Raw genomic sequence first — 144179 nt, 5'->3', positions numbered from 1 at the left:
CACTGGATAAAACCCATATCAAGCAAATACTCAATACCTACCTTCAACTTACCACAACTCTCATCACTTTTCTGACAGTCCTCACAGAAAGCGGAGCAACCAGGATACACACCGTATTCAACCAAATATTCCTTGATAGCCAACAAGGGAGTAGCTAAATCATCAATGTCTATTATCATATTCAAATGCTCACCAGTATATACAACCTCAACCATATTAGCAGACGCAACATGCACAAGCATAGGATTCTGAATGACATTAGGAGCATTAGCCGACGTGAATTGCATATCCTTTGAATCCAATAGCTCTTGTACTTTGTATTTCAGAACCCAACAGTTCTCCACATCGTGCCCCACACCACCAGAGTGGTAATCACAATGAGCGTTGGCATTAAAATTTGCAGGCACTTTGTTGGTCAAGGGAGGCATTTCTTTCAGGGTAACAAACTTCAATTGCAACAGATGATGTAAAGCCTCAGAATAAGGCATAGGAATTGGGTCAAAAGTCTTCCTAGGATGCCTTTGCTGATATTCGCGGTGCGACACATTTTGATGCGGAGCAGACGCAGGCTGGGCCTGAGAAGCGGGGATTGTGACAGCATTAACCTGAGGTTGATCGTGCTGACAACGTCTACCTCTTCCACTTCTATGTCCGTAAACTGCGCTGGCTTCTTCTTTCTTTTTAGGATACCCCGAGAATGGCTTTTTGCCAGCTCCACCCGGAGCATTGCCGACATTACCCATTTGGAGTTTTCCTAACTTCAATCTGGTCTCAATTCTTTCTCCTACCATCACAAGCTCAGAGAACCCTACTGACGTACTGCCAACCATACGATCATAATAGACACCTTACAGTGTACCCATAAACAGGTCAACCATTTCTCTCCCTGACATGGGAGAATGAGCATGAGTTGCGAGTTCCCGCCACTTCTGGGCATACTCCTTAAACGATCCATTATGCCCCTGTGAGAGGCTCTGCAAGTGAGTACGATTAGGAGCCATGTCAACATTGTATTGGTAATGCTTAACAAAAGCCTCTACCAAATATCTCCAAGTCCGAATATACGTTCTTTCAAGCTTCATGTACCACTCCAAAGACGCCCTCAAATAGGTTGTCTTGGAAGAAGTGCATGAGTAACTTCTCATCGTTCGAGTACGCAGACATCTTCTTAAAATAGGCCTTCACATGTGTCACACCTTAAATTTTTCCCCACCTAAGATCACTCATTTGTATTTCAATTATCTGCATACATTCATTTGCATAAAGTTATTTGTATGATTCACTAGCATCTCATTTGTATCGTGCGTCATGAGCATTTCATAAGATCTCATTCCCATGCACATGTCGGAATTCATTAATCAAGGATTAGTTAATTTTGATTGTGCTATTTTGTTAAGACCAGTGCATATATTGTTATCATGCATACATCCTTTCATTCAATTTAGAATAATTATAAATCTCATACCATTTGAATATACCATATATGACCATGGTCATCACAATTCCATTTTTACAAATAAGTCTTATTTCTTGAATAATGTTTGACTTTGGCTTCGAATTTAGATTTAAATAATGAGTGTATTATTTTTCTTGGTTTAAATCATATTGTTGTCTTTTGAGAAAAATTCATAAAGAGTTTGTAAATCAACATTTTACTTTTATTTTAATTTTTCTTTGTATTGCCATCTTACCCTTTTTGACTCAAGTTGATTTCAAAGGCAATTCATTTCAAGAGTAAAATGTTTTTAAAAAAAAATTACATCATAAGAAGAACTCCTGAATAGAAAATTACAAAATAATTTATTTTTTCATTAAGATTGGATTTGGAACATCCATGAATGTTTACATTACAAGTTCTAATGACAAACTTAATGCCATAAAGAAATTATGGCACTTTCTTCAATCTTCCCTGATCCTTGCTCCATGTCTCTACAATCCCAAAATCACTAGGGCACATTCCACTTGAATCTTCCTCTTAATACCTTGAGACCTAAGCAAAGGAAAGAAAATTTCAAAAAAAAAGAGGGAAGTAAGTAAAAGTACAGTAACTTGTAAATAACAGTAAAATCTTCATTGTCACAAAGAGACAAACTCAGCAAGACAAAAAGTATAGCAACCCCAATTTCACCAAAATATCAAAAACATACACCTAACAGATTTGATTCCTCTGCACTATTCCACCTTCATCATCATGTATCAGATTAAACCATAATTTCTTCCCATATAAATTCAAAAAAAAATCAGAGATAAGGGGCAGATTTTTCACAAGAGAAAATTTGACACACAAAAAAACCCTAAGACTGTTACTGAATTCATATAAAAAAACCTCTCGGTAACCATTAAAAATTGGAAGCAACATATCCAAGGTTATTGGACTCATACAGTGGACATAGAGGAAGAAGCAGAAATAACAACAAGCAAAAGGAAGAGATTACCCGGTTTTCATCAGTGAGTTATCCTTTGTCTTTCACATTTTTATCTGTTGTAACTTCATGTGCTTGGTGTTTTTTTGAATAGCTTGATTTGTTAGTATCTCTTCGCGAACTTTATGAACCCTATCGGATATTTAGTGATTTATGAAGGGTGATACGGCTGGAATCATATGTTAGGCGGTCGGAGCCGTCAGGCTCTTCTCATAAGTGTCACCGTCAATGGCGATGAGGCCGGAATCGCCGTTGTAGCTGCCATCTTTGACACCGTGCGCATCGCAGACCATGAATGGTCGGAGTCGTGAGCTCTTCTCATCAATGTCGCCGTCACAGGCGATGAGGCCGGAATCGCGATCGGAATCGCGATGAGATTGGCTGCGGTTTTGTGACGCCGTTTCTTGATGGAGGTTGACGATGTTTCTTGATGGAAGGGACGAAGCCATGGATGCGGTTGTGAAAGAATTCTTTAACTTGAATTAATTTTTAATGATAGCAAATTGTGTGATCATCATCCAAATTGATTGTGCATTGCATTACATGATATATTTGTGTTCTTATTTTGTCCATCATCCCACTTTATTGTTGCATAAACATACATACAAATCTACATTGAAAATTCCCTTCAAATAACAATTCAAATGCATTTTATATCAGTATGTATCAATACATGAGCCTCTGCATCGATACATGTAGCATGTGATTAATCACAAAACAATTTCTGTTCAGTATGCATCGATGCATACGAGCCATGCATCAATACATGGAAGGGCAAAAACTCTATGCATCGATACACACGAATTCTGCATTGATACATGACCACTTGAGACAGCCTGTGCATCAATACATGCGCAATAGGCATCGATACATGACCACCTGAGACAGCCTGTGCATCAATACATAAGCATCAAGCATCGATACATATCAGTGTAAAAATCACATGCATCGATACACACGATTTATGCATCGATACATGAGTAATTAATTTCACCAAATATTCACACAACTTACAGTATGTATCGATACACACTCCTATGCATCAATACACAAAGTTGTTTTAAGTCATAACAGCAACTGTTTTTGCAGCACATATAAGAACAGGTCTCAACAGCAGATGAAGGTGACGAATTCATTGAGCAAAAAGACAATTGAACACAAGATCAAAGAAGTGTTGGAGCAATTGTCAGTGAGCACATAGAAACCTGAAAGAGACTTCATCTTCTTCATCTTCTCAATCACTTCCCTTCAAGAACATTTACACATAACAATTCTTGTTCTTTGGATTAAAGAAGGATTGAGATAACGTTTAGTGGTACGATCAAGGATCTAGCTGTGGGTTGCAGTGGAACGATCGAGGATCTAGCTGAGTCGAAGATTGAAGGGGTTTCTAGGAAAAACCTACTGGTTTGTCCTTCAAGAACTGGTGTGTTCTTGAGGGTTTGGGAGTCACATTTGCAGAACAGATTCAGCCGCAGCGTTGCGTTTGGAGATCGGGGGATTTCGCAAGCAGGTCGTGGAACCGGTGAATTGTTTGCAACTTTGTGCAGGAAAATCTTGATCGAGCTCAGATCAAGTGAAGGTTTATACAAGAAGAGGTTCTTGGAGTTTAGAAATTCTGTCTTTGTATCAAAACCTTGTACCAACGGATTCGGCAATAATTGATAATCAAAGTTCTCAATTTCATTTGAAATTGAGAGGGAGACGTACCCACACGCGAGGACGACGTGGGGAACTTCCTTAACAAATCTCTGCGTATCGTACTCTTACCTTAATCTTCTTTACGTTTCAAAACTGTTTTGCAATTCTGTTAGTGTGTGGTGATTGATCATATTTCTGGACAGCAGTGATAATAAAACCTTTAGTCATACTCCATTGCTGTTTATCATCAAACACTCACACACCAACTGTTTGACAAAACGGTTAACTTGATTGTGTTCATTGGAAATAGTATTTGAGGATAAGCGCATTCAATCTGTTAAAATTCTGTGTGTATTATTTCTGTCATTCTCATTAAAATCCAGCAACTGCACTTGCGTGTCCGGCTTTCTAGTAGCGGTTCAGAATAGACGGAAGTCGATTCGGGACCGATCTTTCCGCCATTTTTGAAAACTCTGATTAAACGTTAAATCCGTTAATTTTTAAGAGATGATCTATTCACCCCCCCTCTCGATCACTAGCCACACCGTCTAACAAGTGGTATCAGAGCGCCGGTTCGCTGGTGCTCTGTGGCTGCCTGTAACAGTATGGATTCTGAACCAAAGGGGGCGTATAATAGAGCGCCTATTTTCAACGGTGAAAACTATGGCTACTGGAAAGACTGCATGCGAGTTCATATAAATTCTGTGAATAGGTTAGTATGGGCTGCCATTGAAAATGGTCCGTTTCAAATTACTATGACAAATGCGGCTGGCGCCATAGTACCTAAACCAGAATCTGATTGGAATGAGAAAGATGAGAAAAAGTGGTCGTGTGATTGGAAAGCTCGAAATATACTAATTTCAGCACTTGGTGTTGATGAGTATTATCGAGTATCCCATTGCACGACAGCTAAAGAAATGTGGGACGCTTTAGAAGTTGCCCATGAGGGTACGACTGAAGTAAAACAGTCCCGCATTAACACACTTAATCAAGAGTTTGAGCTCTTTCGCATGAAACAAGGAGAATCTATCTCCGACATGCAAAAGAGATTCACTCATCTCACTAATAGGTTGAATGCACTTGGAAAACCTGTTTCCAATGAAATTGCTACTAATAAAATTCTGAGGTGTCTTAGCAGGGAATGGCTACCTAAAGTAACAGCTATCAAGGAAGCCAACGATCTAACGACACTTACGATTACAACTCTGTTTGGAAAGCTGGAAGAACATCAGCAAGCATTGGAAAGTCTTGAAAAATATGAGAACAAAAGTAAGAAGGAAAAGGAGAAGAAAAGAGACAAAGAGGGAGAGAAGAAGCCAATAGCTCTTGTGGCCTCTAGCTCTAAGTCCTCACGAAAAGAGCAAAGCGACAATGATTCAAGTAGTGACAAAGACTCGGATGATAAAGAAATGAAATGGACTGTTTGTAAGGAGATACAATAGATTCATTCGAAAGAATGGAGTCAAGCATTCCGACAAAAATCTTATGAGGTTTCGAAAACAATCTACAAATTCGAAACAAGAAGAAAACAAGAAGAGTAGAGGAAGAGGATCCTGTTTTAATTGTGGTAAATCCGGACACTATAAAACGGACTGCCCTATGAAATATAAGGATCAAGGAAAAGCTCCACCAAAAGGGCACAGCAAACAAAGAAGAGCTTACATTGCATGGGAAAGTGATAGTGATTCATCAAGCACACAAAATTCAAGTGATAGTGATGAATCCGCAAATCTGTGCCTTACGGCTCACACCAAAAATCTGTCCTACCACAAGAAGAAAAACAATGACAAAAAGGTAAAACAAGCCTATTACAATAATTTCTCCTCTATGTCTTTTTCGGAACTAAAAATAGCTTTTGAAAAACTGCATAACGAAGCTGTAGATGCTTTTAAACGACTAGCTTCCGACAAACATATCTTCTCTTTTTTGGAAGGAAAAGTAAACAAAGCTGAAATTGATTTAGAAGCATTAAAAACTAGTATTGCAGAAAATTCAAAAACTATTGACATTGACGGATGTAGTAGAGTTAGGTATTGTGACGCTTGTTATATTTGGCAAAAAGAGGTAAATACTCTTAAGGTCAAATTAAAGAAAGCGCTACAACCTAAAATTACTTATGCCGTTGACTCTAGGTTGTTCAAGAAGTCATTGAATCCTCCATATGCAAAATACTCTTTTATTCTAAAGGATTCAATGAACAAGAAGCAACAAACACATCATCATGATCTATGTCATTATTGTTGTCATGCTGGCCATACCATTGAGAAATGCAAGTTTAGGAGATTTCTTGTCCCTAAAGGTATTTATCAATGGAAGCCAAAAGGCAACCATGTTAGCACTTACCCACTCGGACCCAATGAAAATTGGGTACCAAATTCTCTCTTTTGATATTGTAGGATGAGTGCCTTGCCTCCGTAAATAGAAGATGGTTTCTTGACAGCGGCTGCTCAAGGCACATAACCGGTGACATATCGCTTTTCATAGACTTCAAAGCAAAGAAGAAGGGATATGCTACTTATGGAGACAATAACAAAGGAGCTATACTCGGCAAAGGTAGTGTAGGAAATCCCTCCACCACTACTATTTCAAATGTCCATTTAGTTGAGGGACTTAAACACAACATGTTAAGCATAAGTCAATTGCATGACAAGGGTTATAAAGTTTTTCTTTCACAAAAACTTGCTGCATAATTGAACATGCTGAACAAAACATTGTGTTTAAAGGAGTAAAAGCATATAGAGTGTATAATAAGCGTTTAATTACTATTGAAAAATCTGTCTATGTTTCTTTTGATGAGTCTTATCCGAAAAATGTCGGAAAAGGTATTTCTTTTAATGACGCAGGGGTATCTACAGAAGACATACTCAAGGAAGCTGTTGAGGAAACTGATCAGTCCAAAACAGCTGCCCATGAGAAGGAGGAAGATACTAGTCATGAAGAAAATGAGGAAGAAAAGACAGCTGAAGTGAAAGACCTTCCAACAACTTGAAAATCCTCAAAAGACCATCCTATTGACAACATCTTGGGAGACATTTCAAAGGGAGTAATGATTCGTTCTAAGATAAGTTTTTGTTCTCACTTCGCGTTTGTTTCACAAGTAGAACCAAAAAATGCCAAAGAGGCCTTGATTGATGAATTTTGGCTAATGGCCATGCAAGAAGAGCTTAATCAATTTTAAAAGAAATGACGTTTGGGAACTTGTCCCTCGTCCGCGAGATCATCATATCATAGGTACTAAATGGGTTTTTAGAAATAAGCTTGATGAAAACGGAGTGATAACTAGGAACAAGACACGTTTAGTAGCACAAAAGAAAGCACATTCTTTTAGTTCAAGTTTATGTCGACGATATAATATTTGGTTCAACTAACATACACTTGGTCGAGGAATCTTCTAAGGTTATGCAGGGTGAATTTGAGATGAGTCTAATGGGGGAGCTGAACTATTTCCTAGGACTGCAGATAAAGCGACTTGTTGAGGGTACAGCAGTATGTCAAACAAAATACTGCAGAAAACTACTCAAGCGCTTTGGAATAAATGACTCAAAAGAAATTGACACCCCTATGCCTACCAACGGGAATCTGGATAAGGATAAGCATGTTTCTTCTTATCTATATTATGCCTCACCTTGGTTGATGAGATTTGTTTTATATTTCATTTATGCCTCGCAAGATTACATCAACAGAGGTAATATCAATCCTTTCTACAATTCTCCTACTGCTAAGTGGTTGTATATGTTAGAACAAATGTTCTTACTTTCGTTGATACTAATTTGGTTGCATTTGTTGTTTGCCTATATTGTTTGAACATTACAATAATCTGACTTATGAATCCTTCTTGGGCATAACCATCATGACTTAGTGCAAAATGCATATCCATACTGCATCATGACTTAGTGCAAAATGCATATCCATACTGCAAAATGCATTAAAATCTGCTTTGGCATCAGTATGCATCGACACAAAACATGTATGCATCGATCCATATACTCTAAATTTCAATTTTTTTCAAACTGGTTCAGGATGTATCGATGCAGCCATCGCACGTATCGATACACAGGCCAAATGTGAATAATAGGCATCGATGCATGACCATTTGCATCGACACATACTGATGCTATTTGAATTAAATGCATTTCATCTCATGCTGCTCAAGTTTTATTTGAATTGTTGCATAATATATGGTTCAGCTTCTGCAATTCTTAAACTCGTTCTAATCCTTAAATGCTTTTCACTTTATGTTTATCTCTTTTGTTATTACCCTTATTCGTCATTCTTTGTGAATGATTCTTTACTTTGATAGCTTCCTTCTTTGTGATTGATAGCTTGTTATCCATTTTTTGCCATGTCCTGTTACACTGCTACCTTGATTATTCTGTTTCCTCCTCTTTTTGATGTTGACAAAGGGGGAGAAAAATGCAGATATGCACAAACTCAGGGGGAGTATCACACATCTTGCCAAGAATTTGCCATCATCAAAAAGGGGGAGTTTGTGAAAGAATTCTTTAACTTGAATTAATTTTTAATGATAGCAAATTGTGTGATCATCATCCAAATTGATTGTGCATTGCATTACATGATATATTTGTGTTCTTATTTTGTCCATCATCCCACTTTATTGTTGCATAAACATACATACAAATCTACATTGAAAATTCCCTTCAAATAACAATTCAAATGCATTTTATATCAGTATGTATCAATACATGAGCCTCTGCATCGATACATGTAGCATGTGATTAATCACAAAACAATTTCTGTTCAGTATGCATCAATGCATACGAGCCATGCATCAATACATGGAAGGGCAAAAACTCTATGCATCGATACACACGAATTCTGCATTGATACATGACCACTTGAGACAGCCTGTGCATCAATACATGCGCAATAGGCATCGATACATGACCACCTGAGACAGCCTGTGCATCAATACATAAGCATCAAGCATCGATACATATCAGTGTAAAAATCACATGCATCGATACACACGATTTATGCATCGATACATGAGTAATTAATTTCACCAAATATTCACACAACTTACAGTATGTATCGATACACACTCCTATGCATCAATACACAAAGTTGTTTTAAGTCATAACAGCAACTGTTTTTGCAGCACATATAAGAACAGGTCTCAACAGCAGATGAAGGTGACGAATTCATTGAGCAAAAAGACAATTGAACACAAGATCAAAGAAGTGTTGGAGCAATTGTCAGTGAGCACATAGAAACCTGAAAGAGACTTCATCTTCTTCATCTTCTCAATCACTTCCCTTCAAGAACATTTACACATAACAATTCTTGTTCTTTGGATTAAAGAAGGATTGAGATAACGTTCAGTGGTACGATCAAGGATCTAGCTGTGGGTTGCAGTGGAACGATCGAGGATCTAGCTGAGTCGAAGATTGAAGGGGGTTTCTAGGAAAAACCTACTGGTTTGTCCTTCAAGAACTGGTGTGTTCTTGAGGGTTTGGGAGTCACATTTGCAGAACAGATTCAGCCGCAGCGTTGCGTTTGGAGATCGGGGGATTTCGCAAGCAGGTCGTGGAACCGGTGAATTGTTTGCAACTTTGTGCAGGAAAATCTTGATCGAGCTCAGATCAAGTGAAGGTTTATACAAGAAGAGGTTCTTGGAGTTTAGAAATTCTGTCTTTGTATCAAAACCTTGTACCAACGGATTCGGCAATAATTGATAATCAAAGTTCTCAATTTCATTTGAAATTGAGAGGGAGACGTACCCACACGCGAGGACGACGTGGGGAACTTCCTTAACAAATCTCTGCGTATCGTACTCTTACCTTAATCTTCTTTACGTTTCAAAACTGTTTTGCAATTCTGTTAGTGTGTGGTGATTGATCATATTTCTGGACAGCAGTGATAATAAAACCTTTAGTCATACTCCATTGCTGTTTATCATCAAACACTCACACACCAACTGTTTGACAAAACGGTTAACTTGATTGTGTTCATTGGAAATAGTATTTGAGGATAAGCGCATTCAATCTGTTAAAATTCTGTGTGTATTATTTCTGTCATTCTCATTAAAATCCAGCAACTGCACTTGCGTGTCCGGCTTTCTAGTAGCGGTTCAGAATAGACGGAAGTCGATTCGGGACCGATCTTTCCGCCATTTTTGAAAACTCTGATTAAACGTTAAATCCGTTAATTTTTAAGAGATGATCTATTCACCCCCCCTCTCGATCACTAGCCACACCGTCTAACAAGTGGTATCAGAGCGCCGGTTCGCTGGTGCTCTGTGGCTGCCTGTAACAGTATGGATTCTGAACCAAAGGGGGCGTATAATAGAGCGCCTATTTTCAACGGTGAAAACTATGGCTACTGGAAAGACTGCATGCGAGTTCATATAAATTCTGTGAATAGGTTAGTATGGGCTGCCATTGAAAATGGTCCGTTTCAAATTACTATGACAAATGCGGCTGGCGCCATAGTACCTAAACCAGAATCTGATTGGAATGAGAAAGATGAGAAAAAGTGGTCGTGTGATTGGAAAGCTCGAAATATACTAATTTCAGCACTTGGTGTTGATGAGTATTATCGAGTATCCCATTGCACGACAGCTAAAGAAATGTGGGACGCTTTAGAAGTTGCCCATGAGGGTACGACTGAAGTAAAACAGTCCCGCATTAACACACTTAATCAAGAGTTTGAGCTCTTTCGCATGAAACAAGGAGAATCTATCTCCGACATGCAAAAGAGATTCACTCATCTCACTAATAGGTTGAATGCACTTGGAAAACCTGTTTCCAATGAAATTGCTACTAATAAAATTCTGAGGTGTCTTAGCAGGGAATGGCTACCTAAAGTAACAGCTATCAAGGAAGCCAACGATCTAACGACACTTACGATTACAACTCTGTTTGGAAAGCTGGAAGAACATCAGCAAGCATTGGAAAGTCTTGAAAAATATGAGAACAAAAGTAAGAAGGAAAAGGAGAAGAAAAGAGACAAAGAGGGAGAGAAGAAGCCAATAGCTCTTGTGGCCTCTAGCTCTAAGTCCTCACGAAAAGAGCAAAGCGACAATGATTCAAGTAGTGACAAAGACTCGGATGATAAAGAAATGGGACTGTTTGTAAGGAGATACAATAGATTCATTCGAAAGAATGGAGTCAAGCATTCCGACAAAAATCTTATGAGGTTTCGAAAACAATCTACAAATTCGAAACAAGAAGAAAACAAGAAGAGTAGAGGAAGAGGATCCTGTTTTAATTGTGGTAAATCCGGACACTATAAAACGGACTGCCCTATGAAATATAAGGATCAAGGAAAAGCTCCACCAAAAGGGCACAGCAAACAAAGAAGAGCTTACATTGCATGGGAAAGTGATAGTGATTCATCAAGCACACAAAATTCAAGTGATAGTGATGAATCCGCAAATCTGTGCCTTACGGCTCACACCAAAAATCTGTCCTACCACAAGAAGAAAAACAATGACAAAAAGGTAAAACAAGCCTATTACAATAATTTCTCCTCTATGTCTTTTTCGGAACTAAAAATAGCTTTTGAAAAACTGCATAACGAAGCTGTAGATGCTTTTAAACGACTAGCTTCCGACAAACATATCTTCTCTTTTTTGGAAGGAAAAGTAAACAAAGCTGAAATTGATTTAGAAGCATTAAAAACTAGTATTGCAGAAAATTCAAAAACTATTGACATTGACGGATGTAGTAGAGTTAGGTATTGTGACGCTTGTTATATTTGGCAAAAAGAGGTAAATACTCTTAAGGTCAAATTAAAGAAAGCGCTACAACCTAAAATTACTTATGCCGTTGACTCTAGGTTGTTCAAGAAGTCATTGAATCCTCCATATGCAAAATACTCTTTTATTCTAAAGGATTCAATGAACAAGAAGCAACAAACACATCATCATGATCTATGTCATTATTGTTGTCATGCTGGCCATACCATTGAGAAATGCAAGTTTAGGAGATTTCTTGTCCCTAAAGGTATTTATCAATGGAAGCCAAAAGGCAACCATGTTAGCACTTACCCACTCGGACCCAATGAAAATTGGGTACCAAATTCTCTCTTTTGATATTGTAGGATGAGTGCCTTGCCTCCGTAAATAGAAGATGGTTTCTTGACAGCGGCTGCTCAAGGCACATAACCGGTGACATATCGCTTTTCATAGACTTCAAAGCAAAGAAGAAGGGATATGCTACTTATGGAGACAATAACAAAGGAGCTATACTCGGCAAAGGTAGTGTAGGAAATCCCTCCACCACTACTATTTCAAATGTCCATTTAGTTGAGGGACTTAAACACAACATGTTAAGCATAAGTCAATTGCATGACAAGGGTTATAAAGTTTTTCTTTCACAAAAACTTGCTGCATAATTGAACATGCTGAACAAAACATTGTGTTTAAAGGAGTAAAAGCATATAGAGTGTATAATAAGCGTTTAATTACTATTGAAAAATCTGTCTATGTTTCTTTTGATGAGTCTTATCCGAAAAATGTCGGAAAAGGTATTTCTTTTAATGACGCAGGGGTATCTACAGAAGACATACTCAAGGAAGCTGTTGAGGAAACTGATCAGTCCAAAACAGCTGCCCATGAGAAGGAGGAAGATACTAGTCATGAAGAAAATGAGGAAGAAAAGACAGCTGAAGTGAAAGACCTTCCAACAACTTGAAAATCCTCAAAAGACCATCCTATTGACAACATCTTGGGAGACATTTCAAAGGGAGTAATGATTCGTTCTAAGATAAGTTTTTGTTCTCACTTCGCGTTTGTTTCACAAGTAGAACCAAAAAATGCCAAAGAGGCCTTGATTGATGAATTTTGGCTAATGGCCATGCAAGAAGAGCTTAATCAATTTTAAAAGAAATGACGTTTGGGAACTTGTCCCTCGTCCGCGAGATCATCATATCATAGGTACTAAATGGGTTTTTAGAAATAAGCTTGATGAAAACGGAGTGATAACTAGGAACAAGACACGTTTAGTAGCACAAAAGAAAGCACATTCTTTTAGTTCAAGTTTATGTCGACGATATAATATTTGGTTCAACTAACATACACTTGGTCGAGGAATCTTCTAAGGTTATGCAGGGTGAATTTGAGATGAGTCTAATGGGGGAGCTGAACTATTTCCTAGGACTGCTGATAAAGCGACTTGTTGAGGGTACAGCAGTATGTCAAACAAAATACTGCAGAAAACTACTCAAGCGCTTTGGAATAAATGACTCAAAAGAAATTGACACCCCTATGCCTACCAACGGGAATCTGGATAAGGATAAGCATGTTTCTTCTTATCTATATTATGCCTCACCTTGGTTGATGAGATTTGTTTTATATTTCATTTATGCCTCGCAAGATTACATCAACAGAGGTAATATCAATCCTTTCTACAATTCTCCTACTGCTAAGTGGTTGTATATGTTAGAACAAATGTTCTTACTTTCGTTGATACTAATTTGGTTGCATTTGTTGTTTGCCTATATTGTTTGAACATTACAATAATCTGACTTATGAATCCTTCTTGGGCATAACCATCATGACTTAGTGCAAAATGCACGTAGGCCCACCCGCTCATGTGCGGCCCAACTCTTTTATTTTTTTTAAATTATTCTTTACAGTTTTATATGTACCTACGGATGCATCCAACTTCCAATTAACCATTTTTGGCCTAGTGGTTGAAACTTCTTTTGTCTCCCACTAGGTCATGGGTTCGATTCCCGCCTTGATTGTTTTCTCTTTTCTTCATTTTTATTTCTTGTAGATTCATATTTCTCTATTCTCTTTTCTTCCGTGTTTATTTTATTTAGGTTAATCATTTTTGTATCTCCATTTAATTCAAATTATTCCAAAACTCTATTTTTTTATTATTTTTTCTATTTTCGTTTTTTAGGCGTCAAAATGAAACTTATATTTTATTCGTATACTTATTTATTATTTATAATCAACATATTTAGGTCTACCCCACAACAAACCTTCTCTTTAAAAATGCTCCAATATTCAAATCATAAGTAAGTTGGAAGAAAAAGATTACCCTGGATGAAATATCCAGTCGTAATCCTGAATATTAGGCTCAAGCTGTAAGAGCTTGCAAGCCATAAGTATTCATATTCTCTTCAAAACACTCCAACTTTTTTTCCTCTCAATGAAATATGAAGAAAAAGATTATCATTGATGGAATATTCAGTTGTAATCCCGAATATTAGGCCCAAGTTGTAAGAGCTTGTAAGCCATATGTATTCGTCTTCTATGCAAAACACTTGTAATTACTCAAATTTCTTTTCTCAATAAAATTGAAAGAAATAGATTACCTGGATGAAAGGTCCAGATGTAGTCCTGAGTATTAGACCCAAGTTGTAAGAGCTTGTAAGTCATAAATACTCGTCTTTCAAGCCCAAAAAAATATTCAACCAATCAAACTCTATTTTCGCCGTCGTGCGATTGATCTTTAAAAACCTTTTCATAAACGAAAGATACCTTGTCTTAAGGTGATGTAAATCAATGCTTCATCCGCAATTGCTGAGTTGAGATAAGTGACGTTTTTCTGAATGTTGATTTGTAAATCCATTCGATGTGTGGTATACGTCCGCTCCTCATCTGTTTTGGGTAAAACAATGTTTTCGTCGATTAACACAATATAGCTTTCGCTAAAATTGAACAACAAACAAATATTTTTCTACCTAGAACTACGTAAGCCTTGAGTTCTCTATTGAGATACGTAGGAGCAGGATTGCGAAATCTTGTCAGGCCCATTAATAAAAAAACTTAGGTTTAGTCTCCTTCGTTGCAAAAGCCAAAAACATTCTCCTCTATCATATTCTTATTTCCCTCCTAATAACTCGATAGGCCTAACATTTTAAACTAACACTAACGCGCACAACTAACCTAATGGTTCCCGTTGAGTACAATGGACGTGAGGGGTGCTAATACCTTCCCCTTGCGTAATCGACTCCCGAACCTTGACTTGGTTGCGACGACCATAATCATTGTCGTTCTTTCTTGGGTTTTATCGATATTTCCCCTTTCCTTTTTAGGAATAAATAAAGTTCGGTGGCGACTATGTTCAGTCCATCATGCGAGCATGCGATTTCGCTTCACTAGATTGTATTCTCATTTTTCGAGGTGCGACAACATGTGTTTTTGGACAAGTAGCCCTAGTGTACTTGTCAAAAATGGGCACCTTGAACTTCGGGGGAATCCTCACCCCGGGAACCAATCCTAGGTCTATCATATCCATGCCAAGCAGGCCCTGCCCTTCAATAGCTTTCAGACGTTCTTCCAACCTCTGATACCTCATGTCCCCAACTGGGACACTGATCTCACTATTGTGTACAGAAAAGCGGTAATCATTATGGTCAACTTCAGAACCCTGATATCTTCCGTACATTTCCCCTGGAATAGCCTTAGGACCTTGTTAAGAAGGTGGTGGAGGTGGCGGAACATATCTGTGATGCACTAGATTAAAATTCGGATTACCTTGATTCCCTAAAATGAAACCTTGATTACCAACTGGGCCACCATGCAGAACCTGGTTACGGCCAGCATTGCCATGTCCATTAGCATGGTTACCATCCAAGTTCAGTCCCTCGAAATCAGCAAGGATGAGACAAGGTTGTCCAGTCGAAACATCTCTATACTCAAAAGGATGATGCCCACGGGGCGTCTCTACCAAAACCCTAAATTCTTCTTGGTTCATGGTCACTGTCAACATTGCTTCCATAAACTGTGCCATACGAGCGTCCATCTAGGCCCACATCTCTTCTAGGCTTGCCTGTATCTGGTCCATTCTCTTCTGATTCCCTCGAGTCGAATAACGGTGAAAGAATGAGTCAACAATCTTCTGCAAAGGAGACTGAAAGATGAGAAAACCGGAATACAACCTGCAAATTGCAATATGCAATATGATATATGAATGCATGCAATGTCATGTTCAAATATATCCAGGAATTTAAAATCCGGATCAAGTCATTTAAGCACCGGATAAAGAAACACAGGAATCATTGAGGAAGAAAACTAACATATCATAGATCCGATACTCCGAAAATACACATTGTTCAAGATAAATCCAACAAAAAAACCACAGAAGGGTGATACAACAAATAAGTCAAGAGATCTCATCCACAATCTTGATGGTGACCCAAATATAGTGCATCAAAACAGACAAATGGCTACTTCTTCTTGAGATTAGCATTCTCTTCAAGCACTTCCCCAATCGGATCTCGCTTCCTTTGAGCATAGTCTCAGCAACTAGCTTTCGATTAATCTCCTCATTGAGTTGCTTTTCTAACCCTTCGATTTGCGCTTCGAAACTCTTCCTCATGTTCTCCTTGGATACTTTGAGAGAGTCAATACTCTTCTGCTTCAATACAAGCTTCTTCTCAGCCTCTTCGAAAGCCTTCTTGTAGTCAATCTCGGGAAAGGAGGAACTTCCGCCACCCCGCTCGACTCTTGATATCTTTCGGCTGAATGGAATCTGGCACGGCTCTTCTTGGATCTTCTCAATATTATGAGATAATTGATTCCTTTCGTTCTCGACCACAAGGAGTTTCACCCCCAACTCCTTATTCTACGACTGCAATTGAACTTTCTGAGCATAAAGTTGATCATAAGACCCTTTGGGCACCGTGTCAGGTTGATCAAGACTCTAGTCATACAAAGGAGCTTCCAAAGAAAAGGCCATTGTCGACTCTTGTTCCTCTCAGCGAGCCACTGAACATAAGGAGAGTAAATTACAGCATCTCTTTTGCAAAAATAAGTACTACCTTCCAGATGAACATTTTCCCAGGCTTTGGAAGCTTTCTCCATCATCCCAGTACTATCATGCACATTATAAGACAAGGATTCCATCACTTCCCGATCGGTCGGAGGTACCCTCAGCGCATACCCCAACTGCCTTCTAGCAAGTGTACGATTATAATTGACGCCACCTCTTATGCCCAAGAGAGGGACATTAGGAAATCTGCTGCATTTGACAATAATCTATGTGTTCCCCAATCTTTCCAAGCCTGGCTTGTACCAATTGAGATCCTTGGAGGTTAGCCCCATCAAGCGATTAGACCATCTCATAGTATGTTATGTATCAACAAAGGCCCCCTACGAAGGAAGGTGACTAGCGAACCATCGATACAACAACGGAGCACAGCAGAAAAGCACTCCACCTTTGCCTTTACCGCTTCTAGAATGCACAAAATGATACAGGTCTCCCAAAAGAGTGAGCACCGGATTCTTCTAGATAAAGATAAAAATGGCGTTCATGTCCACAAACTTCCGCTCGTTCGGGAACAACATAATACCATAGATACAACAGGCGAGAATGGCGTTGAAGGCCTTCCAGTCTTTCTTATCAGCTTTGACATTTACTTCCTGCACAAGAAAACCCCAGATGATAACCACTAACACCCCCTTTATGTCGAATATTTGCCTTCATAATAGATTCCTGAGAAAATAAAGTTGCGGCGATATGAGCAACTTTTGGCTCCTTCATACCAGCATGGAACAAAACCTGATGCAACACTGGAATGTCAAGAAGGTCGTAGTACTCCTCCAAAGTGGGTGCCAATAAGAAATCCGAAAATACGAAACATCTCAGCAGACAATCATAAAACTGCAATAGGGTGTGAACAACATCCCTCTGAAAATTGCTCAATGGAGACTCTAAGTAAACCAGAATCCGTCCATAATCTCTTCTGAAGGCGTCTGAATTGTTAGCAGAGAATCTCTGGACTAAACCGAGAAGACCATCTTGATACACCTTTGGGAACTTATAAACAACATGATATATGTGCCTTGGCTTCTGAACACCCTCCATCTTCAGGGTACTTTAAACAATAAGACTCGGAAATTAATACACTTGGAAATAAATGAACATGTATGTTAATATGCGGGTTAATGCAATTCACAAATGTTTATGAATGCAATAGGATCAAGGCTCCAATATTCTGAACCACCGATGTACTATTGATAGAATTAAGTCGGAACTGGACCAAATGTAACAAGTTCAAAGCTTCGCCATCGTTTCTGATTCTGAGAAAAACCAAGAAAACTGGGTATGTTGAAAGCTTGTTTTTAGAACACTTGTCCCATATAAATCCTCACGGGTATGTTCTAGACACAACGGGGTCCCTAAAAGGTCACCAGGATTCAGTTTTCTATGGAAAAGCACCTTGTACATTGCACGAAGGGTGCAAGACGAAGGCGTTTTCGAGAAAACCTCCTCTGGTTGTGGTGTCCCATGCTTCCTCAACGTGTCAAGGGCCATGCGATTCCACATGAGTATCCATGCTAAATCCTATATGTACACTGGCCTGGGTAATGGGCCTTTTACCTCAAGTAACTCCCTCCCTCCAAAGAAAACACAGCATAACAGCAGTATAGAGTGCGGAAGCCAGTAAATCTAGATGCAGGACGCAAACATATAATGCAGAAAACGGTAAAGTATATATACAAAGGCAATACAACAAAGCAATAATTAACCAAACCCAAAGGAAAAACGATAAGAGCTAGGACTGACTCGCTTAGGGCAATTGCCTCTTCCCCAGCAGAGTCGCCAGCTGTCGCTCCCAGGATTTTCAAAATCCACAGTACAAAGGCGAAAGAAGGCGTAGAAGAAAACAAACAACAGAGTCGCTGAAGGAGAATTGCGACCCAAAGCGCAGCGGAAATTAAAAAATTTCTCCTTTAGAGATCCTTACGAATGGTCATGATCAGTGATAGAATATTTACCTCTTGTGACGGTTGAAACCTTTGGTGCAGATCTCATGTAGCGATCAAAACCTTTGATGCAGATCCACGGAAACGATCACGAACGTTGAACGATGACAACGTCTCTACTCAGTCCACACGAACGGGTTCCTTCAATCTCAGTGCTAGCTGGTACGAATGAAGGCTTTGAGTGAGAGAGAGAGAGTGATAGAAAACGAAAATAATGCAACCGCAAAATTTTTGCTTCTGCACAATGGTTCTATTTATAGAACCACTTGTGTGGGCTTCAAGCTAAAAGCCCACTTAAGTGTATTTTGGCCCATATCTTATAATATGCCCAAAATCACTTAAGCTCATGGTACCTTACCATATTTCGTATTCTACTCAAGTACATCGTACCTTACGATGCTCTATAACTCACTTAAGGGCACCGTACCTTACGGTATTCCTTAGTTACTCTATCTCTCATCAATCCGTCCTTTGTGTGTGACCCTGTAGGTTTTCGTGACGTTGGCAATTATATTAAATCACGCATTTAACATAATAAACAGTGAGCGGTATCTAGCAACACATCACTGCTACCCAAGACACGAAAATGTCATGTGATCTGACAATTCCTTCTGTGATAATACTTATGTGTATAATTACCCTTTTGCCCTTATGTCTATATTGAACACAAGGCATAGACCGTGTCATCCTTGTTCAGTTCAATATTGGGCCCATAGACATTTATCCTGTTATGCAGGATGGGCAAATTCCATCTAGGTCACTCATGTCCCTCAGCATGCTTTGTGGAGTACCCATCAACTGTCTTTATGGTTATCCAGTTACGGACAACGTTGGATCAGCAATAAAGCACTCGACTCTACATCTAGGGTCCATAGTGGTTTCAGGTCGAAGAGTGGAACACACTATTATCACCATGAGAATAACTTATGACACCTTGCATAACTTTCTATATAGTATTCTCATAGCGGGTCAATCCGGTATAAATATTACTCCTAATATTCATACCTATGTTTAAGACTTGATAACTCTTTATCCATGATCCATGAGATGTGATCATCAGTCTACAAACATAATAGTCTTAATGCTTTAATGTTATCCCACTTCACACTAAAGCTCGACTACGGATACTTTAAGAATAGTGTCCTTATGTTTAATGTGTTCTCATGATTAAGTCACACTTAATACATTAAACGGACTATCTATTCCAGGGACTTTATTAATCAACCATAATAAAGAGAATGCCTTTTATTATTCGATACAAGTACCAAAATGTATTGGCCTCTAGGGCTTACACCAACAATCTCCCACTAGCACTAGAGCCAATCAGGCATACCCCGTATGCCCATTGATCTAGTATGGCCATCATGCTTCTGCTGCGCAAGAGGCTTTGTCAGTGGGTCAACTATATTGTCAAGTGTAGGTACTTTACATATTTTCACATCTCCTTTATTTGTTATCTCTCAAATGAGGTGATAACGCCTGAGTATGTGTTTGGATCGTCGGTGAGATCTAGGCTCCTTAGCTTGTGCGATAGCACCATTGTTATCATAATAGAGACCAATGGGATCCACAATGCTAGGGACTATGCCAAGTTCACTAATGAACTTTTTGATCCAAACAACTCCCTTTTCTGCATTTGAGGCAGCAATATACTCAGCCTCGATTGTAGAATCAACAACTGTATCTTGCTTTGAACTTTTCAAGCTCACAGCGCCACCATTTCAGCAAAACACATAACCATTAGAATCATTCATATTAAAGCGTCTCAGCACCTTGTCTATGCACTCTGACTTAGGCCAAGCATTTCATGATCTATCTATAGATTTTGATTCCTAATATATAGGCTGCTTCGCCTAGGTCCTTCATAGATAAGCATTTCCCCACCCAAGACTTTGCTTGTTGCAGGGTAGGGATATCGTTTCCAATAAGTAATATGTCATCTACATATAATACCAGGAATGCGATCATGCTCCCACTAACCTTCTTGTAGACACAAGGCTCATCTTCGTTCTTGATGAATCCATATTGTTTTACTGTTTCATCAAAACGAAGATTCCAGCTCCTGGAAGCTTGCTTCAATCCATAGATTGATCTTTGTAACTTACATATCTTTTGGGCTTCCTCTGGTATGTCAAATCCTTCAGGTTGTGTCATGTACACATCCTCAAGAAGATTTCCATTAAGGAAAGCAGTTTTGACATCCATCTGCCATATTTCATAATCATGATATGCAGCGATAGCAAGTAAAATCCGAATAGATTTAAGCATTGCAACTGGTGAAAAGGTTTCATCATAGTCAATCCCATGAATTTGTTTATATCCTTTTGCAACCAGTCTTGCCTTATAGGTATGTACCTTACCATCCATGTCAGTCTTCTTTTTGAAGACCCATTTGCATCCTATAGGGTTAACCCCTACAGGAGGCTCTACCAAGGTCCAAACTTGGTTTGTGTACATGGAATCTATTTCGGATTTCATGGCTTCTAGCCACTTCTCAGACTCGGGACCAGTTATGGCCTCTTGGTAGGTCACAGGCTCATCTTGATCCATGAGTAATACATCACCTTGATCAGTTATGAGATATCCATATCTCTCAGGTAGTTGACGTATCCTGCTTGACCTACGTTGGTCTTGTTCTACTTGAGCAGGTTGCTCTTCCACAACTTCTTGTGTTCCCTGCTCTAATTCCTCCATAGGTGTATCTATGCTTTGTGATTCTTGAATTTCTTCAAGCTCTACTTTCCTCCCACTGGTTCCTTTGGAAATAAAATCCTTTTCGAGGAAAACTCCAGTTCGAGCGACAAACACTTTGCCCTCAGAAGGATTGTAGAAGTAATACCCCTTTGTTTCTTTAGGATACCCCACAAATAAGCATTTGTCAGATTTGGGCTCAAGCTTAGTTGAAATTTGTCGTTTCACATAAACTTCGCAACCCCAAATCTTCATGTAAGACATATGTGGTTTCTTACCACTCCATATTTCATATGGTGTCTTGTCAACCTTCTTGGATGGAACACGGTTAAGTGTGTAAGCTGCTGTCAATAGTGCATGTCCCCAAAAGGAGTTTGGAAGATCGGCGTGACTCATCATGGATCGGACCATGTCTAACAGGGTTCGATTTCTTCTCTCAGATACACCATTCCATTGGGGTGTTCCAGGAGGAGTAAGTTGGGATAGGATCCCACACTCTTTCAGATGGTCATCAAACTCTAGGCTTAAATACTCACCACCTCGATCTGATCGAAGAGTTTTAATATTCTTACCTAGTTGGTTTTGTACTTCATTCTTGAATTCCTTGAACTTTTCAAAGGACTCTGATTTGTGTTTCATTAAATACACATAACCATATCTACTGAAATCATCAGTGAATGTGATGAAGTACTGAAAACCTCCTCTGGCTGGTATGTTCAGTGGTCCACATACATCAGTATGTATGAGGGCCAAAAGATCATTAGCTCTTTCACCTTTTCTTGTGAATGGAGACTTTGTCATCTTTCCAATTAAACAAGATCTGCATGTCTCATATGATTCATAATCAAAAGAGTCCAAGAGTCCATCTTTATGGAGTTTGGAAATGCGTTTCTCATTTATGTGGCCTAATCGACAATGCCAAAGGTAAGTTGGATTTAACTCGTTAGGTTTCATCCTTTTAGTATTAATGTTATATATAGGCATTTCGAGATCAAGGACATACAGTCCATTGCTCATTTGTGCAGTAGCATAGAATATATCATTCAAATAAATTGAGCAACAATTGTTCATTATTATAAATGAAAAACCAAACTTGTCCAAACAAGAAATGGAAATAATATTCCTGCTAATTGCAGGTACATAATAACAGTTCTCTAACTGAATTATTAAACCACTAGGTAAAGTTAATACATAAGTTCCTACGGCTAAAGCAGCAACCTTTGCTCCATTGCCAACTCGTAGGTCAACTTCACCTTTTGCCAAATCTCTACTTCTTTTTAGCCCCTGCACATTTGTACAAATGTGAGAACCGCATCCAGTATCTAATATCCATGATGCAGAAGTAGATAAATTTATTTCAATAACAAAAATACCTGAAGTTGAAGTCTCTACTCCATTCTTCGTATCTTCCAGGTACTTTGGGCAGTTTCTCTTCCAGTGTCCGGTCTTACCGCAATGGAAGCAGGTGCCTGCCTTTGCTATGCCTCCACTAGGCTTCAAAGCAGCAACAGTGGGTCTGGGTTTGGCAACTTGCTTGCCTTTCCCTTTATCACCCTGCTTGGTGGGCCTTTTGTTCTGTCTCTTTCCATTTCCGATCATCAGAATGGACTTCCCTTTTGTCTTCAGATTCTGCTCAGCAGTTCTTAACATGCCTAGCAGTTCAGGAAGAGATTTATCCATATTATTCATATTGAAATTTAGGATAAATTGACTGAATCTATCTGGCAACGATTGCAAGATCAAATCAGTTGCAAGTTCCTTTCCGAGGGGAAAACCCAATCTGTCAAGGTTTTCCACATACCCAATCATCTTGAGCACATGGGGACTTACAGGGGCTCCTTCAGCTAACTTGCTTTGGAAAAGGGCTTTTGAAACTTCAAACCTCTCATGCCTTGCTTGCTCTTGATAGAGCAGCTTCAGGTGTTCGATCATATCGAACGCTGACATGTTCTCATGTTGCTTTTGCAATTCTGAGTTCATGGTAGCCAGCATGAGACAAGCAGTTTCATTGGCATCATCGACATGCTTCTTATAAGCATCTCTTTCTGCCTTAGGTGCAGAACTAGGAGGTTCCTCTTCAGGAACAGGTGTCTCCAAGACATACAGCTTTTTATCATGTTTGAGGACAATCCTCAGGTTTCGGTGCCAATCCAGAAAATTTGTCCCAGACAATTTTTCCTTGTCAAGGATTGATCGCAAGATGTTGTTAGAGGTGTTTGCTGTCATGGTTATCTACATAAGGATTAAGAAAATATAAGTATCATTGACATATTTAATTAGGCCTTTAATCAAATATGCTCCCACTATTTTACTCAAAACAAATGACCCTCATCATTTGATTCGGAAAATCCCGTTGGAAGATTTTCTAGTGGGTCGAGATCCATATTTCACTTCGTTCTAAGTCCGCGTAGGTGGATTACACAAAACTAGGTTATTTAGGTAGGAACTCCTTCCAGTTGTATCTCATACAACTCTCGAAAATTTCAGTTGGGTGAATAACTCCTTATTCCAATCCATCATATGGATTATTCCCAACTCTTGCTTCTAAAACATATATGATATTATTATAATTAAGTTTGACCCATTGTCTTAGCAGTTGGATATTACAATTATCCCATCGCACCTTACTAATATAGAACATGCACCTCGCTTTGGCGAAACCTACATTATCCGATACTAGTCTTGATGAGTGCTAAAACTTGGAAAGCAAACATATATAATATCATCATAATTTGTTTAGTTAAGTTTGACCCATTATTTTAGCAGTTGGATATTACAATTATCCCATCGCACCTTACCAATATAGAACATGCACCTCGCTTTGGCGAAACCTACATTATCCGATACTAGTCTTGATGAGTGCTAAAACTTGGAAAGCATAAACTTAATATTTTAGTTTGAGGGAATTGCAATTGTTATGATCTCACCGGCTTGTTTATCATATAACTCGTCTCTCACATGCATCAACATACATTCACATGCATCAACATACATACACAATGAAACAGTTATGGCCCCTAGCGCAATTGTTCTCCCAAGCCAATGAGAGAACCTAAGCTAACCTAGTAACGATCTAAGCTTCTCCAAGCAAGATCTTCAAGGTTGTCCTCCTTTAGTATTGAGTTCTTCTCTAAGCTTCTCCAAGCAAGATCTTCAAGGTTGTCCTCCTTTGATCTTGAATTCTTCTCTTTCTTCATATCATTATTTTACAGAAGAAACTCGTTTTACATACGAGGGTTTGAGATGAGAAAAGAAGTTACATTAAGAGATCAAAAGGAGAGGCACGACACGCAGGTCGTATTTAAAAAACCCAAAATAAAATAAAGAAAGACTAAGGCCATAACTGATCACAACAAGGCAATAATAACAAACACATTATTATTATTAATTTTAATTCCTTTAATTAATTAAAACTAAATTGAATTTCGGCGACCGATCACACTACGCAGAGTTAGCCGGGGGTTCCGCTGCCCGGTCAGCGGACGGTGGTTCCGCTGACCGATCAGCGGACGGGGTCAAGGGGCAGCGCCCTTGCGGGGTTCCAAAATTTTAATGAACAATTCATTTGAAATGGACATTGTTTTGCATGAACACAACCCTTGCGTAGTCACAAAACGGGAACCCCAAAATTTTGACTCTGGGAGTGTGACGACCGTCACAGGAGTGTGACGACCGTCACAGGCAATGTGAGTGTGACGACCGTCATGGGTGTGTTACGACCGTCACGCATCCAGTTTTTTACGCCTGTTACGCTCGTCACACGAGCTTCACGCAGCCAAAGTAACAAACTTTGAAACAGTCAACACGCTCGTCACACGAGCTTCACGCAGCCAAAATAACAAACTTTGAAACAGTCAACTGACGTGTTCCAAAAGCCCTAAATTCACAACTCTTTGACGGCACAACCCTTGCGCCGTCACCAACCCTAATGCGCCAATTTCATACCGTCAAACACACCTCGATTGTTGATTCAGTATGATTGATCAAGAGGTCATTGCTTCACCATACTAATGTCGGATTCCGAAGCAAATGACCATTGATCGCTCAAAGGAAAACAATCATTTAGTGTTCGAGTGAATGAAACAGAAACAGTATATCACATATACCGTACTTTGCATTAGGATTACTTATATCATATATAAGTTGATCGATCTCAATCGTGTAACCTATGGACGATCGATGTATCGCTGCTTCACCATACTAATGTCGGATTCCGAAGCATAGTCAACATCAATCATCCAACTCGTACACTCATGATGCCAAATTTAATTGCCCGTTTAATTAATTGATTCATTCTGTCTTTTAATCATATTAATACAGAAATTAAACACCTATCCGATTCATGGTTTCGTAAGTGGCTCTGATACCACTGAAGGAGAATTGCGACCCAAAGCGCAGCGGAAATTAAAATTTTTCTCCTTTAGAGATCCTTACGAATGGTCATGATCAGTGATAGAATATTTACCTCTTGTGACGGTTGAAACCTTTGGTGCAGATCTCATGTAGCGATCAAAACCTTTGATGCAGATCCACGGAAACGATCACGAACGTTGAACGATGACAACGTCTCTACTCAGTCCACACGAACGGGTTCCTTCAATCTCAGTGCTAGCTGGTACGAATGAAGGCTTTGAGTGAGAGAGAGAGTGATAGAAAACGAAAATAATGCAACCGCAAAATTTTTGCTTCTGCACAAGGGTTCTATTTATAGAACCACTTGTGTGGGCTTCAAGCTAAAAGCCCACTTAAGTGTATTTTGGCCCATATCTTATAATATGCCCAAAATCACTTAAGCTCATGGTACCTTACCATATTTCGTATTCTACTCAAGTACATCGTACCTTACGATGCTCTATAACTCACTTAAGGGCACCGTACCTTACGGTATTCCTTAGTTACTCTATCTCTCATCAATCCGTCCTTTGTGTGTGACCCTGTAGGTTTTCGTGACGTTGGCAATTATATTAAATCACGCATTTAACATAATAAACAGTGAGCGGTATCTAGCAACACATCACTGCTACCCAAGACACGAAAATGTCATGTGATCTGACAATTCCTTTTGTGATAATACTTATGTGTATAATTACCCTTTTGCCCTTATGTCTATATTGAACACAAGGCATAGACCGTGTCATCCTTGTCCAGTTCAATATTGGGCCCATAGACATTTATCCTGTTATGCAGGATGGGCAAATTCCATCTAGGTCACTCATGTCCCTCAGCATGCTTTGTGGAGTACCCATCAATTGTCTTTATGGTTATCCAGTTACGGACAACGTTGGATCAGCAATAAAGCACTCGACTCTACATCTAGGGTCCATAGTGGTTTCAGGTCGAAGAGTGGAACACACTATTATCACCATGAGAATAACTTATGACACCTTGCATAACTTTCTATATAGTATTCTCATAGCGGGTCAATCCGGTATAAATATTACTCCTAATATTCATACCTATGTTTAAGACTTGATAACTCTTTATCCATGATCCATGAGATGTGATCATCAGTCTACAAACATAATAGTCTTAATGCTTTAATGTTATCCCACTTCACACTAAAGCTCGACTACGGATACTTTAAGAATAGTGTCCTTATGTTTAATGTGTTCTCATGATTAAGTCACACTTAATACATTAAACGGACTATCTATTCCAGGGACTTTATTAATCAACCATAATAAAGAGAATGCCTTTTATTATTCGATACAAGTACCAAAATGTATTGGCCTCTAGGGCTTACACCAACAGTCGCCCCCAATGTAATTAATCCTAACCAGGAAAGGAAACACCGAATAAACCTGAAAAAGGGAATCTGATGGTCTTGCGACCAAGAGATAGGGTAAGGGAGTCGATTACGCGAGGGGAAGGTATTAGCACCCCACGCGTCCGAAGTACTCTAACAGGATCCACTCAAGTTGTCTGTCTAAATGGGTTGGTTTGCTTAGAACTAGGATGAAATGCAATGCATGTACATGGTATAAATAGTGAATGATCAATGATAAAAATGCATGATTGTGCCTGCCGCGGTTGCGAACCTTTGTGCCTACGTACCCTCTTCGTGCAGTGAGAGATCGAGGCACTCGTAGTTCCCCTCAAAAAGGGGTGAAAAGAAAAAACATAATGTAATGCATGATGATGCAACACATAGCAAGTAAACGCATAAGCGCTCAGAGTGAACAGACACGTATGACGTCCATATCAAGGGAACATACACGGTAAACAAACATAGGATGACAAACATAGGATAAATGAAAACAAAATAGAATGAATGCAAAGATGTGTGTTGAAACATGTGCACGATCGGTGTCTCAGCATTCGTATGGGATAACAGAGCTGGAGTACCGGGTGCGGTAGAATAAACGTGGCAACTGTATAGGATAACAGTGATCGTGAGAAGAAGTAAGAATAATGGAATATACGCAATTAGTACGTGAACACCGTATCAAATCACGGAGCACACATACAAGATGCGAGAGATGGGCGTGTACAGTTGTATCAAACTACAGCGCACGCAAGCAATGTAGATGAATGCATAATGGAATATACACGAAAAGATGTACACAGTAGAATAGGTGCCATCACGAATAGGTGCAATAGAATATGCACGAAGCATAGATGTATGCAATATGATATACATAATCGAACGCAGAAAGGAAATGTGCAATAGAATATGTGTAATCAGTACGTGGACATCTGTATAGGTTAACAAAATCCATATACTGTATGCGGTGAGTTGTACATAAACTATATCAAACCATGGAATACGTAATCATGCAAAGTGCACTGTACGTTGTAGGATAGACGTAAAAGAACATAACATCCACATAGAATAACTACGTACAAAGATGGGATCATCCATTTGGATAACGGAGAAGATGTAGCATCCGCATGGGATAACGGTGCACACAAAATGCAATGTCTGTGTAGGATAACGGAGATGAAACGTAGCAATCGTATGGGATAACGGTGCACATAAATGCCAAATGTACGTGTAGGATAACGGAGACAAAACATAACGACCGTATAGGACGATGGTGCACGTAAATGCCAAATGTCTGTGTAGGATAATGGAGACAAAACGTAACGACCGTATAGGATAACGGTGCACGTAAATGCATAATGCAATGCAATCAAACGCGAGCATCCACGTAGGATAGTGGTGAATGCGATGCATACAAACTCAACCATGTAGTGTAGTGGTGAGGAAATGATGACAAATAGGATAAGAATCAGAGATAGAATGCAAATCAGGGATAGAATATCATGGCATGTGCAAGTGTTGTGTAATCATGCATGTGAATGTGTCTTGTGGTGATGGACAAGCCGAAGCAAGTCAAAACATGCAATCAAGAATCAAATCAAACAAATAATCAATTACAATCACACGCTTGGGGAATATCCATTCACACCGAGTAGCACACGCCTATCGAGATGACATGACATCAACGATAGGTAAAGGAGAAGGAGACCAAGCAGTGATATAGAATTACCAAAGTTGGTTAAGGGAAATGGGGCACCTAACAGTGATATTAAATCAAAGTAGGATAGAGGAAGGCGTTAGCTTCAAGGTTGTGTTGACCGATGCAAACAAGCTCATTTGTTTGGAAATATGTTGCCTTAAACATGGTATGAAGTCACCAAGGCAAGTGCGGAAATGGGGAATATCAATCATTGTGCGTTAGAGCACAAAGCATCAGCGTCGAGCGACGCGAGCTAGACAATGTGTGGGGATCCTATTGCAAGATCCTTTTCCACTTGACCGACTCGATAACAAAAGTGGGGGAATCAGTTCAAAGGCGTCAACGTGTAACGCGAGCCAATGAACGACACAAACAAAAGTGAGGAAACGGGGAATATCAATCATTGTGCGTTATAGCACAAAGTATCATCGTCGGGCGACGCGAGCTAGACAATGCATAGGGATCCGATTGCAAGATACTTTTCCCCTTGATCGACTCGATAACAAGAGTGGGGGAATCGGTTCAAAGGCGTCAACTGTAATGCGAGCCAATGAACGAGACAGACGAAAGTGCGGGGGTCGATTGCGGACCCTCTCCGCTTGCATTCTCTTGAAGACTTATCAGGGGTATTGGGAAGGGGACGCCTCTTCGGAGGTCTTTAGCACAAAAATAAACAAATAAATCAGATTGCCTACCCACATGGCACGGACTCCTAGCAAACATGGCCTACAGAGTAGGACTTATGAAATGAATGTCTATGTCCTACTTCTCATGGCATCAATGATGAATATCTACCATACTTATCATGGCATCAGATAGTGAGGAAAAGTAAAAGGATTAAGAAGTATACCAAACAGATAGCAAATCTGTAATGAGAAAGCAATGCAGAAAAACAAAAACCCAGAGAATCTCGTACAAGCTAGCATCAACCAAACCAAACGTAGTTAGAAGGAGGAACATAATCCATAATGCAAATGGACACCGTCAGCGAAAATAAATCGCAATGGCGTCGGTATACGCGAACCTGCATCAGGTAAATACCAAATGAATATAGATAAACAAAGTACATTTCCCGAGAAATGGGAAACCAAGAATCCATGTGGAATAACAAACTCGCGGTAACATAGCTCGCGTAGAATAGCAAACCCGCACCCCCACAAATAAAGGGGAGTGCATTCAATCACGCGCTTGGAACTTTCAATCGGTGTACCTTGCACATCTCAACAAACGATTCAAAAATAACAAGGAAGAGTAAAGCACATCATATCTTCATCACAATCATATAATAGAAGTGAGAGAGGTGCGAAAATAGTATGTAAACACAACGGAGCAACGTCTGGGGCAGCCGCATATTACCACTTGAGATGCGTGCAAAATTAATCCGAAAATGTGCAAATTCAATCATAATGAACATCCACAAGCACACAAACATAAGAATATGCAAACAAGGAGGTGAGAATACAAAGTTCACACAAAACGACACTTAAAATCGATAAAATTGGAAAATAGGCGTAAAAAATCAACGACTCGGAACATGACAAAAATCGCACGGTGACTAGCAAACGGGCCAAGGAACCCAAAAACGAACTCGGTTCGGCCAAAAACTGAGTAAAAGCACGAACTTTTAAGCCTTTTAAAAAAACAGAACCAATAACGTGCAAAAGTGAAATTTCGAAATAAAAAATAAACCATCTGAATGCTACGGAATCACTTACCGATGCAGTTTCCATTATTACAAAACGCATACAAGTGCTACAAATCAAAAGTTATGAACAAATGCATACTTGAGCTCGACTTGATATCACCTTTCAAATTAAATCCAAACTCATGGAAACAACATCATTCAAATCCATATCAAATGTTAACACAAATCAAAACAACATTACATTGTCACAAAAGGCTACCACAGAGATTTAGCATAACAAATGGAATCGAAATTAAGCTCTCAATGGAATATCTCAACAATATTTGAAGCATTTAAATAACCTTGACACACAAATCCAGCACTTGAAACCTAACAAAATATCACCTATTTCTCAAGCAAATTGTCAAGCATCATGCATTTTCAACACAACAATTGACACATAAAGCAACACCGTTAATACTCATGAATTTGGTTGAAGATTATCAACACAATACTCCATTTCAATTCAAATTAACCTCAAAACAACATCATCTGACTTCCATTAACATCGTTCAACAAATTATCCACAATGAATTCTTACAATTTGCTCCAACGATTTAACAAGAGTTTACAAAATCAACATGATTCTCACATAGCAATTAACATAATCCACATCGATTGGAAATCACCATAATCACCTTCAATTCATTCCAACAATTTTCACACCATTGCAATCAATATATTCATCAATAGTTATCAATTCAATCAACAAACATTATCCCAACTCTAGCCAATCCCAAGCTTAATCATCATTATCAATTAAGTTCAAATCCAATTACTCACAATATTATTACACAACTTTTAATTATGATCCAAATAAGCAATTGAATTCCTAAATCAACTAAAACAAGCATGTAAACAACCGAAACAGTACCGGAAACGAGGAAGCTTACCAAAGCGTTGCTGAAACTTGCACTTGACCGGAGTTGTGGCTGGAACAAGCAATCAGAGAGGCGGAGGATCACCGAACAACAGCGCCGATCGCGAGGAGAGAGGCGCGTGTTCGCGTGGCGGTCAAGGGCGGAGATCGCATCCGTAATCGGTGAAGTCGCGTCAGGAGGAAACGGGTCGAATGTAATGTAGCACCGGAAAGATTGGACCAAAAATCAGAGAGAGATCAGTTGAGATTTCGGTAATTTTCTGGAAAAATGATTCGAATGTTCTTCGCGTTCTTGAGAATTTGTATGAAGTTGTTGTGAAAACTCAAGAAGAAAATACAATTTGATTCTATAGAGAAGGGAGAGAAAAGAGAGAAGTGTTTGTGAAGAGAAAGAATGGAGAGTCCCCCCCCCCCCAAAAAAAAAAATCAAAGAAAATTGAGGAAAAATGAATATATAGTGGTCCCAAAATTTGAATTTGAAATTTCTTCCAAAATGCCGCTTAAACTCCGATCTCAAGGAAACGCATTTCGGTGCGAAATTCGGTCTCGGGCTTCAAAGCAAAGTCGAAGATGAGTAAATTTGTGAACCTTTTCCGTGAGAACAGGCTCAATCAGATAAACGATACAAAATTTATGTGCGTTCGAATGACGAGAATCGACTGGTCATCTGAGGCGGAAAATTCAAACGCAAGATTTTCATGCGCACCTTCCAAAGAACGCGACGAAACTCGACCTTCTGAATACCATTTGCACTCGGCGTCAAGAAGGGAACTCACAAAAGAATTTTTTTTTGAAGCAATTCCGTGAGAACCCCGATACGGTAAAAAATGAAGGAGTTATGAATTTTTGAATCTTGCAGAACACTGGGAAGAAACCCTGATTCATAGTCGACCTCTAACGCTCTTGCAATATTCTGGAATTTATGGTGGGGAATTGGCTTCCAGCTTCAACATACGAAATGTTAGGGACCTCAATGCGGACTTTGTGTTTGAAATTCATCTGGTTTAGACATACGGTTCAGAAGTTAAGAATTTTTCATCACACAGGAAACAACGGTTCAACACAGTTTTTCACTGTATAAACTTAGGTACTTGGCGTATTCGGAGACCTTCCTCACAAAGTTAGCCTTCGGCCTCAACAAATGAAATAAAGACAATAACCATCCAGACAACATGGCGTAGGAACTGTATCAATACATTGATCGGTTGAGAACTTACGAAATTTTGAACAACCGGGAGACGGTAAGCAGAAAACTCCGAAACTTCTATTGAAAATTAATTTCCGCTATCTTCCTCAAGAAAGTTGATACAAAATAAACGGCAAAAGATCTACTGTGGAAAAGTCTTCTGAGCAAAAGTTATGAATTTCGTACTTGCAACAAAACATTGTTTTCTGCTTAAAACGCGTCGAATCGGCTGAAACGCCCGGATACTCTTGCCAACTCTAACAAAAATAATCACATGACATCTGGAAATAATAAGAACACGATCAAGCCCTTGAGAAAATGATATGGCACCCCTGTGGAGCACACTTTGACTCGAAACCTGAATTCCTGCTTCATACGGCGAAACCGAATTCCGTTTTCTGTCAAGTCTTTTAACAAAGAAAATCCTGGCGCTTGTAGAATAAGACGAGGACACTGAATCCTTCTAGAATGAATTAGCAGGGACCTTGATCCTGTATGAATGTTGATTATATGTGAATGTTATGCAAATGAGGCAACGCACAAGACAAAAGTATTAGAAAGCAGAGTGCGAATTTCGTACTTGCAACAAAACACTATTTTCTGCTTAAAACGTGTCGAATCGGCTGAAACGCCTGGATACTCTTGCCAACTCTAACAAAAATAATCACATGACATCTGGAAATAATAAGAACATGATCAAGCCCTTGAGAAAATGATCTGGCACCCATGTGGAGCCCGCTTTGACTTGAAACCTGAATTCCTGCTTCATACGGCGAAACCGAATTCCGTTTTCTGTCAAGTCTTTTAACAAAGAAAATCCTAGCGCTTGTAGAATAAGACGAGGACACTGAATCCTTCTAGAATGATTTAGCAGGGACCTTGATCCTGTATGAATGTTGATTATATGTGAATGTTATGTAAATGAGGCGACGCACAAGACAAAAGTATTAGAAAGCAGAATGCGAATTTTGGGGTACAACACACTGCACCTGCTTCATGAATCCATGGCCTTCCCAACAAACCACTGTAGGTCGGGTGGATATCCATTACTTGGAAAGTAATCTGGAAATCACTCGGATCTATCTTTACTGGAATGTCCACTTCACCAGTAACAGTTTTACGAGAACCGTCGAACGCTTTAACAATTACTCAATTGTACCTCATTGGGCCGCCTTGATAAGAAAGTCTGGACAACATTGACTTTGGAAGCACATTCAAAGATGACACAGTGTCAACCAGTACATTGGACAGAGCGTCCTCCTTACAATTCATTGAAATGTGTAGCGCCAGATTGTGATTTATGCCTTCCTCAGGAAGCTTTTCATCACAAAAACTCAAATTATTGCAAGAAGTAATGTTGGCAACAATGTGGTCAAACTGATCCACAGTTACATCATGTTCAACGTAAGCCTGCTCGAGCACTTTCTGCAACGCCTCTCTATGCGCCTCAGAATTCATCAATAATGAAAACACATAGATCTTTGACGGGGTTTGGAGTAGTTGCTCCACCACATTAAACTCACTTCTCTTTATTAACTTTAAAACTCCATCATTGTCACTAGCTTTCAGTTTGTTGGATTCACCAGTCTGACACACTGGAGTGTTAACCGGATTCATCACTAGAATCTCTGCCTTCTTACTGGTTGCAGCATCTTCTACTTCCTTCGGGAAAACTAGACCAAACACACGACCACTACGGGTCACCTTTGCAATATCAGCAATATTTACCATATAGTCTGCAAATGGTAAAGGAACCTCTCGATTGTTCTAAATCATCGTGGCGTTGTACTGATAAGGCACAACTTTATCGGATACATACGGAATAGGGCCCGCTAACCGTATTACCAACGGTGATACCGATCTATTGCTGTTGTTGCTACTTCTACTACCAAACTGAATAACTACCCGCTCAGGGGTCTTGAACACTGGCACGATTACATTTACATTATTTACATCTCTCGACTGACAAATTTGGATAAGTCATTCATCCATTAACCTCTGAATATCCTTCTTGATAATAACACATCCACGAGGGTTCCTACTGCATATCACATAACCATCATGGTCATGCTCACAATCACTGACCAAACAGATATCCTTATGAATTGCCACCAAAGATTGTCTGATATGGCGAACATCATAAACCTTGTACTCACCAGGACAACCATATACCATACAAAAGCATTACCATGAGCACACAACAAATTAGCTTTCACATTAGGCGCTCGGTCCTCAAAGGACATCATCCCACTCTTCACAAGCTTTTGTACCCCATACTTCAACGGATAGCAATTCTCTATGTCGTGGCCAGGGGCTCCCTGGTGAAAATGACAATGAAGTTCAGGTTTGAACCACCATGGAAGTGGCTCAGGAATCTGTGGAGGATTTCTGGGTTGAATGAGGTTCTTGAGAACCAAGGATGGATATAATTCTGCATATGTCATAGGAATAGGGTCAAAAGAGACCTTCTTCCCCTCAAAGCTTTGCTGGTTATTATAGTTGTTGTAGTTGGTTCTTTGTTGCGGTTGTTGTTGTCATTGAATCGGAACTGGTTGATTGTTGGAATTGTTGGAAAATACAGGAATCACCGATGAAACTTGATGTTGATGTTGACGAGGTTGAGAAATCTTTCGGATATGGGGCCTCTTTTGCCTCCCTGTAGTTACTGAATTAGTTCCCCCCTCCTTCCTCTTGGAGAAACTACCTTCATACTTCTTGCTAGATGACGCTTCTTCTTTGGACAAACGTCATTCATGGGCTCCCTCTTCTAACCTCATCCCCATGTTTACCATTTAGATAAAGTCATTGGGGGCACTGGCAATCATACGTTCGTAATAAAATAAACTCAGCATCTTCAAGAAGATCTTTGTCATTTCTTTCTCTTCTAATGGTGGACTAATCTGGGCAGCAAGTTCCCTCCACCTCGGGGCATACTCTTTGAACGTCTCCTTATCTTTCTGAGATATAAACCTCAGTTGGTCTCTATTAGGCACCATATCAACGTTGTATTTGTACTGTTTAACAAAGGCTTCACCCAAGTCATTGAAAGTACGGACACTTGCACTGTCTAACCCCATATACCATCTTAAAGCGGCACCAATCAAACTGTCTTGGAAGTAGTGAATCAACAACTGATCATTATCAGTTTGAGCTGACATTTTTCTTGCGTACATCACAAGGTGGCTTAACGGACAAGTGTTTCCCTTATACTTTTCAAAGTCAAAGACCTTGAACTTCACCGGGGTTTTCACATTAGGCAGAGCTCAGCAACACTCTTTCCAAACAAGTCCTTTCCTCTTAGAGTCTTCAACTCTTTACGCTAGGGGTGTTCAAAACCAAACCAACCCAATAGAAAACCGCAAACCAAACCAAACCAAACCGAAACCGCAAAAAACCGCATTTGGTTCGGATTCGTTTGAGTTATTTTTTAATAAAACCGCACGGTTTAGTTTGGTTTGCGGTTTGTATTTTGCAAACCGAACTAAACCAAACCAAACCGCATTATGTTACAACCCAAATTTTACTTATCCCACATCCAACCAAAACATCAAACCTAGTACGCCTTAACCTTACAATTACAAACAACATCAAACCTAGTATGCCTTAACCTTACAATTACAAACGATTTTCTCTTACTCGCGCTTGGGGTTTCAATTTCAACCTTCTTAAATCTCTCATAGTAGTATCACACATTCTTCTTGTCTTCTTTTCCATGTAGATTTCGCTTATTCTACTCTAATAAGTCATCTCTTATGTTCTTTCTTTTTCATATTTTATGTTACTATTTTCTCTTTTAATTATATTTTTATCGCACATTTCTTCTCAATCTCGCATCTCTTATGTTCTTTTTTTCATCTTATCTAATCTCTCATCTCATATGTTTTTTTTATGTTTTATTATAATGTCTTCGATATTATTTTATGCTACTATTTATATATGTTTTTTATTCCACTTTTGTGTAATCTAATTTTTTATATATTAAATGAAACATTTTTGTCTAAATATGATGAGTTTTGATGTTATTTAGTCATGTATGAATGACTAAATACAAAGTTATGTTGTTCTCTATAGGTGTATGTATGGCACAATAAAAATATTATAAAAAACCGAACCAACCGAACCAACCCAAACCGCATTGGTTTGGTTTGGTTTGGTTTGGTTTTATTTCTAAAAGCCAACCGAACCAAACCAAACCGCATGCTTTTTTCTCTTGCGGTTCAAATGATTTTTATCGCCAAAACCGCACCGCGAACACCCCTACTTTACGCAGCTCGAGGAATTGATCCTTCATTTCGTCCATTTTCTTATACACATCTGGACCCTCAGATGGCTCAGAGTGGTAGATGGTATCCTCAACACGAGGCAAAGTGTGAACAACTGGAGGTGGTACTGACATGACCGGGCTAGATGCCGGTAGAGAAGCAAAGGTGGGTGCATACCCTTCAGGCATAAAATTTGATGACATCCCCTAAGGGAATCCAACAGGCATATAAGGACCGGATTGGCTAGCAGCAACAGGAACAGTCGAGGTAGCAACCTCAGAAATGACAGTCATCTGGGGAGGAGTTGTAGGAGTTGGTGAAGTCTGGTTCTGCGCAGCAATGACAGATTCCATCAATGTTGTTAACCTGGCAATTTCATCCTTTAGCTCTCTATTCTCTTGCTCTAAGTGTTCCATGATCTTCGGTTGATTAGCGCGAGTATGGTATTGGTGAGTCAGCTTGGCTGAAGCATAGAAGAATAAACGATAAGACATCTGGCGGAAGAAAACCTTCTATGCAAATGATGCATGAAAATGCAATATTTTTGCTTATTTAATTTCAAGGAACATATGAAGTTCTATTTGCAAATATATAATAGTAATAACAACAATTTGATTGACCATAAAATCTCTTTTTATTCATAAATTTTGGAGGATTACACTGAGTACAACTTCAGAAACCAAAATACAAATACAAGAGAAAAGGAAACTAATCATCCTAAGGATCCCTTAGCAATGGTATCAGATGATCTGGCTGCGGGCACGTACTTCCTTCGGATGCGTCGAATCTCAGACTAAAAGGATATCTTCATCTGAGCTTTCTCAAGGACAAAATGATCAACAATCTTCTTCCATGCAACGGAAGGTTGAGGCATACTAGAGGAAGATGGACCCCCTGGTTCTCTTTGTCTCTTCACTGCTCGGTCTTCAAGAAGTTCAAGAAGTGTATCCTTGTCTTTCGACTCAAGCTGCAATTCTTCATGCTCTCGGCTCAATCTGCAATTCTTCCTGCTTTCGGCTCAAAGCATGAAACCTCTTTTCCCACATATCTTTCTCTTGCTTCATCTTGGAGAGTGCGTCTTCCAACTCCTCTACATCCTGGTTAGGGAGAATTGATGGCTCAGCCACAATCAAAGACATAGGTTCTTCACAAGCATACGACATCTTCAACTCCAAAACTCTCTTTTAATTATTTGGAGATTCTATTTTAATTAAAAAAATAGTTTAAAATAAAAAAAATAATAATAATTAAGAATAACATATAAAAAATATAATTATATATTAATAAAAAATAAACTTAATTATAATTATTTTAACTTTTGATCATTCTCTATTTTTTATATATTGAATTTTTAGGTTTTTCTACCGAGATAACCCAGTTTTTCGAAAAAATTCCCAAAATACCCCAGTTTTCAGAAAATTTCCCAATCTACCCCACTTTTAGGAGGAGGCGCCAATTGAATTGGCGACTCCTCTTAAAAATTGAAAGGAGGCGCCAATTGGATTGGCTAGGGCAGGTGCCCTAGCCAATCCAATTGGCGCCTATGTGTAATTTTTAAGAGGAGGCGCCAATTCAATTGGCGACTCCCTTAAAAAAGCCTCAAATGGCAAAACCTCCAACATGAAAGTTGTAGATCTTTTCAAGAAAATGAATTTGGACATAAATTTTGCATCATTTGGATTTTTTATGAGAAAGTTATGGGCAGCTGAAGTTGGACTTCTGAGTTTTTCAACTGTTATCTGACCTATAATGTTTTGTATTATTGCATGTGTTTCTGTTAGAGTTATGAAATTTTGTACAACATAACAATTGAAGTAGACATGTTAAATATTCCAATGCACTTGGTCCCACCTCAAAATAATTAAAAATGAGTGAGTTAGGTCCTTGCGAACTTGACCCAAAATTAGGGTTTCTGTCAAAACATGTGTATGTGAATTTTGCCAAAAGGGACCAACTTCAAGCCCTTTTGTTTGAATGATAAAAGCCTCAAATGACAAAACCTTCAACATAAAAGTTGTATATCTTTTCAAGATAATGGATTTGGACTAAAATTTTGCATCATTTGCATTTTTTTTTAGAAAGGTATGGGCACCTGAACTTGGACTCTTTGACATTTCAATTGTTATGTGGCCTATAATGTTTTGTATTATCATATGTGTTTATTTTAGAAATTATGAAATTTTGTCCAACATAACAATTTAAGTAGACATCTCAAACTTTCCAATTCACTTTGTCCCACCTCAAAATTATAAAAAACGAGTTAGTTAGGTAGTTGGGTAGTTGACCCAAAATTAGGGTTTCAGTCAAAACATGTGTATGTGAATTTTGCCAAAATGGAGTTTAGACAAAGAAACCTAATGTTTGGAGTTTACAATAAGATAAATTTGATATAATACGAATTGATATTAATAAAATTTGGAGTTTACACAAAGAATCCTAATGGTGATGACCGGGATCACCTAACCGACCTCCGGTCCCACATCCCCTAGCTACTCTAACCATTGGCCCTAACCCACGTTGACGATTCTGCACCGGTGTTTGTTCATCTGATGGTCCAGGAGCGTTATTACCTCCTACAGGAGAAGATCCGTTGAGGTATTCATCCAACTCAGCATAGTCTTTAGTATTCAATGATGGTGTACCGGCGTAGCTGAGCTCATGACCCATGCCAGAGAAGTTGGGGTGTGGTTGACTCATGGATGGGCGACCGGGACGGTTGAAGGGAGACATGGGTGTGAATGATGGGTCTAGTAAAGGTTGTAAAGGTTGTTGGGGTGTTTGGAAGAGATATGGTTATGGGATGTTTTGGTATTATGATGTTTGGGGTTCTTGGCTACGGTAGGAGGAGGAGGAGCGGTTAGTGTTTTGGCTAAGGCGACTTTGGTAGGGTGATGGTGTGGGTGCGAAGCGATGTTCGGTCTGAGGTTGATGGTCCATTTGTTGGTGGTGGTATGGGGGATATTCTTGGTATTGGGGTTGGGTGAATGGCATGTTTTGGTTGTATGTTTGTGTGTTTGTGGAACGGAAAGTTTGACGGATAGGTGGTTGTGAGTAACCGGGCTGAGAATGTTGTTGGGGGTTAGATGTTGATCCTTCTTGTGTGTAACTTGTCTGGCGTGGGTCGTAGAGATACATATCATCGACGATGAATTGAAATCCAACCGATCTGTACCAAGCCATATAAGTACGACTTGGTTTTACCTCATTTGGCATGACCGCGTCAGTTAAGACATGGTCATGACGGTGTGATGGGAAAATAGCAAGTGTACTATTTTTCTCACTGTAGTAATAAAAGGGAAATTCCCCGTTTGTCGATCTCAAGGACTGCTTGACGATACAGAGTTTATAGATTGTTTCAATTAGACAAAAGCCTTTGGTTTTTGTGTTGTGAGTAATTATCCTACCAATTGCAAATAAGTAAAGCAAGTAAAAAGGTTGAACGAGATACAAATGAGAGACGATTGCTAGGGTCGGTGAATGAAACTTCCTGTAACAGATATAATTTATGAAGGCTTAGACCATATTCCTGTCAAATTAATTTCGATCCTCAAGGGTATCTATTCCTAAGTCCTTAGTAAACAGACCTTTGATTATGTAACCTAATTACTATGTCCATAAATAATTAAGTTCATACTCAAGCATTCAAATATCAAGAATTACCGGTCAGATAGAAAATCCCTAGTCCTAGGTTATTTTTACTATCCAAAGCTCTTATCCAGGTCAATGAATAATCGCTGTCCAGCTTAAACTATTCATATTAATCATCACTCGTTGGTCCGACGAATAAAGCATAAAGAACGGTAATAAGAACAAATCAATGGAAAAGAATAACTAATCAATGCATTCATAAACATCAAATCTGTCACATTCAGAATCAGGGTCACCCCCCTAGCAATGGGGGGTTTAGCTACTCATAATAGAAATAAAAACAAAGATTAATATTGTTGTCATTACAGAATTTCATGAGGAATCAATCTTCAATAGTCGGAAAACTCTTGAACATATGAATCCTTTGATCTTCGTCGAGTCTCCAGCTCTCAAAACGCGTCTTTTTTCTCTCCAAAACGTCCAACCCCCGGAAAATCATGGTCTGGCCTCTTAATAGCTATTCAGTTGGATTTTTCCTGATTTTGTGCTCCATACGCGTACTGAGCTGTCCCATACGCGTATTGCCTGGTCTCAAACGCGTACTGCACGTAACACAGCCTCTGATACGCGTATTGCCCAGTCTGGTACGCGTATTGCCCAGACTGGTACGCGTATTGCCCAGGCTGGTACGCGTATCACCAGAAGCTTGTCTTTTGGCTGAATTTTCCATCCCTCTGGTCATTTACGTATGCTACGCGTACTGGGAAGGCCCATACGCGTATCATGTAAGGCCATACGCGTATGGACAACAGGTTCTCCAGAAAAATGATTTTTTCTTCCGTTTTCTTGCTCGGGCTCAATTTCTCATCTGACGTTTGATTCCCTGAGCTTCCAAACTAGTTTTTTTTACCTGCTAACATACCCAAAAGTGTAAAATATCCTCAAGAAACTCATAAGTAACAACACACTTTATATTATAGAATTGAGCTTATATCTACTAAAAATGCTTCAGTTTACACAGTTTACCTGACTTATTTATGGTTAAATAGTGGAATGTCTAGCATAAATGGTGACTGATCACAACCCCAAACTTAGCTTGTTGCTTGTCCTCAAGTAACATTTTATTACCATCAAAGATCATGTCACCCCAAACTTACTGTAAAACAGTTCTTACCACAATACTGCTGAAATCTTTCGCACTGGACCTCTTGATGTTTTCAGGTTTTCTGATTCTTCCACATAGCCAACGAGCTAGAAACTCTTTCCCTCAGAAATATGACTTTACCTGTCAGCTTATATCACACTCTCACCAAGTCTCTCTGGGTTAAAGTGTTATCACTCTCAAATCACAATATGCAATATCAAATCAGAAGTTTGAATAAATTCTCTCATCCTATCAACATGTACAGTCACACACACTATTTGAGGTCTTTTAGGGTTGTAACGGGGCTTTGGTTTAGGTAGGGTATGAAATTTGAACAAAGTTTTTTTTTTCTTTTTTTTTTCTTTTGGGTTGTAACGGGGTGTTGGTTTAGGTAGGCTATGAAATTTGAACAAATGTGTTTTGGTTCAGAGTACATGAAATCCTTCTCTCACTACGTTTCTTTTCTATTATTCCTGTAAGGTTATGCAATCCTCTTTTCCTTTTTTCTATAGTGAATGTAGCATCTTTCAAAAGCTGTTCTTTTATTGTTTTTCGCTTTTCTCTTTCTTTCTTTTCATGTTGTTGTTGTTTTTTTTTTCTTTTTTTTTCTTTCTTTTATACGACATTCACTTACTATTCATGTACAGCAAAGCTACCCCAAACTTAAAGGTTTCTATTCCAACAGCAACCCCAAACTTAGATAGAAACGTAAATATGAAATCAATTCTCACATACTCTGAACAGGGTAGGATAGGTACAAGGTCATGGCTTTAGAAAAAAAACGGGTATATCAAAAATAAATGATTAACAGGCTCAACCGGGTAAAACTATGGATAATAATAATAATAATAAAGGGATGGCTAGAAAGGCTCTAGGTGATAAACAAAAACATGCCTCAGTGTGTGTATTCGTACAGCTAATAATAACAAAAGAACGTACGCAAACCAAGATTGATAAAGACATACCTAATATCTCTCATATGATGATAAGTGTTTGGCTTTTTATGATCTCACCAGGACGGGTTAAGCTGACTTGTTCTATCATACCTCTGATTTCAAGGTTCATGCTCGTGGTTCTGATGTTAATCTTAACCAGTGCGTCCAATCATAAACAACAGTATCTACAGTCAGGGGACTGAAAGAGAGGACGCCCAGGTAGTTGGTGTAAGTGATCAAGAAACCAATAGTCAAACATAGTCACGTATCTAATGAAATAAACAGGAAAATGGAGGTAAACCAAATCAAATTCATTAGATAAAGCCAACCCATAATAGGTGGTTACATCACAGCAACAGAAATTAAATACTGAATAAATAATAAAAAAAACAAAAATTACACAAAGAAAACCAAAAGTACAAAAAACATAATCAAAATCAATCACTCTGTCCACCGTCCTGCATATGGGTATCAAAGTTAATCATATCTGTCGGATCCAACATAGTGTGCCCTCGTGCGAAGGCAGAGATAGGCGTCAATGTCTCTGTGTTGCCCGACGGAGTATGCTGCTGCTGAGGTGGTGTCTGTTGCGGTGGCTGCTGCGGTGGCTGCTGCGGAATCTCTCCCCCTATCTGAACTGGCTGGTTCCACCAAGGAAAGGTGAACTGGCCAAAGTGAGGTGCTGGAGGCGGTCCGGAGAATCTATCTCTAAAGCGCTGTGCCTCCTCCCAAAGATCTGTCTGATGAGTAAGAACTCTCCCTGACAATCCATACTGAAAGCAGAAGTCCTGCATAACACAAAACTGTGACATCTGCATCCGGTACTCTCTGGAGTTCTCATCAATCGGAGGAGGCTGAGGTGGCTATGTCTCTGCTGCAGTCGGCTGAGCCTCCTGGTGCGGAGCACTGGTGCTTCCCTCCCTGTCTCGTGGTCGCATCAGAGGTCGGGGCAGATCATCTGTGACCGTCCTCTCCTTCATCCAATGGGCGCTCAGCGGTGCAGTCGGTCGCAACATCAGCGAATCAGAGAAATCCGGAACACCCGCTTTCTTGCACAGCAGGTAAATCACAGTCGCATGGCCCAAGGATTTCTTAGGCGACTGAGCGATGTCATCCATATCAGCAGCGATGATCTGTCCAATATTCACTTGTTTCTGATGCAGGATCTGATGAAGAAGTAGGGCACGCTCTGATATCAATTCCGACCCGCTCCGATTAGTGCTCAAATTATGATGAATGAAATATGCCAATGCCTTAGGAATCGGAGCTAGATCAACTACCATAACCTTCGCCGGAGAGATTTTTGAAGTGGGTGCCCAATCGTGACCTGGCCTAACCAGTGAGTTTTTCATATCAGTGTATGGCCAATAGTTCTTGTCAGACCGTTTCATTTCGTTAAACGGGCAAACGGAATCATAGAATTTGCATTTCAGCACACTGTTAATCGTCTTCCCATCATATTTGATAACTTTGCCCCTTACCCATGAAACGAATGCTGCATTCCCTGTGGGATCGTCTTCATCAGATGTTACCCGTAGTGCATTAGCGTAGAACTCCCAGATCAGATCCAGTGAAACCGGTTGGATTTTGTCATTGAAGTAGATCAACTTCTTCTTTTTTAGAATATTAGTGACCTCTGGATACGTGTCATTCTGATACATCCAATGTTTTTCTTCGACCATGCTTCGACTCTTGATTTGCTCATATCTATCTTCATGGTAGGTGGTACAGAATGTGTTGACCTCGTTTGGTGATTGAGACATGATATTGATCTGTAGACTGAATGAAATAGAAGAAAACAGAGAAAATCAAAGCAATACGCACAAAACACGTAACGAAAACAGTGAGAAAATGAAGTCCGTACGGACAAAAACTATATAAGCATGCCCATAAAACTGATACGCGTATGATACGCAGCCAATACGCGTATCTGGCTCCCATACGCGTACCATATGCGTATCAATATGTCATACGCGTATCATACGCTGCTGAAACAAGTACAAAAAGTGATCTGCGTAACAGATCACGTATCATAATGTGATACGCGTATGGCCTGGTCCCTTACGCGTATCATACGCGTATTCTTCTTCTTTACGCGTATCATACGCGTTTCACCAGAGGAGTGCATTTTTTGTCCAATACGCGTATCATGAGATCCATACGCGTATTGGCAGATTCATTTTCAAATTTTTTTTTTCTATTTTCATAAAAAAAATTTCTTAAAAGAAACTGACTCGGGAAAAATAAAATGACAAAATCAATCAAACCTCCCTTGGGTTGCCTCCCAAGCAGCGCTTCGTTTAACGTCGCATGGCTCGACGGGACACCTCATACTCAGATGAGTTTAACAGTTTCAATTGGTCCCCCTTCACCGGGATTGTATGGTTTCAACCTCTGACCATTGACTTTGAAGGTGTCGCCATTCTTCTCATTTTTAAGCTCTATTGCTCCATAAGGAAGTACTTTGTTAATGACGAACGGTCCTGACCATCTTGACCTCAATTTCCCTTGGAACAGCTTCAACCTGGAATTAAACAGCAGTACAAGTTGTCCCTCCCGAAATTCCCTCTTCTGGATCTTTTGATCATGCCATTTTTTTGTTTGTTCTTTGTAAATTTTGGCATTTTCATAAGCTTGATTCCTGAATTCTTCCAACTCATGAAGTTGAAGAATTCGGGATTCACCAGCTTTAAAAAGATCACAGTTTAGGAATTTGGAGGCCCAAAAGGCTCTGTGCTCGAGTTCGAGTGGTAAATGACAAGCCTTACCGTAAACTAATTGATAGGGGGACATACCTATTGGTGTTTTAAATGCAGTCCTGTATGCCCACAATGCATCATCCAGCTTTACTGACCAATCTTTCCGAGAAGCACTTACCGTTTTTTCTAAGATCTGCTTTATTTGACGGTTGGATACTTCCACTTGCCCACTCGTCTGGGGGTGATATGGTGTGGCTATCTTATGTTTGACATTATACTTCTTCAACAGATTCTCCAAGAGTTTATTTATAAAATGCGTACCTTGGTCACTAATTAAAGCCCGTGGTACCCCAAACCTAGAGAAGATGTTATGCCTCAAGAACTTCACCACCACTTTAGCATCATTTGTTGGTAATGCCACAACCTCTACCCACTTTGACACATAATCGACCGCAACCAATATGTAATTCTTACCAGATGATGGCGGAAACGGTCCCATAAAATCAATGCCCCAAACATCAAACAGCTCCACTTCTAGCATGGAGTTTTGCGGCATCTGATTCCGCTTTGTAATGTTACCTATTCGTTGGCACCTATCACATTCTCGGACTATAGAATTTGCATCCTTGAAGAGCGACGGCCAATACAAACCCGATTGAAGGACTTTTGCTGCAGTTCTATCTCCACTGAAATGTCCACCATACTCCGAATTATGACAAGCTTTCAGAATATCGGCTTGCTCTCTTTCTGGAACACATCTTCTGATCAAACCATCCACTCCCTTTTTATAGAGAAATGGATCATCCCATAGGTATAACCTGCAATCATAAAGAAATTTTTTCTTTTGGTGAGAATTAAAGTCATCAGGTATAACCCCACCTACCACATAGTTGGCATAGTCAGCAAACCATGGTATCTCCTGAACAGCAAGTATTTTCTCATCAGCGAATGTGTCCTGAATAGGATGTTCCTCCTCCATTTCTTTGATTGGGGACATGCGAGATAAGTGGTCCGCGACCGTGTTCTCGCACCCCTTTTTGTCTTTGATTTCCAAATCAAACTCCTGAAGGAGGAGGATCCATCTTAAAAGTCTCGGCTTTGATTCCTGCTTAGCAAACAAATACTTTAACGCAGCATGACCAGTATACACAATAACTTTTGAACCAAGCAAATACGATCTAAATTTGTCAAAAGCATAAACCACGACCAACAACTCCTTTTCGGTAGTTGCATAATTCATTTGGGCCGGGTTAAGGACATGACTAGCATAATAAATCACATGCAATAATTTGTCCTTTCTCTGTCCTAGGACAGCCCCCACAGCAAGGTCACTTGCATCACACATTATTTCGAAAGGCAAGGACCAATCGGGGGCGATTACAACAGGTGCACTGATCAACTTACTCTTTAAAGTTTCGAAAGCTACCATGCAGTTTTTATCAAAATTAAATTGCTTGTCCTTGACTAGCAAATCAGTCAATGGTTTGGCCACTTTTGAGAAGTCCCTGATAAACCTGCGATAAAAACCTGCATGACCCAAAAAACTCCTTATCCCTTTTTCATTCACCGGAGGTGGGAGGTTGGCTATAACCTCCACTTTGGCTTTGTCCACTTCAATTCCTTTGTGGGAAATTTTGTGTCCTAGCACAATTCCTTCCTGCACCATGAAATGACATTTCTCCCAATTGAGAATAAGGTTAGTTTCCTGACATCTTTGCAAAACAAGAGACAAGTTAGCTAAACAATTATCAAAAGAAGAACCAAATACAGAGAAATCATCCATAAACACCTCCATATACTTTTCAAGCATGTCGGAGAATATAGATGTCATACACCTCTGAAAAGTAGCTGGGGCATTGCATAGCCCAAATGGCATCCGTCTGTAAGCGAAAATACCATAAGGACATGTAAATGCCGTTTTTTCCCGATCTTCCGGGGCTACAGCAATTTGATTGTATCCCGAATATCCATCCAGAAAACAATAATACTCATGACCTGCAAGTCTTTCTAACATTTGATCAATAAAAGGGAGAGGAAAATGATCCTTTCTTGTTGCTGTGTTCAGTCTTCTGTAATCGATGCATACTCGCCACCCTGTCACTGTGCGAGTTGGGATCAGTTCATTCTTTTCATTTAACATTACTGTGGTTCCTCCTTTCTTTGGTACCACGTGCACTGGACTTACCCACGAGCTGTCAGAAATGGGGTAAATCATTCCCGAATCTAACAACTTTACAACCTCTTTCCTTACCACTTCTTTCATTGCTGGATTTAACCTCCTTCGTGGTTGTACTACTGGTTTCTGATTATCCTCCATCAGTATCTTATGCATGCATACTGTGGGGCTAATACCTTTTAAATCCTCAATAGTCCACCCAATAGCACTTTTATGTTTCTTTAGTACCTGTATCAACTTTTCCTCATCTATTGCATTTAGCTCAGAACTGATAATAGCAGGATAATTTGTTCCAGATCCTAGAAAGACATATTTAAGATTTACAGGTAATTGTTTTAATTCAAAATTTATACCTGGTTTACATACCTTTTCATTTTCTGATTCTGGTGAAGATCTCAGATCCTCCCACCGGCGTGGTTTGGACTTCATCCAAAGAGGTTGTGTATCCAGCATGGCAAGCACTTCTTTTTCTGTTTCATCATCATTCTCTTCATCTTCTCTGACCGACAGACTAAGAACTCTTTCCAACGGTAATTCAGGAAACTTTCTTTGCATTGTGCTAGTTATTATTTGATCAATTACTTCCATAGAGTGATTTGTACACCTATCCTCTTTATGTTTCATAGTATCTCGGACATCAATTCTGAGCTCTTCATCATATACCTTTAGGGTCAAGGTACCTCCCTCAATGTCTATCATGCATCTACCTGTTTCTAAGAAAGGTCTGCCCAGAATCAGAGGTATCTCTTCATCTTCTGGCATTTCCAAAATTACAAAATCAACAGGAAAAACAAATTTATCAACTTTGACCAGAACATCCTCAACTACCCCAAAAGGTCTCTTCACTGAGTGGTCAGCAAATTGAAGTGTCATTCTGGTATCTTGAACATTTCCAATTCCTAGCTTCCTGTAAATAGACAAAGGCATAAGGCTAACACTAGCCCCCAAATCAATCAGCGCCCTTTTAAAAGACCTATCTCCAATGGTACACGGGATGGTCACAGAACCTCTATCTGGCTTCTTTACTAGAATCTTCATACCCTGCAAAATAGCACTACAAGTTTCAGTTAATATAACAGGGTCAGTGTCAGTGGTGCGCTTCTTGGAGATGATGTCTTTCATGAACTTCGCATAGATAGGCATCTGCTCGAGTGCCTCAGAGAATGGAATATTGATTTCTAATTTCCTGAACAACTCCATGAATTTCTGAAAAATTTTCTCATCTTGCTTCTTCTTTTTGTTTCTTTGTGGGAATGGAAGCTTAATGATGGGTTTTGGTTCAGGTAGCTTTTCTTGTACCACCGGCAGTGTCACACTTTCTTCCTCAGGTGGTGTCTTGTTTTCTAAGATTTCCAGGTCCACTTCAAGCAATTGATCTTCTTTTTCCTCCTTCTTCTTAAGATCTTCAACAGATTTCCCGCTTCTTGTTGCTACCGCACTCACATTATTGTGCTCCCTCGGATTTGTCACTGTTGCACTAGGTAATGCGCCTGGTGTTTGGGAATTTGTTATCTGTTGTGCTATCTGACCCAATTGAATCTTCAGATTTTTAATGGATGCATTGGTGTTCTTCTGATTATTCCTGGTTTCTTCCTGAAATTGCATACTCTGAGTTGCCATCTTCTCTATATCAATCTCCCAATCCGCTTTCTTAGGTACTTGTTACTGGTAAGGTTGTTGTTGGTACGGTGGTTGTTGTTGTGGAGGTCCTTGGTTCTGAATATTACCTTGCTGATCTTTCCAAGAGAAATTAGGATGATTTTTCCACCCCGGATTATAAGTATTTGAGTAAGGATTATTCTGCCTCAGGTAATTTATTGCTTGCACCTGTTCTGCGGTGGCAACACAATGCATGGTAAAATGTGGTCCACTACAAATCTCACAAATCATGGTTGGAACCGGTTGCACTTGAGCAACAGTCTGGGTACCTAAATTCATAGCTTTCAATCTTCTTTCAACCTCAGCAGCAACCTGATCTTCCATTTTCACTACCTGATTTGCTAATTTCAAGTCAATTTTTCCCTCCGGCTGATTCACAGTATGGTCATATAATTCCAAATGCTCATTCGCTGCAATAGCTTCGATGATCTTTTTGATACCGGTTGCTGTTGAAAAATTAGATGAGCCACCAGCAGCTGTATCAATGAGTTGCTTAGTCTTCATCTTCAGCCCGTTTACAAAATTCTGCATTTGTTCAGTTTCATCCAGATTATGTGTAGGACATGCAACTAAACATCTCTTGAATCTTTTGTATGCATCTCCAAGTGTCTCTCCGTCTTTCTGTTTAAAATTCACAATGTCATACCTCTTACGGATATACACAGAAGCAGGAAAATACTCGTTCAAGAATGCTGTTTTCATTTGTTGCCAAGTAGTAATGCTTCCTGCGGGTAGGGAATAGAACCATTCCTCAGCGTCCTCAGATAACGTGAATGGGAACATGACCAATCTCTTTGCCTCTTCAGAATGCCCATCAATTTTTAATGATGTAGTCATAGTCAGAAACCTCTGCAGATGCTTGTTTGCATCCTCATTGATCTTTCCTGCAAAAGGTTTGCTTTCTAACTGACGGATAGTTGAGGGGTGTAACTGGAAGTGAGCAACATTAACAGGTTGGTTAACAATGGTCAACCGCACTGCTGGGTTATTCTGTCTGCCATAGTCACCTAAAAGTCTTTCCGCTGGGGGTGGGTCTGCAGCCATGTTTACAGTGTCTGGATGTGAATCTGTGTCTGACTCAGATTTTTCGGAGTGAACAGAGACTGGTGTGCCAGGTGTGACCGGTTCTTCGGTGTCAGAGTTTGCCAGTTTCTTTCTTCTAGCTTCTCTGAGCTTTGCACGCAATGTTCTCTCTAGTTCTGCGTCAAAATGAAAATCAGCTGAGGCCTTACCTCGCATACACAGATTAGAAAGAAATTAGTTATAATAACAATAAAAATAAAAATAAAATTAGCAGTAAATAAAATTTTGGATGCAGAGCAACAAAATTCTAATTGAAAATAAATTAATAAACTCTATTATCTTTGGCAGTCCCCGGCAACGGCGCCAAAAACTTGATGGGAAAATAACAAGTGTACTATTTTTCTCACTGTAGTAATAAAAGGGAAATTCCCCGTTTGTCGATCTCAAGGACTGCTTGACGATACAGAGTTTATAGATTGTTTCAATTAGACAAAAGCCTTTGGTTTTTGTGTTGTGAGTAATTATCCTATCAATTGCAAATAAGTAAAGCAAGTAAAAAGGTTGAACGAGATACAAATGAGAGACGATTGCTAGGGTCGGTGAATGAAACTTCCTGTAACAGATATAATTTATGAAGGCTTAGACCATATTCCTGTCAAATTAATTTCGGTCCTCAAGGGTATCTATTCCTAAGTCCTTAGTAAACAGACCTTTGATTATGTAACCTAATTACTATGTCCATAAATAATTAAGTTCATACTCAAGCATTCAAATATCAAGAATTACCGGTCAGATAGAAAATCCCTAGTCCTAGGTTATTTTTACTATCCAAAGCTCTTATCCAGGTCAATGAATAATCGCTGTCCAGCTTAAACTATTCATATTAATCATCACTCGTTGGTCCGACGAATAAAGCATAAAGAACGGTAATAAGAACAAATCAATGGAAAAGAATAACTAATCAATGCATTCATAAACATCAAATTTGTCACATTCAGAATCAGGGTCACCCCCCTAGCAATGGGGGGTTTAGCTACTCATAATAGAAATAAAAACAAAGATTAATATTGTTGTCATTACAGAATTTCGTGAGGAATCAATCTTCAATAGTCGGAAAACTCTTGAACATATGAATCCTTTGATCTTCGTCGAGTCTCCAGCTCTCAAAACGCGTCTTTTTTCTCTCCAAAACGTCCAACCCCCGGAAAATCGTGGTCTGGCCTCTTAATAGCTATTCAGTTGGATTTTTCCTGATTTTGTACTCCATACGCATACTGAGTTGTCCCATACGCGTATTGCCTGGTCTCAAACGCGTATTGCACGTAACACAGCCTCTGATACGCGTATTGCCCAGTCTGGTACGCGTATTGCCCAGGCTGGTACGCGTATCACCAGAAGCTTGTCTTTTGGCTGAACTTTCCATCCCTCTGGTCATTTACGTATGCTACGCGTACTGGGAAGGCCCATACGCGTATCATGTAAGGCCATACGCGTATGGACAGCAGGTTCTCCAGAAAAATGATTTTTTCTTCCGTTTTCTTGCTCGGGCTCAATTTCTCATCTGACGTTTGATTCCCTGAGCTTCCAAACTAGTTTTTTTACCTGCTAACATACCCAAAAGTGTAAAATATCCTCAAGAAACTCATAAGTAACAACACACTTTATATTATAGAATTGAGCTTATATCTACTAAAAATGCTTCAGTTTACACAGTTTACCTGACTTATTTATGGTTAAATAGTGGAATGTCTAGCATAAATGGTGACTGATCACGGTGCTTCCACTTGCGACACTCCTATCTTGCGAAGGTTTGCCAAGGGTTGAAGTTCCATTGGTCGTTCACTTTACGCATATGCCATTCTCCTTGGCTAGCTGGGGGATCTGGGATATTCTGGACCATACCGAACTGCAGCTTCACACGATCGATGTTGTGCATCTCCACTGTTGTGAACCGTATTATCGGTGTGCATGTTGTCCATACGACTGCGTCTTCAGGGTTGACCTCATGCTCATAATCCAGATTAAGGTATGAACGCCAAATAATCTGAAATGTTAAAGAAGATAGGATTGAAATGAATGTAGAAAAAGTCAACATAATATGACGAATTAATGAAGTTATTTTGCTTACGTCTGTCGGTCAAAGGTGATCCAACAGGTTGCGATACTGAGTAATACAGTGTCTCGGACATCTGCTGTAACTCATACCACGTGCCGACCATCTACACCAAAAAGTTAAAATAAATTAGTTATAGGTACTAAACTGTAAAGAAGTAAGTAAAGATATAACAATTTAAACAACTTACTTTTTTGCATATGGAAAAGTGAAAGGGTTGTTATTGACCGGTGCTAGAGACGGTAGTCTTGACCATCCCCATGCTTGTAGCAAAACAGCACATCCAGAAAATGTAGATGTGTCTTTGTGGGAGTTTTTGCACAACGAACTATAGAGATAGGCTAGACATGCGGATCCCCAACTGTAACTACCTATTCTATCTACATGTCTAAGTAGAGGTAAGTACATAATATGCATGCTAGAACCACTACCTTCGGGAAATAAAAAGGATCCTAGTAACAACATAATGTAACACCTAGTTTTTATTATTCGAGCATCTTCGGTAGAATGCTCATCTAAATATAAACTATTATAATATGACTTTAGGCGTGAGAGTAGTATACCTTGACCTCTAGCATTATCATCTAACAAATCAGTTTCTAAAAGCTCCATGCAAATTGAATTTGTATAGTTGGTCTTACCATTAACAGCTTTGCCTTCAATTCGTAGTCCTAAAAGCATGTAGACGTCTTCCAACGTCACGGTACACTCACCGGTTGAAAACCAAAATGTGTGTGTCTCTGGCCTCCATCTTTTGCATAAGGCTAGAATGAACTTGTTATCTATAGACCAAGACATAATTTTGCTAATCTGACCAAAATCGGCGAGTTCAACATAAGGTTGAGTCATCGGGTCCATTGGGACAAATTCGTGGACTCGAGTTCGAAACCTTGATACATCCTATAATAGAAATAATATAACACTTGAGTAAGTTGGTATTTCAAAATAAAATGGGGTTGGTGGAGATGAAACATAAAAAATTAGTATAAGAAAAAACTTACGTATGTTGCGATGTTTGCAACTGTTCCTCTGTGTGCTTCGTCCATTGTGAGTAAAGACATATTGTTGGGGAGTTGGTGTAGATGAAATTGGAAGATGTTGTTGAAGATAAAATTGTAAAAGAAGTATTGTAGAGGAAGTAGTGAGAATGTTGGTGTGGAAGAATTGTTGAAGGAGTGGATGTATTTATAGGCAAATGGAAGAGAGCATAAAAATTTGTGTTTGCATGGTGTCTCCACCTTATTTGGCGACCATGTACAAGCATTAAGTGGAGGCGCCATTCAAATTGGCGACACCATAGGGCCATGCATGCAAGGCTAGTTCTGAATGCTTGGTTTCGAGGACTGACTCCATGGGGTCGCCACTTGAATTGGCGACCATGTACAAGCCTTAAGTGTAGGCGCCAAACCAAATGGTGACACCATCTGCATGTCTGACACGTGGCATTCTTGTCTCCTGCATGCTGAACAACTCACTTGTGGATGGCTTGCATGATTGACACATCATCTCTGACTATGTTACATGTCCGACACGTGTCTGTCTTGTCTCCTGCATGCTGATGACTAGCTTCTTGATAGCTTGCATGGTTGACACATCATCTCAGACTGTCTTGCATGACTGACACATCATCTAAGACCTAGCTTACATGTCAGACACGTGGCTGTCCGGTCTCCTGCATGCTGAAGAGTCACTTGTTGATAGCTTGCCTGACAGACACATCATGTCATGACTTGCTAGCATGCTTGACACATCAACTCACACTGTCTTGCATGACAGACACATCATCTCATGACTAGGTAGCATGCTTGACACATCAACTCACACTGTCTTGCATGACAGACACATCATCTCAGAACTGGCTTGCATGCTTGACACATTATCTCAGAACTAGCTAGCATGTGAGATACCATCTCAGAACTGATACCATCTATTTAAGTGTCTTACTATCAACATCCAAGACACTTCACTCACATTCATCTGCACTTGCAAAATAGTTTTCATCTCCAAAATGTCATCTTCATTATTATACAGTGTCAACGTTCACTGCAACGGTGAAACTTTTGAGTCTGAGCTTCATGGTTTTTGTTTTAGAAACACTGATACAATTAGCATCACGATCAAGAGAAATGCAACCTTTTTGCATTTGAAAAAAAGAATACAATCTTTCATAGGATCAGGTATTGTGTCAAAGATCACATACCAGAATCCAATATTTTTTGAGAATGGTCAATGCAAGTTTTTCCCCCTTAAGGTACGAGACGATGAAGACGTTGAAAACATGTTTCTTAGTCATGAACATTCAGGCATGGATTGTATCGAGTTGTACATTACTCTACAACCATGTATACCGTCTCAACATTCTCAACTAACCGATCAGGATGCAACTGTTGAAGATGCTGCAGATGATGCACAATGGTCAGATGAACTCAACCTAGAGGCAGAAGTAGAAGTCGACGTTGTTGATGAAGAAGAAGAGGAGCCCGAGATACAGGTTGATCATATGTTGAACAACGACGATGAAGATGATGATCAACCACCACCAATACCTCCTAGTCATGCCTACAATCCTCCTCAACATATGACAAATATGGATCTTAACGACGATGAAACATCCGACAGTGTCTTCTATAATCCGTATCCGAGACCTGTAGGCGAATTAAAGATGGGAGACATGTTTCGTACCAAAGAAGAACGTGTCTTGGCAATCAAAAAATTCCACATGAACAACTTTGCTGACTTTATAGTGAAACGCACTGATTCTAGAAGGTATGTTATCGAATGTCGTAACATGCTTTGTAAGTTTCGTTTGAATGCGTCTTACAAGAAGAAAAATGACTCCTGGGAGATCGCTTCAATAGACCCACCGCACAGTTGTGTTGCAACTAACGTTGAACAAGATCACCGTAAACTGAGCACAACTTTGATATATCAAGACATTCTGCCATTGGCAAATAAAGACCCATCAGTGAAGGTGAGTATAATTATATCCCATATCCGAACAACATATAATTATACTCCATCTTACAAGAAAGCATGGATTGCGAGGACAAAGGCTGTTGAACAGGTTTTCGGCAACTGGGAGGATTTGTAACACCCCGATAATAATATGATAATTATTTAAATTAAGTTAATAATATATTTATTAATTTAATTAGATAATTGGATTATTATTATTATTATTTTGGAATTATTATTATTATTGGGATAATAATTATTGGAAAATATATAAGTTGGAATTTAGAAAAATCCCATTTTTTTGGTAAAAAGTTATTTTTCACGTGAAAAGGGAAAAGAGACAAAAAGGGAAAAGAGCCAGAGAACGAAGGTTGAAGGAAGGAAAAGCTTGAAGCTCAAAGCTGCCGGATTAACTCAGGTAAGGGGGGTTTATCATCGATTAATGGGTATTATGGGATAATATGTGATGGGTAGTGAGGAACCATTGATTTGCCTCTGATTTGAATGATGTATGACGAATTTGTGAACTTTTGGGGATGAACGAAATTGGGATTAAAATTGAAGAAATTCGTAGGAATTAGAGGTAGAAAGGTTAGCAATTTGTGAAATCGAAAGTGTATGATTCGTGTTAGATGAGATGAATGAATTGTGTGTAAAATTTGGACTGTGGAAGGTTGAATTGGATAGATCTCGTAGCAGGAAAAGCCATTGCAGATCTGGAAATTCTGGTTTCTGGTCATACGCGTATGGCACTAGGCAATACGCGTATGATATGGCTGGTACGCGTATGGATGAGGCCTTACGCGTATGGGTGAGAAAGATGATGTTTTGAACGTGAAATTGTCTCTGTTGGTACGCGTATGGGAGAGTGGTACGCGTAGCATACGCGTATGGGACAGATGATACGCGTATGGGTTGGGCGGAGAAACGCGCCATACGCGTATGGGCATAGGCAATACGCGTATGGGCAGACTTGTGGTTTTCCTGAACTGTTGTTGTGTAGTTTTTGGTTGTTTAGGCTGAGTGATGTAACTTAGCTGATGTATGACGTAGTAGGGATCATTTCTGTTGTTTTGAGTAGTATAGGTATTAGTAGAGTGTGCTAATACTGTGTTTGATTATGCGGCATGATATGATATGCTTTTGTGATAAAATGTGTTGATGTGTGATGGTATGCATGATGCTGTGAATGTATCAGTTATGTATGCATTTGTGAGTAGACTGTCTTATGGCTTAGAGTATGAGCATATGTCTATTCTTGAGTTGTTGTTGTTGTTGCATTGCTAGGTGATTAGCATGCATATTGTGGCCTTTATGGTGGTAGCTAATTCCCATGGTGAGGAATTAGTGATGTTGGTCATTTTGGACTGTTGTTGATATTTGCATGCTAGATGATTAGCGTGCATAGCATGGCCCATTTGGGGTGGTAGCTAATTCCCATGGTGAGGAATTAGTGATGTGAGTCACTAGGTCTCAAATGAGTGGGACTAGTGAGCTTGGTAGCCGTACCTGGATTTGGTCGGTGAAGTTGAACTATATGTTCATGAATAGTCGGTACCGCATGCATGGAGTCTCATTGCATAATATATGTATGGCGTATAATATGAATGGATGTATTCCAATATTATACGTGTGTTTGTGTTGGTGATTGAGTATTATGTTGAGTTGATGTGCTGTTGCTGAATATATGTTTGGATTAGGGTGATGAAATGTGTTAAAATTACTTAGCATTACATAATGTTTTATAATGCTTATTATATTGATTGAGGAACTCACCCTTACAACTATTTTTCAGGTAACGAGCAATGAGTTGAGTAGAAGTTAATTGGAGTCTAGTGTAGTCTCCTTAGTGGGTCGTGCTCTGATAGATGTAACATCGGGATGGGTTGTTTAACTTGTTTTAAACGTTTCATTGTTGGTTGAGAACCATTTTACATGTAATGTTTTACATGATTGATGCAATTATATCCGGTGTGTTTTATGCAAATGTTAAGTTTTAAATTAATAAAAGAGCATGACAGGATAATTTGGAACATGGTGTGAAAATGTTGTGTGACACCCTTCGGGGCATAATTACTCTGATTGATATTTTTATTATTTTAATTGAATATTTGGGGTATTTTAGAAGGGTGTTACATTAGTGGTATCAGAGCATAGTCGGTCGAGTCGAGTCGTAATTATTCTGTTCCCCTGTACGGGATAGGTGTTGTGTAACCCTATCAGTACTTATTGTTTGGTTTGTTTGGGTTTTCAGAATAGAGATGGCTGGAAGAGGTAGAGACGATGTTGCGATTGCTGAGGCTCTGGGTATGCTAGCTGGAGTACTTGGAGGAAACCAGAATGTTATGGGAATGGGAGCTGCTCGTCAACTGAGTGAGTTCCAGAAGAACAATCCTCCAATGTTCAAGGGAGCATACGATCCAGATGGTGCTCAGAAGTGGTTGAAGGAGATCGAGAGGATCTTCCGAGTGACTGAGTGTGCCGATAACCAGAAGGTCAGGTTCGGTACGCATATGCTGTCAGAAGAAGCAGATGATTGGTGGGTTGCTACCCGCACTGAGTTGGAATCTGCTGGGAATGCTGAGATCACTTGGGCGGTGTTCAGAGAGAGATTCCTGAGGAAGTATTTTCCAGAGGATGTCAGAGGAAAGAAAGAGATAGAGTTCTTGGAATTGAAGCAGGGTAACCGGTCGTTACTGAGTATGCTGCTAAGTTCACAGAGCTGTCAAAGTATTATACTCCCTATAATGAGGCTGCTGGGGAATTTTCGAAATGTGTGAAGTTTGAGAATGGGTTGTGTCCCGAGATCAAACAAGCTATTGGATATCAGCGGATCAGGGTGTTTTCTGACTTGGTTGACTGTTGCAGGATTTTTGAACAGGATTCCAAAGCCAGAGCAGAGAGCTATCAGCAAAGGGTTGATAGGAAAGGCAAGAGTCAGAATGATCGTGGAAAACCGTATGCAGCTGGCAAAGGTTTTCAGAAGCAGAGTGGGATGAAGAGGCCTAGTGGGGGAGACTCTAACGCCCCTGCTAAGTGTTACAGATGTGGTCAGGCTGGACATCGTTTCCATGAGTGTGCCAGTACGGAGAAGAAGTGTTTCAAGTGTGGAAAGGGTGGTCATTTGGCTGCAGAGTGCCGGTCGAAGACTGTGACTTGTTTCAACTGTGGAGAGTTGGGTCATATTAGTCCACAGTGTCCTAAGCCGAAGAAGGAGAACCAATCGGGAGGCAAGGTCTTTGCTTTATCGGGTTCTGAGACTTCTGCAGATGATCGTTTGATCCGAGGTACGTGTTATATTAATGGCTTTCCTCTTATAGCTATTATTGACACCGGTGCTACTCATTCCTTTATATCTTTGGATTGTGCTGTGAAACTTAAGTTAGAGATATCTGGGATGCTTGGTAGTATGGTGATTGATACTCCTGCGAAGGGTTCAGTGACTACTACTTCAGTTTGTTTGAATTGTCCTTTGAGTATTTTTGGTAGAGACTTTGGGATAGACCTTGTGTGTCTTCCACTAGTACAGGTTGATGTTATCCTGGGTATGAACTGGTTGGTATTTAACCGAGTCTATATCAATTGTTTTGATAAGGCTGTGATTTTTCCTGAGATTGAGGAAGGAAAGAATTTGTTTCTATCTGCAAGGCAGGTGAATGAGGCAGTAGTAGATGGGGCAGAGTTGTTTATGCTGTTAGCGACTATGGAGGCTAAAGATAAACTGGTGATTGGTGATCTAGCTGTGGTGTGTGATTTTCCTGATGTGTTTCCGGAAGAGGTGAATGAATTGCCGCCAGAACGTGAAGTTGAGTTCTCGATTGATTTGATACCTGGTACTAGGCCGATATCGATGGCTCCGTACCGTATGTCTGCTGTTGAGTTAACTGAATTGAAGAGTCAGTTGGAAGATCTGTTGGATAAGAAATTTATTCGTCCGAGTGTGTCACCGTGGGGTGCACCAGTGTTGTTAGTTAAGAAGAAAGAAGGTACTATGAGGTTGTGTGTGGACTACAGGCAACTGAATAAAGTGACGATCAAGAATCGGTATCCTTTGCCGAGGATTGATGATTTGATGGATCAGTTGGTTGGTGCGAGTGTGTTCAGCAAAATAGATTTGAGATCTGGATATCATCAGATACGTGTGAAAACTGAGGATATTCAGAAGACTGCTTTCAGAACAAGGTATGGACATTATGAGTATTCTGTAATGCCTTTTGGTGTGACTAATGCGCCTGGAGTATTTATGGAGTACATGAATAGGATTTTCCATCCGTTCCTAGATAAGTTTGTTGTGGTGTTTATTGATGACATTTTGGTGTATTCGAAATCTGAGGAAGAGCATGCTGAGCATTTGAGAGTGGTTTTAGAAGTTCTGCGAGAAAAGAAGTTATTTGCTAAACTGTCCAAATGTGAATTTTGGTTAGAAGAGGTTAGCTTTCTTGGTCATGTGATTTCAAGAGGTGGTGTTGCTGTTGATCCTTCTAAGATAGAAGCGGTGTCTAAGTGGGAAGCTCCGAAGTCTGTTGCTGAGATTCGAAGTTTTCTTGGTTTGGCTGGTTATTATAGGAAGTTCATTGAGGGATTTTCTAAGTTGGCGTTACCGTTGAAGATGTTGACTAGAAAGGGGCAAGCGTTTGTTTGGGATTCAAAATGTGAAGAAGGTTTCCAAGAGTTAAAGAGAAGGTTGACTACTGCTCCTATTCTGATATTACCGAGTTCGTCGGAATCATTTGAGGTTTACTGTGATGCTTCATTGTTGGGTTTGGGTGGTGTGTTGATGCAGAATAAGCAGGTTATAGCTTATGCTTCGAGACAGCTGAGGGTTCATGAAAGGAACTATCCGACACATGATTTAGAGTTGGCAGCTGTGGTATTTGTTCTGAAATTATGGAGGCATTACTTGTATGGGTCAAGATTTGAGGTTTTCAGTGACCATAAAAGTTTAAAGTATTTGTTTGATCAGAAAGAGCTGAATATGAGACAGAGGAGATGGTTAGAATTTCTGAAGGATTATGACTTTGGTTTGAATTACCATCCGGGTAAAGCAAACGTGGTGGCTGATGCATTGAGTCGGAAATCATTGCATATGTCTATGTTAATGGTTAGAGAATTGGATTTAATTGAGCAGTTTAGAGACTTGAGTTTGGTGTGTGAGAGTACTCACAATAGTGTTAAATTGGGAATGTTGAAGTTAACGAGTGGTATTCTGGATGAGATTAGAGAGGGGCAGAAATCCGATGTGCTTTTGGTTGATAAGTTGACTCTAGTGAATCAGGGTCAAGGTGGTGAATTCAGAGTTGATGAGAATGATGTTTTGAAATTTTGTAATCGGGTGTGCATTCCGGATGTTATTGAACTTAAGAAGAGTATTCTTGAAGAAGGACATCGTAGTGGCCTGAGTATTCATCCTGGAGCTACGAAGATGTAACATGATTTGAAAAAGTTATTTTGGTGGCCAGGAATGAAGAAAGAAATTGCGAGTTTTGTTTATTCCTGTTTGACTTGTCAGAAGTCAAAGATTGAGCATCAGAAGCCGTCTGGGCTAATGCAACCGTTGGCTATTCCAGAGTGGAAGTGGGATAGTATCAGTATGGATTTTGTTTCTGGTTTGCCGAGGACAAATAAGAATTTTGAAGCCATTTGGGTGATTGTTGACAGGTTGACAAAATCGGCTCATTTCATTCCGATCAGAATGGATTATCCGTTAGAGAGATTGGCGGAGTTGTATATTGAGAAGATTGTAAGTTTGCATGGTATTCCGTCGAGTATTGTTTCGGACAGAGATCCTAGATTTACATCGAAGTTCTGGGAAGGTTTGTAGAGGGCTTTGGGAACTAAGCTGAGATTGAGTTCTGCATATCATCCACAGACTGATGGTCAGACTGAGAGGACGATTCAGTCACTAGAGGATCTTTTGAGGGCTTGTGTTTTGGAAAAAGGAGGTGCTTGGGATTGTTATTTACCTTTGATTGAGTTTACCTACAACAATAGTTTTCATTCGAGCATTGGTATGGCACCGTTTGAAGCTTTGTATGGTAGGAGATGTCGGACACCGTTATGTTGGTATGAGTCCGGTGAGAGTGCTGTGGTTGGACCGGAGATTGTTCAACAAACTACGGAAAAGATTAAGATGATTCAGGAGAAGATGAGAATTGCTCAGAGTCGTCAGAAGAGTTATCATGACAAGAGGAGGAAGTCACTTGAGTTCCAAGAGGGAGATCATGTGTTTCTTCGTGTCACTCCGATAACTGGTGTTGGTCGAGCTTTGAAGTCGAAGAAGTTGACACCTCGGTTTATTGGTCCTTATCAGATTTTGGAGAGGATAGGGGAGGTAGCCTATCGTATCGCTTTACCGCCGTCGCTTGCGAATTTGCATGAGGTTTTTCATGTGTCTCAGTTGAGGAGGTACATTCATGATCCGTCGCATGTAGTCCAAGTAGATGATGTACAGGTGAGAGATAACCTGACTGTTGAAACATCACCTATGAGGATCGAGGATCGAGAGTTGAAGCAGTTGCGGGGTAAAGAAATTGCCTTGGTGAAGGTAGCTTGGGGGGGACCAGCAGGTGGCAATGTGACTTGGGAACTTGAGAGTAAGATGAAGGAGTCTTACCCAGAGTTGTTCGCTTGAGGTATGTTTTCGAGGACGAAAACTCTTTTAGTGGGGGAGAGTTGTAACACCCCGATAATAATATGATAATTATTTAAATTAAGTTAATAATATATTTATTAATTTAATTAGATAATTGGATTATTATTATTATATTTTGGAATTATTATTATTATTGGGATAATAATTATTGGAAAATATATAAGTTGGAATTTAGAAAAATCCCATTTTTTTGGTAAAAAGTTATTTTTCACGTGAAAAGGGAAAAGAGACAAAAAGGGAAAAGAGCCAGAGAACGAAGGTTGAAGGAAGGAAAAGCTTGAAGCTCAAAGCTGCCGGATTAACTCAGGTAAGGGGGGTTTATCATCGATTAATGGGTATTATGGGATAATATGTGATGGGTAGTGAGGAACCATTGATTTGCCTCTGATTTGAATGATGTATGACGAATTTGTGAACTTTTGGGGATGAACGAAATTGGGATTAAAATTGAAGAAATTCGTAGGAATTAGAGGTAGAAAGGTTAGCAATTTGTGAAATCGAAAGTGTATGATTCGTGTTAGATGAGATGAATGAATTATGTGTAAAATTTGGACTGTGGAAGGTTGAATTGGATAGATCTCGTAGCAGGAAAAGCCATTGCAGATCTGGAAATTCTGGTTTCTGGTCATACGCGTATGACACTAGGCAATACGCGTATGATATGGCTGGTACGCGTATGGATGAGGCCTTACGCGTATAGGTGAGAAAGATGATGTTTTGAACGTGAAATTGTCTCTGTTGGTACGCGTATGGGAGAGTGGTACGCGTAGCATACGCGTATGGGACAGATGATACGCGTATGGGTTGGGCGGAGAAACGCGCCATATGCGTATGGGCATAGGCAATACGCGTATGGGCAGACTTGTGGTTTTCCTGAACTGTTGTTGTGTAGTTTTTGGTTGTTTAGGATGAGTGATGTAACTTAGCTGATGTATGACGTAGTAGGGATCATTTCCGTTGTTTTGAGTAGTATAGGTATTAGTAGAGTGTGCTAATACTGTGTTTGATTATGCGGCATGATATGATATGCTTTTGTGATAAAATGTGTTGATGTGTGATGGTATGCATGATGCTGTGAATGTATCAGTTATGTATGCATTTGTGAGTAGACTGTCTTATGGCTTAGAGTATGAGCATATGTCTATTCTTGAGTTGTTGTTGTTGTTGCATTGCTAGGTGATTAGCATGCATATTGTGGCCTTTATGGTGGTAGCTAATTCCCATGGTGAGGAATTAGTGATGTTGGTCATTTTGGACTGTTGTTGATATTTGCATGCTAGATGATTAACGTGCATAGCATGACCCATTTGGGGTGGTAGCTAATTCCCATGGTGAGGAATTAGTGATGTGAGTCACTAGGTCTCAAATGAGTGGGACTAGTGAGCTTGGTAGCCGTACCTGGATTTGGTCGGTGAAGTTGAACTATATGTTCATGAATAGTCGGTACCGCATGCATGGAGTCTCATTGCATAATATATGTATGGCGTATAATATGAATGGATGTATTCCAATATTATACGTGTGTTTGTGTTGGTGATTGAGTATTATGTTGAGTTGATGTGCTGTTGCTGAATATATGTTTGGATTAGGGTGATGAAATGTGTTAAAATTACTTAGCATTACATAATGTTTTATAATGCTTATTATATTGATTGAGGAACTCACCCTTACAACTATTTTTCAGGTAACGAGCAATGAGTTGAGTAGAAGTTAATTGGAGTCTAGTGTAGTCTCCTTAGTGGGTCGTGCTCTGATAGATGTAACATCGGGATGGGTTGTTTAACTTGTTTTAAACGTTTCATTGTTGGTTGAGAACCATTTTACATGTAATGTTTTACATGATTGATGCAATTATATCCGCTGTGTTTTATGCAAATGTTAAGTTTTAAATTAATAAAAGAGCATGACAGGATAATTTGGAACATGGTGTGAAAATGTTGTGTGACACCCTTCGGGGCATAATTACTCTGATTGATATTTTTATTATTTTAATTGAATATTTGGGGTATTTTAGAAGGGTGTTACAGGATTCATTCAAGGAATTGCCACGATTTTTATGGGCACTAAAAACATACGTCCCAGGAACCGTGGCAATTATGGAGACAGTGCCAGCAATGATGCCAGACGGAACCTGTGCTACAGGTAATAGAATATTTCACCGTCTATTTTGGGCATTTGACCCGTGCATCAAAGGTTTCGCTTTCTGCAAACCTCTCTTGCAAATTGATGGCACTTGGTTATATGGAAAATACAAGGGTACTTTGCTCATGGCGGTTGCACAAGACGGTAACAACAATGTCTTTCCCATTGCCTTTGCTCTTGTTGAAGGTGAAACGGCTGGTGGATGGGGTTTCTTTCTTCGACATCTCAGAACGCATGTGGCTCCACAAGCCAATCTATGTTTGATTTCTGATAGACATGCTGCCATTGAGAGTGCCTACAACAACCATGGCAACGGATGGCATGATCCTCCTTCTACACATGTCTACTGTATCAGACACATTGCACAAAACTTCATGCGTGCTATAAAAGGTAGGAATCTTCGCAAGAAGGTGGTGAATGCTGGGTATGCTTTAACTCAACCGTCATTTCAATATTATCGTGATGAAATTAGACTGTCTAATGAAGACGCGGGGAGATGGATAAATAACATCCCAGTAGAGCAGTGGACAAGAGCATTTGATGGTGGTTGTCGATGGTGAAGGAGAATTGCCATCCAAGGCGCAGTGGAATTTAAAATTTTCTCCATTTAGTGATCCTTACGAATGGGCATGATCAGTGATAGAATCGTTACCTCTTGTGGCGATTCAAACCTTTGGTGCAGATCTCTTGAAACGACCAAAACCTTGGATACAAATCCATGGGGCGATCACGAACGTTGAACGATGACAACGTCTCTACTCAGTCCACACGAACGGATTCCTTCAATCGCAGTGCCAGCTGTTATGAATGAAGGCTTTGAGTGAGAGAGAGATACGAAATTCCAACTCTTCAGTTGTGTTGTATTCCCATACAAAGCTTCTGCACAAGAGCTCTATTTATAAAACCACTTGTGTGGACTTCAAGCCAAAAAGCCCACTTAAGTGCATTTTGGCCTATATCTCATAATATGCCAAAATCACTTAAGTACTTGGTACCTTACCATATTTCGTATTCTACTTAAGTACACCGTACCTTACGATGCTCCTTAATTATTCTATCTCTCATCAATCCGTCCTTTGTGTGTGACCCTATAGGTTTTCGCGACGTTGGCAATTATATTAAATCACGCATTTAACATAATAAACAGTGAGCGGTATCTAGCAACACATCACTGCTACCCAAGTCACGAAAATGTCATGTGATCTGACAAAACCTCCTGTGATAATAATTATGTGTATAATTACCCCTTTACCCTTATGTCTATATTGAACACAAGGTATAGACCGTGTCACCCTTGTCCAGTTCAATATTGGGCCCATAAACATTTATCCTGTTACGCAGGATTGGCAAATTCCATCTAGGACACTCATGTCCCTCAGCATGCTTTGTGGAGTACTCATCAACTGTCTTTATGGTCATCCAGTTACGGATAACGTTGGATCAGTAATAAGGCACTCAACTCTACATCTAGGATCCATAGTGGTTTCAGGTCGAAGAGTGGTATACACTATTATCACCATGAGAATAACTTATGACACTTTGCATAACTTTCTATATAGTATTCTCATAGCGGGTCAATCCGGTACAAATATTACTCCTAATATTCATACCTATGTTTAAGACTTGATAACTCTTTATCCATGATCCATGAGATGTGATCATCAGTCTACAAACATAATAGTCTTAATGCTTTAACGTTATCCCACTTCACATTAAAGCTCGACTACGGATACTTTAAGAATAGTGTCCTTATGTTTAATGTGTTCTCATGATTAAGTCACACTTAATACATTAAACGGACTATCTATTCCAGGGACTTTATTAATCAACCATAATAAAGAAAATGCCTTTAAATTATTCGATACAAGTACCAAAAGTATTGGCCTCTAGGGCTTACACCAACAGATGGGGCCACATGACAACAAACATTGTCGAATGCATGAACGGGGTTTTCAAAGGAATTCGAAATCTGTCGATAACCACCTTGGCAAGATCAACCTATTATAGGTTGGCTTCTATGTTCGCAACGAGAGGTGAAAGATGGAGTGCATTGTTAATGTCTGGACAAGTATTCAGTGAGTGTTGCATGAAGGTCATGAAAGAGGAGAGCATCAAAGCTACGACACACGCTGTAACAGTCTTTGACCGTCATAGACAAAATTTCAGCGTCCAGGAAACAATGGGCAACAACGAGGGGAGGCCAAATTTAGCCTACGCTGTTAGACTACATAGAAGTTGGTGCGATTGTGGAAAATTTCAGGCCTTCCGCATACCTTGCTCCCATGTCATTGCAGCATGCGCTTATACTCGTCAAGACGCTTACAACCATTTATCTGATGTGTACAAGGCCAACACCATCATGAATGTATATAGTCAAAGCTTCTCAATACTACCAATGGAGGATTACTGGCCTCCATATGAAGGAGATATTGTTTGGCACAATGAAGAGATGCGTAGAAAGAAGAAAGGAAGGCCAAACAGCACACGCATCAGAACAGAGATGGATTCCACAGATAAAATGATAAGATTGTGTAGTATCTGTCATCAACCAGGACACAACAAAAACAACTGTCCCAATCAAGGAGTATCATCTAGATCTTAAGCTTTTTGTAACATTGTATTTCTGTAACAATCAATCATTATATATCATTAAGTTCTTGTTACAACGACTTTCATAACAAACATCAGTACAAAACATATGAAAACATAAATGATTCTAACTGATTACAACAATCAAATTAATGTCGTCTCGACCGAACATCATTTCCCTAGCATCCTTATCAGTCTTCATTCACACCCAACCAAAGATACTGTCAAGTCTCTCAATACTTCTGATTTTTTTCCCCTTCTGGTATTTTCCCGTCTAACCATCAAACCAGCTCCCTCTTCAATTGATCGAACGTGGTGATGTTCCAAAACAGCATCAACATTTGAGGTTTGTCTCTTGCATAAATCACCTTACCATAACAGCGACGAACACCAAACATGATAGCCAAATGATTATATGAGCTGTGGAACAATTGGTCGCATAACGCATCTATTTATAAGACAAAAAAGGAATTTTATGAGGGAGTCGCCAAATGAATTGGCGACTCCTCTAAAAACCTACACATAGGCGCCAATTGGATTGGCTATGGCAGCTGGATTGCCTAGGGCACCTGCCCTAGCCAATCCAATTGGCGCCTCCATTCAAGTTTTAAGAAGAGTCTCCATATGAACAACTTTCATGTTCATCATAAATCCATTTGAAACTTGGAAGCTCATCATTCATTTCAGAACATTATAGGTCATTTTGACAGAAACCCTAATTTTGGGTCAAGTTCGCAAGGACCTAACTCACTCATTTTTAATTATTTTGAGGTGGGACCAAGTGCATTGGAATATTTAACATGTCTACTTCAATTGTTATGTTGGACAAAATTTCATAACTCTAACAGAAACACATGCAATAATACAAAACATTATAGGTCAGATAACAGTTGAAAAACTCAGAAGTCCAACTTCAACTGCCCATAACTTTCTCATAAAAAATCCAAATGATGAAAAATTTATGTCCAAATTCATTGTCTTGAAAATATATACAACTTTCATGTTGGAGGTCTTGTCATTTGAGGCTTTTTAAGGGAGTAGCCAATTGAATTGGCGTCTCCTCTTAAAAATTACACATAGGCGCCAATTGGATTGGCTAGGGCAGGTGCCCTAGCCAATCCAATTGGCGCCTCCTTGCAATTTTTAAGAGGAGCCGCCAATTCAATTGGCGCCTCCTCCTAAAAGTGGGGTATATTGGGAATTTTGTTGAAAACTTGGGTATTTTGGGAATTTTTTCGAAAAACTGGGTTATCTCGGTAAAAAAACCTATAATTAAGAATAACATATAAAAAATATAATTATATATTAATAAAAAATAAACTTAATTATAATTATTTTAACTTTTGATCATTCTCTATTTTTGATATATTGAATTTTTATCATATTTTTGTTTATTTATTATATTTTTATAATAAATTTTTTAAAGCCTTTGAAAATTTGAGATTTTATATTATAGAGTATGTTGTTGTTGCATAAGACGGGTCGTGGACTCGTGGTAAGAAAAGGTTAAAATGGAGAGAAACTATAAGTAGTAATTTAAATTGTATTTTAAGTAAAATAAAAGTCTAGAGTGTATACTTATTAAGATTTTAACTAAACTAGCATAGATGCTAGCTTTAATATTTCATTCCTATACAAAATAGAATATAGTAACTTTTTTTGAAAAGGCATAAAATGAAAACTTAGCGGTAAGTAAGGCGGTTCACTAACTTTATACCTTACTTTTGAATTTTGATTAAACCACATGTACTAGTATACTTTTTAAAGCAATTAAACCACATGTACTTAAATCTAAACAAATTCAAACTTTTTTTTCAAATTAAGTAAAAAGGATAATGATAGTGCGAAGAATCCGAGTCCCCCAATTGGTTGAGTGTTACATTTGGCACGTGTGGAAGATGATAAAATAAAAAAAAAATCAAATCATACATAAACCCTAATTCACACACACAGCAAACAAGCAACAATTTCCAACAATGGCTTCACACACTTGTTCCAGCAACTCATCTTTCCAATCCTCATTCACCAATAAACTCAAATCCATCCAATTCAACAACAACCGGCATTTCCCCCCAAATTTTCCTTACCCTAGATCTTTAACACCGCCAAGCGCATCCCTTAGAGTCGACGTGGGAGCACCCAAGGCAAGGGTGGAGACGGGGAAGAAGACGAAAGAGGTGATTGAGGATGAAGCGAAGTTCTTGGTGGGTACTTATGCTAGGGTGCCGGTTGTGCTTGAGAAAGGGAAAGGGTGTAAATTGTATGATGTTGAAGGGAATGAGTATTTGGATTTGAGTAGTGGGATTGCTGTGAATGCGCTTGGGCATGGGGATGATGATTGGTTGAAAGCTGTTGTTGATCAAGCTGGTATTCTAACTCATACTAGCAATGTTTATCTCACTATTCCTCAGGTATTGCCAACATGCTTTCATTCTTCTGTTTTTTAGGGTCTTTTTAGAGTAAGATTATTTTTTTAGGATTTTTTTATACTAATTTCATACTTATTAATAAATGAGTTAAGTGTAATTAATTTTATCGATTACATGGACAATCAAAGAAAAATTTATTATAATAGCCTTAGCTAGTTATATATGATGAATCAAGGGTATGTGTTTGAATTAAATCAAGGGTATGTTAGTAATACAATAATTAGTTTAAAAGTTATTGACTTTTGCTTTTGCTTATAATAATGATCATGATGTAAAGTCATTTTTTTTATAATAGTAACATTAGATGCTAGATTGAGTCTTTAATAGTAGAAAACAATGTTTTAACTATGACTAACGACTGGATCTCCCGGTCATGGTTTGATTACTTTAAACCTTTTGAACATGACACTTACATTGACTTGCAGATACATAGCGTTAGGTTCATGGTTCAAATCGTTGAATTATTTTGTTCAGTTTTTAATATATATGTACAAACAGACTGAATCAGCTACACATGACACTTACATTGACTTGCAGATACTAGTAACAATTTGAAAAAATGGAAGTGATGGAATGTAATATGTAAATGTATGTGCTAGTTTCATGTCGGTGCTGGATACTTTCATATGTCGGACACTGAACATGTCTTCAATCTGAAGTGTGAATTGAACTGCTACATAGAACAAAGGAAAAAAGAAAATAGAAAATGTGTTATTTAGTTATAATGTGTGTTGTGGTGTATGGGTTTCTTTGAAAGTTATAATTTGTTGTTCTGTTGTGTTTGTGATGATTTGTTTGAATGAAGGAAATAATTGTTCTTTGAAACATATTAAATAGTTGTTTAAAGTAAATAATAGGAAATTGCAAGCCTTTTTTGCCTAAATAATGAAATCTCTTGTAACTCTAGGTGGGAGTGATGTAAAGGGAAAAGTAAAGGAAGTGAGCAATGTTGTCGATGGCGGTCCATGGCGAAGAGCCAAAATCCCGCAATACTGGCCGCTTTGCGGCACCGTTATTGTGGATTATGGCAGAAAAACCCGTAATAGCGGCCGATATTTGCCATTGTGGCGAGCACAAAAACCACCATGTCTGCCGTAGTGGCCATGGTGCCGCAATTTGATAACACTGGAAGTGAGAAAGTGAGAAATGTGATAGAGATGTAATAGAGAAGGAAAAGAGAGATAGAAAGGCAAGGGAGAGTGGCAAGGGTGAAATTTTTTTTTTATAAAATCAGTCTATCACTCCATACTCTTTTTATTTTTTTTATTTTAAGACGGCTATTTTATTAATTTGTTTGAAGGTCAGTAATGGTTTATGGAGTTGGAAAGTGTTTAAATTGTTTATTCCTCTTTAGTCGCTATTTGGCATTGACGCTAATTTGCCGGGATTCTGAAGTACCATTTTACTGACATTTGAATGACTTTAAAATCACTTGGATGACTTTGTGCTTATTTTTTGTTTAGAAATTTTAGGTGGACATTATTTTTCCAAGAGTGTCACACTTCAGGTTCTGTATTCCCACTCCACTCTTTGTATTTCCATTAACAGAAGGAACACTAGAATACTGTGAAAAAGGCCTATTAAGAATCTCTCATTGTATGCAGCTTTCATAAATTTGAATATTATTATCTATTATCTATGGCTGGTTCATTCATCTCTATGATTTCATATCTTGTAACTATATGTTTGCCCATTTGTTACAATAATGCTTTATCTGTATCTGTAATTTTTTTTTTAAACTGATGCAGGTAGAACTTGCAAAGCGTTTAGTAGGTTCATCTTTTGCTGATCGTGTATTTTTCTCAAATTCTGGAACTGAAGCAAATGAAGCAGCTATTAAATTTTCAAGAAAATATCAGAAACACACATGTACTGAAGGGAAAGCGCCAGCTACCGAGTTCATAGCTTTTAGCAATTGCTTCCATGGGAGAACCATGGGCGCAGTTGCCTTGACAAGTAAAGTGCAGTACAGAACACCTTTTGAACCTGTTATGCCTGGAGTGAACTTTATAGAGTACGGAAATGCACCAGCTGCTGTAGAGTTAATTCAGCAGGGCAAAATTGCTGCTGTTTTTGTCGAGCCTATCCAAGGAGAAGGGGGAATATACAGTGCTACAAAAGAATTTCTACAGTCTCTGCGAAATGCTTGTGATGAAGCTGGGACACTTCTTGTGTTTGATGAGGTATGCGCACTATCTAATCTTGACATCTGGTTGTACTCGTAAGGCAGTTACTGAGTGCATCATTTCGTTTTTTTTTTGAAGTTAAGGGAAAAATAATAACCAGAAACTTGAATATGTAACCGATGCAAACATGCAACAATGGTTTTGTTAGTGTGTTTGAATTGTGTTTATAACTTCTCATATTTGCAATTGTTTCATTTGGCTATTTTTCTTTTAACAGATATATATATCATTTCTATGGTTTTGTAGGTTCAATGTGGTTTAGGTAGAACAGGACATCTTTGGGCTCATGAGGCATATGGAGTCTTCCCGGACATTATGACACTTGCCAAGCCTCTTGCTGGAGGCCTACCTATTGGAGCCGTCCTCTTAACCGAGCGAGTTGCTTCTTCTATAAAATACGGTGAACACGGGAGTACTTTTGCAGGAGGTCCTCTTATTTGCAATGTCGCCCTTGCAGTTTTGAATAAAATATCAAAACCTAATTTCCTCTCCGACGTATCAAAGAAAGGACTATACTTCAAAGAACTACTAAAACAGAAATTGGGAGGAAATCCCCATGTGAAAGAGATTCGTGGCGTCGGGCTAATTATAGGAATTGATTTAGACGTGCCTGCATCACCGCTGGTAGACGCTTGCCGAAATTCTGGCCTTTTAATATTGACAGCTGGAAAAGGTAATGTTGTTAGGCTTGTTCCACCATTGATTATAACAGAACAGGAGATTGAGCAAGCAGCTGATATTCTGTCCCAAACTTTGCATGTTTTGGATGCCAATAATTCAAAGTAGGAGAAAGAGGCTTTATTTTCTTGCTGGAAAGATCATGGATTTTTCTTGCATGAAGATATTGTTTCAAGGTTATGTAATATTGTATATTAAATAAGTGGCAGATGTGATGATTTTGCATCGATGCTTTCATTGTATGTCAGAAGGGTATGTGGCTATTTTGCCATTTGAAGTGTAATAACTTGTTTTTTTATTTATCATTTCTCTTCTCCATGTTGTCACTTGTCTATCATTTATGGGAAAAGGTTGGGACCTAATAATGAGGTAGACAGAGCAAAAGGGGGCGAAGCTCGTTTATTGACACTAAGAGGTAATAAAGGCATTCAGACTCACATTTGATGAATCTTTCGTCCCAAACTCTGATCCTGCAGGGTAACATAGGTGACACTACAATCAAGAGAACGAGTTAAACGATTGGCTGAAAGTAAATTAAATAGACAATTAGGTCCATAGAGGACATAAGTAACCAAGAGAGAAGGTAGAATTTGAACGGTACAAATTTCTTCGGATCGGATTTGAGAACTATTGCAAAAGTTATAATAGGTAAGAAATTAGATGTAGAGAGGGAAGAGAAAATATTTTTATTACCGATCAAACACATCAAAATCAAGGACCCAATATCCAAGAGAAGATGATTGAGAGAGACAAGTAAATAAATTATCAGTGTGTACTCTTTAAAACAGTGGTACGTGTGCTCTTTAAAGCAGTGGTACCTGGGAACTGGTTCCTCTATTCCATGAGAAATCGAAATCTTTAGTAGATTGTCGTTGACTTTATATAGTGGAGGTTGGTCTAGATGGTAAGATTGATCGATTTAAAAGGATACACTTAGATTTTTGGATTGAATTATAGTGATACTTTCTTGCCTGTAAATAAGATGACATCTCTTAGACTTCTTTTAAGCATTGCAACCATTCGACATTGGCCTTTTCATCAACTTGACATAAAAATGCTTTTTTACATGGTTCAATGTCTTGTTTAAGATCCAATAGACCACCTACTATGGTTTTCGCTATCGGGTCACCCACATTTATTTTCACGCTCCAGATGTTCAGTCCTGGGCATAAGGAGGGTGTTAAGAGTCTCACGTCGGATAATATATGATATGAACATGTGTTTATAAATAAGGGTAATCTTCACTCTACCAACCGATTTTACATAGTTGAGTCATGTCCAACCACCTTTCTTAATATATTTGATTATTAAAAATTTAAACGCAACTATAAATACACCTGATATAATTTGATATATATTGAAGAAAATTACATCCGAAGAACCGTGTAAAATCTACGGGGAGAAAAATCCATCACATATAAATATAATAAATTAAAAATAACTCCATTTTTTATTAGTCTAAAGAATCTCCTTCTTTGGTGTTAACTAATTTTCAACTTTCTTATTTTTGTCCTTCTTTCCATTTTAATGTTTCAAATTTCTTTCCATTTTAATGTTTCAAATGACATCTTACATACTTGTGTAACACGCTTCAACACTCGTCACCTGCATTTTTTACTGCAGCTAGCTAGCTACTCAACTCTTTTAACTTTATTTGCTGTTACTTTGAGATATACTTAGATCTTACTTTTTCATTTCCGAAACCTACTCAACTTTGAGTCACTCACTCAACAAAACATCCTCTCTCACTCACAAACACTCGCATCAATCATCTTCATCCTTACAAGGTTTATCATTAACTCTAGTATGCTTTCATGTTTCTGTTTATGTTCAATGTTTGTGTGTATTGTGTTGAAGCTTTTTACTGTTTTAACATCTCACCTTCATTTGCATTTCCCGGTTTCATTTGTATTTTTCAGCTCTTTCAACAGTGTATTTTCATTGTCTATTTGTATTTTTCACTTAACTACGCATTTGTACTTTCTTCAAGTGTCACAGATTCAAGGTTTGTGTGTGCTGTTCATGTTCAAGATTTGTGTGTACTTCTTTATTTCCAACTACTAACATCAATCTACTATCTTAGATGTCAAGGCCTCTCTCCCAGTTTTTCAGGATCATAGTTACTGAATATCATCAACAAAAAAAGCTTGTAAAACCTTGTGTAAGTATCTTTTAACATCATCATACTTTGTATGATCTGACTTGTTTCCTCAATTTGGTCTGTTTGTTATGCGCTCATTACGCATATTAATCTGTTTTAATTATTTGACAGATGTTACCAATAAAGATTGTGAAGAAATATGGAGAAGGTTTAGCAAAAGTTATCTGTTTAAAGACTCCTGATGGTGAAGAATGGAAAATAAATTTGGTGAACAATGATGGCAAAATATGGTTTGGAAAAGGTTGGAAGGAATTCACACAGTATTATTCTCTATGTCAGGGCCATCTTCTGATGTTTAAATATCAAAGAAGTTCTGAATTTCATGTAGACATTTTTGATAAAACAACCGTAGAGATAAACTACCCTCTTAAAAGAGTTGAAGCTGAAAAGGTTTCAAACAATGAGGAAGATTGTAGAACAAGTAAGAAGAGAAAAGCTAACTCTTCCTTTGAATTTGGAAGCACTAGTTGTGCCAAGCATCATACTCACAAGAGAAGCAAAGGTATAATTAAGATTCTTTTAACGTGTTTAAGATAAGTTATTAGCTTTTGTTCTCTTCAATTCATGTCTGATAAATCTGGTAAAAACATGAGGAAGCGACATACATTTTTATTAACATGAAAAATGATTGCGAACTATGTGCATTATGATGTTCTGTTTTTGCAGTAAAACAAGTGAAAACAACACTTGAAAGCGCAAAAGAGTTCAAAACATCTAATCCATCCTTTATTGTTGTCATGGGTACAACATATGTTGAAAGCCGATATCGTGTGGTAAGTAGCAATGAAACATTGTAAAATAATTTGAAAAATATAGCACACAAGTTAATAAAACTGTTTTACGCAATTAATTTTAGGATATAGAATAAAGTAGAATTCGAGTAGTTTATAATTTTAAGAAACCTTTTATTTTGCTTGGCAGACAATTCCTTGTGAATTTGGTAAGAGACATTTTAACTTGAAAAAGAAGATAGGAGACATTTATTTTGGGATGTTGGGTGAGGAAAGAGTTTGGCGTGCACGGTATGTAATTAGGATGATCGGACGAGGAATGAAGTTTGAAGTCACAGGTGGATGGTATGAATTCTCAAAGGACAATAATTTGAAAGTCGGTGATGTTTGTAACTTTGAGCTCATTCTTAAGACTGACATGACTTTTCAAGTTCACATTTTTAGAAAAACAAATGAAGACAACAGTAAGACTAATTGAAGTTTGGTTTTGTTGAATGAATTGATGTAGTAAACCTTTTGTATTACTTGCAGACTTGGTCAAGAGTAAACCTCTATTTGGAAAATGAGTGATTTGAATATCAGTTTTCATGGTAGATGAGAAAAGTGAATGTGTAAAAATGTTATGAATGAATCTGAAATTTTTGCACTAAAATAAACATGTTCCTAATTGAAAATTAAGAACAACATTCTTTCAAATGCAGGAACCATCAACAAAGATGTGCTATCATTCTCTCCTTTCTAGATTACACAACTGTTTGTACAGGAAGTTTGACAACACTAAATTTTTGTGCCAGGATAAAAACACTCGATGCTATTTTCCTTGACCTTGAAGTGAAAATTATGAATCTTAACAGGTGAAATTCCATGCTGCTTATGTAACACCATCAACTGCATAAGATGACAAACAAAACATAATCAGAGTAAGTTTATGCAATCCGATTAAATCGACAATCCATGGCTACAGACAGTGATTGCTAGTTTGCTACATTAATCTTAAGACAATATAAAGATAAACCCTAGGAATCAGTGCAAACAAAAGCATGAAATATTTGTATCACAACTACAACATAATTCAACATTTGAAAGATAAATAATAATAACTTATTCTTCTCCCTTTTGATTTATTTTGCAGCAACCGGAACATGCATTAACAATGCCACTGATGATAGATAATTTGAGTGATTAAAATACGGTTTAATTGGTTCAATCTATTAAAATACGGTTGAACAAACCAGAATTAGATCAACAAGCAAATTGGTCTATTCCCAATTTCACAGTTCAGTTTTAAAAAAAATATATATTTTACTCCATTAATATTTTCAAAAAATGTAAGAATCATATATTCAGCTTAAGCATGAACTTATCATGTAGAATGATAGAAATATACCTGTCCATGCACATCTTTTGCCAAACCAGTGGCCAATGGTTCAGCCTTGACCAAAATGTCGGCAAGGTGCTCCATCTCTAAGATAATGTCAGGCTTCTCTTCATTCAAATAAATATCTCTATGGTTAAGTGCAACGAATGCACAACCCTGTGATAGGAACAGATAAATATATGAACAAAAAATATATATATTGAAATTGATTTGAAAAACAGTCAAGGCAATGATATTATCTTACATATTCTGATGTTAGTGTATAGCAATAATGCAGGAAGTCTAAAACGTCATTTGAAGAGCCATTAGCAGCAACTTCAAGAAAAGAGATATCATCTATCATGATAGTGACAAATTTCATGTTGTCTTGAGGTAATGCCTTGATCACTCTTTCAATTTTCTCAAATACAGCAGCAAAACCATTGTGATTGGATTTTCCTTCATCTAGTCATAAATAACAACGATATTACTCAGTCAAGTACATAATCCATCGGACACAAAAATGAAATGTCAACATTTTTATGGTAAACTGCCATCAACTAAAATCACAAAATATTAATCATTTGATCATAAAATATCAATTTGGCAGCTAATGGCCAATAGTCAAGCACGGGATCTTAAGTAGAATTGGACGGCCTGTAAAAGATCGTGAAACTAGGATCGTAGCATGACACTTAAGATCTTACTGAAGGGCAAAATGGTTCTTTGACATATATACATAAACACAAAAACATGAAATTTATAATACACGAACAAAATAACCCATAAATCACAAAATTCAACCAATTTAATTAATAACTCATAACCATCATTCCATAATTTAACAAGTTCAAAAGACTTTGTTCAAAATAAGTAGCTCAAAAAACATAAATCTAACCAATAAGTCTAATCATCTAAGATATTATGTATTCTCATGTCATGATAGTCATATAAAAGGCAATTTCAGCCCGTAAGATCGTAACATCTTAAGATTTAGCACTTGATCTTGACCACAAAGTGCACAAAAAAGTTTTTTCTAAGATCATAGCACTAAAAGGCAACTTCGGGACATAAGATCGTAAGATCTTAAGACCCAGAACTCGATCTTGACTACACTGCTAATGGCTACTAGCTATACACTTTTTACAGCAGTTATGCATGGAACAAAATATTTTCACTATTTAATATGGCTTGCTCTAAAAGTTAGTAATTTCTAATAGCTCTTGGGGGAGAAGATTTTCTGTTGCCAGTTGTTGTCCTTACACTCACCTTGAGGACAAGGGATGTTATGAGGGCAGAAGGGTTGATGTGAGGAGAAAGAGGAGGTGTGATGAAAAGAATCATATTCTAGAGAAGTATTGGTTGTGATCCGGAAGACGGTGCTATATTTAGTGGGAGTAATAATTACAGGAGAGATGCTGGAATTGGTTGGGGCTTTTGGGAGAGATTAGGCTCTCTCTATTCACCTAAGTCTATATTATCTTCTTTTTCTATATTTGATACTACCCAAGTCTATATTATCTTCTTTCTCTATTTGCTTAAGTCTCTTATCAATTTGATACTGCCTTTAATTCCATTACATACACATTTCAATTTTCTATTTGGGTTCCTACCAATATGTGTATAAATAAGATAATGGATTTAGAGATAAGTTATCTAGTCATTCGAGAAAATGATGGGGCCTTTTGGACATATGAAGGCACATAATCACAGACCCTCAAAGTTATACAATTACAATCTAAGCTGTTAAAAAAAGGAATTTTCTCCTAAATATTACTCCCTCCATCCTATAATGAGTGACTCATCTTTGTATAAAACAAAATTGTCCTAAAATGAACGACTCTTTTCAATTTTCCATGCAATATTAATTACTTTTTCTTTTAATAGCATCCTCTAATTAATACTACTTGCATCGTTCCCAATTCAATATATTTCACTTTGCATTTATGATAATCGTGACTCCACCAAGTACTAGATAAGGATTTAGGTTGTAACTTGTAACAACTTTTCCTGAATGAGAAGAGAACATATAGAGTCAAAGATAAAAGTGAGGGAACTGTATGGAAACGGGCCTCTAGTTTGATCATATCTAAGCAATTGAAGAACTATTCCTTAAAATCCAACTATCAAGGGTGAAGAAGAAACCCATTTAAATACTCCACCTAGCATCTATACTACTCAGTGTGGACTTGAGCATATCGTATAATGCCAATGTCCCTATCACGACACTGCCTCTGAGAGCCAACATCATAACGGTTGCACTCTACACCGTTTTTTTCATCCTTTCTGATCAACCCTTCCGTAAATAAACCTAACTGGGCCACTCATAACGAGGCACTCATACCAATTGTTACTTACCCAGCACCTGAAGAACCCTCCATTATAAGCTAGCTATCAAGGGGAAGAACCAACCCACTTAAACACTCCCACAAACCATCCCATATTGTGGGACTTGGGCACCCCATAATACCCAAGGTCCTATCACAATTGAGTCTTTAATAGTAGAAAACAATGTTTTAAATATCGACTAACGACTGGATCTCCCGGTCATGGTTTGATTACTTTAAACCTTTTGAACAAGGAAGAAACATAGCGTTAGGTTCATGGTTCATATTGTTGAATTATTTTGTTCACTGAATCAGCTACACATGACACTTACGTTGACATGTAGATACTAGTAACAATTTGAAAAAATGGAAGTGATGGAATGTAATATGTAAATGTGTGTGCTAGTTTCATGTCGGTGCTGGATACTTTCATATGTCAGACACTGAACATGTCTTCAATCTGAAGTGTGAATTGAACTGCTACATAGAACAAAGGAAAAAAGAAAATAGAAAATGTGTTATTTAGTTATAATGTGTGTTGTGGTGTATGGGTTTCTTTGAAAGTTATAATTTGTTGTTCTGTTGTGTTTGTGATGATTTGTTTGAATGAAGGAAATAATTGTTCTTTGAAACATATTAAATAGTTGTTTAAAGTAAATAATAGGAAATTGCAAGCCTTTTTTGCCTAAATAATGAAATCTCTTGTAACTCTAGGTGGGAGTGATGTAAAGGGAAAAGTAAAGGAAGTGAGCAATGTTGTCGATGGCGGTCCATGGCGAAGAGCCAAAATCCCGCAATACTGGCCGCTTTGCGGCACCGTTATTGTGGATTATGGCAGAAAAACCCGTAATAGCGGCCGATATTTGCCATTGTGGCGAGCACAAAAACCACCATGTCTGCCGTAGTGGCCATGGTGCCGCAATTTGATAACACTGGAAGTGAGAAAGTGAGAAATGTGATAGAGATGTAATAGAGAAGGAAAAGAGAGATAGAAAGGCAAGAGAGAGTGGCAAAGGTGATAATTTTTTTAATAAAATCAGTCTATCACTCCATACTCTTTTTTTATTTTTTTATTTTAAGACGGCTATTTTATTAATTTGTTTGAAGGTCAGTAATGGTTTATGGAGTTGGAAAGTGTTTAAATTGTTTATTCCTCTTTAGTCGCTATTTGGCATTGACGCTAATTTGCCGGGATTCTGAAGTACCATTTTACTGACATTTGAATGACTTTAAAATCACTTGGATGACTTTGTGCTTATTTTTTGTTTAGAAATTTTAGGTGGACATTATTTTTCCAAGAGTGTCACACTTCAGGTTCTGTATTCCCACTCCACTCTTTGTATTTCCATTAACAGAAGGAACACTAGAATACTGTGAAAAAGGCCTATTAAGAATCTCTCATTGTATGCAGCTTTCATAAATTTGAATATTATTATCTATTATCTATGGCTGGTTCATTCATCTCTATGATTTCATATCTTGTAACTATATGTTTGCCCATTTGTTACAATAATGCTTTATCTGTATCTGTAATTTTTTTTTTAAAACTGATGCAGGTAGAACTTGCAAAGCGTTTAGTAGGTTCATCTTTTGCTGATCGTGTATTTTTCTCAAATTCTGGAACTGAAGCAAATGAAGCAGCTATTAAATTTTCAAGAAAATATCAGAAACACACATGTACTGAAGGGAAAGCGCCAGCTACCGAGTTCATAGCTTTTAGCAATTGCTTCCATGGGAGAACCATGGGCGCAGTTGCCTTGACAAGTAAAGTGCAGTACAGAACACCTTTTGAACCTGTTATGCCTGGAGTGAACTTTATAGAGTACGGAAATGCACCAGCTGCTGTAGAGTTAATTCAGCAGGGCAAAATTGCTGCTGTTTTTGTCGAACCTATCCAAGGAGAAGGGGGAATATACAGTGCTACAAAAGAATTTCTTCAGTCTCTGCGAAATGCTTGTGATGAAGCTGGGACACTTCTTGTGTTTGATGAGGTATGCGCACTATCTAATCTTGACATCTGGTTGTACTCGTAAGGCAGTTATTGAGTGCATCATTTCGTTTTTTTTTTGAAGTTAAGGGAAAAATAATAACCAGAAACTTGAATATGTAACCGATGCAAACATGCAACAATGGTTTTGTTAGTGTGTTTGAATTGTGTTTATAACTTCTCATATTTGCAATTGTTTCATTTGGCTATTTTTCTTTTAACAGATATATATATCATTTCTATGGTTTTGTAGGTTCAATGTGGTTTAGGTAGAACAGGACATCTTTGGGCTCATGAGGCATATGGAGTCTTCCCGGACATTATGACACTTGCCAAGCCTCTTGCTGGAGGCCTACCTATTGGAGCCGTCCTCTTAACCGAGCGAGTTGCTTCTTCTATAAAATACGGTGAACACGGGAGTACTTTTGCAGGAGGTCCTCTTATTTGCAATGTCGCCCTTGCAGTTTTGAATAAAATATCAAAACCTAATTTCCTCTCCGACGTATCAAAGAAAGGACTATACTTCAAAGAACTACTAAAACAGAAATTGGGAGGAAATCCCCATGTGAAAGAGATTCGTGGCGTCGGGCTAATTATAGGAATTGATTTAGACGTGCCTGCATCACCGCTGGTAGACGCTTGCCGAAATTCTGGCCTTTTAATATTGACAGCTGGAAAAGGTAATGTTGTTAGGCTTGTTCCACCATTGATTATAACAGAACAGGAGATTGAGCAAGCAGCTGATATTCTGTCCCAAACTTTGCATGTTTTGGATGCCAATAATTCAAAGTAGGAGAAAGAGGCTTTATTTTCTTGCTGGAAAGATCATGGATTTTTCTTGCATGAAGATATTGTTTCAAGGTTATGTAATATTGTATATTAAATAAGTGGCAGATGTGATGATTTTGCATCGATGCTTTCATTGTATGTCAGAAGGGTATGTGGCTATTTTGCCATTTGAAGTGTAATAACTTGTTTTTTTATTTATCATTTCTCTTCTCCATGTTGTCACTTGTCTATCATTTATGGGAAAAGGTTGGGACCTAATAATGAGGTACATAGAGCAAAAGTAGAGCAAAAGGGGCGAAGCTCGTTTATTGACACTAAGAGGTAATAAAGGCATTCAGACTCACATTTGACGAATCTTTCGTCCCAAACTCTGATCCTGCAGGGTAACATAGGTGACACTGCAATTAAGAGGACGAGTTAAACGATTGGCTGAAAGTAAATTAAATAGACAATTAGGTCCATAGAGGACATAAGTAACCAAGAGAGAAGGTAGAATTTGAACGGTACAAATTTCTTCGGATCGGATTTGAGAACTATTGCAAAAGTTATAATAGGTAAGAAATTAGATGTAGAGAGGGAAGAGAAAATATTTTTATTACCGATCAAACACATCAAAATCAAGGACCCAATATCCAAGAGAAGATGATTGAGAGAGACAAGTAAATAAATTATAAGTGTGTACTTCTTTAAGGCAGTGGTACCTGGGAACTGGTTCCTCTATTCCATGAGAAATCGAAATCTTTAGTAGATTGTCGTTGACTTTATATAGTGGAGGTTGGTCTAGATGGTAAGATTGATCGATTTAAAAGGATACACTTAGATTTTTGGATTGAATTATAGTGATACTTTCTTGCCTGTAAATAAGATGACATCTCTTAGACTTCTTTTAAGCATTGCAACCATTCGACATTGGCCTTTTCATCAACTTGACATAAAAATGCTTTTTTACATGGTTCAATGTCTTGTTTAAGATCCAATAGACCACCTACTATGGTTTTCGCTATCGGGTCACCCACATTTATTTTCACGCTCCAGATGTTCAGTCCTGGGCATAAGGAGGGTGTTAAGAGTCTCACGTCGGATAATATATGATATGAACATGTGTTTATAAATAAGGGTAATCTTCACTCTACCAACCGATTTTACATAGTTGAGTCATGTCCAACCACCTTTCTTAATATATTTGATTATTAAAAATTTAAACGCAACTATAAATACACCTGATATAATTTGATATATATTGAAGAAAATTACATCCGAAGAACCATGTAAAATCTACGGGGAGAAAAATCCATCACATATAAATATAATAAATTAAAAATAACTCCATTTTTTATTAGTCTAAAGAATCTCCTTCTTTGGTGTTAACTAATTTTCAACTTTCTTATTTTTGTCCTTCTTTCCATTTTAATGTTTCAAATTTCTTTCCATTTTAATGTTTCAAATGACATCTTACATACTTGTGTAACACGCTTCAACACTCGTCACCTGCATTTTTTACTGCAGCTAGCTAGCTACTCAACTCTTTTAACTTTATTTGCTGTTACTTTGAGATATACTTAGATCTTACTTTTTCATTTCCGAAACCTACTCAACTTTGAGTCACTCACTCAACAAAACATCCTCTCTCACTCACAAACACTCGCATCAATCATCTTCATCCTTACAAGGTTTATCATTAACTCTAGTATGCTTTCATGTTTCTGTTTATGTTCAATGTTTGTGTGTATTGTGTTGAAGCTTTTTACTGTTTTAACATCTCACCTTCATTTGCATTTCCCGGTTTCATTTGTATTTTTCAGCTCTTTCAACAGTGTATTTTCATTGTCTATTTGTATTTTTCACTTAACTACGCATTTGTACTTTCTTCAAGTGTCACAGATTCAAGGTTTGTGTGTGCTGTTCATGTTCAAGATTTGTGTGTACTTCTTTATTTCCAACTACTAACATCAATCTACTATCTTAGATGTCAAGGCCTCTCTCCCAGTTTTTCAGGATCATAGTTACTGAATATCATCAACAAAAAAAGCTTGTAAAACCTTGTGTAAGTATCTTTTAACATCATCATACTTTGTATGATCTGACTTGTTTCCTCAATTTGGTCTGTTTGTTATGCGCTCATTACGCATATTAATCTGTTTTAATTATTTGACAGATGTTACCAATAAAGATTGTGAAGAAATATGGAGAAGGTTTAGCAAAAGTTATCTGTTTAAAGACTCCTGATGGTGAAGAATGGAAAATAAATTTGGTGAACAATGATGGCAAAATATGGTTTGGAAAAGGTTGGAAGGAATTCACACAGTATTATTCTCTATGTCAGGGCCATCTTCTGATGTTTAAATATCAAAGAAGTTCTGAATTTCATGTAGACATTTTTGATAAAACAACCGTAGAGATAAACTACCCTCTTAAAAGAGTTGAAGCTGAAAAGGTTTCAAACAATGAGGAAGATTGTAGAACAAGTAAGAAGAGAAAAGCTAACTCTTCCTTTGAATTTGGAAGCACTAGTTGTGCCAAGCATCATTCTTACAAGAGAAGCAAAGGTATAATTAAGATTCTTTTAACGTGTTTAAGATAAGTTATTAGCTTTTGTTCTCTTCAATTCATGTCTGGTAAATCTGGTAAAAACATGAGGAAGCGACATACATTTTTATTAACATGAAAAATGATTGCGAACTATGTGCATTATGATGTTCTGTTTTTGCAGTAAAACAAGTGAAAACAACACTTGAAAGCGCAAAAGAGTTCAAAACATCTAATCCATCCTTTATTGTTGTCATGGGTACAACATATGTTGAAAGCCGATATCGTGTGGTAAGTAGCAATCAAACATTGTAAAATAATTTGAAAAATATAGCACACAAGTTAATAAAACTGTTTTACGCAATTAATTTTAGGATATAGAATAAAGTAGAATTCGAGTAGTTTATAATTTTAAGAAACCTTTTATTTTGCTTGGCAGACAATTCCTTGTGAATTTGGTAAGAGACATTTTAACTTGAAAAAGAAGATAGGAGACATTTATTTTGGGATGTTGGGTGAGGAAAGAGTTTGGCGTGCACGGTATGTAATTAGGATGATCGGACGAGGAATGAAGTTTGAAGTCACAGGTGGATGGTATGAATTCTCAAAGGACAATAATTTGAAAGTCGGTGATGTTTGTAACTTTGAGCTCATTCTTAAGACTGACATGATTTTTCAAGTTCACATTTTTAGAAAAACAAATGAAGACAACAGTAAGACTAATTGAAGTTTGGTTTTGTTGAATGAATTGATGTAGTGAACCTTTTGTATTACTTGCATACTTGGTGAAGAGTAAACCTCTATTTGGAAAATGAGTGATTTGAATTTCTCTTTCTGATTTGGTTTGTGTTTGACTCAGGACTACATATTGGAGGGCGTTAAACCACAAAATCAGTTTTCATGGTAGATGAGAGAAAAGTGAATGTGTAAAACTGTTATAGAATGAATCTGAAATTTTTGCGCTAAAATAAACATGTTAATTGAAAATTAAGAACATTCTTTCAAATGCAGGAACCATCAACAAAGATGTGCTATCATTTCTCTAATTTCTAGATTACACAACTGTTTGTAAATGAAGTTTGGCAACACTAAATTTTTGTGCCAGGATAAAAACACTCGATGCTATTTTCCTTGACCTTGAAGTGAAAATTATGAATCTTAACAGGTGAAATTCCATGCTGCTTATGTAACACCATCAACTGCATAAGATGACAAACAAAACATAATCAGAGTAAGTTTATGCAATCCGATTAAATCGACAATCCATGGCTACAGACAGTGATTGCTAGTTTGCTACATTAATCTTAAGACAATATAAAGATAAACCCTAGGAATCAGTGCAAACAAAAGCATGAAATATTTGTATCACAACTACAACATAATTCAACATTTGAAAGATAAATAATAATAACTTATTCTTCTCCCTTTTGATTTATTTTGCAGCAACCGGAACATGCATTAACAATGCCACTGATGATAGATAATTTGAGTGATTAAAATACGGTTTAATTGGTTCAATCTATTAAAATACGGTTGAACAAACCAGAATTAGATCAACAAGCAAATTGGTCTATTCCCAATTTCACAGTTCAGTTTTAAAAAAAATATATATTTTACTCCATTAATATTTTCAAAAAATGTAAGAATCATATATTCAGCTTAAGCATGAACTTATTATGTAGAATGATAGAAATATACCTGTCCATGCACATCTTTTGCCAAACCAGTGGCCAATGGTTCAGCCTTGACCAAAATGTCGGCAAGGTGCTCCATCTCTAAGATAATGTCAGGCTTCTCTTCATTCAAATAAATATCTCTATGGTCAAGTGCAACGAATGCACAACCCTGTGATAGGAACAGATAAATAAATGAACAAAAAATATATATATTGAAATTGATTTGAAAAACAGTCAAGGCAATGATATTATCTTACATATTCTGATGTTAGTGTATAGCAATAATGCAGGAAGTCTAAAACGTCATTTGAAGAGCCATTAGCAGCAACTTCAGAAAAGAGATATCATCTATCATGATAGTGACAAATTTCATGTTGTCTTGAGGTAATGCCTTGATCACTCTTTCAATTTTCTCAAATACAGCAGCAAAACCATTGTGATTGGATTTTCCTTCATCTAGTCATAAATAACAATGATATTACTCAGTCAAGTACATAATCCATCGGACACAAAAATGAAATGTCAACATTTTTATGGTAAACTGCCATCAACTAAAATCACAAAATATTAATCATTTGATCATAAAATATCAATTTGGCAGCTAATGGCTACTAGCTATACACTTTTTACAGCAGTTATGCAGGGAACGAAATATTTTCACTATTTAATATGGCTTGCTCTAAAAGTTAGTCATTTCTGATAGTTCTTGGGGGAGAAGATTTTATGTTGCCGGTTGTTGTCCTTACACCATCTTGAGGACAAAGGAATGTTATGAGGACAGAAGGGTTGATGTGAGGAGAAAGAGGAGTTGTGATGAAAAGAATCATATTCTAGAGAAGTAGGGAAGTATTGGTTGTGATCCGGAAGATGGTGCTATATCTAGTGGGAGTAATAATTACAAGAGAGATGCTGGAATTGGTTGGGGCTTTTGGGAGAGATTAGGCTCTCTCTATTTGCCTAAGTCTATATTATCTTTTTTTTTTTTATATTTGATACTGCCTAAGTCTATATTATCTTCTTTCTCTATCTGCTTAAGTCTGTTATCAATTTGATACTGCCCTTAATTCCATTACATACACATTTCAATTTTCTATTTGGTTCCTACCAATATGTGTATAAATAAGATAATGGATTTAGAGATAAGTTAATCTAGTCATTCAAGAAAGTGATGGGGCCTTTTGGACATATGAAGGCACATAATCGCACACCCTCAAAGTTATACAATTACAATCTAAGCCGTTAAAAAAAGGAATTTTCTCCTAAATATTACTCCCACTCCATTCTACAATGAGTGACCCATTTTTGTATAAAACAATATTGTCCTTGTTGGTTCTATGTGTTAGCAGCAATTTTGGTAAAACCTAGAGTGTTTACAAGTTGTCACAAGTGTTGTCTTGACATAAGATAACATGTACCTGCAGGATGTTTAAAATGAGAATATGCAGGATTTTACTGAGATGTCAGATCCGATGTTATGACATATGTATACAGAACATTCAGTCTGAATGTTATGTATTGTGTGATTGCATTTTTTATGCTAATCTATGTATGATTGATGAGATGATTGAACGCGCTCTCAATCAGTAATTACAACTAGATTGACTTATTTTCCAACGAGATATAATCAGCTGTCATGAGAAGATATGAATGGAAATTAGTTTTAGGGTTTTATGATGTCCAAGCCCAGCCAAATGCTTCTATATAAAGGACATGGAAAACCTGGTTTTATACACAAGAAATTGAAGGAGAATTGCGGTCCAAAACGCAGCGGAAATTAAAATTTCTCCTTTAGAGATCCTTACGAATGGTCATGATCAGTGATAGAATATTTACCTCTTGTGACGGTTGAAACCTTTGGTGCAGATCTCTTGTGACGATCAAAACCTTTGATGCAAATCCACGAAGCGATCACGAACGTTGAACGATGACAACGTCTCTACTCAGTCCACACGAACGGGTTCCTTCAATCTCAGTGCTAGCTGGTACGAATGAAGGCTTTGAGTGAGAGGGAGAGTGATAGAAAACGAAAATAATGCAACCGCAAATTTTTGCTTCTGCACAAGGGTTCTATTTATAGAACCACTTGTGTGGGCTTCAAGCTAAAAGCCCACTTAAGTGTATTTTGGCCCATGTCTTATAATATGCCCAAAATCACTTAAGCTCATGGTACCTTACCATATTTCGTATTCTACTCAAGTACATCGTACCTTACGATGCTCTATAACTCACTTAAGGGCACCGTACCTTACGGTATTCCTTAGTTACTCTATCTCTCATCAATCCGTCCTTTGTGTGTGACCCTGTAGGTTTTCGTGACATTGGCAATTATATTAAATCACGCATTTAACATAATAAACAGTGAGCGGTATCTAGCAACACATCACTGCTACCCAAGACACGAAAATGTCATGTGATCTGACAATTCCTTCTGTGATAATAATTATGTGTATAATTACCCTTTTGCCCTTATGTCTATATTGAACACAAGGCATAGACCGTGTCATCCTTGTCCAGTTCAATATTGGGCCCATAGACATTTATCCTGTTATGCAGGATGGGCAAATTCCATCTAGGTCACTCATGTCCCTCAGCATGCTTCGTGGAGTACCCATTAACTGTCTTTATGGTTATCCAGTTACGGACAACGTTGGATCAGCAATAAAGCACTCGACTCTACATCTAGGATCCATAGTGGTTTCAGGTCGAAGAGTGGAATACACTATTATCACCATGAGAATAACTTATGACACCTTGCATAACTTTCTATATAGTATTCTCATAGCGGGTCAATCCGGTATAAATATTACTCCTAATATTCATACCTATGTTTAAGACTTGATAACTCTTTATCCATGATCCATGAGATGTGATCATCAGTCTACAAACATAATAGTCTTAATGCTTTAATGTTATCCCACTTCACACTAAAGCTCGACTACGGATACTTTAAGAATAATGTCCTTATGTTTAATGTGATCTCATGATTAAGTCATACTTGATACCTTAAACAGACTAGCTATTCTAGGGACTTTATTAAACAAACGTAATAAAGAAAAAGCCTTTTATTATTAATAAATAATTCGATACAAGTACCAAAAGTATTGGCCTCTAGGGCTTACACCAACAGAAATAACAAACGAAATATTGAGAGAGAATAAGGGTTTGAGTCTTGTGTGGTTGGTGTATTGTAAGCCATTCATTCATCCATAGATGATTGAATTGGACTGATTTTTGAGTTGTAATTTGTCCACTATAAGCTTTGAAGCATGAGTGTGTGTTTACTTGATTGAAGCTTTTAAGCAAGATCCAGTATGTGTCTTTGAAGAGTGTCTTCTTTTCATTATAATTCTTGTTTTCTATCACTGCTGTGATTGAGGGGGAGTGAGTAGAATCTCATATCTAAGAGTTCTTAGGTAGAAGTCACACGGGTAGAGATTAGGTGAAAAGACTGTAACTTGAAGTTGTTTATTGAGAGTCTTTGAACTGATTTTGTTTAGTGGATTTCCTTCCTGACTTGGTAGCCCCCATGCGTAGGTGAGTTTGCACCGAACTGGGTTAACAATTGCTTGTATCTCTTGCATTACTGTTCTTTATCTTTTATCCTGTTTGTATTGTTCAGATATTAGTGTCATGACATTACCTTTGACATCTCATATCTGATACCAGAATTTCAATTGGTATCAGAGCAGGCATCCTGCTCTGGTTCTAGGTGAGATCTAGGGACGTTACTTTCTGGTACTATGGATAGAGACGGAGGATCTGTTCACAGACCACCTATTCTGGATGGATCCAACTATGACTACTGGAAACCTCGAATGGTATCCTTCCTAAAATCTTTGGGTAATAAGGCTTGGAAGGCTGTTTTAACAGGCTGGGAACATCCAGTTATTACTAAGGAAGGAGAAGCTACAACTGATAAGAAGGCCGAGGAACAATGGACCAAAGAGGAGGATGATCTAGCCCTTGGGAACTCTAAAGCATTGAATGCTATATTCAATGGAGTAGATAAGAACATCTTCAGATTGGTAAACAACTGTGAGGTGGCTAAAGATGCTTGGAACATTCTCAAAACCACTCATGAAGGCACCTCTAGAGTGAAGATGTCTAGACTGCAGCTGCTCACTACCAAGTTTGAAAATTTAAGGATGAAAGAAGATGAAAATATTCATGAATTTCATATGAATATCCTTGAAATTGCTAATGCCTCAGGAGCCCTGGGTGAGAAGATGTCAGATGAAAAACTGGTGAGGAAAATACTCAGGTCGCTTCCTAAGAGATTTGCCATGAAAGTGACAGTCATAGAAGAGTCTCAAGACATTTCCAATATGAGAGTTGATGAGCTAATTGGATCCCTCCAAACATTTGAGATGGGAATGTGTGATGGATCTGAAAAGAAAGTCAAAAGCATAGCCTTCATGTCAAACACTGAAGAGAAAGAGGAAGAAAGTGGTCAAGATACTGATGAAGATCTGGCAAATGATGTAGCATTACTGGGAAGACAGTTCAACAAACTTCTGAAAAAGATGGATGTAAGGTCTAAGTCTAATGTCAAGAACATCTCATCTGACATCAGTAAGTCCAATAATGCTGGAAGAAGAACAAGATCTGATGAAAAGTCCAAAGAAGGAAAAGGAGTTCAGTGCCATGAATGTGATGGGTATGGACACATTAGAGCTAAATGTGGAACCTACCTCAAGAAACAGAAGAAGAGTATTGCTGCTACTTGGTCTGATGAAAGTGAAACAGAAGAGTCTACAAATCTTGTGACTGCCTTGACTGGAAGATGGGGTTCTGATGAAGACTCAAGTGATGATGAAGTAACCTTTGATGAGTTAGACACTACCTACAGAAAATTGTGTCACAGAAGTGAAGAAGTGTGTCAACAAGTTGAAAGTCAGAAGAAAGTGATAACACAACTGGAGAATGAGAAGGTAGAACACTTGGAAACCATCTCTAAGTTAAAGACTGAAGCAGTGTTCTTGAATTTCAAACTGGATGAGATGACAAAATATGTCAGAATGCTAAATAATGGATCTGACACCTTAGACAAAATTCTCCAGACTGGACAAATGGCAGGAGACAAGTCTGGCATTGGGTTCAATGAATCCAAACCTGAGTGCAGTCACACTGGTAACAAACCAAAATCCAAACCTGAGTGCAGTCACACTGGTAACAAACCAAAGATGTCACATCATAGGTCACAACATCATAAAGGAAGACAACAGAAAGGGAAACATCAAAGATGGAGATGTCATTACTGTGGAAAATTTGGCTACATAAAACCATTCTGCTATAAGTTGTATGGCTATCCTAGTCCTTCTCATCATCAACCTAGACCCAAACATCACATACCTGTCAACAGAAAACAATGGGTTCCTAGGACTGGTGTTACAAACCTGATAGCTCACACTTCCTTCAGAGTTTCAGCCAAAGAAGACTGGTATTTTGACAGTGGGTGCTCCAGACACATGACTGGAAACAAAAACCTGCTAACTGGCCTTCATCCTCATGCCACCAGCTATGTAACCTTTGGTGATGGAGCAAAGGGTGAAATCAAGGGGATTGGTAAGCTTAACTGCCCTGGAGTCCCTAACATTGACAATGTCCTACTTGTTAAAGGACTGACTGCAAACCTAATAAGCATCAGTCAACTATGTGACCAAGGTCTAACTGTAAACTTCACAAAAACTGAATGTCTGATTACTAATAAAGAAAATGAAGTGATCATGAAAGGAGTAAGGTCTAAGGACAACTGCTATATGTGGAGTTCTCAAGAAACTGGTTATTCATCAATGTGTACTCTAGCCGAAGAAGAAGTGAAGATATGGCATCAAATATTGGGTCATCTGCATCTTAAAGGAATGAAGAGGATTATATTTTTCGAAGTTGTTAGAGGAATTCCAAACTTGAAGATTGATGAAGGAAGAGTTTGTGGGGAGTGTCAGATTGGAAAACAGACAAAGATGTCACATCAGAAGCTCAGACATGACACCACTTCCAGAGTGCTGGAACTTCTCCATATGGACTTGATGGGACCCATGCAGGTGGAAAGCCTTTGTGGGAAGAAGTATGCTTATGTAGTGGTGGATGACTTCTCCAGATACACCTAGGTCAATTTTATAAGAGAAAAATCTGATGTATTTGAAGTTTTCAAAGATCTTTGTCTAAGACTTCAAAGAGAAAAAGAAAGTCAGGTTATCAAAATCAGAAGTGATCATGGGAAGGAATTTGAGAACAACAAATTTGTTGGATTCTGTGCATCAGAAGGAATTAGTCATGAGTTCTCATCTCCCATTACTCCTCAGCAAAATGGTGTGGTAGAAAGGAAAAATAGAACCCTCCAAGAATCATCCAGAGCTATGATTCATGCTAAGGAATTGCCCTACCACTTCTGGGCTGAAGCTATGAACACAGCCTACTATGTTCACAATAGAGTTACCTTGAAGAAAGGGACTCCTACTACTTTATATGAAGTCTGAAAAGGGAGAAGACCTACAGTCAAATACTTCCATGTGTTTGGTAGTAAATGTTATATCTTGACTGATCGTGAACAAAGAAGGAAGATGGATCCCAAGAGTGATGAAGGAATATTTATGGGCTACTCAACAAACAGCAGAACATTTAGAGTCTTTAATTCCAGAACAAAAGTAATGATGGAATCTATCAATGTTGTGGTTGATGATCAGCAGACTGATGTCACAGATGATGTTGAGACATCCCTAAATGCTCCCTCAGCTGATCTCCCAGACAAAAGTAATGAGAGTGAACTCACTCAAGCTGACAAAATTAATAAGGGACCCTTTATCAGAATTCAGAAGGATCATCCTAAAGATCTCACTATAGGAGACCCAAATAAAAGGGTCACAACTAGATCAAGGGAAGTGATCTCACATGGTTGTTTTGTGTACAAAATTGAGCCTAGGAATGTCAAGGAAGCCTTGACTGATGAGTTCTGGATCAATGCCATGCAGGAAGAGTTAGGCCAATTCAAGAGAAATGAAGTATGGGAACTGGTTCCAAGACCTGAAGGAATAAATGTCATTGGAACAAAGTGGGTGTACAAGAATAAATCTGATGAACAAGGGGTGGTTACTAAAAATAAAGCAAGATTAGTAGCACAAGGATACACTCAAGTTAAAGGAGTTGACTTTGATGAAACATTTTCCCCTGTAGCTCGCCTTGAGTCCATTAGACTATTGCTTGGAGTGACATGTATTCTGAAGTTTAAACTATTCCAAATGGATGTGAAAAGTGCCTTCTTGAATGGCTACTTAAATGAGGAAGTATATGCTGAACAACCTAAAGGATTTACAAATTCAAATCTTCCAAAGCATGTGTACAAGTTGAGGAAAGCCCTCTATGGTTTGAAACAAACTCCTAGGGCTTGGTATGATAGACTCACAATGTTCCTCACTAACAATGGATATAGGAAGGGAGGCATTGACAAGACCCAATTTGTTAAGAATGAAGGAGGAAAAATCATGGTGGCTCAAATATATGTGGATGATATTGTGTTTGGTGGGATGTCAGATCAGATGGTCGAACATTTTGTTAAACAAATGCAGTCTGAATTTGAAATGAGCCTTGTTGGAGAGCTGACCTATTTTCTTGGGCTACAAGTCAAGCAAATGGAAGATTCTATCTTTCTATCTCCAAGCAAATATGCCAAAAACATTGTTAAGAAGTTTGGAATGGAGAATGCAAGTCATAAAAGGACACCTGCTCCTACACATCTGAAAGTCTCCAAAGATGAAAATGGTGTTAGTGTAGATCAAAGTCTCTACAGAAGCATGATAGGAAGTCTTCTATATCTCATAGCAAGAAGACCTGACATTGCTTTTGCTGTAGGTGTTTGTGCTAGATATCAAGCTGAACCAAAAGTCAGTCACATAAACCAAGTGAAAAGGATACTGAAATATGTCAATGACACCAGTGACTATGGGACGTTGTATACTCATGGATCTGGATCTATGCTGACTGGATAATGTGATGTTAACTAGGCTGGAAGTGCTGATGATAGGAAAAGCACATCAGAAGGATGTTTCTTCTTGGGGAACAACTTAATATCATGGTTTAGTAAGAAACAAAATTGTGTGTCCCTGTCCACTGCTGAAGCTGAATACATAGCAATTGGAAGTAGTTGTTCTCAACTGGTTTGGATGAAACAGATGCTGACTGAATACAATGTCACGCAAGATGTCATGACATTGTACTGTGACAACCTGAGTGCTATAAATATTTCTAAGAATCCTATTCAACACAGTAGGACAAAACACATTAATATTCGTCATCATTTTATTAGAGAACTAGTGGAAGAGAAAATCATAGCCCTGGAGCATGTTACTACTGAAATGCAATTAGCTAATATATTTACAAAGGCTTTGGATGCTAATCAATTTGAATGTCTAAGAGGGAAATTAGGGATTTATATCTATGAGAATTTATAGCAATTAATTTGGAGTGGAAAAGGTAATAAAAATATTGTCTGCCCACTTAAAAGAAAGTGCCCCATTTAAGGTAAATCATTACCTAGTATTGTAACTTCCATCTATAGCATTTTCACACGCAACTTCAGCTCAAACATTTCCACCTTCCTCAAACTTCATCGACCTTCTCTGATAGGGCAACATAAATCCTTTCACAAGCTCAACAAGATGTCACAACATCCTTCACCTTCTAGTTCTAAAAACACCAAACCTGCGCACAAAGCTAGAACACCCTCTATGGATTTTCTTAATGAAGACATTTTGGAAGTGATTCCCCTATCAGTAATCCCAGGCGACGCTCATGGTCCATCCTCCACTGCAGGACATACTCAAGGTAACAGTTCTGATAACCCTACCTCTAAGGATGACATGCATCATACTAGGGGTGGCAAAACGGGCTCGGCCCGCGGGGAATGCCCGTTTTGCCCGCACTTTTGTGCGGGGCGGGCCAAGGATTTAGGCCCTCACCCTCAAATGTGTCCGCCCCGCCCCGCCCCGTTTTTTTCGTGGGCTTTTGCGGGCACGTGTATTTACATATATTTTTGCATTTTTAGGCTTAAAGAGTGCAGTGCCCGCGGGCTTTCCCCGCCCCGCCCTCACTTTTTTGCGGGGCGGGTCTAAGTTTTAGGCCCGTATCCTCAACTATGACCGCCCCGCCCCGCCCCGTTTTTTTGTGGGCTTTTGCGGGGCGGGCCTAAACGGGGCGGGCATGCCCGTTTGCCACCCCTACATCATACTGATCGAGAAGGGACACTCAGTAAAGGGAGTTTCTACTCCTCTATCGAGAAGGGACCCCTCTCCTGAGGTTGGACCTCACAATGAGAAAGATGATGAGTCATCTAGGTCTGAAAAAGATATAGCTACTGAAGGAGAATGCTCTTTAGGGCAAACCTTGCCTAGTAAGAAATCTGTAGATGCCTCACAGTCTTAGAAGCATGACTCTGCTAAAAAGGTGATTGACTTGGAAGATGAGAGCTCAGATGATGAATATGATAGTTTGCTTCATCACTTGAAGCCAAGTGTTGCTAAGAGGATGAAGACCAGGAAGGGTAGGTCTGTGGCTGAGATGATGACAACCAAAACTGCTAAGAAGGGTACTGCTGTAGGCCCCTCAAAGTCTTGGAGTAAAGTGGAGGTAAAGAAGAGAAAGGTAAGAGAAAGTTCTGATTCAGAGGAAGATGTTGAAGACGATGTCCCTGACATCTCTCCTGTTAAAAGGTCAACTGCTAGAAAATCCCCTGCAAAGGTTGCTACTGTACACTTGGATAACATTTCCTTCCATCTTGAAGATGGTGCAGCAAAGTGGAATTTTTTAATCCAAAGGAGAGTGGCTGTGGAAAGAGAATTGGGAAAGGATGTTGTGGAGGTTAAGGAGGTCATTGACCTGATTAAGTCTGCTGGATTAATGAAAACGGTTAGTGGGTTATCTCAGTGTTTTGAAGGTCTTGTTAAAGAATTTGTGGTAAACATCCCTGAGGACATTGCTGACAAGAACAACAAAGAGTTTTGTAAGGTGTTTGTTAGCGGAAAGTGTGTGAAGTTTTCTCCAACAGTGATTAATAAGTTCCTAGGAAGAGGAACAGAAGGTGCTGGTGAACTAGAGGCCACAGACAATGAGGTATGTATGGAAATAACTGTTGGACAGGTCAAGGAGTGGCCAAGCAAGAAGCATCTCTCTGCTGAAAAACTAACTGTGAAATATGCTATCTTGCACAAGATAAGGTCAGCAAACTGGGTACCAACAAATCACATCTCTAAAATCTCAAATGCTCTTGGAAGGCTCATATTTGCTATTGGAACCAAGCTTAATTTTGATTATGGTAGATTCATGTTTGAACAAATTGTCAAACATGTTTCTACAAATGCAGTGAAGCTGCCCATAGCTTTTCCCTCCATAACTTATGGGATAATCCTGAGCCAGCAACCTGGAATTCTGAGCACAAGTGATATCCCTAGTAGAAGAAAACCTCCCCTATCAGTTCATTACAAATTATTTGAAGGTAGTCATGTTAATGACATTTTACTGACATCTGCTGTGAAGAAGCCAGCCTCTCAAGGTGGTCTGATTGCTGAACTGAAAGAGACCTGTAAGGAATTGGAGAGTGGGATAAGGGTGGCTAAAGCTAGGAAAGAAGCTTTGAAGGTTCTGATTAATAACTTGGAGCAAGGAGATATAGATAATGTTGATCAAGCTAAGGAAACAGAAGCCCACACCTCTAGTGAGATATAGATAATGTGCTGTTTTGGATGCCTTGATGTTTGATGTTTTTTTTTTGCAGTCTTGTTTTGATGCTTGATGAAATTTTTGGGCTCTCTTTGATGTCTTTGGATTTTTTCTCAACTTATATAGATGTGTTTGTATGTGGTTCTGTAACACCTGACAATATGTTTTAACATTCTATGTGACATTCTCTTTGACTAATAAACATTTATTTTGTCTCATTGGTCTTTTTGGTCTATTTTGACTAAAAAGGGGGAGAAGTAGCTAAAGGAGAGAAGAGTTGCAGTTAATTAAGTAGCTAAAGGAGAGTGTCATACCCTAAATTTTACCCTGAGTTTTCACTTGCATCAGCATAGCATAAATCGATCCATTTTATTGTGCATTTTTATCAGTTAAAAAAACATTCATCAGTGTTCTAATAAAAAGTCAGGAGCTCTGGCATTTTATTGGTCTTGATGACAGTCATTCAATTATCTATTGATTGAAGACTTAATTTCTAAGTCTTGATGCATCATTTATTTCCATTACATCATGTTTGAGAGGTTCAGAGGGTGATAGTCAAGAGTATTGTCATCATCTGAATCTGTGTAGGTTTTAATTGTGATGGAGAATCATAAGTAAATGGTCCAAGGGTGATTCAATTACATTTGATTGTCTGTTCACGGTTATTCAGTCAGCAATTCAGTTCATTTATAAGACGTTTGTATTTTCTACTTGTCATAACATGTATTTTGTTTCACATAGTGCTTGAAATATATTTGAAATAATTTTTTCAAATTTACAGACAGATCGGTCGAATCGTTTCTCAAATGTACGTCGAATTAACGGACGAAAAATTTCAAAATTTGAGTTTTCAGATGTCAGTTTTCTTAATCTACAGTTCACTTAGTTTAACCTGGTGTGCTCATTTCAATTTTTCGATTACTTTTTCAGTCACATTCTGATTAACCCGAGGCTTTTAACCGGTCGATTTTTATTTCAAAATTTGATTGAAACCTGTATGTTTTCGAAAAGTTTATTTCACGCTGATAATATTGGTGCATTCAGTTTATCTTTTCGGACACTTTTACGTCTGAGTTTTATTTATTTTTATCCAATTATTTTTATTTTTTAGTCAATTTAATTAGTAGGACTAATTAGAATTAATTGTGTTTTAAGTATAAATTTAATTTTGTTCTATTAATCTTGTTCTGATTTTTAGAATTTTGGTTTTTTTATGTTAAAATTTAATTTTAAATATCAAATTTTTAACAAGGAAATAAAAAAATGATAATAAAAAAGAATTGAAGGAAAAAGTGTGGGAAAGTTCCCCCCATTTTTTTGGCTGATAGCACGTGACCCTTCTCTTTGTCTTGCTGGCGCAAGAAAAAATTCATTTCCTCACCAATTAACTAGTGCCACGTGCCCATGATGACAAAATAGAAAAAATGATTTTTGCTATAAAGACTAGCCAAACGTGTCACACAAGGAGGAGACCACACACTTCCTCTCTTATCTCCACCTAAAACTTCAAACTTCAAACCGCCACTAAACCTCTGCCTTGTAACTTCTCCACCATCCAACACCCTTCTCCGTCGTCCATCATACTCCCTCCGATCCGATCTTCACCTTCGGAAAAAAAACTCAACTCTTCCCTTCTCCGATCTACAACACCGCCAACCATCATAAACACATCACATACAACCTTTCCACCCTTCGATCCATTTTCGAATCGCGTTTTTGATCCAATACCACCCTTCACTCACCAGTAACCACCGCGACATATCATCCTTTGCTCTTCTCAAGATACTCGAACGCGGCTTTAACGATTTGGAGAAAGCAGGAGCATTCAATATTCCACTTTCGGTGGTCTGAGAATAACATTGATGCACAACATCAAGTTTTCCGGATACCCGTGAATAAGAAATTCCACAGTAAAATAATTCTGCCACAACACAACTTTCGATTTACCGTTTGGGTCGTGTTTTTTCTTCTTACTCGATTTCAACGTTGTTGGATTGTGATTAATTTGTTTTTGTATCTTGATTCTTTTTCTTTACTATTTATTCTGTTTATAGCATTTCGATCATATTCGTTTAGTGTTTGGTATGCTTGGCTTTTATGGTTCTGTTTTGGATAAGTTGGATTTCATGATAATCACTTTCAACAGTTTTAATCGGGTATTATAATACGTAGTTGCTGCTACTGATTCTATTTGGTTGAGCTGTATTGCGTAAGATCAGACATTTATCCGTGATTTCGACATTGATGATATGTTGTTATGACCACGAATTTCTATTTTGATATCTATTTTGATATGTCAACTTAATTTCTACAGCTTCTTTTGTATGTTATGGTATGATATTCTATTTCGATGAACGCTAAAGAAGTTGTTGTTGTCATGATTCGAGTCGCCGAATTGCCGTAGATGTTTGTTGGAAATAATAGGTAATGAGTTCTTTCTATTTGTACAGACCCTTTAAACTTGATGTTGTTAACTTTTACTTAAGTTGTTTCTCGTTGTTCTGGAGCTAGCTTGAGTTGAAGTCTTGTTGATTCCTAATTTGTGATTGTCATGGGGTTTGTTTGTTTGTAGTAAAGGAATTTTAAGAGCTCTGTTATAGAATGAACTCATGTTTATGACTTCTCCTTTGTTCCCAACATAACATGTGCTAGTGAGTTCTTTTTTTTAATTATTTATTTTTTTAATTTGTGTTATCATGCTGTGAGGTTGTCCATTTCATGTTAAACTATTTCAAAATTGAATTGCATCTTATGGTTACTGTAACACCCCGATAAAATATGATAATTATTTAATTTAAGTTAATAGTATATTATTAATTTAATTAAATAATTGGAATATTATTGGATTATTATTATTGGAATAATAAAGTTGGAATATATATAAAGAGTTCCATTTGGTAAAAAGGGTTTTTCACGTGAAAACCAGAGAAGCGACAGAAAGTGAGAAAAAGGCAAAGAGGAAGAGCAAGAGAGCAAGGGTTGAAGAAAGGAAAAGCTTGAAGCTAAAGAAGATTTACCGGATTAACTCAGGTAAGGGGGGTTTATCGTCGTTTAATGGGTATTATGGGTTAACATGTAATGGGTAGTAATAAGCCGTTGAATTGACCCTAATTGGGATGATGAGTGCTGAAAAATTGTGATGAATAAGTTATGTTAAGGCTGTAGTTGAATCTATATTTGGGTGAGTTGTGATTTTCCGAACGTGTAGCTTTTTACGGAATTGGAATCGGAGGTCTGGAAGTCCTCCAACGGCGGAAAATGCGGAGAATTCTGCATTCTGCTTCGTGTTAGCGCAGGAACAGCTTTCTGTCTTGCGTTAACCGGTTAACCCAGGGTGTTAACCGGTTAACACTGTTATGAATTGTGAAATATTGTTGTCTGTCTTGCGTTAACCGGTTAACCCAGGGCGTTAACCGGTTAACACTGTTAAAAATTGCCAGAAAGCGTGTTCTGTGTTGCGTTAACCGGTTAACCCAGGGTGTTAACCGGTTAACACTGTTTGGAAAGTGGAAAATTGATATTCAAATATTGTGTACATATTTGACGTTTGGCCTATATTGGTGTATGATATAGTAGGGATCATTTCCCGTTGTTTTGAGCAGTATAGGTATTAGTAGAGTGTGCTAATACTATGAATTATTATTTGGCATGATATGAATATGATTCTGTGATAAATATGCTGATGATGTATGATGGTATGCATAATGCTGTGAATGTATCTGTTATGTATGCAATTGTGAATGGACTGTTTATGGCTTAGAGTGTGAGCATATGTCTATCTTGGATTGTTGTTGATGTTTGCATGCTAAGTGATTTAGCGTGTATAGCATGGCCTTTATGGTGGTAGCTAATTCCCATGGTGAGGAATTAGTGAGTGAGTTGTTGTGGATTGTTGTTGATGTTTGCATGCTAGGTGATTTAGCGTGCATAGCATGGCCTTTATGGTGGTAGCTAATTCCCATGGTGAGGAATTAGTGAGTGAGTCACTAGGTCTCAAATGAGTGAGACTAGTGAGCTTGGTAGCCGTATCTGGGTTTGATCGGTGAGGTTGAACTATGTGTTCACGAATAGTCGGTGTCATACGGTGAACTGGACTTTTTGTGGTTTTAATCGCAATGTCGCGGTTAGCAAGAGTCGCCACCGACTTTTCTTTTATCCAATAAGGAAAGGTGGAAAAGAACAGGAAAGACCTTAATTTAGATTTTGGGTTCGGGAGGTACATTATACAAAGGGAAGGTGTTAGCACCCTTTGTATCCATGGTTATCCATGGGCTCTTAATTGCTCGATCACTTATATTATTTTTGTCTAAAAAAGGTGTTTGTGAATTGTTTGGAAAATTGTTTTGAAAAGAGAATTTAACTTTGTAATGATTCTTGTATGAATGTATACAAAGTGGTTATCTCGTTTAGTTTTGAAAATTGTTTAGAAAAATATAACTCGGTAATGATTCTAGTATGAATGTATACCAAGTGGTGATTTTCTAACGGTATTTTGAAGGTGTGAGGTGCGAAAAAGTGTTTTAAGTTGTGAGCCAGCAATTAAGAGTTATACCGACCCAAGGTCTTTACGGGCATTTCCTATCCTTATGAGGGTAAAACTGTCCTTATTATTGAGAAATAAGTAGTTTTATCCTTTGGATGTAAAAGGGTCATCGTAGGGTCATCGATTGGTCATTGAAGGCAACAGTTATGAGGATACCTTAGCATTCGAAGGGACTATCATCATTTAATCGTAGGCAACATCGGAGGGTCATCGAGGGACAAAGTTGTATATTCGAAGGCAACATCCGAGGGACTATAATTTATTTTATGATGATTTAACCGAAGGGTCTTTGCTAAGGGTATCCCCACATTCGCGGGACATGACCGTAATATCGTAATCGTAAGGCAACAAAGAGAGGTCCAAGATCACTTATTCAAAGGCAAAGTTTTACAATTAATTAGGTGATTAGGAGGAATTCTCCCACATTAAAATTAATACATTAAATTAATACATTAAAATTAATACATTAAAATTAATACATTAAAATTAATACATCAAAATTAATTAGGTAATTTAGGGTGAAAACTCCACAAGGGTATCCCACAAATAAAGTGGAATACCTAGCCAATAACCTTTTCCTGGGATATGTGAACCTTTTCGAAGCTCAAAAAGAAACATGTCAGAATACCAAATCAGGGTGCAATCGAAGATTACACCGGAAAAATATCGCAACAGTAAATAGGATAGGATGAATAATGCATGGCTATGATAAAAACATAAAAAAAACAGACTAGAAAAATCAGGTACTGTCTCGTTCGCCTCTGCCTCGCCTAGCGAAGGCCAGGCGAACGGCCACGGATTTTGAATTTTGAGAAAAACAGCCCCATGTTAGGAACCTTGAACTTTATGGCATTTTATCACAGGAACAGCATGGTCAAACATTCAGGGTATTCAGGCATATTTAAATTCACATACGAAAGCAAATTATATATCAACATTTAATCATGATGCATTATATGTGTAGATATGGCCAATTGAAAGTATAAACAATAGAGATACGCAAACCTGTTTGCCAATTCAAGGTTGAAGGGATTGACCACTTGTGGTATCGGAATGAGTTAGGCGGCGGGAATTGGGCGGCGATGGCTTCGGGGCGGATGAGCTGCCTTCAGGGTTCTTTATTCTGAATTCTCCGGGTTGGCAGGGTTCCTATGCCAAAGTTTCTATCCGTCCTTCTCTGTTCTCTCTCTTTCTTTTTCCTCAAGGTTTTGTTCCAAGGAAACCTCAGAGTGTTTTGCTTCTCTTCCTTCTTTCTCCAGTGAATCTCCCAGTGTAAACTCTAAGTCTCACTCCCCTACTGAAACTTCAGTATTTATAGACTAATTTTGTGGGTAATGGGCTTGGAATGAGGGAGACCCAAGTCCAAATAATTTGTTATATTTATTTATTTTAATTATTTAATTAATTAATTAATTAATTAATTAATTTTTTTTTTTTTTTTTCGTTTTTTTCGTTTTTTTATTTTTTTTTTTTATTTTTTTTTTTTTATTTTTTTGTCAGGAAAAATGATGGGTAAATTTTGGGGTATGACAGCTGCCCCTGTTCAATATTCTTGAACCGAGAGAGTTAGGATGGCGTGTATGCCATTCGTGGTCTGGAGGTGGAAGATTATTGAACACTAGAATGCCCCAAAAATTTGCACTTGAGGATCGACAGTTGGTCTTGATGGAGATGGGCTTAAAGATGCCATCCGGGAGGTTTGATGACGAAAGCTTCAGATCGAGCCGTACATTAGGCCAATTTGAAGACATGGGTGCCACACTGGGTCGTACATTAGACCGAATAATGAGTCATCCATTAGGCTGCCGACTTCGCTGGGGAGTCGGAGTGTGTCATATGCTGTTGGGGATAAAGGATCAGAATGGACCATACGCTAGATCGTATCTGAGTTGAAGAGAGAGCCGTCCGTTAGGCTGAATCTGATGATGAAAGGGGTAGTCGTACACTAGACTACACTTCAGAAATGTACCGTACACTAGGTAGCATCTGAGTAGTTGAGGATCCGAATGGGTCGTACGTTAGACCGCATTGGAGTTGCTGGAGCTCAGAATGGATCGTACATTAAATCGAATCTGAGTTGCAGAATGAGCCGTCCAGTAGGCTGAATCTGATGGTAAAAGGGAGTAGTCGTACACTAGACTACACTTCAGAAATGTACCGTACACTAGGTAGCATCTGAGTAAGGGAGTAGCCGTATACTAGACTACCATTCAGAAATGTATCTGTCCGAAGGTAGCATCTGAGAAAGGGAGTAGCCGTATACTGGACTACCATCCAGAAATGTACCTGTCCGAAGGTAGCATCTAGGAAAGGGAGTAGCCGTATACTAGACTACCATCCAGAAATGTACCTGTCCGAAGGTAGCATCTGGGAAAGGGAGTAGCCGTATACTGGACTACCATCCAGAAATGTACCTGTCCGAAGGTAGCATCTGAGAAAGGGAGTAGCCGTATACTGGACTACCATCCAGAAATGTACCTGTCCGAAGGTAGCATCTGGGAAAGGGAGTAGCCGTATACTAGACTACCATCCAGAAATGTACCTGTCCGAAGGTAGCATCTGGGAAAGGGAGTAGCCGTATACTGGACTACCATCCAGAAATGTACCTGTCCGAAGGTAGCATCTGGGAAAGGGAGTAGCCGCATACTAGACTACCATTCAGAAATGTACCTGTCCGAAGGTAGCATCTGAGTAAGGGAGTAGCTGTATACTGGACTACCATCCAGAAATGTACCTGTCCGAAGGTAGCATCTGGGAAAGGGAGTAGCCGTATACTGGACTACCATCCAGAAATGTACCTGTCCGAAGGTAGCATCTGGGAAAGGGAGTAGCCGTATACTAGACTACCATCCAGAAATGTACCTGTCCGAAGGTAGCATCTGGGAAAGGGAGTAGCCGTATACTGGACTACCATCCAGAAATGTACCTGTCCGAAGGTAGCATCTGGGAAAGGGAGTAGCCGTATACTAGACTACCATTCAGAAATGTACCTGTCCGAAGGTAGCATCTGAGAAAGGGAGTAGCCGTACACTGGACTACCATCCAGAAATGTACCTGTCCGAAGGTAGCATCTGGGAAAGGGAGTAGCCGTACACTGGACTACCATCCAGAAATGTACCTGTCCGAAGGTAGCATCTGGGAAAGGGAGTAGCCGTATACTGGACTACCATCCAGAAATGTACCTGTCCGAAGGTAGCATCTGGGAAAGGGAGTAGCCGTATACTGGACTACCATCCAGAAATGTACCTGTCCGAAGGTAGCATCTGAGAAAGGGAGTAGCCGTATACTGGACTACCATCCAGAAATGTACCTGTCCGAAGGTAGCATCTGGGAAAGGGAGTAGCCGTATACTAGACTACCATCCAGAAATGTACCTGTCCGAAGGTAGCATCTGGGAAAGGGAGTAGCCGTATACTGGACTACCATCCAGAAATGTACCTGTCCGAAGGTAGCATCTGGGAAAGGGAGTAGCCGCATACTAGACTACCATTCAGAAATGTACCTGTCCGAAGGTAGCCTCTGAGTAAGGGAGTAGCTGTATACTGGACTACCATCCAGAAATGTACCTGTCCGAAGGTAGCATCTGGGAAAGGGAGTAGCCGTATACTGGACTACCATCCAGAAATGTACCTGTCCGAAGGTAGCATCTGGGAAAGGGAGTAGCCGTATACTAGACTACCATCCAGAAATGTACCTGTCCGAAGGTAGCATCTGGGAAAGGGAGTAGCCGTATACTGGACTACCATCCAGAAATGTACCTGTCCGAAGGTAGCATCTGGGAAGGGAGTAGCCGCATACTAGACTACCATTCAGAAATGTACCTGTCCGAAGGTAGCATCTGAGTAAGGGAGTAGCCGTATACTGGACTACCATCCAGAAATGTACCTGTCCGAAGGCAGCATCTGGGAAAGGGAGTAGCCGTATACTAGACTACCATCCAGAAATGTACCTGTCCGAAGGTAGCATCTGGGAAAGGGAGTAGCCGTATACTAGACTACCATTCAGAAATGTACCTGTCCGAAGGTAGCATCTGGGAAAGGGAGTAGCCGTATACTGGACTACCATCCAGAAATGTACCTGTCCGAAGGTAGCATCTGGGAAAGGGAGTAGCCGTATACTGGACTACCATCCAGAAATGTACCTGTCCGAAGGTAGCATCTGGAAAGGGGAGTAGCCGTATACTAGACTACCATTCAGAAATGTACCTGTCCGAAGGTAGCATCTGAGAAAGGGAGTAGCCGTATACTAGACTACCATCCAGAAATGTACCTGTCCGAAGGTAGCATCTGGGAAAGGGAGTAGCCGTATACTGGACTACCATCCAGAAATGTACCTGTCCGAAGGTAGCATCTGGTCAGATGAAGGTCTAACTTGGTCGTGCATTAGACTGTACTTGAGTTGAAGAAGGTCAGAATGGATCGTACGCTAGATCGTATCTGAGTTGTTGAGGGTCAGAATGGATCGTCTGTTAGATCGTATCTGAGTTGAAGAAGGTCATAATGGATCGTACGCTAGATCGTATCTGAGTTGTCGAAGGTCAGAATGGATCGTATGCTAGATCATATCTGAGTTGAAGGAGTCATATGTTGAGCTGAATCAGAATGAACCGTATGTTAGGCTGTATCTGTATACGTTGTACTTGCAATAAATGTCTGGGATGGGCTTAAAGATGCCATCGCTAGGAGGATATCGAAGTGTTGTCAGAATGAATGTTCCCATGAATTGCATCTGGAATATGTATCTGAATCTTGTCTGTGATTGATAAGGCGTCTGCCTGAATGAGCCTTTTACTTTGACTATATCAGGAGGATAATTAACCTGCAAAGAAAAGTTAGCTTTATGCCATGTCATGATGCATGAGATGTTTATGCTTTCGAAAATAAATGCGAATGTTGTATGCATGCGTATGCTGTGAAATGATGCAATGAATGAGTTATGCGTATGAGAAGTTCTGCTTGGGACTCTACTGGGGAAAATAAATCCCCATCTACTGATTGGAGATATTCGTGTTGAGGACCCTCTCTCGGCTGGGGGTTCTGATTTCTGTCTGATGGTAGAGATATTCAACAGAGCCTGGCTGGGGATGGATGAGATGATCAATCTGTCTGATGATGCCGACCTCTGTTGGGGAATAGCTGGCTGTGCCGGGAATACTGCCAACTTCTTCTGGGGAAAAAAAACAGGCTTGCTGGGGGGAAGAGAATTGGTAGTGGATTCATTGGAAGCATGATTAGACCTTTTCCTTGATCCTGAAGTAGGGTAGTAATTGCTATTGCTATTCTATGCATGTATTTGGTAAACATTGGTCATATTCAAATGCACATATTAATTCAAATTAAATCAATGGACATTTACGCAACCAAAACAGAAAAAGTAAAAAACAAAAGCATCTTTTTGAAAGAGGGTTGTATTGATTTTTGAAAGAAGGCCTATAAACAGGCAAATTGTGTACAAGGAGACAGAAATCCTAGTAAGAGGAAATTGTCAAAAACAAAGAGAAAGCTATGCAGAAAAAGTCCTATTGATTTTAAGTCTACTACTGCCATTATGTCTTCAAGCATCTCATCCCCTGCTGTCGGATAGAAGTGATTGGCTTGGTCAGTCCCTTGAACTTGGATGAAAGTTGACTGAGAACGGGACATAGTCATACGCTTTAATCCCTAATTTTTGCCTGGACCGCCTTTTCAGGTTTTCAGTCCACCAGGATACCCTTTTTTGCCCAAGCCACCTTTTCAGGTTTTCGACTTGCCGGGTGTACATTTTTTTTTTTATATATATCCCTAATTTTTGCCCGAACCCTTTTGGTTCGCCGGGATGCCCTTACTTTTGCCTAGATACGTCGATCTAGCGGGTCTTTTTCATGCGTAGTATTTTTTACTATGTCCGCGTTCACGGGATGCGGGAAATCTTCGCCATCCACTGTAGCAAGTATCATGGCTCCACCAGAGAATACCTTCCTAACTACAAATGGCCTTTTGTACGTGGGAGTCCATTTGCCTCTGGGATCAGTTTGCGGTAGCACGATACGCTTGATTACCAAGTCGCCAATTTGATACACTTGTCGCTTGACCCTTTCGTTGAATGCCTGGGTCATGCGTTTCTGATATATCTGCCTATGACAAACAGCCGCGAGTCTCTTCAATCAAATTTATCTGATCGAGTCGAGTCTAAATCCGTTCCTCTTCATCTAAGCCCGCCTCTTTCATGATTCTTAGCGAGGGAATCTGAACTTCCACTGGTAAGATGGCTTCCATTTCATAGACTAAAGAGAACGGAGCTGCCCCTGTCGAAGTGCGTACTGAAGTGCGATAGTCATGAAAAGCAAATGGTAACATCTCATGCCAGTCTTTGTACATTACTGTCATCTTTTGTATAAGCTTCTGGACATTGTTAGCAGCCTCCACGGCGCCGTTCATCCTTGGTCGGTACGGAGAAGAATTAGAGTGTTTTATTTTGAACCGCGTGCAGAGTGCAGTAACCATCTTGTTGTTCAAATTAGCACTATTATCAGTGATAACTCTTTCAGGAGACAACAAGTTTCTCGAATAGATATTTGATAGAACCCATCTTAGAAATCAATAAAGTGGTATGATTCAACATGTACTGTCTTAGTCGGCGAGCAGCCCAAGCCAAAGCGCAGCAAGCTTTCTCGAGCTATGAGTATCTTGTTTCACAGTCGGTACCTTTTGCTAAGGCGGTATATGGCATGCTCTTTTCGACCAGACTCGTCATGTTGCCCCAACACACCTCATTGGATTTTCTAACACGGTCAAATACATGATTAGAGGTCTTCCTTCAACTGGTGGTGTCAGAATTGGAGGTTCTTGGAGACACTTCTTGATTTTATCAAAAGTTTCCTGACATTCATCATCTCTTGACTGTCCTCAGTAATTTGAAGATAGGTTTGCAAGTAGCAGTCAAGTAGGATATAAACCGGGCAATGTAATTCAAGTGCCCCAAGAGGCTTCTGACTTCTTTCTTGTCTACTTTTAGTACTCAGATCGACAGTTTCAATTGACTCCTCATGCGGCTGTATAGTCCTTTCTTCTTTCAGTAACAGTCTGGCAAGTTCTTCAGGTACTTCACAATCTTCCTCACTTCCATCTTCGGCTTGGTAGATCGGATTTTCGAAGTCATAATGAACAGTAGCAGAACTATTATCAACAGGATCCAGAGTGGATGTGGATACGCAATTTGTTACGTGAGTGTGTGCAAGAAAGCATAGCTTATTTGAAAAATGACAGGAAAGATAAAGAGCGCAATATTTGAATGCAAAAAGTCCATTGATTTATTGAATATGAATATGCTTATGAGAATGACAAAACATTTAACCAAATTTGATACATTGAATAAACAACAAACAATTACTCCTGACTAAAGGAAGTTGGAATAGTGTCTTCAGCCTTCCAATTATCCAAGTTGCAATCGCTATTCACATCTTCTACAACATTAACAGTCTTGTCATGATCGGGCATAGGAGCAGTGATGACATTAGGAATATCCAGAGGATCAAATTCAAATTCCCCAGCGTCGATCATATCCTGAATCTTGTTCTTCAGCGACCAGCAATCATTCGTATCATGCCCGGGGCTATCGGAGTGATAGGCACACCTGGCGTTGGGATTATAACGAGGAGAAGTAGTGTTGGGTTTTGCAGGAGGATCTCTGAGGGTAATTAAATTTACTTTTAGCATACCCTGCAGTGCTTGTGCTAAAGTCATATTGATCTTCGTAAACTGCCTTCTTCCCGGGTTAATGTGCCTCACAGATTTCTTGTCCTTTTTCTTCTTGAGCAAGAGAGTCTTTAGTTCCTCCTGCCCCTTGGATAAGTTCAAGATCATCTCCTGGAGTTGAGCATTCTGAGCCTGGAGATCTTTGACAGTTTGTTCGAGGTCCATTTTTCTGTTTGAAGGAAAACCGTGAGAATACTGATCCTTTTAGAGTACCTGTTATGCAATGTCATGTTATGCTATGCAATGTATGAAATGTTTTCGAGGACTTTTGGAATTTAATTTTGCATAAACTACCAAAAAAGAAAGCCACTTTTACTAATAATATTTGATTAATATTCATTATAATAAGAAGTAAAATACAATAAAAGCTCAGGTCTCCCAGGGACGGCTTCTTTTTGGGCGAAGATATGTATTGAGTCTTCGTTCCTCATTAAGCTGGCCGGTGAGCTCTAACACCTTCTTCCTTGTAGCACAGAACTGGGCTTCAAAAGTATCCCTTTCCTCTCTCAACTGGATCCAGGACTTCTTTAACTCTTCAACATCGGTAGGCATATCTGGATAAGGAACGATCTGAGGAGTACCTCCTTCAGCTTCTGGTTCAACAATCAGTGGTCCGACTGCCAGATATGGCATGACAAGTTCACGAGCTCTTGTGCGGACCCATCTGAGATAAGGTTCCATAGGAATAGAGTTTTTCTGTCCTAAAGTACTTCTTTTCACCATGCCCCAAGCTCGCACAAATCTTTGACGGAGACCTTGGGAATCGTTATCATAGTCAAACACCGTGCCTTGTATAATTATTTCATGTGGACCATCTCTTCGAGCACAACCAAACTGACGTAGGGCTAAAGCAGGATTATAAGTAATACCTCCTCTTATCCCCATGAGTGGTACATTAGGGAATTCTCCACAACGGTCAATGATGATATTGTTTTCTTTGAAATGAGGACACCAACGGATGTCTGAGTGGGAGAGCGACATTATCCTTTGAGACCATCTCAAACTTTGCTCATTCTTCAAGACTGACTGAGGAAGGTGCGAAATAAACCACCTGGATAATAAAGGTATGCAGCACATGAGAGTCCCTTGCCTCTTCATAGTACGAGTGTGAAGGGAATGCAGAATGTCGCCGAGCAAGGTGGGCACAGGGTTACGAGCGAGAAATATCTGAATAGCATTCATATCTATGAATTGATCTGGATTAGGGAATAACACCAAACCATAGATTAGTAATGCTAGAATCTCCTCGAAAGCATGGACATTCATGACTTTTAAGAATTCTCGGGCCTTATTCATCAGAAATTTGGCAAGTAAACCCTTAACTCCACTTCTTGTTACCCAATTAGCTTCAATATCTGACTTTGTCATGTGTAAAGCTGCGACAACTTTTTCGGACCTCAGAATCTTTTCTAAACCACTGAAAGGTATTTGATCAAGAATAGGTATCCCAAGCAGCTGGGAAAATTCTTCTAATGTGGGCACCAACTGATAATCTGGGAATGTGAAGCAATGATGTTTAGGATCGAAGAACTGGAATAGGACTCTCATCATATCTTCTTTGAAACCAGTGGTAACCAAATCGAGGAGAGAACCATGCTTTTTGACGAACTGAGCCTGATCAGGAAGTTCTGACACTAAATCCTTGAGTTGAGGAGAGATGACTACAAAATTTATCCGGATAGTCTTCCTGGGAGCCATAGCCTTACAAAATAGAGCCAAGTTAAATCCCTAAGTCCTCGAAGTGATTAGTGCAATGTCATAATGTCATGATGTTATGATGTTATGATGTTATGATGTTATGATATTATGATATTAAACAAATAACAAGCATAAGCAAGTCATACAACAATCATTCCTAGGTTTTAAGGCTTGCATGAGTTCCATAGGTAAGTACCCTCCCCACTGAAGTTTGGTGGGTTCAACCTGTCTTAGAATAGTAACCGGGTTCTAGAAGGATCTCAAATCATTGACCTTTCCTTAAGTCCACTTCAGTGCAACACCAAGTGGTTGACCGAAGCTTCCCTAAAGTCCAATCTCAAAGAGTGTAGTATCGAGTCTCAACCGACTCCAGTCGGAACCGAAGCCAGTTATCTCACTACTTTCTAATGGCCAGGATGAGTCAATTAGGGTTCTAAAGGTCTGGTTAATGCTTTTATGACACCACGCGAATGCCAAATATTTCCTCAACTAACATGAGGAACATCAGGACATCCAAAGTGCCACATTAACCGTAGCCATCATTTTGACCATTCCAGTATACGCCGGACAGTCGCGATGATCTCTTGCTACTTACCTAAGGTACACTAGATCCGGGTGTAGGATCTTTCACTCAAGCATAACATACCCAAGCAATCCCTTAAAAATAAATCAGACAAATTGAATAAGTGATCTTGTTTTTAAGGTAACCTCTCTTTTTAAATATTCCCCAGCGGAGTCGCCAGTTCTGTCATACGGTGAACTGGACTTTTTGTGGTTTTAATCGCAATGTCGCGGTTAGCAAGAGTCGCCACCGACTTTTCTTTTATCCAATAAGGAAAGGTGGAAAAGAACAGGAAAGACCTTAATTTAGATTTTGGGTTCGGGAGGTACATTATACAAAGGGAAGGTGTTAGCACCCTTTGTATCCATGGTTATCCATGGGCTCTTAATTGCTCGATCACTTATATTATTTTTGTCTAAAAAAGGTGTTTGTGAATTGTTTGGAAAATTGTTTTGAAAAGAGAATTTAACTTTGTAATGATTCTTGTATGAATGTATACAAAGTGGTTATCTCGTTTAGTTTTGAAAATTGTTTAGAAAAATATAACTCGGTAATGATTCTAGTATGAATGTATACCAAGTGGTGATTTTCTAACGGTATTTTGAAAGGTGTGAGGTGCGAAAAAGTGTTTTAAGTTGTGAGCCAGCAATTAAGAGTTATACCGACCCAAGGTCTTTACGGGCATTTCCTATCCTTATGAGGGTAAAACTGTCCTTATTATTGAGAAATAAGTAGTTTTATCCTTTGGATGTAAAAGGGTCATCGTAGGGTCATCGATTGGTCATTGAAGGCAACAGTTATGAGGATACCTTAGCATTCGAAGGGACTATCATCATTTAATCGTAGGCAACATCGGAGGGTCATCGAGGGACAAAGTTGTATATTCGAAGGCAACATCCGAGGGACTATAATTTATTTTATGATGATTTAACCGAAGGGTCTTTGCTAAGGGTATCCCCACATTCGCGGGACATGACCGTAATATCGTAATCGTAAGGCAACAAAGAGAGGTCCAAGATCACTTATTCAAAGGCAAAGTTTTACAATTAATTAGGTGATTAGGAGGAATTCTCCCACATTAAAATTAATACATTAAAATTAATACATTAAAATTAATACATTAAAATTAATACATTAAAATTAATACATTAAAATTAATACATCAAAATTAATTAGGTAATTTAGGGTGAAAACTCCACAAGGGTATCCCACAAATAAAGTGGAATACCTAGCCAATAACCTTTTCCTGGGATATGTGAACCTTTTCGAAGCTCAAAAAGAAACATGTCAGAATACCAAATCAGGGTGCAATCGAAGATTACACCGGAAAAATATCGCAACAGTAAATAGGATAGGATGAATAATGCATGGCTATGATAAAAACAAAAAAAAAAACAGACTAGAAAAAAGGTCAGGTACTGTCTCGTTCGCCTCTGCCTCGCCTAGCGAAGGCCAGGCGAACGGCCACGGATTTTGAATTTTGAGAAAAACAGCCCCATGTTAGGAACCTTGAACTTTATGGCATTTTATCACAGGAACAACATGGTCAAACATTCAGGGTATTCAGGCATATTTAAATTCACATACGAAAGCAAATTATATATCAACATTTAATCATGATGCATTATATGTGTAGATATGGCCAATTGAAAGTATAAACAATAGAGATACGCAAACCTGTTTGCCAATTCAAGGTTGAAGGGATTGACCACTTGTGGTATCGGAATGAGTTAGGCGGCGGGAATTGGGCGGCGATGGCTTCGGGGCGGATGAGCTGCCTTCAGGGTTTCTTTATTCTGAATTCTCCGGGTTGGCAGGGTTCCTATGCCAAAGTTTCTATCCGTCCTTCTCTGTTCTCTCTCTTTCTTTTTCCTCAAGGTTTTGTTCCAAGGAAACCTCAGAGTGTTTTGCTTCTCTTCCTTCTTTCTCCAGTGAATCTCCCAGTGTAAACTCTAAGTCTCACTCCCCTACTGAAACTTCAGTATTTATAGACTAATTTTGTGGGTAATGGGCTTGGAATGAGGGAGACCCAAGTCCAAAATAATTTGTTATATTTTATTTATTTATTTATTTTAATTATTTAATTAATTAATTAATTAATTAATTAATTAATTAATTAATTTTTTTTTCTTTTTTTTTTTTTTTTTTTTTCGTTTTTTTTCGTTTTTTATTTTATTTTATTTTTTATTTTTTATTATTTTTTTTTTCAGGAAAAATGATGGGTAAATTTTGGGGTATGACAGTCGGTACCGCATGCATGGAGTCTCATTGCATAATGTATGTATGACAAATAATATGAATGGATGTATTCCAATATTACACGTGTGTGTTGTGTTGTGTTGTGTTGAGTATGATTATGAGTTGATGTTGCCGTTGCTGAATGTGTGATATGATTAGGGTGATGAAATGTGTTAAATTACTTAGCATTACATGATATTTTATAATGCTTATTATATCGATTGAGGAACTCACCCTTACAACTATGTTTCAGGTAACGAGCAGTGATTGAGTAGAAGCTAGTGCTTGGAGTCTAGTGTAGTTCCTTAGTGGGTCATGCTCTGGTAGATGTAACATCGGGACGGGATGTTTTACCTTGTTTTCATTTGGTTGTTGAATAATTTTACATGTAATGTGTTACATGGTTTGCATGATTGATTAGATCTCTATCCGCTGCGAATTGTGCAATGTTTTATTTTGATTAATAAATGAGCATGACCAGTTATTTTGATGAATGGTGTGAAGTGTCAAGTGTGACACCCTTAAATTGCATATCTACTCTGATTTATATTTGTTGTTTTAATTATTATTGGGGTATTTTAGAAGGGTGTTACAGTTACAAGTTGTTAAATATGTTAGACTTGGTGGAACATGTTGCTTGGTTGCCTTAACATCTAGTATTGCATAATTTTCCCCCCAGCCATTTTATGCTTCATCATTATCGTCATAACCTATTTCTATTGTAACACCCTTCTAAAAATACCCCAAATATTTAATTAAAATAACAAAATATCAATCAGAGTAATTATGCCCTTAAGGGTGTCACACAATCATTTCACACCAATCATCAAAATATCCTGTCATGCTCAGTTATTTAATCAAAATAAAACATTTGCATAATTCGCAGCGGATAAAAACTAACAACATTCAAACCATGTAATACATTACATGTAAAGTTGTTCAACAACCAAATGAAAACATAGTAAAACATCCCATCCCGATGTTACATCTACCAGAGCATGACCCACTAAGGACTACACTAGACTCCAAGGACTAGCTTCTACTCAATCACTGCTCGTTACCTGAAAATATAGTTGTAAGGGTGAGTTCCTCAATCGATATAATAAGCATTATAAAACATCATGTAATGCTAAGTAATTTCACACATTCATCACCCTAATCAGATCATACATTCAGCAACAGCAACATCAACTAAAATCATACTCAACTCAACCACAAAACACACGTATAATATTGGAATACATCCATTCATATTATACGCCATACAATACAAATGCAATGAGACTCCATGCATGCGGTACCGACTATTTTTGAACATATAGTTCGCCTCACCGTCCAAATCCAGGCACGGCTACCAAGTCCAACTAGTCCCACTCATTTGAGACCTAGTGACTCACTCACTAATTCCTCACCACGGGAATTAGCTACCACCCCTCAAGGGCTATGCTATGCACGCTAATTCACCTAGCATGCAAACATCGACAACAGTCCATAATGACTAACTCACTAATTCCTCACAATGGGAATTAGCTACCACCATAAGGCCACAATATGCATGCTAATCACCTAGCAATGCTACATCATCAACAACAATTCAAGAATAGACATATGCTCACACTCTAAGCCATAAAACAGTCTATTCACAAATGCACACATAACTGATACATTCACAGCATCATGCATACCATCACACATCATCAGTATTTTATCACATAAGCATATCATATCATGCCAAATAACAACCACAGCATTAGCACACTCTACTAATACCTATACTACTCAAAACAACGGGGAATGATCCCTAATATATCATACATCAGCTAAATTACATTACTCAGCTGAACAGCTAAAAACTGCACAACAACAGCTCAGGAAAACTACAAGTCTGCCCATACGCGTATTGCCTAGTCCCATACGCGTATGGCCCATTTCTCAGCCAAAACCCATACGCGTAACACCATCCCATACGCGTATGCTACGCGTACCACATCCCCATACGCGTACCAACAGAGACTAAACCACGTTCAAAACATCATCTTCCTCATCCATACGCGTATTGCCTAGTGCCATACGCGTACCAGACCATCTCATACGCGTATTGCCTAGTGCCATACGCGTATGACCAGAAACCAGAATTTCCAGATCTGCAATGGCTTTCTCTGCTACGAGATCTATCCAATTCAACCTTCCACAGTCCAATTTTTCACATTATTCGTTCATATCATCTAACACAAATCATATCCTATTCGATTTCACAAATTCTAACATTATTACATCTAATTCCTACGAATTTCCTTCCATTATAATCCAATTTTTGTTCATCCAATATTTCACAATTTTCATCATATATCATTCAATTCAGAGGTAAATCAATGGTTTATCACTACCCATTACATATTATCCCATAATACCCATTAAACGATGATAAACCCCCCTTACCTGAGTTAATCCGGCAAATCTCGGAGCTTCAAGCTTTTCCTCTCTTCAACCCTTGCTCTCTGGCTCTCTTTGCCCTTTTCCACTTTTCTGTCCCTTTTTCCTTTTCACGTGAAAAATAAACCCTTTTTCTAAATGGGACCTTTTCTAAATTCCAACTTTTATTCCAATAAAATAATAACCCAATAATTACAATTATTTAATTAAATTAATAAATATAATATTAACTTAAATTAAATAATTATCTTATTTTTATCGGGGTGTTACATCTATCACCAAGAGGATACTTGGACATGTCTCTAATGACATTGTCATCTTTAAAGTTGTTTTGCTCTATTTTCTACTTTGGTTCTAGGTTGGACTTCGATGTAAATCTGGGATCTCTGTCCGAAACAATACTCGACGGAATACCATGCAAACTCACAATTTCTCTTTTCATCCCCGGCCACCAAAAATAACTTTTTCAAATCATGATACATCTTCGTAGCTCCAGGATGAATACTCAAGCCACTACGATGTCCTTCCTCCAGGATACTCTTCTTAAGTTCGGTAACATCCGGAATACACACCCGATTACCAAATTTCAAAACACCATTCTCATCAACTCTGAATTCACCACCTTGACCTTGATTCACTAGAGTCAACTTATCAACCAAAAACACATCGGATTTTTGACCCTCTCTAATCTCATCCAGAATACCACTCGTTAACTTCAACGTTCCCAATTTAACACTATTGTGAGTACTCTCACACACCAAACTCAAGTCTCTAAACTGCTCAATTAAATCCAATTCCTTAACCATTAACATAGACATATGCAATGATTTCCGACTCAATGCATCAGCCACTACGTTTGCTTTACCCGGATGGTAATTCAAATCAAAGTCATAATCCTTCAGAAACTCTAACCATCTCCTCTGTCTCATATTCAGCTCTTTCTGATCAAACAGATACTTTAAACTTTTATGATCACTGAAAACCTCAAATCTTGACCCGTACAAGTAATGCCTCCACAACTTCAGAACAAATACCACAGCTGCCAACTCTAAATCGTGCGTCGGATAGTTCCTCTCATGAACCCTCAGTTGTCTCGAAGCATAAGCTATAACCTGCTTATTCTGCATCAACACACCACCCAAACCCAACAATGAAGCATCACAGAAAACCTCAAATGGTTCCGACGGACTCGGTAATATCAGAATAGGAGCAGTAGTTAACCTTCTCTTTAACTCTTGGAAACCTTCTTCACATTATGAGTCCCAAACAAACGCTTGCCCCTTTCTAGTCAACATCGTCAATGGTAACGCCAACTTAGAAAATCCCTCAATGAACTTCCTATAATAACCTGCAAGTCCAAGAAAACTTCTTATCTCAGAAACTGACTTCGGAGCTTCCCACTTAGATACCGCTTCTATCTTAGAAGGATCAACAGCAACACCACCTCTTGAAATCACATGACCAAGAAAACTAACCTCTTCTAACCAAAATTCACACTTGGATAGTTTAGCAAATAACTTCTTTTCTCGTAGAACTCCTAACACCACTCTCAAATGCTCAACATGCTCTTCTTCAGATTTCGAATACACCAAAATGTCATCAATAAACACCACAACAACTTATCTAGGTACGGATGGAAAATCCTATTCATATACTCCATAAATACCCCAGGCGCATTAGTCACACCGAAAGGCATTACAGAATACTCATAATGTCCATACCTTGTTCTGAAAGCAGTCTTCTGAATATCCTCAGTTTTCACACGTATCTGATGATAACCCGATCTCAAATCTATTTTGCTGAACACACTCGCACCAACCAACTGATCCATCAAATCATCAATCCTCGGCAAAGGATACCGATTCTTGATCGTCACTTTATTCAGTTGCCTGTAGTCCACACACAACCTCATAGTACCTTCTTTCTTTTTAACCAATAACACTGGTGCACCCCACGGTGACACACTCGGACGAATAAATTTCTTATCCAACAGATCTTCCAACCGACTCTTCAATTCAGTTAACTCAACAGCAGACATACGGTACGGAGCCATCGATATCGGCCTAGTACCAGGTACCAAATCAATCGAGAACTCAACTTCACGCTCTGGCGGTAATTCATTCACTTCTTCAGGAAACACGTCAGGAAAATCACACACCACAGCTAGATCGCAAATCACCAGTTTATCTTTAGCCTCCAAAGTCGCTAACAGCATAAACAACTCTGCCCCATCTGCTACTGCCTCATTCACCTGCCTCTCTGATAGAAACAAAATCTTTCCTTCCTCACTCTCAGAAAAGATCACAGTCTTATCAAAACAGTTGATAGAAACTCGGTTAAACACCAACCAGTTCATACCCAAGATAACATCGATCTGCACTAGTGGAAGACACACTAGGTCCATCCCAAAGTCTCTACCAAAAATACTCAAAGGACACTTTAAACAAACTGAAGTAGTAGTCACTGAACCCTTCGCAGGAGTATCAATCACCATACTTCCAAGCATCTCAGATATCTCTAACTTAAGTTTCATAGCACAATCCAAAGATATAAAGGAATGAGTCGCACCTGTGTCAATAATAGCGACAAGAGGAAACCCATTAATATAACACGTACCTCGGATCAAACGATCATCTGCAGAAGTCTCAGAACCCGATAAAGCAAAGACCTTGCCTTCCGACTGATTCTCTTTCTTCGGCTTAGGACACTGTGGACTGATATGACCCACCTCTCCACAGTTGAAACAAGTCGCAGTCCTCAACCGGCACCCTGCAGCCAAGTGGCCACCTTTGCCACACTTGAAACACTTCTTCTCAGCACTGATACACTCATAGAAACGATGTCCAACCTGACTACATCTATAACATTTAGCAGGGACACTGGAGTCTCCCCCACTAGGTCTCCTCATCCCACTCTGTCTCTGGAAACCTTTGCCAGCTGCATACGGTTTCCCACGGTCATTCTGATTCTTGCCTTTCCTATCAACCCTCTGCTGATAGCTTTCCGCTCTGGCCTTGGTATCCTGTTCAAACATTCTGCAACAGTCGACCAAATTAGAGAACACTCTAATCCGCTGATACCCAATAGCCTGCTTGATCTCGGGACGTAACCCGTTCTCAAACCTCACGCATTTTGAAAATTCTCCAGTAGCCTCATCATAGGGAATGTAATACTTCGACAGCTCTGTGAACTTAGCAGCATACTCAGTAACAGACCGATTGCCCTGCTTCAATTCTAAGAACTCTATCTCTCTCCTTCCTCTGACCTCCTCTGGAAGGTACTTCCTCAGAAATCTCTCTCTGAACACCGCCCAAGTGACCTCAGCATTGCCAACAGATTCCAACTCAGTGCGGGTAGCAACCCACCAATCATCTGCTTCTTCTGACATCATATGCGTACCGAACCTGACCTTCTGGTTATCGGCACACTCAGTTACTCGGAAGATCCTCTCGATCTCCTTCAGCCACTTCTGAGCACCATCTGGGTCGTATGCTCCCTTGAACATTGGAGGATTGCTCTTCTGGAACTCACTCAGTTGACGAGCAGTTCCCATTCCCACAACATTCGGATTTCCCCCAAGTACTCCAGCGAGCATACCCAGAGCCTCAGCAATCACAGCATCGTCTCTACCTCTTCCAGCCATCTCTATTCTGAAAGCCCAAAAAGCTAAACAATAAGTACTGATAGGGTTACACAACACCTATCCCGTACAGGGGAACAGAATAATTACGACTCGACTCGACCGACTATGCTCTGATACCACTAATGTAACACCCTTCTAAAAATACCCCAAATATTTAATTAAAATAACAAAATATCAATCAGAGTAATTATGCCCTTAAGGGTGTCACACAATCATTTCACACCAATCATCAAAATATCCTGTCATGCTCAGTTATTTAATCAAAATAAAACATTTGCATAATTCGCAGCGGATAAAAACTAACAACATTCAAACCATGTAATACATTACATGTAAAGTTGTTCAACAACCAAATGAAAACATAGTAAAACATCCCATCCCGATGTTACATCTACCAGAGCATGACCCACTAAGGACTACACTAGACTCCAAGGACTAGCTTCTACTCAATCACTGCTCGTTACCTGAAAATATAGTTGTAAGGGTGAGTTCCTCAATCGATATAATAAGCATTATAAAACATCATGTAATGCTAAGTAATTTCACACATTCATCACCCTAATCAGATCATACATTCAGCAACAACAACATCAACTAAAATCATACTCAACTCAACCACAAAACACACGTATAATATTGGAATACATCCATTCATATTATACGCCATACAATACAAATGCAATGAGACTCCATGCATGCGGTACCGACTATTTGTGAACATATAGTTTACCTCACCGTCCAAATCCAGGCACGGCTACCAAGTCCAACTAGTCCCACTCATTTGAGACCTAGTGACTCACTCACTAATTCCTCACCACGGGAATTAGCTACCACCCCTCAAGGGCTATGCTATGCATGCTAATTCACCTAGCATGCAAACATCGACAACAATCCATAATGACTAACTCACTAATTCCTCACAATGGGAATTAGCTACCACCATAAGGCCACAATATGCATGCTAATCACCTAGCAATGCTACATCATCAACAACAATTCAAGAATAGACATATGCTCACACTCTAAGCCATAAAACAGTCTATTCACAAATGCACACATAACTGATACATTCACAGCATCATGCATACCATCACACATCATCAATATTTTATCACATAAGCATATCATATCATGCCAAATAACAACCACAGTATTAGCACACTCTACTAATACCTATACTACTCAAAACAACGGGGAATGATCCCTAATATATCATACATCAGCTAAATTACATTACTCAGCTGAACAGCTAAAAACTGCACAACAACAGCTCAGGAAAACTACAAGTCTGCCCATACGCGTATTGCCTAGTCCCATACGCGTATGGCCCATTTCTCAGCCAAAACCCATACGCGTAACACCATCCCATACGCGTATGCTACGCGTACCACATCCCCATACGCGTACCAACAGAGACTAAACCACGTTCAAAACATCATCTTCCTCATCCATACGCGTATTGCCTAGTGCCATACGCGTACCAGACCATCTCATACGCGTATTGCCTAGTGCCATACGCGTATGACCAGAAACCAGAATTTCCAGATCTGCAATGGCTTTCTCTGCTACGAGATCTATCCAATTCAACCTTCCACAGTCCAATTTTTCACATTATTCGTTCATATCATCTAACACAAATCATATCCTATTCGATTTCACAAATTCTAACATTATTACATCTAATTCCTACGAATTTCCTTCCATTATAATCCAATTTTTGTTCATCCAATATTTCACAATTTTCATCATATATCATTCAATTCAGAGGTAAATCAATGGTTTATCACTACCCATTACATATTATCCCATAATACCCATTAAACAATGATAAACCCCCCTTACCTGAGTTAATCCGGCAAATCTCGGAGCTTCAAGCTTTTCCTCTCTTCAACCCTTGCTCTCTGGCTCTCTTTGCCCTTTTCCACTTTTCTGTCCCTTTTTCCTTTTCACGTGAAAAATAAACCCTTTTTCTAAATGGGACCTTTTCTAAATTCCAACTTTTATTCCAATAAAATAATAACCCAATAATTACAATTATTTAATTAAATTAATAAATATAATATTAACTTAAATTAAATAATTATCTTATTTTTATCGGGGTGTTACATCTATCACCAAGAGGATACTTGGACATGTCTCTAATGACATTGTCATCTTTAAAGTTGTTTTGCTCTATTTTCTACTTTGGTTCTAGGTTGGACTTGGATGGATGGACTGATATTGGAATTAATACTCAATTTTTATTTGTTTAAATTCTAGTTTTTTTAATATTATATACTCACTTTTATCAATAATGGTTATGTTATAAATTTTAGTAAAAGGAAACAAGAGAGTCACATGGTAAGAGTGGGGGACGGCTCCCTTTTATTGCCATTTTTTTTGTTACTTTTCTTTTTTATTATTATTATTATTATTTATTTTATTTATTCTTTTAATAAATGGTTTTAAATGGTTTTATTATTATTATTATTTATTTTATTTATTCTGTTCATTTAATATTCACACTCCATTTTCCGTGTTTTTTTTCATTTGATTAATAAGTTGACTAACTTCTCTTTACATGAGTAATAAAAATCAAGTAATCAATATCTATATCAAAAACCCTACATTATTTTTATAATAAATTTAACCCCCCGCCACATCCAAATTATTTTCATAAGTCAACTTCTGACACTTGATCCAATGTCAAGTCGTCCCCCTATTTTCAAAAGCTTTTCACAATAAAAATGGAAGAAACTGATTAAGTTTAGACTTTCTCTGTTTTGGATGTTAGGACATTGCGGTAGAGCTCAATGTTCAAACATTCGTCTTTCATATTAAAATACAATAATTACTAGAATTTGGTCATTTCTCTTATAGAAGAAAAAGATTGATTGGGTATCGACCTTCTCTTTCCCCGATTATTTGGACATTGCTGTAGAGCTCTATGTCTGATTAATTGTCTTCCGTTAATGAACATTGACCTAATTTGCCACATTTTCATAAACAAACTTTTGGATGAAAAGAGAGTGATTGGGCTTAGGCCTCTTCCTTTTCGGGCATTCGAGTATTGTAGTAGAGCTCCTTGCTTGGATGCCTGTCTCTGCTTAAAATCAACTCAAACTCATCAAACTTATTTTTCGCCCTTGTGCGACTCCGAAAATATTTTTAGAAAAGAGTATGCAACATCCATTTTGATGCGAAACAAACAAAGACTTCAGCCTCCAAGAGCGAGCAGCAAGTAAAGGTTTAATCGCTCAAATATGATCCAAGCATCACTCTCTTTAAAAGCAATCCACCCAGTAGTTCTCTTTGGGTAGAACTACATATGCCTTGAGTTCTTCATAGCACCTGGAGATACGTAGGAGCAGGATTACGAAATCTTGTCAAGCACATTAATATTAAAAAACCCTAAGTCTTTCCTTTCTTTCTTTCTCTTTCCTCACCCGATAAGTAGAAGATCGCGAACGATATCACGCTAACACTCTAACACGAAACTAACTAAGTGGGTCCCATCGAGTACGATGGATGTGAGGGGTGCTAATATCTTCCCCTTGCATAACCGACTCCCGAACCCGATTTTGGTTGCGACGACCATTTCTTTTTGATTTTTATGGGTTTTATCGATATTTCCCCTTTCCCTCTTTGGGAATAAATAAAGATCGGTGGTGACTCTGTTTTGTTTCTATTTCGAGCATTCCTTACGCTCGGGTATTTTTCGCGCCGCCAAATGCTTCTATATAAAGGACATGGAAAACCTGGTTTTATACACAAGAAATAACGAACGAAATATTGAGAGAGAATAAGGGTTTGAGTCTTGTGTGGTCGTGTGTATTGTAAGCCAGTCATTCATCCATAGGTGATTGAATTGGACTGATTTTTGAGTTGTAATTTGTCCACTATAAGCTTTGAAGCATGAGTGTGTGTTTACTTGATTGAAGCTTTTAAGCAAGATCAAGTATGTGTCTTTGAAGAGTGTCTTCTTTTCATTGTAATTCTTGTTTTATATCACTGCAGTGATTGAGGGAGAGTGAGTAGGATCTCATATCTAAGAGTTCTTAGGTAGAAGTCACACAGGTAGAGATTAGGTGAAAAGACTGTAACTTGAAGTTATTTATTGAGAGTCTTTGAACTGATTCTGTTTAGTGGATTTCCTTCCTAACTTGAAAGCCCCCAGACGTAGGTGAGTTTGCACCGAACTGGGTTAACAATTGCTCGTGTCTCTTGCATTACTGTTCTTTATCTTTTATCCTGTTTGTATTGTTCAGATATTAGTGTCGTGACATTACCTTCGACATCTCATATCTGATACCAAAATTTCAGTCCTAAAATGAATGACTCTTTTCAATTTTCCATGCAATATTAATTACTTTTTCTTTTAATTGCATCCTCTAATTAATACTACTTGCATCGTTCCCAATTCAATATATTTCACTTTGCATTTATGATAATCGTGACTCCACTAAGTACTAGATAAGGATTTAGGTTGTAACTTGTAACAACTTTTCCTGAATGAGAAGAGAACATATAGAGTCAAATATAAAAGTGAAGGAACTGTATGGAAACGGGCCTCTAGTTTGATCATATCTAAGCAATTGAAGAACTATTCCTTAAAATCTAACTATCAAGGGTGAAGAAGAAACCCATTTAAATACTCCACCTAGCATCTATACTACTCAGTGTGGACTTAAGCATATCGTATAATGCCAATGTCCCTATCACGACATTGCCTCTGAGAGCCAACATCATAACGGTTGCACTCTACGCCATTTTTTTTATCCTTTCTGATCAACCCTTCCGTAAATAAACCTAACAGAGCCACTTATAACGAGGCACTCATACAAATTGATACTTACCCAACACCTGAAGAACCCTCCATTATAAGCTAGCTATCAAGGGGAAGAACCAACCCACTTAAACACTCCCATAAAGCATCCCATATTGTGGGACTTGGGCACCCCATAATACCCAGGTTCCTATCACAATTGTGGCGAAAGCCTTAACGTGACCGCGTTAGCTGAAACAGTTTTTTCCCTAAGTTTAATAAACAACACACTGAAAAATAACAATTGAATATTTTCTCAAATGAAACATCTTTGCACTATTCAACTTTATCAAGCAAATGATAAGGACAAACTATGAAAGAAATGAAAGATACCTGAATTTCTCACCTGGAAACTGCAACATAAGCAAGTCAATGAAAAATAATCTATTATTATCTCTTTGAGCAGCCAAATTGCAACCCTAAAACAGAAAACCCTAAAAAATAAAATCATTGTGATAAAATACAGAATAACAACAACACAAAATGGAGATGCAGAGAGAGAAATGAGGAAGTTACAATTTTTCTGAGAATGCGATCGTAGTGGGAGAAAGGGTTCGAGGGGGCGAGGAAGATAACAGACGAAGAAGGGTGAGAAAAGAAGGTGCGTTTGAGGATATAGTGAAGAACGAAAGCGGCGCTTGTGTCGACGGTGTCTTCTACAAGGACGAAGTGACCGTAAAGGTTGTTGTTGCTGTGAAGACCTAAGGATTCAGTCAGAAGGTTCAATTCTTTGTGTTCCATCGTTTTTGGTTTTTGGTTTCTCTGCAACAAAGACTTCAATGGAGTCATGGTGATATCACAATGGATCCGGTTGGGTCGGGTATGCCCGAATAGTTAAGGACTTGTATATATCTATAACAAAATGGGAAACTTGGTTTTGATATAGCCTATTTTTCTATAAATTTTACGCTTAGATAAGTTACATAATAACTTCTAATTTTACATAATAATATATAAAGAAAAAAATTGGTTTTGGTTTTGGTGTAGCCTATTTTACTACCAATTTTACCCTTAGATAAGTTACATAATAACTTCTAATAACTTATATTGAAATCCCTATTATTTTATTTCACATAACAATATATAAACGGAAAACTTGGTTTTAGTGTAGCCTATTTTTCTACCAATTTTACTCTTAGATAAGTTACATAATAACTTCTAATAACTTTTATTGAAACCACTATTATTTTCTTTTACATAACTTCCTACTATTAATTTCTTATATAACTTTCAATTAAAATTAACATTAAATAAAACAATATCCTATATATTTTCACGTATGTTTATTTAAAAAGAGGACAGACGGACACAGAATGTCCGTCTGGACGCTAGTTTATGGGTAGTCCTAACTTATGCCTCAATGACACTGGTTAAAAAACCCATAAATAAATAAAAATTATTAAAAAAAAGTATTAATTATAAAGTTGTATTAAATTTAAGACACAATTTCCAATAATTTTTTATTATATTTATCTCTTAACTTGTGTCCTAAGAGCACAAGTTAATATTACCCTATATTTTATTATTTCGAAAAGATATTATGGGTTTTTTGTGTTAAAAAAATCATGGTTTTCTTTTTATATTTCATTATTATTATAGTATGTTTGTATTGGACCAACATAATTTTACCTTAAAGTGGAGTTTATGAATCTAACCATAATATGCTTGAATCTAAAAAAAATAGTATATTACTACAAAAGTTTTCTTTTTTTTAACTCTTACCTTAGGAAGAAAACTAAACTCTTAGATTTATATAATCTTGTTTATAATCGCACATGTTTGAGGGAGACTATCCAACTAGACGTTTGACTCAACTTTAAAAAAAGAAGTTGATTGTGAGACTATACAACTAAGAATTCGACTCAACTTTAAGACAATGAATTGACTCAACCATGAATCACATAACGAGTTCGACCATGAATTAACTCGGCCATGAATCTGTTCGCTGTGAATTTTGGCGAACAACCTCTGGTTTACCAAACTTGTAGAATTGGGTCACTTGCAGGATCAACCACACAAATCCTAGGACATGTGCAGATCTAGATGGTCTTGGAGATGTCTAGAACCACTCTCATATCTTCCATTTTTGTTCTCTAAGTGTTTTACGTCGAAATATGTTGATTAAAACATTAAGTGGATGTAAATTTAACAAGATAAAGTAAATGGCGGAAAATAACTGACAAAATGTAAAGTGTCGAGAAAGAGAAAGTGCAGAAAGATAAATGACTGGAAAACATAAAAGAGATTTGTAAAGAACTTTAAACTTTATAACATAAACTTTGAAGGAATTGGTGTTTGTTTACACATACATGTTCCAAATATGACTCTTTTCTCTCACACGGGTACTTTGAGTGTTTTCAGGAATTTTGTACAAGTAATTCTTCACGCACTTTTTTTGATAACAACTACCCTATTTATATACAAATAACATAACTGTTACTAACGGCTAAATCCTAAAACTGTGACGAACGACTTTCATCTTTTCGCCAGATGCTTCCACGCGTCTTCTGCCAAACGTCACAACTCTTTAAATTCAAATTTACACTTTAAGTCGAAATGACGTCTTCCTTCAGGCTTTTTGTCGAATTATCAATATACTGCAATGTTTTCCATGTCTGTCAAAAGTACTTTTCTAGCTGCAAATATCATGTCGAAATATCAAAGCTTCCATTTTGTCGAAGTGTCGAGCCACACTTATCAACCAAATCGTTTTATCCCATGTCATCATTTGTCGAAACAATCATTCTGTACACCAAATCTCATGGCGTCGAAAACACACGTATACAAATTGCCCCCCAGCAAAGACGTTTCGACTGTTTTTCTGGAGAAACAGTCATTTGTTGTCAACCAGTGTTTTGATGCCATGTCATTTAATCTTCATTAAATGCAAGTCTGATAATCTCAATTTCCAATGCAGGTTCATCATTACACTTTCTTCACAATGTCACGTCTAGCCCACGTTCACAGCCTACTCCCATCATTTCCTCATATCATGGTCTCTTTTCAACTTCCACCTCTTTATCATTCCCATCAGAAATGGCCACGTGTCCCACTAACATCATTACCATCCTAAAACGTTTCAACATCTTCTTCCTATAAATACCCATAAACCTTTTCTTTAAACCCTTTTCCGTTTCAGATTTCCTTTCCTCATACCCATTTCTCAAGCCTTTTCACATTTTCTGAGAAATCTTCTTAAGTTTTTCTAGCAATGGCGCCTCAAAAACCTTCAAGCAGCAAGCATTCCAAGAAGAAACAAGACTCAGCTTTTCCTCCTGTGCACGATTTAAAAGGGCCAATGACCATTGGATATCAACAGTATGTTCCGGAACCTCCAAATGAGAAAGAAAAAGACTGCATCTATAAATCTCAGGTACTAATCCCTGTTCTTATTTCTGGAAATTGTCATGCTATGTTAGGTCCCCTTCCAAATCCAGAGATTAAACCCGAGCGCTTAAGAGAATTTTTTCCCTCTTACTTTCACACAAAACCCATAGGCGCTGGAAGAAAACCTCAGCCTAAAGAGAAAGTTGTAGAACAAAAAGATTCATCGAGTTCGACGGATATTGGAGAGTTGGACTTAGCCTATTTGAACTATCCCAGGATATTTAGAACTTGCCCATGGTCGAAAGATCCTTCTGACTACGTATCTTGGTTAGATAAAATCGAAAAAGTTAAAGGGGCTTTTTGGAAAGAGGTAGGCATTTTCGACCTTATCCAGTTGTCGAGAGTAGGACCCAATATCTGCCCAAATATGCTTTTGGCTTCTCTCTACTTTTGGGATAGTACTTACAACACCTTTCACCTTCCTTGTGGGATGGTTACACCTACCCTTTTCGACGCAGCAGCCATTGTTGGTCTTCACCCCAATGGTATAGATTTCGACCCTACTATCTTAAATGAAGATACCATTGCTTTCGAGACTAGCCTTGCACCTTACTCCTTATTCATGTCCTATTATCACGATAAGAGTACTACTGAAGTTTCAGATGTCGAACATATAGCTTTCCTAACACTGTGGCTATCCAAATATGTGTTTTGTTCTCGCTCTCTCCAAGTTGCTAAGAGATTCATTACCATAGCCAATCAGCTTCATGCCGGCACAAAACTATGCTTGAGCGAAATGATTCTGGCGAACCTATATGAATCTCTGAGTGAGAGCGTACATTTTTTAAAAAACACCAAAACCCAGGGGAAAATCAACTTATCAGGACCTTTCTGGCTCTTGCAATTATGGCTCAATGCCACCTTTGAGGCCAATCTTCCTGTAGCACCAGAAATAGATGAAGAAGAAGTAAAAAATAGGACTGTCGAATGGCCAAGATTAGTGCTAATAACGCCATCTGATGAAGGAATCAGCCTTCGACAAGCTTTTAAAAGCTATGTTATGATGTTTGCTAAAAGGTATCAATTTACTTCGACCATGGCACCTTTTGCTGATAGAAAGATTGGACCCAAGTGGTTTACCCAACAACTGCCTTTGGAGATGCAAAAGGATGAAAATACATTTCTGAATAATCATTCTTAACTCCTAGGCTCCTTTTTTCTTACCGTAACACCACTAAAAATCAAATTGCTTTGATAGTTTATCAACCCAACCTTGTTTCTAGACAGTTTGGCCTAATCCAGATAATACCTCGACCTATATTTCCCAAGAAAGGATCCATCATCTTTTATAACTCCCTTCACACTGAAGACGAAGGCAAAGAGCTATCGAAGAAACTAGCTGATGATTCTCTCGACATTCGACCAGTTATTTTTCGACCATTATTCCTATGCACTCCTGAGTTTGATGAATGGTGGAAGGATTATTATTCCAACAAATTTTTCGACGTAGCTGCTTTTGCTACACATTTGACAAATGCTTTCGCTTTTGTGCAGGATCGGACCAAAAAAGGTATTCAACGACACATTAAGGAAATACAGAAATTTCAAAAATATTTTGAAACTGCGTATAGACCTGATGATCTTAGTCGAACCATATGCGAAGCAGCGGCCGAATTAAAACGTAAATTGACGGAGAAGTTTGAAAAACTGTCATTGCCTTCCAATCTTTCACCAGAAGCGCGTTATGACCTGGCTTTCAGTTGTCACCCACCAAAGTTTCCTCCTTTGCCAACTGCTGACTTTGGGGTGGCGTTTAGTTTTCCACTTCCAGACTGGTTCCTTTGTGGGGATTTTATGAAAATTCTCCGTCAAAAGTATCAAAAACCTGCTGAGCGTGTGGTTCCGACTAAGTATCATCTGGGCGAATATCCAGGGCACCTTCATATTGGAATAGAACACGTTCGCGTGGAAGATCCCATTCTTGAAGGTGTTCACAGAAAAACATGATTTTTCCTTCTGTTATTTTAACTGTCTTATCATGTCTCTCTTATATTTGTTTCTGAATTTTCTTTCTTTCCTTAGCCGTGAAGATCCCTGCTAAGAAAGCTGCTGTCGAAGCGTCGCCCAGTACTGCTAAAAAGCCTTCGACAAAAGTACAAAACTTTTTCTCTTCTTATTATTTTTCTTCCATTTTCAAAACTAACTGGCTTTGGCCTGCATGACTAGGTAATTCGAAAGCCCTCAACAATCCAAAAGAAGAAGAGTGAAGAGGAGAGAGGCGAGGATAAAGTCCCTAATGAAGAGTCTGGTGATGAATCTCCAGAGTTAATCCCTCCTCCTCAGAAGAAAAAGAAACTCACGAAGGTCTCTTCCCAAAGATCCATCGCTAACCCGATCAGGAAGGATTCAGTCAGTACTCCTCCTGCTAAGCCTCAGTCGAAAGATACGGGGAGTGGGAAATCCGGCTTTAATACTGAAATTCCTGAAGTAATAATTTTTTTTTTATTTCGACAGCATATGTTCACCTTTCCTACATCTTTTCTTCTAAATCTTGGAATTTATTTTTAGGAACAAATGGCTGTCGAAAGGACGCCTGAGAAAATTCTGGAGGAAACAGCCCCAGAGGAAGGTATCCCCACCAGTGATCATGACATGCAAACCGTGTCAGAATTCGACACTACAGTGGGTGAAGCTTCTGAAGATGAATCTCCTCCTCATCCAGGACTACATATTGCACCTCAGGGTGATGACATTGAAATGGAGGTTGCGGTCGAAGATGACCCTGAAGATGGAGCTGCCAGAGATGGGGACAACCAGTCAAAACAAACAGAGGCTGAGCATACTTCGACGCGAAACACTCCACCTGCTCCTGACCGGACCCAAGGAAGTGGCAAATCAACTGGTTCGACCAGCCTCTCTCGCGAGGAGCTTGAAAATCTCAAAGTGCAAAGACCTTTGGAGTATCTAAAAACCATGCTTAGCACCCGTTTTAATTTTCAGGATTCTTCGTAGAGTAGTTCGACCACTTCTGGGGCAACTTCTGAAGCACCATCACTTGGCAACATCTTGACCAAAATTAAAACGAAAATCCTTGATGTCGATTTGTTTAAAGTCTTGGACGAGAATTCCCTTGCTCATATTGATCTTAAGAAAATTTTGAAACAAGTGAATGTCCTGGAAGCTTCTGCTGAGATTGGAAGTTTTGTGATGGAGCTGATGACTCTCATTGACTTGGCCACTGCAGATCTCCATCGTCAAAGAGATCTCACCAATCAGATCTCCTCCAAGTCTGAAACTCAAACTGCTGAATGGGATGCCGTTTCGACTTCGACTGACAAGGTTTCAAAATTGCAAAAGCTTTCTGAAACTTATGTCAAAGAAGTTGCTGCTTGTGATGACAATATCCAAAAATGGAAAAAACAGATAGCAGCACTTCAAGAAAAGATCTCTCAAGAGGAGAAACGTAAGGCATCCATACAGCAACCCATGCAGAGCGAGATTGACGAAGAATTGAGGGTGGGTATTCGACATGCAGAAAAAGCCCAGCAACTTAGTCAGGAGATTGAGACTCTCTCTACTCACAAGAGTCTTTGTGATCATCGACTCCAGTTTCAGAGGCAGAAATTCGCCACTTTGAAGGATGCTTTTGCCAATTTCAATTTTTAGTCGAATTTATTTAGCAACTCTCAGCCCTTTGAGGCTTTTTTTGTAATAACTTTTGAATGCCATTTTTATTTGGCCCATCTTATTACAATTATGTTTGTACTTATTCTGTTACTACTTTTACTTCCTGCAATATAGGCTTATACTTTTTCAAATACTTGCCATTTATTCTTAGGATTCTCTTATCCTTCTCTATTTCTTCTATTTCGTACGCGCCGTTTGAAAATGTTCTCAAAACCTGGAAAGGTCCCTCCCATTTAGGAGACCACTTTCCCATTAATTTATCCTTTCGATCCATAGGAAGGATTACTTTCCACACAAGGTCACCTATTAAGAAAGTCTTGAATCTTACTTTCTTGTTGTAAAATCTTTCGACCCTCTTCTTTTGTCTTCTTATTAGGTCTAGCGCATGCAGCCTTTCCTCGTCTAAATCAACTAGTTCGTCCATCATCATACTCCAATATGTATCTGATGGGATTTCATGATGCCTTTGCACTCTAACTGACTGCAGATATATTTCGACCGGCAAAACTGCATCATGTCCGTAAGTCAACTTGAATGGGGTCGAATTCGTTGCCTCTTTGGGGGACGTTCGACAAGCCCACAAGGCTTGATCCAAAGTCTTATGCCAATTTCTAGGTTTTTTCCCCACATGCTTCTTAATCAAGTTTATCACTACCTTGTTGGCTGCTTCAACTTGCCCATTTGCTTGAGCGTAGTAAGGTGTCGAAGTAAGGAGCTTAAAACCTGTTTCTTGTGCAAATTTCTGCATGTTTTTACCGGTGAACACAAATCCTTGATCTGTTGTTATTGTCTCAGGTATCCCAAATCTGTAAATTATGTATTTTTGGATAAAGTCTATGACTGCTTCTTGATCCACATTCGCCAATGGTATAGCTTCAGTCCATTTTGTGAAATAGTCTATCCCAACCAAAATGTACCTTTGTCCTTTTGAGGAAGCTGGTCGAATCTCCCCGATTAAGTCCAACGCCCATCCTCTGAATGGCCAAGGTTTTATAATTGAGTGCAACTCACTTGCAGGAACGTGGGGTATGCCTGCATGTACTTGACATTCCTGACAACCTTTTGCGAATTCGACACAGTCTTTCAGCATTGTTGGCCAATACATTCCTTGTCGAAATAATAGCCACTTCATTTTGTGACCTGCTTGGTGTGCGCCACACGCTCCACTGTGTACATTCGACAAGGCTATGTAGGCTTCGTCTTCACTCAGGCATTTCAACAAAACTCCTTCTGCAGTCTTTTTGAACAATTCATTTCCCAAAAGTACGTAACTCAAAGCTCTGTATTTTATCTTTCTTTCTGCTTTCTGATTTGGGTCTTGTAGATAATCCTTGACAGGCTTTCTCCAGTCTGTTGTTCCTGAATCATCTATGTTGAATATCTCAAAGTTTTCTTCGTCACCGTATCCTAATCTTATTGACTCCAGATCTGATGGGGACAACTTGGTGGATACGACTCTTCCTCTGACTTCAATGGCTTCTTCTAACTTTTTCTTCGACACTTTGTATCCGGACGCTAGTTGAGCAAGATCGTTCGCTTCTTGATTCTCCAACCTGGGAGTGTGCCTGAAGACGACATTGTCGAACTCCTTGAGAAGTCTATTGGCTATTACAAAGTACATGATTAAATTTTCTTTCACGCACTTATACTCTTTCGTCAACTGCTTTATCACCAGTTCGGAATCACCCATTATTTCGACTCTCGTTGCCCCCAATTTCAACAAGATTTCAAGTCCAGCGATCAAAGCTTCATATTCTGCTTCATTGTTTGAACACAGACTTTCAATTTGTACTTGAATTTTGTTGGAATTCTGTCAGGAGAAATAATCAACATCCCCACTCCCGTTCCTTTTTTATGACTGGAACCGTCAAAGTACAATTTCCAAGGTTCTAATTCGACGTACTCCACATCTTCGTTTATAGAATGGTCGGCTATGAAATCAGCGACCACTTGTCCTTTCACCGCTTTTAAAGGCAGATATTTCAAGGAGTATTCTGTTAACGCTAAAGCCCACTTTCCAATTCGACTATGTAAAATAGATTTAGATAACATATACTTTATTACGTCGAAATGGGAAGAAATATATACATCGGCAGGTTTTATATAATGCTTCAATTTCATACAAGAGAAATATACACATAGGCATAGCTTTTCTATAATGCTATATCTAGTTTTGGCATCATTCAGGACTCTACTGAGATAATAGATGGCTCTTTCGACGCCATTCTCGTCTTCTTGACACAACATACTTCCTAATGTTTTGTTTGACGCCGAAATATACAATCTCATATTTCTTTTTCTGCAAGGAGATATCAGGATTGGGGGACTAGCCAGGTACTCCTTGATTTTGTCGAAAGCCGCTTGCTGTTCTTGCCCCCATGCGAAGTCTTCCTTCTTTAGTCGAAGTAGAGGAGAGAAAGCTTGTGTCTTCCCACTGAGGTTGGAGATGAATCTTCTGAGAAAGTTGATTTTCCCTAGCAGAGACTGCAACCCCTTTTTGGTTGATGGCGCTTTCGCTTCCATTATGGCCTTGGCTTTATTTTCGTTTATTTCGATCCCCTTCTTATGGACCACGAAGCCTAAGAAATCACCCGCCTGCACACCAAAAGCACATTTAAGTGGGTTCATTTTCAAACCAAACTTCCTCATCCTTTCAAAGGATTGTCGAAGATGATCTATATGATTTTTTCCTGAAACAGACTTAATCACAATGTCGTCAATATACACTTGCATGAAAGTTTCGATAAAGTCATGAAAGATGGAATTCATGGCACGTTGGTAAGTCGCTCCAGCGTTCTTTAAACCAAAAGGCATTACTACCCATTCGTACGTTCCTATGGCTCCAGGACAACGGAAAGCCGTTTTAGGAACATCTTCTTCAGCGATAAAAATTTGGTTATAGCCAGAGTATCCGTGTAGCATACTTAAGTACTCATGGCCGGCTGCAGAATCTATGAGCATTTCTACCACTGGCATAGGATATTCATCCTTTGGGGTAGCCGAGTTTAAGTCTCGAAAATCAATACATACCCTAAGTTTGCCATTTTTCTTAATTACTGGGACAATATTTGCAATCCATTCGACGTACCTGGTTGTGCGGATGAACTTGCATCTTAGAAGTCTTTCGACCTCTTCTTTTATTTTCGACAGGATTTCTTGTGCGAAGCGTCTCGGAGTCTGCTTTACTGGCTTCTTTCCTTCCATTATTGGCAACTGCATTTCGACCAGACTTCTGTCAAGACCAGGCATTTCGTCATAATCCCATGCGAAGCAGTCTTTGAACTCTTTTAGCAACTGGACTATTTCGACCTTGAACTGGGGGTCCATTTTCGCACTTATGTAGGTTGGTCTATTCTCTATCCCCACCCCCAAGTTTATTTCTTCTAAAGGATCCTGCGCCACCATCTTCTCGTTAGTTGACACTGGATCTTTTTCGAACCCCAGAGGTTCGTCGTCATAAATGGCGTCAAGCTTTTGGTGTTGCCATCCGCCCATTTGGTTGGTGACATGATCTTCCGCAACGTCTTCTTAGGGACATTGTTTGTTGGAGTTCTCTTGGTTGGCTTCGACAGCCATATTTTTTACCTCAGCCTCAAGGGCCTCTTTTAGTTTGTTTTCGGCTATGTAAGCCGTAATCTTTTCGATCGCTAATTGTTCACTCGTCATCGTCAAATTCACTACCCCATCCCGTCGGCGCTATATGAGTGGTTCCCCATATGTAAGTTTCGCCAATCACTTCTTTATCCCACTGGAAACCATGCGTTGGATGCAGGTACATGGAGCAATAGGCATTGTCTGTCGTCTTCAAGTCGAATTCTGCCGGGCTGCAGGGAGGTATATGAGCCAGGTTTTTGTCGAAGCTTTGGCTGTTGACAGTGTTCACCTCGGTCATGAAGTAGCTTTGGTCAGCCTCGATGTTTTCGACGATTCCATCTGGCCTCCATATGGCTATCCGCTGGTGCATTGAAGAGGGTACAGCTCCCACGTCGTGAATCCACTCCCTACCAAACAGTAGGTTGTAGTTGGCTTTTGAAGCGATGACTATGAACATTGTAGGCCTTTTTATGGTTCCCACAGTTAAGTTCACTTGGATGACTCCCATAGTTGTTCCTATCTTCCCTTCGTAATTCGACAGCACCATGTTGTGAGGCTTCGCGTCCGAATCGTCTTTTCCAATCTTCTTCAGCATGTAGTGGGGCATCAAATTCACTGCCGCTCCCCCATCCACCAGTATCTTATTCACACCGATATTTTCCACCTTTCCTTTTATAAACAGAGGTTTCAAATGCGCTTTCATGGAGTCGTCTGGTCTTTCGAAGAAAGCGTTCTGCTCTTCGACGCATCCGTTGTTCATCACGTAGTAGCAGACGGGCTTGTGTGCCATTGTTTCTTCTTCCATTTCGTCTCCTTCATCCTCGATCTCCATGACTCTATCATAGTCTCTAGGGAGAACAGAGACCACGTTGCAAATCACGTTGAAGGATGCTTCTGAGTCAGAGTTAAAATTGTCGGTTACTTCATCATCGTCCTGCATCTTCTCCTTCGACGCCACCGATTCGACAACTCTGCTAGGATTGATCTGGAGGGGAGTCTCTTTTCTGCTCTTTATCTGCCGATTGTTGCTAGATTCTGCTTCGTCTGGACCATTCATGTTCTTTTTCGCCATCTCTATTTTTGCCCTCTTCTGCCTCTGGAACCTCCTCCATTGGGATCTGGACATGGGATTCTTGCCTTTGTAATTCTCTGAAGGGTATGGTCTTGGCTTGTGTTTTTCCATTTCCCTCTTTCCCTCCATCGACGCGCCTCTCTGAACCTCAAACTTTCCCCATTTCTTCTGCCCCTGAGTGTCCCTAATGGGTTGAACCCATTTGTCGCCCGTTGCTTTGTCAGATGGTTTATAGGTGTCCTGGCGTCTCTCTCCGTGCCTCCACTGGTGGTGGTCACTTCTCCTTGGGTCATATCTCACTGTTCCCCAATTTTCTTTCCTCTTGGTCTTACCCACCGCTTCCAGGTTGGTTGCTGCCTTCCTGTCGAAGACTGCACTGCAGCGTGGACACAACATCACTTCGGTTTTCATCCTTTGGCACCTCTTGATGAATTCCATTAAGTTTTCCTCCTCTCTAGAATACGCCAGCCTTTGGTGTTCTTTCCGACGACGATCTTCGCCCTCTTCGACCTGGCCCTTTTGAGATATTTCGACCATATTTACCCCAACATTTCGTTCGTCGGCGATGCTTAAATCGTTCATCTTTCTAATGAGCCTCTCTTCTTCGCCTTCGACGCCTTTTGGTGTTTGGTCAACCTCTTTCTCTGGGCAGCAGCACCGAGATATGGTCCTGGGACCATGTTTGCAACAGCATTTGTTCCAATTTCTTCTGGGGTCTTCCATTGTCCTACGCAGAATCCCACTGATCACGGGCTTCGAAGGACCGTTAGCGGCTTCCGCTTTGATTTTTGTGACTTCTTTACTGACAGGCCCCATAGTGTTGACGCAGTTGGCGATATCACCTTTCTTCGTTTTGTTAGAATCAAGGCCTTCAGCAGCCTTGTTTTCAATCGCGAGGTCTTCAGTAACCCTCTCTTTCGTATTAGGGGAATGCTCAATTGCGTCGATTGTTTCTTCATTGTTCTCTGAAGAAGCATCTCCCCAACCGCTTGGTTGGATTGTGTTGATGTCGATCTGAGAGCTTGCTGGCGCGTTGTACTTCACAAGATAATCATATTTCCCACTTGGCTGTCCCAAGCGGTCCCAATTCTCCTCTTGTCGAAACTCCACATTCTCGACAGCATTGTCACCGTCCTTCTTGTCGAAACCTTCAGCAGTTTCTATTCTTTTCTGGCTTGCGAGATCATCAGCAATCTCGACCATGTTGACCTTTGCGTCGAAACTTCCAGGGGCTTCCACCATTTCCAAATTGCCATCAGGAGCAACTTCGGCCTCCACCATGTTCACGACGGATGGTTCAGCGTAGTGGGCTTCGACTGCTTGCATAGGATTCGAATCGATCTTCATCTGTTGTTTTGGTTTGTCACCAAACTTCAGCCTTCCGTCACGGATAGCATTTTGAACGAGATCCCTGAAAAGGAAACAACGAGACGTCTTATGGCCCAGAAAATTATGGTATTTACAAAAACCTCTCTTTTTCTGTTGTTCCATAGGCGGTTCTTTAGCGCCTGGTGGTTTTATTAATTGACCATCTTTAACCAACAGATCGAAGATTTCGTCACATTTGGTGATGTCGAACGTATAAGTCCTTTTGGGGAACTTATCGTTGGTTTCGACTGGGTTTCTGTTCGACGGAGTTAGTACTTTGCACGAATAAGGTGGCCCTTGCTTTAGTTCTGCTAGGTCAATCTCTTGTTCGTCGAAGCTACTTGGTTCGTTTTCGTCGAACTCATCATCTTGGCGAACCCCTACGTAGGCTACCCTCTCTTTTTTATTCTTATTTGCCCTGAATTTTTCGTCCCTTAACCTTTCGACCTGTCTCACTCTATCCGCTAATTGTGCCATATCCCTCAGATACTGGGTATCTAGTTTCTTCCTTATAGAATAGTCTAGTCCCCCTGCGGCCATTTCGACCAACTCATGTTCTGGCACTGGGGTGAAACATCTAGCCTTTAGCAATCTGAACCTATTTAAATAATCATCTATTGGTTCGGAGTGTTTTCTCTTGACACTGGCTAATTCTTTCAGACTTTTTTTTCTTTGTCCCATGTAGAATTGTTCATGGAACAGCCTTTCTAATTGGGTCCACGTGTATACTGAGTTTGCAGGCAAAGATGTAAACCAAGTAAACGCGTTTTTTGTTAAGGAACTAGGGAAATATTTTATTTTCAAATTTTCATTACGGGCTATCTCCCCTGCCTCGATCAGATAACGTGCCACATGTTCTATGGTGGACTCACTAGTGTCCCCTGAGAACTTTGTGAACTTGGGTACTTTCCACTTTGGTGGAAGTTCTTCTTGCAGAATATATTCCGATAGTGGGGATGCGTAAATAGGCCTTTGTAAACCCATGTTCATCCCATTTTGTGCCATTATCGTTTCGACCATGGCTGCCAAGTTGTTTTCGACAGGCGGATTATTATACCGTATCCGTTGTTGCAATACAGCATCCGCGTCCTGGCCTCTCTGGATTACTATCCTTCTAGGCTCTTGTGGAATAGGGATTTCGACACGAGGCTGTTCGACTACATCCTCTTGGTTTCTAACGTTTGTTTGAGGATTATCCAACGGTATCTGGTTTATCGTAGGCTCTTCCTGGACCGCTACCATTGGGTTATGAATTACTTGTTCTCTGTGTCGAGTTTGAGGGACTCCAAAGAAATCAGCAAGGCGCGTCATTTGCGCCGCCAATAATTGGTTTGTTTGGGTGGTGTTTTGTATTAGGGGGTTAAACACCGCTCCCATTTGTTGCGTCAACATTTGGACCATATCATGATTACTCTCGTCCATTTGTTGTCTAATTACTTGCACCGAATTATTTGTTATCGGCGACACGTAAAGTGGTTGTTGATTCGGTCTACTCATGTTTCCACCATATCCTGACCCTTGTAAGGGTGAAGATACGTTGGCCATCGAATCTGAATATATTAACGGGGAGTTGTGTAAATTTGCCATCACCGAAGTTGGCATTCCAAAGGGTTGTTCCCTACCAGGCGGAGGCAAGGTGAAATTTGTTACAAAAGGCCTATGAGTGTTCCCCACAGGAGGGGGTGTCCCAACGGGCATTTGTTGTGCCCTGAAGGACGAACTAGGCGCGTTTTGCAACATCGAAACCGCTGGTATCGACCCTGTTGACGAAGGTATGGCCTCTGACACAGGGATCGATCCTATATTGCCTTCTGTCGAAGGGGCAGGGTTGGATACTGGGATGGATTCGTTTGGATTATTTGGCTGGTTCGCCATTTTCCTTACTCTTGTTCTTTTAGGTATTTCTACTTCGGATACGGCTAATTTACCGCTTCTCAGTCTCATACAACGAAGAACAAACTTTGATTAATTATTATCTAAATTTCTAGATTTCTGCACTGTCCCACTGGGCGTGCCAATTTGTTCGCTGTGAATTTTGGCGAACAACCTCTGGTTTACCAAACTTGTAGAATTGGGTCACTTGCAGGATCAACCACACAAATCCTAGGACATGTGCAGATCTAGATGGTCTTGGAGATGTCTAGAACCACTCTCATATCTTCCATTTTTGTTCTCTAAGTGTTTTACGTCGAAATATGTTGATTAAAACATTAAGTGGATGTAAATTTAACAAGATAAAGTAAATGGCGGAAAATAACTGACAAAATGTAAAGTGTCGAGAAAGAGAAAGTGCAGAAAGATAAATGACTGGAAAACATAAAAGAGATTTGTAAAGAACTTTAAACTTTATAACATAAACTTTGAAGGAATTGGTGTTTGTTTACACATACATGTTCCAAATATGACTCTTTTCTCTCACACGGGTACTTTGAGTGTTTTCAGGAATTTTGTACAAGTAATTCTTCACACACTTTTTTTGATAACAACTACCCTATTTATATACAAATAACATAACTGTTACTAACGGCTAAATCCTAAAACTGTGACGAACGGCTTTCATCTTTTCGCCAGATGCTTCCACGCGTCTTCTGCCAAACGTCACAACTCTTTAAATTCAAATTTACACTTTAAGTCGAAATGACGTCTTCCTTCAGGCTTTTTGTCGAATTATCAATATACTGCAATGTTTTCCATGTCTGTCAAAAGTACTTTTCTAGCTGCAAATATCATGTCGAAATATCAAAGCTTCCATTTTGTCGAAGTGTCGAGCCACACTTATCAACCAAATCGTTTTATCCCATGTCATCATTTGTCGAAACAATCATTCTGTACACCAAATCTCATGGCGTCGAAAACGCACGTATACAGAATCACATAACGAGCTATTATGTTAGGTTGAGTCCTAGAAAAAAAAACATGAGTAATGGCCATGTTGATGGTAATGGATGTAATAAATGTAACAAGCATAGTAGTAAAGACCATGAAAATGAAAGTCAATCGCACAAACAAGTCGAGATAGGGAAGGAACAAGATATTAAATAACAGTATCTAGATAACAGAAGTACGTAAATCATTAGTCTGAGCAACCCAACACTTATTCATATATCATACAGATAAGGAATTCCTTATCCGCGCAAACAAGATCACATTGTACTTTTTACAAATACATCATCCACGAGGTAGTTAAAACTTTGTTCCCTCCAATTTTTTTAATGAATCGATAAATCACATTATATTTTTTACAAATACATCATCCAAGATTATGAATTTTATGAAAACAATGAGTGTAAATTTCAATTTATATTTATGATTAATGCATTCGTTTAGTTTCTTAACATAATTTTATATTTTACTTTGATTTTTTATCTAAAAAATATTACAGATTAATCCTTTTAAAATGGTTTTATAAATCTAATTAGTCATTTCTATTAGATTTTGTGAAAAAACATAAATTTGAGCAAATGTGACACTCCAGCTCGTACAACTTTGGTTAACATGAAATTATTTTAATTGAGTTGAAATATTTTTTTCAATAAACATCAATTTAGAATTAAAAAATTATTGATTAGAGACAAATACACAAATCCTAATTGCTTTTCATTTTCAATTCTAAACAGGAGCCATAGCTCTCTCTTCACTTTCACTGCGTTTGACGAAGAGACAACCCAGATTTCCAAGAGTCGAAAACAAACGAGTGCAATCAAAGTTAAAATTTTTGTGTTATTCATGTTCCTCGCGTTTAAAGACTTCACCAAATCATGATATCTTCAAAATGTATGAATACTCACCTTTAACTTATTAAAAATGAATATTTTTTTCTTTATCCATCTTCCTTTCTGCTTTTACATTATAGTTTTCGTTTTTCTCTAGACTAGTATATGTTTTTTTTTAATTACACTCACGTCTGTGGTTTTTGTTTGTTGTTCAAGTCAAAATTCAACTCGATTAAGGATCACTTGTTAGTGTCACATTGTTTACTGTGAAAATTGGTAAACTACCGCTGAGCTTCCAAATTAAAATATTTTGGTTACTTACAGGATCAATCAGATTGATCCTAGGACATGTGCTAATTGTTTTTAGGGTGACGTATGATGGATGATAAACACTTCGATAATGTTTATACTTTAAAATAACTTGTTAAAGAATGTAAAGGAAAAATAACGCAAAGAAGGCAAAAAAAGTACTGGAAAGTAAATGGCGATGAAGATAAATTTCTGAAAAGAAATGATTGCTTAAATTGCTTTATGTAAAAACATGGTGCAATATCAAACGTACATTTTTCTCAATTTACACTTTCTCTACACACGGATACTTTGGGTAAGTTGATAAATTTGTGCACACTTGAACACCCCCCCCCCCTCCCCCCCGATCCTAACACTAATACCTCTTATTTATACCAATCGAAATAACCGCTTCTAACGGCCTATTCACCAGATTGAGACAAGTGACGCTCTGCATGTATGTAACTGCACACTACACCACATATACCCTTAGCAGTTAGATATGAACAAAGAATTCCCACCCTCATTTGAATTTAAATCCTTTGTCGAACTATCACTAGTGATGCTTCAATCGAAAACAACTCCAAACTGCTGGAAATATTTCTAAGTCCACACAGTATCTTTACTCTTGCATTAAGGTATCTTCGACTGGAATTTCAAAATGTATAGTTTTGTCGAAACATTCAATTTCTTCACAGGAAACTTTATATCCTTAATTAATTCCCTTAATCCATATTAGGCGTCGAAATTGAGAGCTAACAAATTACCCCCCGAAAATGTCATTTTCAGCATCTTGAAGAAAAAGGCATTTTTCGAGACTATGGTTCGACGCCTTGAACAATTCTTGCATAGCTTTGACTCCACTAATGCTCCAATATTGCAAAAACTATTCATCTATTTCCAGCTGGCCTATGACATCAGAACCATCATTACCTTTTTCCAACATGTCTTTTCAACCTGTGTATAAATCTTTTTAATCATCACATTTCCTAGACCCTAGGAGATCGTGGGATTAGGCCTTAATTACCATTGTCCCACTATGTAATTCTGGAGAGATAAGTGTCCCACTCGTTTAGGGATGGCAATGGGCAGGGTTTGAGCAGGGCACTATAATACCCATCCCCATACCCACAATTTGAAAAAATCCTCATGCCCGAGCTCATACCTGCTTGGGTGTCAAAGTTAGCACCCGTACCCGTGCCCTATGGGTATGTAAGTACCTGTACCCGTACCCGTGACCCGCATTCCTATTAAAAATAAATAGATCAATTATAAAATATCATACAATTTTAAGTTTTTAAAATCATTAAAAAAATTTCAAACAATTTATTGTTGAAATAAACAAACACTTATATTAAATATGTAATGGCTTAACATTGATATAGGTTTTATAATTGATAGACATACATTTTTATATAATAATATAAACTAAAATATATAAATAAAAATAAAATTACATATAATATATAGTGTGCGGGTATGGGGCGGGCTGGGTACCAAGGTGCCCATACCCGCTTTTTTTTATGGGTAATTACCCGAGCCCATGGCCGTACCCGTTTTTGCGGGTTTTTACCCCACCCGTTATGGGTAAATTTGTGGGTGCCCATTGTCATACCCCAATTTTGTCCGGGTAAGGAAAAATCTTCAACCAACATTCACTACCCAGTGTTATAAGACATGTATCTTATCTTAAGACATAAGCTTCATCCTAAGGTTTCTCAGCCCTTAGTGACAGCAAATCTTCAGTGATATTTTCATTTGTTAAAATCCTTAAGAAGACACTTGTTGCTTTTGTATATTATGGCTATTAAACTGTAGCATGGGATAGTATGTGCATTTTGAGACTTTTTGGTTAGCAAAGTCCATTTTGGTTTATCCATGAGAACTTTTGGTTTTAAAAAGGGGGTCCATTCACATGATTAATATTGCAAAGTGTGGTGTGAATCTTTTACATGACTAATCCAAAATCCATTTGATTATTAGTAAGTATTAAGAGTCATAGACTTTTTTTTTATGATCATTTTTTTAAGCTAATTTCCACATGTTTAGGCCAAAGTCTCAATCCTTCATAAATCTCTAAACTCAAATTGCATTTTTAAACATATATTTGTTTTAAGCTAAGGTGGATTATTGAAAAAACTATGACAATGGACAATGTTTTAAAGCTCACTTTGGAATTGTTTCTTTTATTGCTTATGATGCACATTTCATATTGTTCATTTAAGTGAATAATAAGCATAATTAGAAGCGACCAAGTGGAAAGTCCAATTTTGATTAATATGGCCCAACCCATTTTTAGTTTGAGATATAATTTAAATTTTCTTTTGATTAATACAATTAAATTATTAAGGCAAGAAGACTAATTGCACAAATCATATTCCAAATAATATTCCAAATAATGTTCCAAGTGATATTCCAAATCATATTCCAATTAAATCCAAATGTTACAAATTACTCTAAAAAGGCCAAGGCATAATTAAAGAGAGCTTAAATTAAAATTATAAAAATCTTGCAAATAATCCAAAGGGGCTTACACGAATGATCCAAAATCCCAATTAATTCCAAATTCCTAATAATTTAAAAAAGGTAGTTACATAACTATCTAAAAAAGGAGAAAGTTTTAAATTAAATTTCAATGTATTACAAGAAGTCCCTAAATCCTTATACAATCCAAAAGTCTCTGTTACATCAGAAATATTTTTTTTTAAAAAGGGTTGAATAAGCTGTAAAATACAGCAGTTAGAAGCAATTCTCCAAAGAGCTTTCCAGGAGCTCTACTTACAGCGCCCCCTAGTTCCAAAAGTTGGCGCCGCCCCCTTTCTCAAATCAACATCACTTCACCTGCAAATGCAAAACCAGTTCAAAATAAAAAAAACAGCTTATCAAATAAGCACTTAAAGAATTAGAAAATAAATGGTAAAATAAACAGATAAGTATGTTGCACGATGAATCAAAGTGAGCGCTCAAAAATACATTCCAATATTCAATCCAAACAGCTTTAAGTCCATAAGGTAATTATCCCACAATATCTGGAAAGAAGGATTCAATAAGTTATCTCAAAAAACAACATCCATATAAATAACAACAGATTAATTAACAGTAAGGAGAGGACACATTTGGGAGATAAAAAGAGAAATTATCAAGAACTTTTTTTGTTAAACAGCAAACCAAATACAAAACACGTTTGAAAAATCCAGAAGAAATTATCAAATATTTTTTTTCTTCTGTTAACCTAAAACAACAAGAACATATTCAAAAATCCCAGAAAGAAACAATCAAAATAATTCATCAAAAACCCTAACAGTAAAGCCAAGCGACAACATTC

General features: G+C 38.6%; 4 protein-coding genes and 1 pseudogene across 5 annotated transcripts; 4 read left to right on the top strand and 1 right to left on the bottom strand.

Moving 5' to 3' along the window:
- The first annotated feature begins 68455 nt into the window (after positions 1–68455).
- On the top strand, positions 68456–81453 carry LOC127127872 (acetylornithine aminotransferase, mitochondrial). 2 transcript variants are annotated; one of them, XM_051057149.1, is made up of 3 exons: positions 68456–69005; positions 80020–80454; positions 80704–81453. In XM_051057149.1, the coding sequence occupies exons 1-3, from the start codon at positions 68571–68573 to the stop codon at positions 81241–81243; spliced, it is 1410 nt and encodes a 469-aa protein (XP_050913106.1). In that variant the 5' UTR covers positions 68456–68570; the 3' UTR covers positions 81244–81453. The 2 variants fall into 2 exon arrangements, with proteins under 2 accessions (XP_050913106.1, XP_050913105.1); XM_051057148.1 differs by lacking the exons at positions 80020–80454; positions 80704–81453 and adding exons at positions 70772–71206; positions 71456–72205.
- Positions 73618–76088, top strand: LOC127127876 (putative B3 domain-containing protein Os04g0347400). Its single transcript, XM_051057153.1, has 7 exons — positions 73618–73674; positions 73878–73892; positions 73971–74048; positions 74160–74550; positions 74715–74821; positions 74970–75124; positions 75481–76088. The coding sequence occupies exons 3-7, from the start codon at positions 73971–73973 to the stop codon at positions 75635–75637; spliced, it is 888 nt and encodes a 295-aa protein (XP_050913110.1). The 5' UTR covers positions 73618–73674; positions 73878–73892; the 3' UTR covers positions 75638–76088.
- A 1399-nt stretch (positions 81454–82852) lies between the features above and the next one.
- Positions 82853–84526, top strand: LOC127127877 (B3 domain-containing protein At3g18960). The gene is made up of 6 exons (XM_051057154.1): positions 82853–82909; positions 83113–83127; positions 83206–83283; positions 83395–83785; positions 83950–84056; positions 84205–84526. Exons 3-6 carry the CDS (start codon positions 83206–83208, stop codon positions 84490–84492), a joined length of 864 nt encoding a protein of 287 aa, XP_050913111.1. The 5' UTR covers positions 82853–82909; positions 83113–83127; the 3' UTR covers positions 84493–84526.
- A 219-nt stretch (positions 84527–84745) lies between these two features.
- Positions 84746–124546, bottom strand: LOC127127878 (elongator complex protein 6-like; annotated as a pseudogene).
- Positions 124547–127622: 3076 nt separating this feature from the next.
- On the top strand, positions 127623–130149 carry LOC127131393 (uncharacterized). Its single transcript, XM_051060318.1, has 5 exons — positions 127623–127776; positions 129215–129285; positions 129359–129619; positions 129701–130034; positions 130133–130149. The coding sequence occupies exons 1-5, from the start codon at positions 127623–127625 to the stop codon at positions 130147–130149; spliced, it is 837 nt and encodes a 278-aa protein (XP_050916275.1).
- Positions 130150–144179: the final 14030 nt, after the last annotated feature.

This window comes from Lathyrus oleraceus, chromosome 3, assembly GCF_024323335.1.
Source record: "Lathyrus oleraceus cultivar Zhongwan6 chromosome 3, CAAS_Psat_ZW6_1.0, whole genome shotgun sequence".
Taxonomy (NCBI): domain Eukaryota; kingdom Viridiplantae; phylum Streptophyta; class Magnoliopsida; order Fabales; family Fabaceae; genus Lathyrus; species Lathyrus oleraceus.
This window is presented reverse-complemented; position numbering and strand designations above follow the sequence as displayed.

Coding starts and splice junctions, on each gene's coding strand:
- LOC127131393 (XM_051060318.1), top strand. CDS start 127,623: ATGGTTACACCTACCCTTTTCGACGCAGCAGCCATTGTTGGTCTTCAC. Junction 127,777..129,214: donor GTCCTATTATCACGATAAGA/GTACTACTGAAG, acceptor TTCTTTCCTTAG/CCGTGAAGATCCCTGCTAAG. Junction 129,286..129,358: donor CTAAAAAGCCTTCGACAAAA/GTACAAAACTTT, acceptor CTGCATGACTAG/GTAATTCGAAAGCCCTCAAC.
- LOC127127877 (XM_051057154.1), top strand. CDS start 83,206: ATGTCAAGGCCTCTCTCCCAGTTTTTCAGGATCATAGTTACTGAATAT. Junction 83,786..83,949: donor TTCTTACAAGAGAAGCAAAG/GTATAATTAAGA, acceptor CTGTTTTTGCAG/TAAAACAAGTGAAAACAACA. Junction 84,057..84,204: donor TTGAAAGCCGATATCGTGTG/GTAAGTAGCAAT, acceptor TTTGCTTGGCAG/ACAATTCCTTGTGAATTTGG.
- LOC127127872 (XM_051057149.1), top strand. CDS start 68,571: ATGGCTTCACACACTTGTTCCAGCAACTCATCTTTCCAATCCTCATTC. Junction 69,006..80,019: donor TTTATCTCACTATTCCTCAG/GTATTGCCAACA, acceptor AAACTGATGCAG/GTAGAACTTGCAAAGCGTTT. Junction 80,455..80,703: donor CACTTCTTGTGTTTGATGAG/GTATGCGCACTA, acceptor ATGGTTTTGTAG/GTTCAATGTGGTTTAGGTAG.
- LOC127127876 (XM_051057153.1), top strand. CDS start 73,971: ATGTCAAGGCCTCTCTCCCAGTTTTTCAGGATCATAGTTACTGAATAT. Junction 74,822..74,969: donor TTGAAAGCCGATATCGTGTG/GTAAGTAGCAAT, acceptor TTTGCTTGGCAG/ACAATTCCTTGTGAATTTGG. Junction 75,125..75,480: donor TTTGAAGTCACAGGTGGATG/GTATGAATTCTC, acceptor TTTCAAATGCAG/GAACCATCAACAAAGATGTG.